Source organism: Myotis nattereri (genome assembly GCF_964212035.1).
Source record: "Myotis nattereri genome assembly, chromosome: 6".
Taxonomy (NCBI): Eukaryota; Metazoa; Chordata; class Mammalia; order Chiroptera; family Vespertilionidae; genus Myotis; species Myotis nattereri.
This window is the reverse complement of record NC_138081.1, coordinates 37,612,849-37,757,027: the sequence shown is the minus strand read 5'-3', so window position 1 is coordinate 37,757,027 and position 144,179 is coordinate 37,612,849. Positions and strand designations below refer to the sequence as shown.

Genomic DNA, 144,179 nt, shown 5'->3' with positions numbered 1-144,179 from the left:
TGGTTTGATTCCCAGACAGGTCACATGCCCTAGTTGCAGACTCAATCCCTCAGGGGGTGAGAGGGTGCAGGAGGCAACTAATCAATGATTCTCATCATTGATGTTTCTATCTCTCTTTCCCTCTCCCTTCCTCTCTGAAATCAATAAAGATATATTTAAAAAAAAAATGAGAATGGTGGAACAGAGAAGACCTGCTCAGGAGACATGAAGTGGTTAATGCTATGTTGTGCTAATTATGCTGAAGTTCACATGAACCTGGGAACCAGTCCAGGTCAATTTACATTAGTGTCCAAGTAACCATGTTTCTGACTCCTACCTACCCTTGCACAAACACTGCTATCCTTCAAGGTGTCCTAATTCATTTTGTGAGTCATCAGTACATCACATATGCCCAGGAACATGATTTTCCATATTCCTTTCTTCTTCCCTTCTTGTCAAACTGCTTCACCAACACCAAGAGGAATCAACTCCACCAGGCACTACTCTGTCAAAGATTCTGTCTTTGCATACTCCCAAGCCTACTTTCTCTGTGTCCCAGGGCAGAGCTGGTTTGTATGAGGAAAAGGGGAGCACTTTTCTTTCATGTATTCATTCAACAAACATTGAAATGCTTACTATGAACCTGGGAAGGTTCTCAGCTCTGAGGTGTATGTATATCCATAAATAAGACAGACAAAATCCCCACTCTCAGTGTTACATCCTCAGCTATGCTCCCTCAGCAAGACCTTGAGACAGCAGTTTTGGAAGTGAGAGTCTTGCTAAGATTTTGGTGAAGATGGCTGTTGCAGCTTTGGGCTTCTGCTAGCATGTCTCCCATAAGAACCTCATGTGCCACAAAAGAAGCAATGATTTTTAGGCACACAATGCCCCAACCCATACTTAGAAAATAAATGACATTTTTGTTTTGTTGATGGAACAAAAAGTATTCAAAGCTTTAACTCTGCCTGCTGCATTTTCAATGTTTCACATGATTCTAGAGCAGCAATTTTCAACCTTTTCACCTCACTGCACATGCAAACTAATTACTAAAATTCTACGGCACACCAAAAATATAAATTTTTTGCTGATCTGACAAAAATAGATATAATGTTGACTTGTTCACACTGGGCGGCTATTGTTGTGTTGGCTCTTGTCATGTTTTACATGACAATCTAGAGGAAAAGAGTCAGTGCCCCTGGCTAAATAGTCTGGTATTGCATGTCTCCCAAGTGCCTGTGGCACAGCAGGTGAACGTCGCTGTTCTAGAGCCTCAGCTTTGTCCTTGAATAGTCACTTGGCCTTTTGTGAGGAGCTTCCCAGAACAAGGTATGAGCTTGTCCCCAAAGGTGGACCTAAGTTGCCACCTCTTGCAAAAACAGAAAACAGTTCTGCTTTCAACATGACATGGATTTTTGGCATTTGATGCATCAAGATTTCAAAGTTTTTAGGACCATGTTTCAGTTAGATTCAAATTCAGGGAATTGTGACTTCCTTCTTCCCTTTCCATCTCTGCAAGGAAGCTGCTCTCAATGGCAGCCTGGGGACAGGAACTGGCCCTTCCATGAGCCAGTGGAAGGTCTATTTTTCCTCTTCCCTCTTCTTTCAGAGGTCATTGTCTTTTCACAGTGCATTGTGATAAAAGGCTTAGACCAATAGGATGTGATACTGTTATGGTAGGGTAGCGTATTCCTGGAAGGGAAAAACAAGGAAATAAAGACTTTACCTAAAATGGCTCAACTCGAAATCAATGCTCACAAATCAATCCAGATTCAGTAGCATTTGTTGATGGAGTGTTTCCATTTATTTTTCTGTACCCTCTTGAGGACTTGAGAGATGCTGTTAAGGGGCCAAGGCACCACTAGGGGGTAGTATTGGGTAGGGAGAAGGAAAATTTCACATTTACTTATTACCATAAAATTAAATATTTTAGTAAACTTAAATTTAAAATATCAGCTGTAGCCAATCAAAAGTTATCACCTCTGAATTCCTATAACACTGATCACATGTGTAGGTGATAACACCTACTGAGGGAAAGACTATTCATAATGAGCACGTAAGTGTAGCATGCATAACTTATCTGTCATTACTATTGAAGCATCATTTTTAATGTCCCTACCAATTTATCATTGCCTCTCACTGAGTGCTTGACAAGTGTTAGGCATTATTATTACTGTTATAATGTTAGCCATTGTTACTTCATAGTAGAGGCTTATTCTGACCACTTGTTTGGTTTAGTTTAGGAGTCAGAAACACTGAAACCCATAGAGTCTAACACCTTTTGGTGGACTTGTTTGGCTCGTAGGGTAACTACACCTTGTCCTTTCAGCCTGACGCACACGAGGGAGGCGCTATTGGCAAGCACTGTGCAGCACAGAAATCTGAGGGGGGACCCAAAATTCCTAGCTTTATTTTAATGATGATGGCCTTAACATCTGAAGAGCAATGTACTATCCTTGCTAACTCTTTTTTGAAGTTACAGGACCCACCTTCTTAAGCTAGCTTTAACATGCCTTTCTTCTCACTTAAAGAATATTTAAAATTTGGAGACAGGAATAATATTTTTTAAAAACTTTAATTTTGAAATTCAAGCCAGGGAAAATTAGAAAAAAAAAGAGTGTAATCAACAGTTGCTTCTGATACCATTTGTATCAGAAAATTGTTATAATCGTACACATATGCTTTATGTGCGTGTTTCTGTTCACGAAGCCATTTTGAATTATAGACATACTGAAATTTCACTCCAAAATACCTCAGCACATTATCCAATGTAGCATAGTAGCATTATCACATTATTTCCCAATATACTGGCCATATATTCAATTGCCTCAACTAACCCCCCAAACATCTGTGGTTTTTTTTTCAAGTCAGGCTCTTACCACAGACCATATACTATATCTATTTGTTATATCCAAGGCTCTTATAAGCTGAAACAGTGCTCCTCCTTCCATTTTCTTTTGTCAATTTTTGAAGACATTAGGTGCGTTATAACATGACCCTAACACCTGTGCACTTGAACTTCATTGTAACTACAGTGCTCGGTGCTGAAAGTGGGGAGCACCGTCTGACGGGTGGTGCTGTGAGTCTTCATGAGATACTTATGGATTTCCTTTGTTTTCAGTTTCAATATTGATGTAAATGTTACATTGTCACAATATAGGATTTGTGACATTTATTTCACAATTCCCTATATTATCTCTTTTCCTTTGCTATCAATGTTTCTAAGATTTTCACAAACTTTTTTCTTTTTAGATTGACCATCCAATCACCTTCCACACATGCTTCTTATTCAGAGTTTGCCCTCTACCAGGCAGGATGTCATAAAATCAAAGCAGCAGGGGATTCCACCCGGGCTCACCTGATAAAATGGTCCAGACCATGGTTATGGCTAATCAAGATTCTGCATTGTGTTTTAAAATGTGTCTGTTAATGTTATTTTGTAGAATACAATTTTTATAAGTAGGAATGCTTTTAGCAATGTTCCTAATTTAAGAAAAAAACAACCCACCTATACCATAGTGATTTGTTATTGATAACTAGATTGGCAAAGTCAAAGATCAGTGGACCAGTTGTCCAAGGTGGGTGGATAAAATAAACCTTCCTTGGAAAACAGAGTTTACCAACTCACCATGAGCGGTTTCCTGCAACACTTCAGCAAATGCAGCTTCTAAAAACAAATATTTATAACATCAAGGTTACAAGTAGAAGTCCTAAAAACTAGTAAGACAAATTTTTGAAGATTACTGGAAAACTCTTTCCCTACCTTAGTCACAGAGTTAAATAGAAACTCAATTTTTTAATGCAAAATACAGAATAAGCAAAGATTTTACTTATATTTTGTGGTTATATATCTCCATTCCATTTTATACAAAGTGAATTGTAAAACTTCTGTTTTATATTCTCAAATGTACTTACTAAAATAACTTCTTAAAATTTCCCTCAACATTTCCTGCTTAAAACAAAAACAAAACAAATGAACACAAAATAAATTTAATATAAATTAAAACTGAATCAAAGATATTTGGAATTTGAATAATTTATTTCCAAATAGTGGACTCTGTATCCTAAATTGAGCACCATTGAATTCCTTTCCTCCTACCAATATGTATAAAATATATAAGGTTCTCTATCTTCCTAAATAGTTAAGCTGTCTCTGGAAACTTTATTTGTGTGTGTGTGTGTGTGTGTGTGTGTGTGTGTGTGTGTGTGAAATTGTTTTGAGGAATACTCATTACTTCAGGCTCTCATTTGAATTTTTTATCCAAAGAAAGTTTGGTCAGTTTGATTGATACTGAGTGGAGAGGCATTTGGGGGGCGTTGGGGGGGGGGAGCAGATGCGGGAGGGAGCAAGGGGGGAGGGAGAGAGAGAGAGAGAGAGAGAGAGAGAGAGAGAGAGAAGATTCCAGCTGCTCATCCTTTCTGCTATGTGAACAAAACAATATAAAATCAATCCTCTACCTTCAGAGGGATAAAAGAACAGGCAGCTCAGAAAGGCATTCCTTCCACACTGGCCTGCCTACTTTTTGTTTCTGGGCTTTTGTCCATTGGATACATCTAATAGCCAGGTAGCCTTGGGCCAAGTTGGTGTAAGACAACCTTCTCCATTGCTAGTTGGATATCTGCATTTCCTTTCTCCTTTGGAGACTCAAATGTGTGAGAGAAAATAAGGTTCATGCATTTATTGGTTTGAAACATTGGTTATGAGAGTCTTTGTCTTAGCTGCATTGATTTTGGCTTTATCAAAATAACTAGGAGTTAACTAAAAGCCCTAATTCCTTTTCACAAAGGCCATGGACACTCTCTCTAAATAGTTAATCTTGGGGAAGGAGGTCTGTGGATTGAGAGTGGGAATTAACCGCAGGGAGAATGATGGGAGATGTGGGACTGGAGATTCAGACAACTATGGAAAGCAAGCTCTGTGGACTCAGAGGTAAACAAAGGGTGGGCCAGTTGAGTAGATGACAGGAGGGCCACCCTTTAAGGGATATATGGTGGTTTAAAATAGATCCACCATCAGTGGGGGAGTGAAAGGGGACATCTGTAATGCTTTCAACGATAAAAGTAAAAATAATATACCCACCAATCCTTTGACACTCCTACTATCAAGAGGTGGAGACTGTGTTCCTCCCCTTGACCCTGGGAGGTCTTGTGGCTGCCCTGATGAACCCATGTAGCTGAAGTGATGCAGCGTGACCTCCCAGGCTAGGTTAGAAAAGGCCGTGTAGCTTCTGACAGTTTCTCGAGGGACACTCGCTCATGGAGCTTGAAAGTCACCTGAGGTCACCAAGTGGGGAGACCGCCTAGAGAGAGAGAGAGAGAAATGTCCAAGGAGCCCCAGCTGTACTAGCCTGCAGATGTGTGAGTGGTTCCAGCCCAGGCACCAGATCTGAGTGAAGCAGCCTCCAAGATGACCTAGTCCCAGCCACTGCCTGGTGGCAACTGCATACATTCCAAGTGAGAACTGCTCTGCTGAGTTCATGCAGCCCAAGATCAGCGAGCAAAAGAAATAACTATTATTATTTAGGGGTAATTTTTAAAAATGTTTAGGGGTAATTTTTAAAAAATATGTTTTTATTGATTTCAGAGAGAGGAAGGGAGAGGTAGAGAGAGATAGAAACATCGATGAGAGAAACATCGATTGGTTGCTTTCTGCACACTCCCTACTGGGGATGGAGCCTGCAACTGGGGCCTGTGCCCTGACTGGGAATTGAACCTTGACCTCCTGGTAGATGGGATGATGCTCAACTAACTGAGCCACACCAGCCGGGAGGGGTACTTTTTTAATGTAGGAATAGATAATTGAAACATGGCACTAAAACATTACAGAATACATTGGAAGGATGATGCAGATAAACTCAAGTTCTCTCATGAAAATTCTGGGAAAATGCAAAAAAAAAAAAAAGAAATTCCAGTTTTGCTGAAGTGGCTGGTGCCCTTGTGCTGCAACTAGTTAAAAAGCACTCCTCTCTAGCATGTGTATCTCTGCTGTGTATTTGTGTGAAAAGCGAGGGAATGAATGTTATTTCTCTTTACCGGGGATGAGTTAGGGGGAAGTTGGAGCTGCAGGGGAGGAAAAATAACTTTCCCTTTACCCTTCTGAGTTCTTGTCTGAAATCTCTGTAATAAAAGGCAGAATAACAGAGAAAACAAATAAGTTTATTAATATATTTACCTTATGTATACATGGAAGATACCCAGGGGAAAATTATTAGCTTCCTGAGGTGGCTTAGAATTTAGGCTTAAAATACCATCCTAACAGGGAAAGGGGAAGGGAGATTTAGGACTCTTAGGGACAGTAAATGATTTTTGAGAAAGATAAGCAGGCCCTTAGAAGAACAAATGGGAGGTATGATAGTTTGTGACAAGTTTTATCTGGGTATGGTATCTAAAAGACTTCTAGTCTTCTCTCCTGTGACAAGAGCCAATCTACCTGGTGATGAAACTCCCAGATGAGATTTATGGTAATTAAAATATTTTTGGAGGATCTGTCTTTAAACAGAAAAGGTGTACAGTATTCAGAGAAAGCCTCTCCCTGCATTTGTTGTTTCTCGTGTGCACGCAGCTCAAACATCAATACATGGAAGCAGCATATCTTGGGATGGTTTGTCCTGAAATCCTACAGCCACATTTTGGGATGACATATTCTGCTGCCCTGAGGACCAGAGGCATAAGGGCAATCTGGGCAAAGCTCTCCTCCTTGGTGAGAAGAGAAGCAGGAGGATGAAGGCTTCCCTTCCAACCTCTGGGTGCACTTGTGTGAGGGGCTGATGCTTGGCATCCACCTTGCAACCAGGAGACGACAGAACCAACTCCTGACTCTGAAGAGGGGAGAGATGGGAAACCAACAGTTATATCTTCATTTTGCTGCTGAATTCACTGACTTGGAACTGCTGGCCACTGGACTTCTTGCTAGGTAATAAACGTGCTTACTGTTTAAATTTCTCTTAGTAAGATTTTCTTTTGTTTAGAGCCCCAAACATAACTGATGCACATGACATCAAGTTGCTTCCAAGGAATGAATGGAAAAAAATTTTTTTTAAAAGCCTTTAGTGTATCTCCCAAGAGGTTACCTTCCTAAAGTCCCAAAGGAAACTCAGCAGAGAATGAGCACTTCACAAAAGCAAGGACTATTTTGCTGTTTTTTCCCCTTCTCAGGACACTGTTAGCAAGTAGAAGTAAATCAGTGAATGAATCTTTTGTCCCTTCTGTTTCTGCAAATTTCTTGTGTAGAAGGAAATGATTTGGAATCCAAAAGTGAAGTCTGAAATGCTATGTCAGATTGTTACTTTTAGGACTTGGTAACCAAAAGTCAGGGGTTGAAATAAGATTCTTCCCTGTCTGTTTTTAACATTCCAGGATAGTCAGTGGTTATGGGCTGAATTATGTCTTCCCCAAGTTCATATGTTGAAGCCCTATCCTCTCCACCCAGTACCTCAGAATGTCACCAAATTTTGGAAATAGGGCCTTACAGAGTTAATTAAATTATAGTGTGGTCCATAGGGTGGGCCCTAATCCAATATACTTGGTGTCCTTATAAGAAGAGGAGATTGGAAGCCAGCCAGTGAGTCTGCTGACCTGAATGTGTTTCTGCAGAAATTCAGAGAAAGCTGGCAATAGTAGAGCCATGTTACAAGCGTTAAAGACATGGAAGTCATTAAGGTCCCTGAAAATGGCTGTAAGAAAAGAAAGAAAAAAAAAGAAGAGGAAATTAGGATACAGAGAACACCACGTAGGTGTACACACAGAGAGACAACCATGTGAACACATAGTGGGAAGGCAGCCATCTGCAAGCCAAGGAGAGAGGTCTCAGAAGAAACCAAACCTTCAACATTCTGATCTTGGACTTCCAGCCATTAGAACTGTGAGAAAATAAATTTCCGTCATTTAAGTCATCCAGTCTGCAGTATTTTGTATGGAAGTCCTGGCAAACATAATACAACAGGTGCATGGCATTTGACTTGTGGTGATGTAGGTTACATTTTTTTCATCACTAATAAATGAAGGGATGAAAAAATTGCAACTCAAGAAACATTTCCAAGTAAGTTAAAGTGCTATGTTATATCCAGTGTCACTTCTTCTGAAGGGCTTAGCATTCTCATTAGGTCATCAGCTTCCTACCACTGACATTGTGTGCTGAATAGATATTTACAAATTATGGTTTGAAGGTGGCATGAAATTATTTGGCTTCCAGTTTGCCCACAGGTCTCAATCTAACCTTGGAAAGAATAAGCAACTTGGAAAGGAGATTGAGAGAAGGATTATTCTTAGAAGGAGACCTTGGAGTTACTTCCTGTGATAATGAGGTCTTTGGAAGGATAAGAGATGGAATAAAATCTGAGTTATTGATTTTAGACCGTGCTCAGCTGTGAGACAAAGATGTCATAAACATTGCTAACACTTTACACCTATTAGTGGATAAGGAAACACTTGATTTTACTTTTGCTGAGAGTGCCCAAAAGGTAAATTCGTTTCTTAAAGTGGTCCAAGTTCTATTGGATTGACTCCTTTTTGAGGTTGTTTGGAAGCTAATTTGTTTCCTTTGTATAATAATTAAGGTGATTAAGTCTTTGGCCTCATTATAAATTCAGTTCTCAGAACAGTTTGTTCCTAAGTAAATTGCAATGCTGTTTTCTATTTAATTTTCTAGAAAAATGAAATCCAATGGAAATGTCCTCACTAGTATTTATTTGTTATTACATTGCAATTAATGGAAATATGTACTTATTACTCCCCCCCCCCCCCCCCAGGGTACTTTGATGCTATGGAAATTACTCAGGATGTTTTCTAATAAAATAAAATAACAGAGCAATAATCTTATCTAGGTTTTCTCAGGTCTGTCTTGCAAAATTAGTCATCAGGATATATCTACCAAAATAGAACACTACATACACAATAAAATGGTAATCCTTGAACTGTGGTTCACAGCAAAAGGTGCACAGAAAGCTGTACAGAAAGTATTTTCTCACCCAGTTTTTAGTGACATTCTTGGCTATAAAAACCTGAATTTATAAAAGAAAGTAATTCTTGTTCATATATTGCTGTGCAAATTTGGGAGAGACTACTGGATAAACACCAGAAAAGGCAACTAATTTTGTTTTGTTACCAAGAATGGAGCCAATTTGTTAAAAAAAAAATGTGCCTGTTATAATAAATTAATGATCAACAATTAGAAAATATACATCTACAAATAGAACTTTTTACTTGGAAAGTTTTGGCACTGTCACATGCAGGAATACAAACATTAACCTTTGCAAATGAGGAAAGAATTCACACAAAAAGCTGCGGTTAGTAGAGGCAGAAAACCCGAGGCACCTTTGACAAGCCACCTGCCCTAGAAGCTTTAAGGAAGGCCTCGGAGACAGAATTTAATGGAATAAAAAATATTTTAAAAAGAAAACACACCTCTACCAAAGACATTTCCCCCATTTTAGAAATACAAGTTGTTCCCCCCCCCAAAGGTATACACATTTTAACCGCTGATAGCTCAATTTTGAAAATGAAATGTATTTTAATATACACTGCTTTTATAATTATTCACAGTGTGTGTAGACATTTTGAGGGGGGACACCCTACATATTATTAAATGCTATTTGCTTTTGCATAGCATTATTGTACCAAATTCACCTCCTTATTTTTAACTAGCTTACCAAGACTATAAGTGAACATCTGCATGAGGGGTCAGGAGAGGGGGCGAAGATTAGATTCAATTACTATATCTTTTGCTGCTATGAAGTTTTATGGCTTCATGACAAAAAGCCAATATTTATCTAGCGCTTACTCTGTGCCAGGAACTGACTTTAGTACTTTGTAAAGTAACCTGCAATGCTCCAGGGTTATATTGGATAAAAAAAGAAATTAAAAGTGGTTCTAAATCAGAAGAAGATTTTGGTAAGTAAGTTCGAGAGTTCATGTTTTAACTAGAAAATGCCTTATCTCTATGGCCCCAGTACTCTGAGGGATAGGGGATCTCATCTTTGATTCAGGGGCTCCTGATTATCCCACAGTACCCATTCTTTTCGTCTCTAGCTGCTGGCACTTGACTGCTTAGAGAGCGGTTCTCAATCTGTGGGTCGCGACCCCTTTGGGGGTCGAATGACCCTTTCACAGGGGTCGCCTAAGACCATCGGAAAAACACATATATAATTACATATTGTTTTTGTGAGTAATCACTATGCTTTAATTATGTTCAATTTGTAACAATGAAATTGGGGGTCACCACAACACGAGGAACTGTATTAAAGGGTCGCAGCATTAGGAAGGTTGAGAACCACTGGCTTGGAGTAAAGACTGCATTTCTCCTTGTTCCTTCCAGCTAGGTATGGCCATGTGACTAAGTTCTGGCCAATGGAATAGAAGTAGGAGTATTATGGAGTAACTTGCAGGCACCTGCTTTATGAGGAGACATATATGCTTTTGTTAGATGATTGGATTGTACTGTTTTTGTTGCCTCTTTGGGAAGAGACTTTTGTACTATGAAGGAACCCGTTATGCTAAATGATATCTGTGTGTCCCACAATGATACAGTATGATAGACAACCAGATTTTTGCGTGTTTAATATTTTTTAAAAAGGTGAAAAAAATAGGAAGAAGAAAGTTGAAGTCAAGCTATTAAATCAATAAATGGAAGTAAACAGATAGGACATGAAGTAGTAAAGAAGTAGATATTAGAAATGGAACAGATCACTAAAGTCTGTGTTGATCTTTGAGTCACTAAAGAATTGATAGATCATTATGCTAAAGCAAAGAATGCACGTTCTTATATGTAGCAGTCCTGTTTTTTTTTTTCTGAATTCACTTTTCTGAATTATCAAGAACATCTACACTTCCTTAGAAAGAACAACTCACATTTTAATAGGTCTCACTGCCATGGCATTTATTTTCTGACATAGTGCCTAAATTTTGTTGTTAATCCTCACCTGAGGATATGCTTTTATTAAAAATTGATTTTAAGAGAGAGAAAGAAACATCAATTGGTTGCCTCATGTACAGGTCCTGACCAGGTATTGAACTCCCAAGCTAGGTATGTGTCCTGACTAGGAATCGAACCTGCAACCTTTTGGTATATGGGACAACACTCCAACCAACTGAGCCACCTGGCCAGGGCTCATATTGTCTAAAATTTCTCCTATCCATTATATTATTCATTTTCAAAACTAGAGTGGATCCATTAAAACCTCTTCTCTCTCTCTGTACTTTTCACTTCCGTAGGTAAGAATTTCCTTCTCTCCTCAGCTGCCAGTATCTTGGCTCAGCTCAAGTGTCTCTCTGGGAGTCCATCCTTCCCAGAACGTGGATTTCGACACTCCACTGTGGCTCCAGCCCACAGTGCGTATCTCCACCAATGCACTTATTCCTCAGTGCCGTGGCTTTGTCTGCCCCTCTCTCCTCTGCTGCACTATAAGCTCCTTGAAGTCTGGGACTATGTCCTTCATCTCCGTATTCCTACATCCTAGCAAAGTGCCTGTCAGAGCAAAGATGCGTAAGTTTTTTTTTAAACATTTCTTTTTAGACGAGATTCAAAAAATCTCAAACACATTTTTCTTTAATACACTTTTAAAGTTAAATTTACTGAGGAGTAACACATATATAATGAAATTAACTTTAAAAATTATACAGTTTGGCCCTAGCTGGTTTGGTTCAGTGGATAGAGCATCAGCCTGTAGACTGGAGGGTCCTGAGTTCGATTCTGGTCAAGGGCACATGCCCGGGTTGCAGGCTTGATCCCAGTAGGGGGCGTGCAAGAGGCAGCTGATCAATGATTCTCTTTCATCATTGATGTTTCTATCTCTCTCTCCCTTCCTCTCTGAAATCAATAAAAATATATTAAAAAAAATATTATATTATAATTATTTGTTATTATATTATAATTATAATAATTTATAATAATTTATATTATTATATTATATATTTTTAAAAATATATTTTATTGATTTTCTACAGAGAGGAAGGGAGAGGGATAGAGAGTCAGAAACATCAATGAGAGAGAAACACTGATCAGCTGCCTCCTGCACATCCCCCACCCGGACGTGCCCGCAACCAAGGCACATGCCCGAACCCGGGACCCTTCAGTCCGCAGGCCGACGCTCCATCTACTGAGACAAACCAGTCAGGGCAAAAAAAATATTTAAAAAAATTGTACAGTCTGATGAATTTTGGCAAATGTGTAAAGTCCTGTAACCACACCGTGATAATGATATAGGACATTTCCATCACCCCCCAAGTTCTACTAGTATTTGCTCTGCAGTCAATCTCCTACTCCATCCCTAGCCCCTGGAGATCACTGCTCTAACTTCTGTCTCTATAGCTTTGCCAGTGCTAGACTGTCATATAAATGGAATCATATGTGGTGTATATTCCTTTGTGTCTACCTTTTTCCATGGAGCATAGTAGTCCGAATTCCATCCATTCTGCACATAGTTTTTACCTACTCATGTCTAAGTAGTATTATGTCTAAGTAGTTTCCTATTCTTATATGCATGGTCTAAAAGTATTTATCCACTTGATGGACATTATAGTTGTTTTCAGTTTTTGACTATTATGGATAATGCTACTATAAACATTCATCTACAGGTCTTTATACGAACATATATCTTCATTTTTCCAGGATAAATATATAGGAGTGGGATTCTGGGTTGTATGGTAAGTATGGGTTTGACTCTATAATAAAATGCTCACCTTTTACAAAGCAATTGTACTTATTTATAGTCTACCAGCAGTGTATGCATTTTTCAGTTTATTAGGGCTTTTAAAATGACTATCAAAGTCTACTTGTATTAGATTTTTGGTTTTGTACTTAGATATTACTAAGCTAAAAAAATAAATGGATAGGTGCTCAGAGGTTTAGCTTTTTTTGGATGTTAGAGTAGAAAAATGTTGAATAAGACCCATTCCTCCCCAAACAATTCACCCACTGTTTTAGTTAGCAGTACTTGAAATGCCGTCTTGGCAGTGTCATTCCATACCCCGCCCCCAATACTCTGTTAGAATTCAAAGGCCTCGGGAAGCTGATCTGATAGGGTCACTCTGTCAAGGCTTATCAGGACCACTTTGCAAAGGTCTAGCTAAGAGCCGGGTGGGGCAGCCATTCTGAGAATGGACAGTCCAAGCCCAGGGATGAGCATAACACAGGAGGAACAGACTGCCATGCCGAGGGAGAGAACAGCAAATGGCCAGCAACCAGGTGGGAAGGGGCCTTGAGCGAGAAGCCCGTTACTCCTCCGCCAGCTGTAGCCATAGATCTGGATCTGAGAGCAGCGAGTGGTGCCACTTTCTAGCCATGTGGCTTTAAGTAAGTTATGTAACCTCCTGTTTACACATCAGCATTTTATTTTTTTGTCTGGGATGCTGAGGAAATAATATTAACTCTACCAGGGTCAAATGATTGTTGTGGGCATTGCATTGAGACATATTTTGAAGTGCAATATACATACTTCATGAAGGTCCTTTTTCATTCGGTCAATTTTTAAATTGTGTTTCTGCCCTTTAATTCTCTTCTGTCAAGTCCTCTTTTGACTTTTACTCTATACCTACTGTATCAGTGGTGTCCCCTTTCGGATTCATTTAATCTCTTTCCCTGCCCCTTTAAAACACCCTACCCACTTTAGGGCAGGTAATCTGTGCCACTTTCATAAATCCCTTTCCACTCCAGTTCATCTTAGACCCAGAGAACAAAATTGTGAGGTTTTAGATGCGACTGGGACATGCCGTTCAGGTTCTGTGATATGTCAAAAAATACTCAAATTGCATTTCGATGAACTCAAAGTGGGGTTCTAGAAAGCCTGAGATGCTAGAAGGAGCCTTCTTCATTTTTGAGGGGATATAGTTATCCTTCTGTGACTTTTCTGTTGTCTCTAAGACAAGCACAAGCATCTTTTTGCAAGAGAAGTTCAGTCATAGTCATTTATAAAACGCCTACATTTTCCTGGAAATGTTCCTATAACCCCTTTCTATTTATAACTGCATTTGTTTTGCCTTCTCTGTGTTCCAGCATAATGTTTGTTTATAAAAAAGATGTCATGTAATCCTTCCAATGCCCCCTATGATAGGAGAGATGAAATGAAATTTTAATGGGGTAAATGGCTCTCCTGGGAAAACACGTGTCTCTGCAATGATGTCATCAGATGATGGTTCCATAGCCCCATTGTTCTCTGGGGACCTGCTGTTTCCATCAGCTGTCTAGCTCACTGGATGGTTTTTCTTTCAAGTAAAGCCATCTCAGAATTATGCTAAGTGTGAGGGCCAGGAGTGAAGAGGAGCTAAGGAATTTCTGAAGACAGCTGTCCGTGCAAACGAGATTCCTTTGTACTTGGCAGCTAGTTCTCCAGACTGAATGGCATGAGTCAAAGTTTCAATTAAAGTCTTGTTAAGTCTAATGTCAGTTACTATTTGACACCTTGAATAGGGCTTGGCTTGCTTTTTAGCTACCAAGTGCCCAGCACAGATGTCCACTGGAATGCTATCTGTCAGCGGTAGAGTCTGCTGGCCATCCTCCATCATCCCTTCTCTCCTTCCTCAGAATCATAGAGCCTTGGCGTTTTAGATGGGCACATGACCAGAATAAACTACACTGTCATGCCACCGTTGCAGCTAGATGTGGCCATGTGATTAAATTCTGGCCAATGAGATATAATCACAATCATCAAAGAGCAGCTTGTGGGAACCTTCCTCAGAAGACGACAAAGATCACCACGTACCCCTCCTCCCCCCCCGAATCTTTTTGTTTGTCCTCTGCTTTTTCCTTCTGGATGACATTTTTAGGTCATGCCTTAAGCTGGAGCAACCAACTTGGACCACGCGGTACCTTGAAATAGAGGCTGCCTCTGTGGAGTAATGAGATGGAGGGAACCTGAGAGTCTGAGGACCCCGTGGAGCAAAGCCACTGTCTCAGCTACAGGTGACCTACCTCTGACTTTCATGACTGTTTTAGTCCCTTGTATGTCTGATCTCTGTTGCTAGCAGCAGAGCATGCCTGATGCAGTCAGTTGCCAGTTGTAAGCACTTTCGTGGACATGGCAATGTTCTCACCGATTCCCAGAGGTGGCCTCTGGGAGAAGGAGTCCATTGTGCTGGGTCTTTCCTTTCAGCTGCACTCAGAACACTGCGCTGGTGCTGCTTTCGTACCTGCAGCAAGTAGCGGGGCTACCTCCCCATCTTCCTCTCTCCAGAGCAGGAATCAATGGTCCCGAGGCATCTCATCTCCTTATTAGCATCTCTGTCAGCTGTGCTGTTAAGTGCTGAGGGGGCCAGGTACATGTAGTTGCATATGTCACCCCCTATTTGTGGCCAGTTTTGTTTTGCTCTAATTTTAAAATAAGGAAGATGCAAATATATTGTGAAAGGTGGCAGCCTTCCACTGCTTTTGTCCAATTTCCTTCTTGAGACAATGAGGCAATGAGTCCTAACACGGTTTGCAAAATTAATGACAGGCCCAGGAATGGGATACCCAGAATAGTGGACAGAAGACCAACCAGGCAGCGGGTATCTGGATTCTAGTCCTGGCACTGCTGATAGAAACATGACATCTACTTAACAGCTCTGATTCTCAGGTTTTATAAATGAAAAATGTGGAAGCAGTTTACATGATTTCTAAGATTTGTTTTAGTCCCATCACTCTGATGATTCCTATCCTCAATAGATGAGACCTACCTTACAGTTTTATTCCTTTCTCTGAAATTATTCAATGAATCTGTTAAATATAAATACAGTAGAAAAAATATCATCAATATTTTCATCAAAATAAATAAAGCATATTTTTCTCATTTTTGGGTGTATGTTTTAGCATCAACATTAGTAAGAAAAGAAATAAATAGCATCTTGAGTGCTTTGGCAAGTAAAACTGTACCATGCTTTTGTCTGATTTAACTTCAAAGCCAATGGCAACAATGAACCAGATTCCCTCCATCTGTAACCCAGAAATGCGAGTCCTGAAGGCTCAGGGCTCTTCCACTTACCAGCTCCAGGACCCTGGATGATCCCTGTACCCCCAGTTTGCTGGTTTCCTCATAATGATTTTCCTTACTACTGCTGGCAAGACTGAACGCAAATGTAAACACCCATTTCGACCATTGACTTGAGGACCAGCCCTGAAGGTGTTAGTCCTTCCTCCAGCTCTAGATGATCCCTCTCAATCTTCCCAGTGGCAGTTGAGTTCCCAGCACCTTTAGCACAGACTTCATGGATAGCAAAGAGGGCTTGGCTTTGATGAGTTTGTGTCAACCCTCATTGGCTATCAGGATTATCCAGGCCCCACCCTGGGATCAGATTTAAATGGCCTAAGGGTGGTGCTCAGACACCAGTACAGATGTTTTCCTGTTGTAAATGTTTCCCTCCATGTCCCGCGTGGTTCAGGGTTCAGGATCTGGAAGAGGAGGTGCACACAAATGAAAGAGAAAAGACAAGAGATAATTTGGGAATATTGGGGGGCCAGGCGGGTAAGTCCAACTCAAGAGGAAGGCCTTCCACCCGTGCTCAGGCGCACTGACCTTTTATAGTCAGAGGTAAACAAGGCAGTGGTTACCATAGTTACACAGTTCATGTGAGTTTCATCTGTTTTGACCATAGTTACACTTCCTGCACTTCCCTCAGCCCATTAGCTTCCCAGGTAAGATCTGGGGAGTGTTATAAGGTCAAGCCTAATTATGCTAAGAGGACTGAGCCTTCTAAACTGGGACTTGTTTGTGACTTTGCCAGCAGTCAGTCCGAGGCTTAACCCTATATCGGTTCCCCACATTTTCTGGTCTCCCTGAGCGATTCTTTTGTGTAGGCAGGGCTTGCATGACTCATTGGCTTAGTCCTGCCAGGGTCACCTCAAGCCACATGGTGGCCTTGCAGGGGCAGAGGTGGGAGGAATATCGCCGAGCCAACCACAGAGCCCACACAATGGCCATAGTGTGGAAGCCGGTTATTCATCAGCTGAGACCACCTTAGCTCCAGTGTGAAAATCTGGAAGAGCATCAGGCCATGCTAAAAAATGCCAAACCAGACATGCAGCTTCATTCTTCTAGGTTGTAATAAAAGCAGCAAAGGCACAAGACTTCATTGGAAAAAGCTTGGTTTTCTAACTACTTCCCTGCTGTAAACACGGCCTCACGTGTTCCTAACAGAGATTAGAATCTTTTATTATGGGGGCAGTTCATGGTTTTGTTCCAAGCTCTCACTACCAAGAAAAAAGAAAAAAAAGTAAAGATAAGAAGCCATTTGATAGATAAAACTATACTTATACTTTTTTTTAAAATAAAAAACTAGACCATGTGTGAGAGTTGAAATGATTTTCCTAATTTAAACAATGAGTGAGGACTTGATGTACTTTCAGCCTGAGGAGTCCAATACTTAGGCAGCAGATAGACAGGGGGAGGACGGAGAAAATTGTTTAAGCATTTCCCAGATGCTTTCTGTATCACATGCAGTGTTATGTCCTCAGCCACCCAAGAACAAGCTTGCAGGAGCGCCAAGGAACAACAACAATGCTGTCATTTTCCCTTTGCATAACTGCTGGTGGCAAATGTGCAAATGTGACTCTTCAGTTGTGTTTTAGTTTGCAACCTCCCGCCTCCCCGCCCCCCAAAAAAGTACCTCTCTCTTAAAAAATCGGTATTTCAATCTGAGATGCTATTTTAATTTTATTAATAAAATAGGAAGTTACCAATACACTTTATTTATTAGGAAAAAACACCCCCCTAGGATTTTGATCATATAATAAGGCAATAAAGCCATTTTGTCACATGCCCTTAAAACTGGCTTGCCTGCCCACTTCCCTCATTTCCCCCATGGTGTCATCATTCTCTCAGTCATGAATGTGCTCAGTCATCTTCAGCTATTTTCCTTACTTTCTAAAGCCCGTCATCATCCTGCTTTCATGCCACCGTTATCGGACCCTCTGTGTCCCCTACCTGGACTCCGGCACAGCATCTCCCCGTGTCCTTGCTTGCAGGCTGTCGTGTCCCAGAGACACAATTGGTTGGGACTGGGAATTGAACCTGCAACCCAAGTACGTGCCCCTGGCAGGGAGTCGAACCCTTGACCCTTCAGTGCATGGGCCAATGCTCTAACCAGTTAACATCAGCCAGGTCAACAAGCATTTATTTTAATGGAATGAAAAGACCATGGACTTAGATGGCAGAGAGCTCTGAGTTCGGGCCCTGATTCCAAACTTATCAACAAGTCACTTGACTTCTCAGAGCCTCAAGTCCTTACCTATAACAAGACAATTATATTTCACGGGTTGTTGTATGTAAAATGCCATGTGCAGTGTCTGGAATCCATTCTGTAAATTATCATATTTAGAGGATTAAATTCCAGAAACTCAGCCACTTCCAGGTTCCATAGCTATTCCAGTTGTGTTCACAAACTTTCTGCTAAAACAACTCTGCTTTATTTATTGCCCAAGACATTTCCTGTCCTCTGCTACACTTCCCAACTTCTCATTTTGAATCTTGGGCTTAGAATGCCCACTCCTAGTCCTTCAGGAGTCTTCCTCCTCTGGAAATTCTTGGGGAACCACTTTCATATACAGCTTTCTCCCTCCCACGAATGCCCAACAGCTCTTACTGGTGGGAGACATTTCTCCACGGATCTCTCACGTTTCTGCACGCCTTGTGAGCAGAGACACTTACTGTTTTTGTCCCAGATGTCCTCTTCTAGGGTATCTGTAGACTAGCAGCCTTGGAGGACAGAGATAATTTCTCCCTCCGGAGCAAAGGGCAATTCTGTTTACTGCCCACGCTAACAAAGAGAATGTTTCTTTTCAGGGCAAAAGTCAAGCAGGCTAACTGTCCTTATAAAAGACTTGGGCTCCCCAAGCTCAGATTCCATTCCTGTAATGCAACTCACTGTGTATGCAAGGGTCACCAGGCCCTCTCTGCATCACGCTGTGGGAATTGGGGAACCGGCACAAATGATGGTACTCTGGCTACTGCTACTGCTGTGAGTAATGTAGTCCCCCGTCTCTGGTTCCTTTTGTGACCTCCCAGCATTCATCAAACTGCACCATGTTAACTTATTAGCTTGCAAGTAGGTTAAAATTTCAGGCCTTTCAGAGTTCCTGATAACTATTATTGTTGTTGTTATTGTTATTTGGTTGTCATCGCTCCTAAATATATTTTTATAACAATCTCCGCTCTCCCCTCCCCCTCAATTGGTTTGTGGAGAGATTGGTTTATAGTGAAATTGGTGTGTGGAGAAATTGATTTTTTCCCCTGTGGAATGTTCTGAATGGTGGCTTGAGTTGACTGCTTCCTGCGTTTCTCTCTACCATGTATTTCCCCCCATGTTATTTTTCACATTGGTCTTTCAGCTTTCAATTACACAGTCTCCACATCTCAAATCATTTGACTTTTGCTTTTGTTTACTTCTGGTCACTGTACACAGTGGGATGGGATTCTTTTGATTTGCCTTAAAAAACAACAACAACAACCTCCCTGCTTTTTTTAGGAAACATCAAGACTAGAGTAATAGCATTTGCTGAATTAATCCTCAAGATAAAAATGATTTCACAATGAGCCTGATCAGATAATGGCCATCCTTCCCCTCTTCCCCACCAGAGTGCGCACTCCACACTGGATTTCGGAGCATTCCAAAGTCTGGGATCTTGTCTGCTTTGAATGCCTGGATGCCAGTGCTCCATAAATGCCGCTGAATTAACTAGTGAGTGAATAAGAATACATTGTCCAGTGGAGCCTTGGTCTGGTTACACTTCATCTGACAGAGGCGCTCCACCTGAGAACAATGAAACCTCTTTTCATAGTTCTTATGGCTATGATTTCATCATGACTGCACTGCAGAGTCCTAGGTAGTAAGTTTGAAGACCAAGATCAAATCTTGAAAAATGAATTCCTATGAGTTTTCACATTTTCCACAAGCCTGAAAGTGTATGTCAGTGTACACATACCAGCTGCTGACACAGAGCAGTGCCTGGCTAGATATTCTGGACCTGTGCTACATCCACAGTCACAACGTAAATACATTCCAAGTCCCCTGCAGTGGTAAGTCTGACTTGAGCAGTATTGAATCTTATAGAAACGAAGGGAGAAATAGCAGAGGGTTGCCTTCTTAACTCGTAACTGAATTTCTTTCCTTTTGTCTTTGACACTTTGCTTCAGGAAGTCAGAGCTCACTGAATGATCAACTCCTAGCAGCACCTGACTTTCATGAAATCTAAATCATTTATCCTAAGAAGCTGTTTTATTTAGATGCAATGTTTTTTAAAGCTTCATAGCTTTTCATGCCATCACAGCATTTGAGGTCACAGAAGATGTGAGCTGGCCACCTTGCCTAGCAGGACAAATAGGACGCAGTTACAGTTTTCTGCCGCAGAGTAGTTCACACTCTGATGGGAGAGGCTGTTTCGGTTCAGGTGAGAAGACCTGGATGGAAGCCTGTGGGTGCCACTGAAATAGTCCTTTTAGAAGAATCAGAATCAGTCAAGAAGGCAGAGGGAGTGCCCTGCACCCCTCTTCCTTCCTTAGGGATGGCTTTGGTGTCGGGATTCCTCAGCGTTGCTAGGGCAGAGAGGCTAGTTGCCTATTGCTTCTGGCTTTTAATGTTAAAACACTTGAAGGAGATTTAAGTGGTGCGTGTGAAGTTGCTTCAGGTGCCCATGTATTACTTAGAGTTTTGAGGGCAAAGCCTCCTCTTGTCTTTGTATCAATTGCTCTGAGCTTGGCACCGCACAGGCACATACAAGGTGATCTTTACATGTGTTTTCCTTGCCTAGCACGCAGGGACCTACAGGAGAGGATTCAGATGCAGTGTTTCTGGCTCTTGCTGGTCACTGCCTCTCTGCCGAGAAATAGGGCTGGTGGCACTACCTCCTCTCTTTACATTCTTATCGCAAAGGGATTGTGAGGGCTTTCTTCATGTGGAACCCTTAGAGCCCTCTCTCCCTACAGCCCACGCGCAGCCCCAGGTGCTGAACCATCAGGGCACATTGAGACCAGGTTATCTCTCTCCCTCCCCACAAGGCCCATCAGCAAGAACATAAAGGGAAGCAGGTCGCTAGGAACGCTGACGAAGCCAACCCCAAGCAAACCCAGGAGGGGGCCACTTTTGCTTTTTTAGAAGGTGAGGGCCCTGCTGTAATCTAAACTAGCACCTCTTCCCTCCTCTATCCCTGACCAGAACCTCATGGCAACCCTGGGGCAGTCATTTCTATAGGCGGTTAATTCATGGGCACAAGAAAAGTTTATGTCACTTTTCCACTGGTTCTTCTATCCTGTTACCTCTGTCAGTCCTGGGAATCAGATAGATCAGTGATACACTTTGCAAAAACTCCCAACTGTTCACTTCCAGGCTGTGACTTTGACCTCCGACTCCAGAGCTCGCGCTGACCGCTAGATCGCGCTGTCGGACAAGAAATCGGAAGCTCTGGAGCCGCCGGGAACCCAGGAGCCGGAGGGAGAAGAGGTGGGAGTGGTAGCGAGGGAGAGTGAGGGGGGTAGATCCCAGGATAGAACCCCAGGAATGAGAGCCAGACTGAATCAACGCAGCCATCTCTGACTCAGTCGATAAATACCATCTTTTACTTTTTTTTTTTTCCAAACTTTAACAGATTACGAGGGGTATTAACAACTGGACGCACTACTGAAGGGCACAGGTTGGAAAGAGAGCCTACACATTTTTGACACATTTGTCCGTTTACCAGACTGGATGTTCAGTTTAAGGGCCCCAAGAGTAGAAACAATGCAGACGTCATGGGGGGAGGCCCCTAAGGCGCCCCTTTGGATGCATCTGAGTGTCCCCTGGGGATGGATGTGATGAGATGAGCTTGTGGCTATGCTTCTGTGCACTCCCCGACCCAGGCGTCCCCTCCCTCCCCCTCCTCTCATCCTACTCTGGAAACTTTGTGTAGGAATCCTTTTTCTGAGGACCAGAGGGCGTTTGCAGCCAGGGGTTTATATTACCTACATTCCTTTGTAGCAACTATTTGCAAATGCATTAAATCTAAGTACGTGAGCAAGAGTGCCTTGAACAAGAGAGGACGGCCGTGCGGGTCCCTAGCACTCTGCTCCGGTTTGGAGAGCGGTGCAAAGTGCGTGCTCCTGGGGACAGAAACCTCTGGCACCCAGTTTGCCTTCTCCAGCCTCATTGACAGGAGGCAGCCAGTGCCCTCGGCTCCGCGGAGGTTGACTCACACCAGCACTCCCGGCTGATAGATGCATTTGCAGCTCTCAAACAGCAGGGAACCCTTTTTAAACCAAGGATATCAACACCCACTGTTACATTGCTCCCTAGTCAACATCACTATCACAAATTTAAAAAAAAGTGCGAAAAGGTAGAAAAGGCGCGCGCGCGCACTCACATACACTTACACACACCCCGACCTGGGCTAAATGCAAATCCCAGCCAGCCTAGGCCGACGGGCAGTTGTCTTTCTCTAGACCCGGGGCGGGGCAGTCGTGTCCCAGGGGCGTCCCGGGTAGTTCCAGGCCGCCGAGCGGGCCAGGACAGCCGCGGGTGCGGTGGAGCCCTACTGGGTGCCAGGAAGGCGCTGCCGGGACTTCTCTACTCAGCTTCGTCCCGGAGGCTGCCGTCCGCTCATAGGCATCCGGGAGAGGGGAGTGAAGTGGCATGTTCGGGTGGGGAGCAGCCGGGGTGCTCTCTGGCCAGGATGGGGACTCATTGGTGTGCGGCGACGGCCGTGCGCCCTGCAGTGCGCGGGGAGGTGCTCCTGGCCAGGACGCGCTCGCGCTGGGGGTGTGCGCCGGACAGCCGAGCTGTGAGAGTTGGAAAGGGAAAAGACTGCGCTGTGCGTGTGTGGGCTCTTTGTGCGAGCTGCCCAGCTGGACTTCGAGTGGGCTGTGTGTACTCGGGGAATGTGCAAAGGTGGCGAGTTCCACTCCCCCCCCCTGCCAGCCTTCTCTCTGGCGTTTCTGCCTGTGGCCGGAGGCAGCCTAAGCGTGGGGCGGAGGGCAGGGGGCCGCCCTGCAAGTTCCTGTCGTTCTAAAATCTAAAGCAAGTTCGGAGAGGATCACGCTCGAAGGAGGGAAGGCCAAGTTAGCAGACGTCACATCAAACAGGGAAGAGAGGTTTACGTTGGCCACCAGACCTCCACTGCACTGCAGCGGGTGAATTACACGGACGCCCCTCCCGCGTTCCCCGTGGCGCCACCTCCTCCATCCCCGGTGGCTCGTCCTTGAAGGGAGAACCCCTGGGCTTCCAGAGGCCAAAGGGCGCAGGGCTGGTGCTGGTGCTGGTGCTGCGCGCACAGACGTGCGTAACGTGAACCTCTCCCGAAGCGCTTTTCAGAGGCCACAATGTCAGAGCCCGCGCTTCCTCCCGTGCGCCTAGTACAAGTTGGCAGCCCTGACTGCCAGGCTCCCCGCTCAGGGCCAAGGGGTGGAGTGGAGCGGAGAGGAGGCGGCGAGCTGGAGATGCTGCTGGCGGGATGTCAGCCCCACCTTGGGCTCCCGTCTCCCCAGCAGCGGGGGGGGGAACTTACTTCCCTTCTGTGCCTTGACCCCACGGGGATTCAAGGACCGAGCTTTTGACCCGATTCCTCCACGCGGGGCCAGGCTTTGCTCTGACCCGAGTGAGCACTTTCCACAGTGGATGGAACTAGCTTCCTGTTAGGGGGGCCCTGGGGTTTCATAGCGTTGGTCGCCCTCTCTCTCTAGGCTCATACCAAGCCTCTCAGTTCCGCCCTTAAGCATCAGGGGAGAGAGAGAGACAAGACTGGGAAAGCCATCCCGCCGCGGGCGGCTGTCCGGGTTTCCAATCGCCGCTCCGAGACTGAAAAAGACAGAAGGCGAGCCGCGTGCACAGACAGTTAGTTAATGGAAACCCTGTAAATCGGTTTTAAGTGCACCCAGGACGGAGTGGGAGGAAGGTGTAGATGGGGATGATGAGGGACGGGGCTAGGATGGGGTGGGGTCGGTCACACATCCTCGCAGTTTTGAAAACGAGAGTCGCTGCTCTCCCTCCCATTGTTCTTAATTTAGAAAAATAAATTCATTAAAGGAAATCGCACGCACAGGGGAAACCCGAGCTCCCCAGCCCGCCCCAAGCGGAGGCGTGCGCGGCTTCCCTTGGCAGGGAACCCGGCTGCGGCTGTCCCCCTCCCCGCTTCCTCCCCCTCCCTCCCCGCGCCCCCCTCCCCCGCTCCCCGGCGGGGCACTGCTGCCACCGCGATCGCCACCTCACGCCGAAGGAATGCTCGAAGTATGCACACGCTCCCCAAAGTAGACCTCCTCACCGCCGGAGGAGCATACATCACCCCGTGGCAGCCGTCCACCTTCCCAGGCGTTTCGTAACCGAGTAAACCGAGAGCGGGGAACAGCCCTCTATTAAGTAGCCCGCGGCGCGGAGCCTCTTCCCACTCGGCGAAGGCGAGCCGCCCCAGACGCGTCCGCGCGCCGGCAGCTGCGCTCCCCTCCCCGGCCGCCTCCGCCGGTTCGGTCGCTCCAGCCGCTCTTCCCGGGATCCTCCTCCTCTTCCTTCCAGGTGGCCCTGACGCTACCCAGCTCTCGGCAGCCGCCAGGGGCTCCCGCAGCGCTTCGCCACTTGTCCGGGCGTGGCGGGGTCGCAGCGAGCGCACTCTTCCAGGACCTCGGAAAGCCGCCGCCGCTGCCTGCACCTGGATCACAGCCGCCTCAGGTCGGTTCGGCTTCTCGCCCTTCTCTCCGGCCCCATCCCTCCCAGCGATAACGAGGGAAACTCGCTTCTAGCCTGTTGCTTGCTCCGCCCTAAGCCATTCAGGATCCCGGGCGAGGACCGTTTGGACTTGTACGAGTGGAGATGTGCCTGAGATTTGCCAGGTGTATCTGGGTTTTGTGATTCATTTGTATCTTTGCGAGAGAAAGAGTTGTAGCTTTTCTTAGGAGCGGAGGCAGGCGGCGGTGTGTGCGCCCAGTACCCTGTTCCATGTTTCTCTTTGTAGAGCGCTTTCATCTATAGATGCTGTCGATTTCAATGCAGGGCGCGCCCGGTTTTGTGGCCACCGGCCCCTCACTGTCTCGCGCCTGCGGCGTTGCCGGGGGTGCCGTGGTGCAGCCGGGCGCAGGGGAGGTATTTTGGTGACGCACGGTGTGGAATTCTTTGGAGGGCCGGCTGAGTGCTCTGCAGCTCGTCGGTCGTGGCTGCGCGGGTGTGGGTGGCATCTTGAGACAGATTCCTGGTCGAGGGTTCTGGCGCGTTCCTCTGCCTTTCCAAGCGTCCGCGATGGCAGGTTGGTCTGGTTCTAGGGAACTCAGCCTTGGCCCGGAGAAAGCTCCCTCTCCCGACTTCTTTCCCGAGTGCATTGGTGGAGGCCCTGCCCGGGGTCAGTGGAACCTCTTAGGTAGTTTCCATCCCAAATCCTAGAGACCGTAGGGACCAGGGAGTGTGGGCGCCGGGTTCATTTACGGACCGGAGACCGGGAGCCAGGGAACAGAAAAGGTACTTCAAACCCAGCATCCTCAGGACCCTCCGGTGACCATTTGGGGCTTTCCAGGAACCCCTGCCCCCCACCTCAGCCTGGACCTTCTAACGCGTGCTGGTACGCTGGGAGTGGGAGGGGGCAAGGAAGGAAATGAGCGCTAAGCTCGCCCTTGGCCAACTATTGTCCAGGTAGCGGTGGGCAGAGGAGGTAGATGACAAGCAGGGGTTCTAGAAGGACCCCCACGGGGTGGGGGTGGGGATGTTTTATTTCCATTTTAAACTTGAAGTTAAGGAACTGGCCCCTTCCACCAGGGTTGGGAGGGGGCAAATAGGCAGAAGGAGACATATCCCTTAAGATTCCCCCCCCCTCCGCTACCCCCCGCCCCCCAACTGACTCATTTTCATTCATGAGGGTGAAGTGAGGGAATCCTCGCTGCCACGTAGGGACGGCAGCTTTCAGACATTTATGTCTGAGAATGCTCAATGAAGTGTTGCTAAGCATTCAGATAAAAGTTTTGGCTGAAAGGAGAGAAAACTAAAAGAAAGAGAGAGAGAGAGAGAGAGAGAGAGAGAGAGAGAGAGAGAGAGAGAGAGAGAGAGAGAGAGGAGAGAGAGAGAGAGAAGGAAAGAAAGAAAGAAAAGAAAAAAGAAAAAGAAAAAGACATATGGACGAATGCCTGGCTGGCTGGCTGAACTGACTGTATGTTCAGATACCCGGCCGCAATGTGATTCATTCTTGCCACTGAATCAGGCACCCGATAGGTGGCGCTCTAGACCCAGACAAAAGTGCCTCCACTGCTTTTTTGTTTTTTTTTTTTTGGTGGAGACTAGCGGTTTTAAAAAATATCTGCACACAGCTTTTCGGTGGGTACATTGTCAGCCTTTAACTTTTCGCGAGCACGACTGCCAACTGAGTTGGAAATTATTATAGCAAAGTAAAGGCCAGATGACGGGAACAATGGGCCAGTTTCACTTCTTGCTTTTCACTGATGTAGAAGAGGGTTAGAAATGTCAAACTGTTGTTAATTAGGGAGAAAGAAATTGCTAGAGCCTTTGGATCTCCAGAGCAGTGCCAAAATCTTAATTTTGGCTTCATAGAAAAGTGCTCCGGGCAAATTTGGCATGCCTGCTTAGCAGACATTTAAAATGCAATTTATGCTCAGGCCGAGGAAAGCTGCCCTAATACATTGTGCCAATTATTTGGAAAGACCTGGTTGGAGCTTGTCAGGTTCTTTTCTCAGAGAGGGTTCGACCTTTGGCTCATTTTTGGATTCCTGAGCATGAGGCCTCGTTTGTTGCCTTACAATAATTTATGTATCCAGAGTCAACTCTCTTTTTATGTTTTACCTCTGGCAGCTTCCCAGTTGAGTTCATTGCTAGCAGCTTTTGTCTCTGGATTGGACCTTAGAATGTTTTAGAAGATTCCCTCCTACCCTCAGGGGTTAAGCACCTACTGTGTGCTGGGGACTATAAAAGATGAATAAGGCTCTTTGTCTTTAAGGAGTTAATCATCTAGTTACAAAGTCAGGAAAAAGCAGAATAGGACATACTCTTCCCTGGAGAACACATACCTGTAATCTTCTGGAATAAATGAACAGCTAAATGAAAAGAGTAATTATTACTGAGAATTTTTATACAAAAATATCTTCGGGAAACAGGAGTGTTTTGTCTCTTCTGTTGCGTGTCCCTTTTCTATTATGTATTTTAGAGTTGTTTCCCCGTAATTTGGGGGCAGGATTTATTGGATGTGAAGACAACACAGCTAGTAGGGGATCCGGTTTCAGCTGGACCTTTCCTACTTCTGTATAATCCATTTCAGACCTAAAGAGCTGCATATTTGTAGGCAGAACAAAATGAAGAAAAAAGAGAGTAAAAGAGGTTTATTATACTTTTCCAAATTACCCTGAGACCACTAAAGTACAGTTACCTAAAGAGTTCAGCAGCTAGGAAAAAGTGGCCGGCCAAATGAAATCCCCAGCTGGAAGAGACATTTGGTTGAGTCAGGGATAAAATGACCTCTGAATTAGCCATCACCCAGGCAGGCTGAAGTCACGTGGGGTCTGGTCGGGCCTTCACCCTGGATGCTAAGCAGGACCAGCCTCGAGGGAAACAGGACCCTCTTTAAACTTGAACTCCCTCTGAGGGCCATGATGAAACTGCTCTAGATGAACTCGGCTTCCACCGGTTCACAATAAGCCCATTCATGAGATGCTGGGCTCGGCCCTGGTGGTTATCAAGGCAGATCTGGTTGGGTCCTGGCCCAGGGCCCGGCTCCAGTTCTAACCTGGTTCTAGGCCTGCCCAGACCCGGTTCTGATGCAGTGACTGCTTCCTCCCTCAGATCCCTTCATGTGGCTGTGAGCTCCGAGGCCCAGGCCAAGCATGAAGACCAGGCTTCCCCCAGCGCTCGCCATCCTGGGTGCCGCCCTGCTCCTGTCTTCCACTGAGGCAGAAGGTAAAAGACTCTCCCTTCACCCGCCCCCAGTGACAATGCAGAATTAGAGAAAAGAAAAAAAGAACAACAAGTGAATCCTCCTTCTATAGCTTGTTCTGTTTCCCCGCACCTTCTCTTTTTCTCCTGGGGTTTCTCTCCTCCAGAGAAACTCCCTCTTCTACTGAGGTTTGTCCATTTCCCGGCTCTCAAGTGCAGCTCTTTCGTATTCTGCCTAACCCATTCCGTACAGTGCTGTGTGGTCTCCTTGCGCTTGTCTCTGCGGTGTGCTGTCCACACTGCCTCCTACGCCGCGGCCTTCCAAGAGGACCAGCTGTCCGTCGGGAGGGGGCGACGGCTGCTCCCAGGTACCAACAGGATACCTCCAGGCGCTGCCCAGGAGCCCTGGTTCCAGGACGGCTTGCTTGAGGAGCTGGTAACCACCAGGCTTGGGCTGTGACCTTGGTGACGACACAAAATAAAAGACTCCAACCGCGCCGGCTCTGTGCGTCTGTGTGTTTTGTGGGCATCTCGGTCGGAGTGTCGGATGGTGCAGACAAACGAGGTAGCAGCCAGACCCCCAGGGGATGGGTGGCAAGGAGAGATCCTGGGCCCGGATTGTGTTCCTGGGGCGCAGGGTTGTTGCTGTTTGGTTCGCCCAGCAGAAAAGTTGGATCTGGGCCAAAGTCCCCAATCCAGGAAGCCAGCGGACACCAGACCAGGTGGGCACACCACCCTCTCGCTCTTGCTTCCAGCATCAGACCGGCCCATGGAGTTGGTCAGGGGCTGGGAGATGGGTCGCCTTGACCCCAAGGTCTGCAAAATGGCTGAGTGACCTTCTGATAGATTTCTCGACCTCACTTCTTTTTCTTGTGTGCACTTGGTGTCTTCATTTCTCAGAATTTGCTAAACAAGCCATTTCTATGTATTAACTCAGTGGGGGCTTCTGTCTGCCCTAAATTATCACGGGAGATCTGAGAAACTAGTGTTTTTGTTTGTTTGTTTTTGTCCTGCAAGGTAAATGGAGTAATAGCATAAAAGACAACTTAATATTTTTCTTCTTCTTTTTCAATAAAGAAATGCCCCTGATGGAGTTAAGGGAAACAGACATACTCTGCATGGGCCAGCTGTGGAAGTTCAGGGTGAATTCTGCTACTTTAGAGCTTGTAAAGCTATTTCGTGGCAACCCTGAGATTTTCAAAAACTTTCTATTGTGTTTGATTTTCTATTTCAAGACTGCAGGTACAAAAAAATGAAGATTAGGAAAAGCAGAGAGTCTCTAGAATGTATGGTACGTTTAGAAAAGTGACAGAAACTTGCTGGCTCGTCTTCGCTGATGAATGGTTTGTGAATGGAGAGGCTTTTCAGAGTGGCCTCTGTGAAGTCCTGTTCAGATGAGATTGCCTTTAATGTTCCTCTCTGTGTCATTGTTAGGAAGGAAGTTTATTTTAGGAACTCTAGAAACCCTACTAAAGATATTTTTAGATAATTCACTGAAGTGGCCTAGTTATTGCTCATTAAGAAAATAGTTATTTGAAAATCAGAAAGATTTGAGAATTCTTAGTAAAATAATTAGGTTGGAAATGATGTAAGTGGAAAAAGTCACTTCTGAATTGGATAATGGCTGGTTAGCAAAGCACAGTTGAAAAGAACATTTATTATCTTTTACTGATTATTTTCACATTTCGCACATTTTTGTCTTTTTAATTTATGTTTATTTCCACATGGCACAGCTTTTTCTTTTTCTATCTTAAGCTGTGTTTTTTCTTGTCTCTCACCCCCTGACATCAGCATTTAATAATTATATTTTAATAGGATTCTTTTTTTTCTTTATTCTCTAGTTTGGAATTGTTAAATAGAAATATATTGAGAGCCACAAATGCAAGCCACATATGTAACTTACAGTTTTCTGGTTGTAATATTAAAAAAGGAGAAAGAAACAGGAGTTACTAATTTTTATAATATATTTAACATAACTTTATGTATCCTAATGATATCGCATTATCATTTCAACATATAATCAATATAGAAACCACTTGTAAAATATTTTACCTTTTGTGTACTTAGTCTTTGCTGTTGAGTGTGTATTCTAAGCTTACAGTGCGTTTCATTTTGGACTGGCCGCGTTTCAAGTGCTTGAGAGCCACGTGTGGCAGGTGGCTCCTGTTCTGGACGGCACAGCTTCTGTGCTAACGACCAACTAATGGTCCCAGGAGCCTGTGAAAGGCTAACAAAATTCGTGGCCAAAACCTTTCTGGGGACAATGGGCTAGGGACAGAATTTCTTTGAAATATTTCTGTTGGGGCCATTTCAAAATTTTAAGTTGCACCCCTGTTTCCTGCTATGTCATTTTAATTTTAGTTTAAAGTAGCCATAGTTACTTTTCTTTCCCTTTTGCAAGTCATATTTTTGTATTTCTACAATTTACCAACCAATTTCTACTTAATTTTGTATATGTTGAAAGCCCAGTACTTTTTTATAATTATTTAAAAGATTTGGCATTCGCCTTTTGCGTTTCTCCTCTTTTATAAGTGGTCTCACTTTTATCTTGTTTTCCTTCTACCTACTTATACAAGGAACTTTATTTTTCATAATACAGTAGTTTTTCCTATAAAAATAAAGGTGTAAGTGTTTTGTTTTTGTTTTTTTGCTTTTAGTATTTGTAATTTTTAGACACAGCATAGACTTTATTAACCTTGTCACTTGGCCAGTACTTTGCATGACCTAGAATTAGCCTATATAATAGAAGACTAATATGCAAATTGTCCCCTCTACTGGGAGTTTGACCAAGAGTTCCACCAGGGGGTGGGGCCGACCTGCCAACTGCCTGAGGCCCCCTGCCCCTGGCTAGCCCTGAACAAATTCGTGCATTGGGCCTCTATAATATACAGTGAAAAATTTGATATTACCAATTCATTAGTGAGTTGAGGCCATAAGCTTTAATTATCTTGTGTTTAGATGAAGAGGCTAATTAATATATATATTTATATAACTCTGTGTCAAACTTGTATCAGAAATTTCAAACTAGAGAACTCATAGATCATCTATTCCAGTGATGGCAAACCCATGACATGCGTGTCAGAGGTGACACGCGAACTCATTTTTTTGGTTGATTTTTCTTTGTTAAATGGCATTTAAATATATAAAATAAATATCAAACATATAAATCTTTGTTTTACTATGGTTGCAAATATCAAAAAATTTCTATATGTGACACAGCACCAGAGTTAAGTTAGGGTTTTTCAAAATGCTGACACACCGAACTCAAAAGGTTCACCATCACTGGTCTATTCTAATTCTCTCCTCTACCACATGAAAAAATGAGGACACAGAGGTTGAATAATTTAGTCAATTAACATAGTTACTTAGGAAGACAAGACCCAGGTCTTCTAGTCCCGATTTAGCGCTAGTTTGCCCATACTGCGCTTCCTTCTTGTTCAAAAATTGGTCAACCTAGCTAGTTTAACGAGGGAACACATTACATAATGTGTACAAATGATTCATTACTTGTCTGAAATATTAATTTTTCAAATGGTTATTTTAGAAACACAAATGAAATTAACTATATCATGACAAAAATTATTAAATTTATACTAACTTTGGATGGAAAATTTAAATGAATGTCTATTGAATATAGCAAAATCATTCTTTGCACATTTCTAAAGTTCTCTACCATTAGAGAACTTTAGTAGCATCATTTTCAGTGTTATTATCACAAAGATTAGATTAAAATTCTTACTAGTTTATCAAGATTATTATTTGTAGTGTTTTCTCAGTTTTTCTTTATATTCAACACATTTGATATACTTAGGCTATTCTCCATTCACCTGTTCATCTTCCCATTCGTCCATCCATCCACCTCTGCACAGTTGGTAAATTCTTGGATGTTTCTGCCTTTTAGGTGCCATAATTAAAAACATTATTTTTAAAGAATTATATATCAAGATAGACATTTTAGTTTTAAAATTACTTGAACAAGTGTGTAAAGAATTTGGAGATATCTGAATATCTTTATTATTGAATAGGCATCAAATAATGGTTTTTATAAAATAGAGAAATATATGTATATATTAATAGTTCACTATGTTTAAGTATTGTTTTTTAAAGTTAATATTTTACTCAAATATTTCTTATTCTTTACATTTAACTCAGTATGGAAGAAAATTATATGTGCTGAGTCAGATCATGGGATCAAAGTTTTGCTGCTCATTAGCTTTGTTAACCCCTCAATTTCACTGACTGATCTATGAAACTGGGATAATAAGGCCTGCCATGCTGGGCTGTTACGAGAAGGAAAAGAGACAATTATAAAGTATTTCAGGGAACACAAGATGCTGCTTGTGACAATACAAGGGCAGTTGTGGATTATTGTTATGTAAAAGAAAATATTTTTAAAATGAATGAAAATACATTTTGCATTGAATTAAGTTATCTTTTTTTTTTTTTTTTTAAAAAGAAAACAAACCAAAAATGTATACATAGAGTGGCAATCCTGGAAGGTTTTCTATGTGATAAAAGTGGCAAGAGGAAAAATGGGGTGGGCTGTCTTTGTACACATGCTGGTTGGCCATTCTTTCTTACTTTTGATTCCTAAGTACCACATCTGGGTTTCTTTGCACACCTTAAATTCCTCTGAAATGTTAAAGACTTTTCCCAACAGTCAATTTTTCAGTTTTTCTGGAATCCTGGTCATTTGGAAATCAACAAGGTGGGCCGCTGCTGCCCTTCAGCAGTTTTAACCTAATGTCTGCCGCTTCAGGTCAATTTCCCTACAAGGTTGGTGGTACTGTTTTTCCATGTACTGATTTTTTTTTTTAAAGCATGCTCAGGCCAGTTGTGTCTGCCTTTGCATTAAATTTGTCCTGAGCCATTGCTACTGGAACAATATTTTATAATGATATTCTTAATAGCTATTGTCCTATTAACATTTGTTGCATGCTTGTTATACTAAGTGATGATGGCAGCTGAACCTCGCAATACGGTAACAGACAGCAGAATGTTGGATAATTAAACTATGCATGTAGATTAATAGTCTAATCTCACTGCCTGTGTATGGATAGTAAGAAAATAACATTCGTTCCATTACTAGTGTATCCAATAAAAACAAAAAGCCATCTCCTACAGTTGTAAGCAGCAGTTTATGAAAGCAAACGTTTGCTTACTTTATCTTATTTCCATTAAAACGTATTAATATTACATAAATTGCTAACCCCAGTTAAATTCTATGACTCATGTCTCAAAGCTACTGAGGTATTTCAATTGACCTCTGTGAAAACCTACAAAGAGATTTTAATCTCTCAAAAATTCTGACTCACAGGAATACGTTCAGACTTAAATACCTTAAGAAGAGTATGGCTGAAAGTCTTACTTTGTGAATCTGCTTCAAGAGCAATAGTTTGTAATGCATTGACCATGCACTGACAGTGAGTCAGTACAATGCTGCATGATGAGGCACGAACATTGCAGAGAGAATATCATTATAAAATATTTCTGAGACGTCTTTGTGTAATGACTATTGTACATGGAGGCTTTTGTTCATTGTGGGAAACTAAAAACCAGTCAACATTTCATTGACACATGCATGATGCTGTACAGTTTTGTATGCAAACTCTTTCTGTACTTTTCGATTATTCCTTCCATTGACTTCTCCAAGTTTTTATGCGCAGTCATGTCTCCAGATTGCTGACCCTTCTTCACTGTTTTCTTTAAGTTCTGTAAATAAATGTCTGTAAATATACATTGGTGTTGTCTTTTCATAATTAACCATTGTTTTGTAGAAGACCATACTGGCATTTTAATTTAAAATGCCATTTCTAGTATGGAGTACGCCTGCTGCAAAGGAAAAGAACAGTGTTGGTTTACACCTTGGAAACATACAGCAAATTGGTGTAAACGGGCAGAATATTCTTTTTATAAACATCTATTTATCACTCTTTATATATTTATACATTATTAACATCTCATTACTATCTGAATATTTGTTTGTATGAATATACATTGGATGTATATTTCCTTGTGAAACATAACAGTGCTAAATTTCCCATGATTCCATCTTTTCATTAAAATACAGTTTCATCTCTGCCACAGATTGAGATGTGTCAAACAAAAATCAAGACTTGGATGCAGAGAATGAACCAAAAATATCATTGATTCTTTTCCACATTATGGAAAAAAAGTATTGCGTCAATGTTCTAAATGAACTTCTATGGTTGTGAGCAGGTTGTGATATGGCATGCTTATTCAAATTGCACTCAGCATGTATTGAAATTCTTTTAATTGTTATGTGAATTGTTTGCATATGTGGTTATTATATGTGATCTCATTGTACTTGTATGTACTTGTATCCAAATATGTTTCTAGTATGCTTGATTTTGCTGGCCATTCTTGGATGACCTAGCAACTCAAGAATCAAAAGTGTTTTGTGCTGTCTTCTGTAATATGTATACTCTCTGATGTTTTGTCATATCTTGTCAGCTTTTAATTTTATTCTTATCCAACAAGATATCTTTTATATTTGTTGGAAACAAATTTATGCAAAGACAATTTAGTAAGCTTTGCTCAACACAATTCTTATTAATTAAATTGACCATTTTTTGAAATTGGAAAATGTAACTGATAGGCACTCTCTCTTTTGCAGTTGACCCACCTTCAGACTTGAATTTTAAAATAATAGATGAAAATACTGTTCATATGTCATGGGCAAGACCAGTTGATCCAATTGTGGGTTATAGAATAACAGTGGATCCTACAACAGGTAAGTTTTATTATCAGGAACATTAAAGATAATATAATCCAGGCTTTTCCTCTCTTTTCATTTTATTATGAAGAATCTGAGATTTAGAAAACCTGATAGATTTAGCCAATGTCACCAAATATTTGGTGGGCTCAGTCTAGTACTCACTGTTATATTTTTATAGTGTTGAGCTTCATTAACATGGTTTGCTGTGCTAAGCTGTTGTTATTAAAAATGGACTTTGTTTTTTAACCTGATCAGAATATTGCTGGTCATCTTTGATTTTATAAAATAGAGTTTTCACTTCTTAACATTCTTCTTGAATTAGTTAATATTCAACATGTAACATATCAAGTGATAAAGTGAGTTGCTATACCTTACCCCATGTCCTACACACTTCAGTACTTAAGGGAATTTTGTTATTCTGGGGTAATGGTGAGCTACTATGACAAAAGATAAGAATTTACTTTGAGTGGATTCTATAGATCCCAGGCTAAGTGTCTAAAAAAAAAAAAAAAAAGGCTTTGTTTCTCAAGAGTTATATTTAGTGTTCATGATATTGCCCAAGTGTGGGGAACCAATCTCTGCTGATTAACTTTTAGTTCTAACATTAAATGGGAAAAATCACCATCTCCACTAACACCATCCAAGTGGTAGGATCAAGTCTTGATAGACTGACAGTAGAGATGGATGATGTCAACATAACTTATCAGAGCTGTGTTTATTTATGGCTTTAAAAAATACTAAGAATTTTAAATGCTGATTTATCAGGGAATTGGGAAACTGTTTTTTGATATGATCTGAGAACTTAAAAAAGGGGTCAAGAATTTACTTTTCCTTTGAATCTTTTCTCCCCATATATATAAAAGGCATCCATTCTGTTTCCAGATGTTGTAAATCACTGACTCCTAAATTCCCCACGCTGGTACTGGGACCACTCGACACAGCAGAGCCCTGCTGTCTTCCTGTTCCGTGCGGGCCCTGGTTGGTTCTGCAATGCTCTACATGTAAACCAAGAGCACTTCTCAGAGTTCTATTACATCTGTTACCTTTTTTGATTATTTATGTTTTGATGAAATTTTAACATAATTTAAAAATCTTTATGGGCACTTAGCCCTTTGGAACTACTGAATTTCCTGATTGATTTGAAATTTAACATAATCTAGAACAGTGGTTCTCAACTTTCCTAATGCCGCGACCCTTTAATACAGTTCCTCATGTTGTGGTGACCCCCAATTTCATTGTTACAAATTGAACATAATTAAAGCATAGTGATTAATCACAAAAACAATATGTAATTATATATGTGTTTTCCGATGGTCTTAGGCGACCCCTGTGAAAGGGTCATTCGACCCTCAAAGGGGTCGCGACCCACAGGTTGAGAACCGCTGATCTAGAAAGAAGTATAAAAGTGGTTAATATGTAAATAAACACTATGCATACTGTGCCTTGAAGTGTTTGCTACCTAGTGAATTCAGAGGCGCGGTTACCCAGCAAGCTATGCACCCTTTTGACTATGGAGGATGCATTGCTTCCACACTAATTGTTTCCCAGTAAAGGTTAATTTGAGCCTGTGGGGTTTGTTTTCCAGGGGCCGATTTTCACCCCCCCCTTTTTTTTTTGCTTTTTCTGCTCTCCTCCAATGCATACTTTAATATTAAATTATTTCCTATTTTATATCTCATTTATAAAAAACTTCGTTATCTATCATCAGTCTTCCAAAATAATAAGAGATTTTTGGTTTGCTGTTCTGGACTATCTTTAATCTAGATGACTCCTTAAGTCCTCAAACAAATATTGGATATGCTTGTAACAAGTATATTTACTGAGTTTCTAGAATTCAAAGTTTTGGTTTTGAAGAAGAGTAAAACATAATGTTTGGATGTTCTGAAACATAATCTATTCAAAATAATCTATATTGAATTTTTCAGATTTTGAGTATATCTGGGAATTACATTATATTGTGTTATATGTAAAAATGTTTTGTTGCATTCATATATTCCTTTCTATATTTCCAGATGGGCCAACTAAAGAATTTACCCTTGCAGCTGATACCACTGAAACTTTATTATCAGATCTAATACCTGAAATAGAGTATGTGGTGACAATCACTTCATATGATGAAGTAGAAGAAAGTGTACCAGTTATAGGTCAACTAACAAGTAAGCATACATATAAAGTACTTTTATTCTTTTAATATTTTGGCAGAAGGTTTCTCCCACTTTTACATTTATTCTGTAACCATGAAGAGTTAATTAATATCAGTATTAACTATTCTTCCTAGAATAGTCATTTTTATGATCCTAGTTATTCGTAGATACGAATAACTCATTCTTGATTTATAAGCTTGGTTTCTGGAATCATTAGGAATGTTATGAATAAAAACTATTAAAAACATTAAAGTTTGCCAAGCAACAAAGTTAGTGTCTTTTTGAAATATATCTAATACTCACTAAAAATGATTTAGTTGCACAGAAATACTTATTTGGCTGTATTCTATGATCAGCTAGGCATGGACCATTCATTTGAAAGACAATGGTGAAAGGCAATGCATGTATTTTACTTTTAGGAAGTATTTGTATGGGTTCATTTCCTTTTCTAATAATCAGGTTTTTGACTCAGTTCAAACAGGTGGTCCTATGAAGCCAGGGGAGAAGAAACCTGGAAAAACAGAGATACAAAGTAAGTATTTCCCTTAATATTTTTGCTTGGATTTGTAGAAGTCATAAATGTAATATGAAGGAGATGTTTCAATTATATACATAGTCTGATCTTTCTATATTATTTTCTATAAGATTTATTTAGAAGTACAGACAATATAATAGAAATATATGACTAAGTAGTTAAAATATTTATGTTTTGACTTTCTAGCCAAATTTTTACTTTATTTATTAAATACTAGAGGCCTGGTGCATGACATTTGTGCATGGTGTGTGTGTGTGTGTGTGTGTGTGTGCGCGCGCGCGCGCGCGTGTGTGTGTGTGTGTGTGTGTGGTCCCTCAGCCTGGCCTGCACCCTCTTGCCATCCTGGACCCCTTGGGGGATGTCTGCCTTCCAGCTTGGGCCCGATCCCGCATTCTGGGGCTCTCACAGTCCAGGACCCCTCACTCCTTACTACCCGCCTACAGCAGAGGCAGGAGAGGCTCCCGCCACCTACGCTGCGCTTGCTAGCTAGTGGTGAGTCGGCTGAGCGGTGCTCCCCCTGTGGGAGCACACTGACCACCAAAGGGCAGCTTCTGTGTTGAGAATCTGTCCCCTGGTGGTCAGTGTGCATCATAGTGACCCATTGCTCTGCTGTTCAGTTGATTTGCATATTAGCCTTTTATTATATAAGATTCTTTTTACTGGGGGTGTTTTCAATTTGTGTGTGTCCAAATTTTCCTGCACGATTTTGGCAGTAGGTGAGAAACAAACCTCATCACTGGACTTAACTCATTATCTCAAAGATAAACAAATAGAAATAGGTGGCAGCTTAGGGATATATGAGAAATATAAGGCTGGAACAGAAGGGAGATGACCCCATAGTGTTTAAAGCAATTCTATTGCCATGAAAATGTATTTCCAGGTCTGTGTGTATGTTATGCTCATGTCCAGGGTACTTACATGACTTTAGTTGATGGCAGTTGTAGCCTTTACAGAATCTCTGTAAGACATAACTGGTAAGTTGGAGCGTTTGTAATGAAATGAAAGCAATTTTATTTAGTCTGGGTTTTGCAGGTTCTAGCCTCCGTTTGTTTCATACTACTTTGTCTGACTTAGTGGATGGACCCTTAAGGAGTTTCTTGGATTTCTAATTTTGCTACCTTGTAAAAGTTGGACGTATGACCCAGGAGACAATAAAAAAGATTACGAACACAACGTCTCCTTTATCTGGAATTTTTTGTTCTAGATCATTGTTTATTATTCTTTGTGATGTCTAATAAACTGAAATGAAGTATGTAGTTACAATGCTAGTATTTCCCCTGAACCACCATATTTATTTTAGATGAAAGCATTCTGCCAAATATTGACTTTTCAATAGGCTTAAATTGGCTTATTATATAGTGTGCAAAAATTATTTGGGCATGCAACCTGTATTTTCCTCCTCTTCCAAGGCAAACCTTTTTTTAAAATCATCCATCAACCTTAGCTGGTTTGGCTCAGTGGATAGAGTGTCAGCCTGCAGACTGAAGGGTCCCAGGTTTGATTCCAGTCAAGGGCACATGCCTGGGTTGTGGGCTCGATCCCCAGTAGGGGGCATGCAGGAGGCAGCCTATCAGTGATTCTCTCTCATCATTGATGTTTCTATCTCTCTCTCCCTCTTCCTTCCTCTCTGAAATCAATAATATACACACACACACACACACACACACACACACACACACACACACATAGTGACTGCAAGTACAAAAACATCTTCAGAAAATTCACCCAGTGTTGCTTTGTGAATACAGATTTTCATGAAAACCAACCTGTTCCCTTGACCAGAGAGTTGTAAAAGCATTTCGGTAATTTAAAGATACCATGTGCATTTTTGCTTTTGAATAAAAATTCTTCCCCGTCTTTGTTTAGTAAAAGTAGATTTTAGTTATCAAATTCAAATACATTGATAATTAGGACAACAAGATATTATGGCTATCTTGCATCATATTTATGCTTGTTTTTACTCCTGTTAGAGTTTATGAACCCTCCAGACAAACCCACTGCAAACTTTAGACAATTATATTGTAAAATGCAGGAGAATGTAAAAAGATTTGCTCATTTTTTAACTCAACTGCATTTGCTTGAATGGTACAGCAATTGTTTTGTATTTATTTATTGCTAAACACCAAGGAGTAAAAACACTGCTTACATTTCTTTTTTTTATATCTCCCAGATGTTTTGTATAATTTTTACTTGGAGAAAAGAGAAGTAAGGACATAGACTATAAAAATAGATAGGTTTATAGCATAAATACTAGAGTCACATGCTCGTGGAGAGTAGGTAATCTGTCTGTTTATCTGTTCTTGCATTTCTTATTTAGCAATTTAAAGAAATATAGTTGCATAAATGCATCTTTATGAAGGCTCTGAAAATGCTTCTATGTGTACTAATAACATTTTATATTCTCTTGTGCATGTCAGTTGTGAGTGAAGTCCAATGTGAATATGTCCTAATGAACAAAATGACTTGAGGAGCCAATATTTTTGCAAAGTTAGTTTGTATTTCTTTTGTGATGGATAGATTTAATAACGCATCACTTAAAAATATCTCCAATGTATTTCAGAATGCTCTGTCAGTGCCTGGACTGATTTAGTGTTCCTTGTGGATGGCTCATGGAGTGTGGGGAGAAATAATTTCAAGTACATTTTAGACTTTATTGCTGCTCTCGTGTCTGCTTTTGACATTGGGGAAGAGAAGACAAGGGTTGGAGTCATTCAGTACAGCACTGATACCAGGACTGAATTTAACTTAAACCAGCACTACCAAAGGGATGAGCTTCTTGCTGCAATTAAAAAAATCCCATACAAAGGTGGCAACACAATGACAGGTATGTTTATGAATGTTGTTATTGCTGAAAATAAATGCAAGACCTGTTTGGGAAAGAAATGAAGCATTGCACAATTATCATGTGTTAAATAGTTTTTAAATCAATCACATAGTTTTTGACTTGGGCAAAACTGTATAGAGCAGGATGAGTAAATATAGCACTGCCTTTCATTTCAGGGGATGCCATTGATTATCTAATTAAAAATACTTTCACGGAATCTGCTGGAGCAAGAGTTGGCTTTCCTAAAGTGGCAATCATTATTACGGACGGCAAATCCCAGGACGAAGTGGAAGTTCCAGCCAGAGAGCTCCGCAGCATCGGGGTGGAGGTTTTCTCTTTGGGTAGGCCAAGTTTGGTTATTTTCATGTTGGACCTTTTCAGTACCCAATGCTTGGGAAGATGAAGGCCTGACTCCTCAGGGAAGGATGCTGTAAAAATGTTATTGCATTTTTTAATGTAGTATCAAGCCACATAATTTTTGAGTAAAAATTTGGCTTGTCTATTTCTCTCTCACCCAGCTCCCTTACCATATGCATCAGGTGAGGTGGTATTCATGCTCATGGCCAGCGCTCTACTTTTCAAAGAATGCCGAGCCAATGACCCTCATAAAGATCCTCCTTGTATGATCATTAAGTGTTTTTTATGTTTCCTGTATTATGTAATCCTTGAAGAATTTAGAGGGTTCCATCCAGCTCATTCAGGAGTCTGGAAGAAAAAAGTATTATCTTTGCAGATGGCAGGGACAAATGATGGCATGACTGGGATGAGGGCCCTCTCTGCTTTGCTAAGCATTCATTTTTTCATCTTTGGCCACTGGATGTGAAATTATAAAATGTCTTTGTCATTTGAACAGTTGCACATTTGTTACGAAGCAAAGCAATCCTGGTTTATGACTGAATAAAGATTTAAAAATGCCTTCACTTGTGCAAGACTGAGAAGACACAGATCTTCCCCCATTCAGCACATTTCCCTTCTCACCATAGCCCTTTCATGTCGTTTTTAAGGCATTAAAGCTGCAGATGCAAAAGAACTCAAACAAATTGCCTCCACACCTTCCCTAAACCACGTTTTCAACGTGGCCAACTTTGATGCAATTGTGGATATTCAGAATGAGATCATCTCCCAGGTGTGCTCAGGTGTTGATGAACAACTTGGTGAATTGATTAGTGGAGAAGAAGGTGAGTGGACTGCTGAGTGTTCTATGTGTTAGCCTTTTTCATTATTTGATAGCATTTATAGCTCTACAGTATCAAGGAGGAGGCACATTTACTCAGCCATATCCTCCAGTGATTCTTTAACTGTGTACTCCACTTGTATTTTAGTTACTCAACTTTTGATATCATTTGCACTGCTTTTTTACCCTCAGCGGAACATTAAGTGATAAAATATTTCTATCATTGTAAAGTTCTTAAAAATATTGTTAGCCCGGTTGGTGTGGCTACTAGTAAGAGGTTGAGCGTTGACCTCTGAACCAGGAGGTCATTGTTCGATTCCCAGTCAGGGCACACGCCCAGGTTGCAGGCTCAATCCCCAGTGTGGGGTGTGCAGAAGGAAGGTGATCAATGATTCTCATCAGTGATGTTTCTATCTCTCCCTCTCCCTTCTTCTCTGAAATCAATAAAAATATAGTATAGATATTTTTGGACGTTTGGTTTGCTCTTTTTCTTTAAGACCATTTTTTTTCATGTTGAGTGTATATAATTATGCTATTCAGGTACTTGCTTTAATTATCTCATACTCTGATTTAAACATTGACAGTCTGGGGAGACATTAATTTTAGCATTCTGCAACTTAAACTAATAGCAACACTGTTTCTATTAAATGGTGAAGGAAATGGGTTTTCCATCATCATACTCTGCATCATGTTTTCAAAGCTTTAAGAATATTTTAAAATCAGTTAATTTGATCCTTCCATATCTGGAAAATTCCCATTTTTATAAGCTATTGCTTCTGGATATATGGGAGAAAGAGAAGACATTTCATAACCATCCTTTTGGGCGTTAAAAAGTCACAAGTTCCATGATTGTTCTCCTCTTTGCCTGAGAATTGACAAGTGATTAAAGATAAGTTCTAAATAGCTACATCTTCAATTACATAAACTCTTTAATCTCCAAACCCCAAGTATTTTGGCAGCGTTCATTGTCTCTAATTCTGTTTCAAAACTCCTTCTCATTACTTCATAGGTTCCGAATCCTTTTCTTTGCTTTAACTGCCTAATGTTTGACATTTTTGGTTGATATTAGTACAAAATCCATCCTCCATCCCACTTTTCTCTAGTTAACCTGTCTTTACTCAATCTGTTAGGCATTCTAATTCCTCTTCATCTTCACTGGCATGCATGTACTAGGGGAAGGCCGAACTTTTGCTCTGTCACTGTTTGAACCTCCCCTGTATGGGTGCAGGCCATGTCGCAGGTGTTGTTCATGGCCTTCTCGCTCTTGATGGAATTTGCCTGAGATGTCTGTTCCCCATACTATCTCTGAATCACTCAAAAGATTTGGCCAGGCTTCCAGCTGGCGCATCCATTGCTTCCCTCCCACCATTTCTTATTTCTTTAGGCATCATTTAAATACTACATCTGATTGCCTTTTTGAGGAGATGATGAGTAAAATTTGTGTCTGTTTTACCATCTACTTCTTGCAGGCTGATGTAAAAATTAAAACTGTATCTTCTGGGAAACTGATTCCATTGACAAATGTAAAAACTTGGAGATTTTCTCTGAAATATCTTCAAGTACTTAATGTTTTCTGTTAAGTACACGACTACGTTCTCCATTGAGTAAGGATAGAAATTCTTTAGATTTCAATATTTGTTTGTCGGGATGCATGTTGTAAACCATTGTTTCACCTCTCATTGGTGGCATTATGAACATCATTGAACTATTTTTCTTACCTTGAAATAAGTGGGAATAAAACTGTTTAAAATAAAAAAACCCTGTCAATTTGGACTTGCTGAGTTTATCTTTCTTGCATACTATAAAGTATTTTTTTAAAGATTATATTTTTATTCTTATAGTATAATTAAAAGGGAAAACCTTTCTGAAGACTTGAATTTAAGTCATTGATTCAACAAATATTTATCAAGTACCTACTCTGATACCTGAGAATAAAGGCAATGAGTAAAATACCAAAACCAAAATGGAAATCTTGGTCCCAGAGAAGAATTAAGCATCAGATGTTCTATCATTAATTTCTTCCAAGGACTTTGTTTTTTTGCTGTGCTTCAGCTCCCTGATAAAAATCTGGCACCGAGTCTCTTTTGCTTGCTGGGTACAGGCGGATGTGGAACAAGGTTGGGCAACTCTTCCTGATACATTCATGATTAATTTGAAGAAGGGGAATTAAAGGCCCAAACCTAAAGACCTTAATTAATAGGGTTGCATACCGCTATTTTTAATCACTGTTCTGCTTGTTACTTTTTAGTTATTGAACCTCCCTCAAATTTGGTTGCCACGGAAGTTTCATCAAAATACATGAAGCTAAGTTGGACTCCATCCCTAAGCCCAGTGACTGGCTATAAAGTCCTCCTTATACCAATGACCACTGGCAGCCGACAGCATGCCCTGAGTGTGGGGCCTCAGACGACCACACTCAGTGTGCGCGACCTCTCAGCAGACACGGCATACCAGATCAGTGTTTCAGCCATGAAGGGTCTGACATCTAGTGAACCTGTTTCAATAATGGAGAAGACTCAGCCAATGAAAGTCCAAGTGGGTGAGTCAACGGTGGATCACTGAGTTTGGAATATGTGAAGGTCCATTTGATAGTATGTCTTACTGATTCAGATTTAGTTTTAAACAAAATATTTGCAAAAGTTTTCTTTGAAAAAGGCATGCTTACTAAGAAAACAAGATAGCTGTATTTTAGTGATTAATTCATACTTCTTGAACCTTATTTCTTTCTTTTTACAGAATGCTCACGTGGTGTGGATATAAAAGCCGATATTGTGTTTTTGGTTGATGGCTCCTATAGCATCGGGATTGCCAACTTTGTTAAAGTTAGAGCCTTTTTGGAAGTTCTCATAAAAAGTTTTGAGATTTCACCAAATAGGGTACAGATAAGTCTTGTCCAGTACAGCCGGGATCCTCATACTGAGTTTACTTTGGAAAAATTCACCAAAGTTGAAGATATAATTGAAGCAATAAACACCTTCCCCTACAGAGGAGGATCTACAAACACTGGGAAAGCAATGACTTATGTCAGAGAGAAAATATTTGTGCCTAGCAAGGGTTCAAGAAGCAACGTACCAAAGGTCATGATTCTTATCACTGATGGCAAATCTTCAGATGCTTTCAGAGATCCTGCTATAAAGCTAAGAAATTCAGACGTTGAAATCTTTGCAGTTGGTGTGAAAGATGCCGTCCGCTCAGAATTGGAAGCTATTGCCTCTCCTCCTGCTGAGACCCATGTGTTCACAGTGGAAGATTTTGATGCTTTTCAGAGGATATCTTTTGAACTCACACAGTCCATCTGCCTTAGAATTGAGCAAGAGTTGGCAGCTATAAAGAAAAAAGGTTGGTAGTCTTTATAGAATAAAAGTTATCTCTTTGTGCACAAAGAATTTTTGGTTTTAAAATTGTGGATAATATGCTTCTTCAATTCTTTTTATAGACAGGAAAAAGTAACTTTCCTATGTTATTGAAAACTGTCAAAGTTAGTTTATTTAACTCTGAGATATGACTTTCTCCTAGACATTTTTGCTTTATAGAGTCATGAGATGTTTCTGATCCTAGTGTCTACTGTGTGGTGGATGCTGAGCTACGTCCTTTGAATCAAGGGCAACTAGAACATAGTCCTGGATCTTTAATTTATTTTTGTGCACCATTCCTTACATCCAGACTTCCCTATCCTTCTTTTTTTTCATTTGTTCACATTCCCTTTTTTTCAGCATTGTTGCTCATCTCATCTCTTTCATTAAGCCTTTCTTAATTGTTCTAGTGCTATAACATTACTTTCAGTCATTTGACATTCATACGTACTGCTTCGTTTTGTTGATAACCTCACACTCTCTTGCCTCTCCAATGTCTTTGTATGTCCCCTGAGGACAGGCTGTGTGCCTTAAACACTGTCTCTTTCTATGTTTTAGTTTAATAAATATTCTTTTGTTAGGAAAAATTTATTTATTATTACTTTGAAATAAACTGTTTACCACCAAAGGTTAATATATGATTGCCAGGGATGAATGGGAACATTTTGAAGGTTTGCTGAGGTCTGTTACTATTTAAAATCCCACTTGTGGGTAGGACCATCGCATTACTGCTTTGTCTTAAGAAGCTCAAGATTCAAATTCCATTTTAATTAGTCATTTAAATATTATAACTTAGTATTATGGATGGTCAAGACACATGATCAGGACCTCCTTGTAGGGCTGTGAGAGGTCTTCTCTCAATGGTCATGTGTAGAATATTTATTAAGCCTCAGTGGCATTTTTCTCCCAAGTGACTATGAGCCATTTCGGAAGCATGCAGCCATTAAGTCTATGTTTGCTTTACAGATTTAAAAATTTTAAACTATGTCCTCCTCTTTTCTTCGTTTTTTTAGCTTATGTGCCTCCAAGGGATCTTAGCTTTTCTGAGGTGACTTCTTACAGTTTTAAAACTAACTGGTCCCCTGCTGGAGAAAATGTTTTCTCCTACCACATCACCTATAAAGAAGCTACTGGGGATGATGAGGTCACGGTGGTGGAGCCAGCGACCAGCACCAGCGTCGTTCTCAACAACCTGAAGCCAGAGACCCTGTACTTGGTCAATGTGACTGCAGAGTATGAGGATGGCTTCAGCATTCCCTTGGCTGGAGAGGAGACCACCGAAGAAGGTGTGATGGGGTTTCTGCCACTGTTTTCCAAAATCTAGGAATTTATTGTAGAACAAAGTTAGCATTTGAAATAACCATCTCCTTTATAGTTCAGAACTGTGAATGCCTTTGTAAGATTTAGCATCTTTAAAATACAACTATACATAAACCCTTGTAAAGAGAGGGAAAAACTTTTAAGTAAAACTCCTGGATTTCTTTTGGTGCATTTGAGGGTAAGAGACATAGAGAACTGTTAATAATTATGCAATTAACTCTTGAAGTACTGTTTATCCAGCATTTTCTGTCCCACGTTTCAATAGTCTCATGTTCAAATACTTTTGAAACTGCCTTACTTTATAAATCTAATGATAAATATATATTACCAAATGTTTTCTATTTTATTTATTTTTTTACTCTGTTCATCAGATTTTTTATTCACTTGATTCTTAGATTCACTTGATAGATATGTATTTGTTGTTCATAATTTGTATGTTTACCTTTTTCTTCTTCTTCCTCTTCTTAAAGAATACCTTTCAGCATTTCATATAATAGGTTTGGTGGTGATGAAGTCCTTTAGCTTTTTCTTATCTGTGAAGCTCTTTATCTGACCTTCAATTCTGAATGATAGCTTTGCTGGGTAGAGTAATCTTGGTTGTAGGTTCTTGCTATTTATCACTTTGAATATTTCTTGCCACGCCCTTCTGGCCTGCATATTTTCTGTTGAGAAATCAGCTGACAATCGTATGGGTGCTCCTTTGTAGGTAACTGACTTTCTTTCTCTTGCTGCTTTTAATATTTTCTCTTTGTCTTTTGCCCTTGGCATTTTAATTATGATGTGTCTTGGTGTGGTCCTCTTTGGATTCCTTTTGTTTGGGGTTCTCTGCACTTCCTGGACTTGTAAGTCTATTTCTTTCACCAGGTAGGGGAAGTTTTCTGTCATCATTTCTTCAAATAGGTTTTCAATATCTTGCTCTCTCTCTTCTTCTGGCACCCCTATAATTCGGATGTTAGTACGCTTGAAGTTGTCCCAGAGGCTCCTTACACTATCTTCATATTTTTGGATTCTTTTTTCTTTCTGCTTTTCCAGTTGGGTATTTTTTGCTTCTTCATATTTCAAATCGTTGACTTGATTCTTGGGGTCCTCTTGTCTGCTGTTGGATCTCTGTATATTATTCTTTATTTCAGTCAGTGTATGCTTAATTTCTAGTTGGTCCTTTTTCATATCCTCAAGGGTCTCACTAAATTTATCAGTGGTTTCTAGAAAATTCTTGTAAAACCTTATAACCGTGGTTTTCAACTCTATATCCAGTCGTTTGCTTTCCTCCATTTCTGTCATTTGTGATCTGTTTCTTTGTCTCCACATTTTGGCTGCTTCCCTGTGTTGATAGAGTGGCTTTCTGTGCTAGGTGTCCTATAGGGCCCAGTGGCTCAGCCTCCCCAATTACCTGAGGTGGAGACTCTTGGTGCACCCCTTTGTGGGCTGTGTGCACAGTCTTGTTGTAGTTAAGCCTTGATTGTTGTTGGTATCACTGGAAGGAATTGACCTCCAGGCCAATTGTCAGTGAGAATCAGCTGTGTCTACAGTGGGAGAACTTCTGTGCTGAAGACACCCTTCTGGGGCAAGACTTGCTTCAGTGGGGCTTTGGTGCTCACTGAGTCTGCTCCCTGAGTGTGTCCCTTATGGATCTGAGGAGTTGTAATCTGGATGGTCCCACTCTGACCACTAGGTACACGGGCTCTTGGATCTCTAAGGAGGTGCTAATTTAGCCTCTGCCTGAGGCTACCCAGCAGGAGCTACGGAGAGATCTGCAGATTCCTCTTCCTTGTTTGGGGTTTGGAGGTGCTCAGATGAGGCCCAGCTGTGAAGCAATGCAAGCTGCTGTGGGACCTTGAGCCTTCTTTTGGATGTTCTGGTTCTCTCTGACCCAGCTGCAGTTTGTTAGGTAATTTTAGATCTCAAAGGGCTAGCCCATTCATATGCAAAAGCCTCTGCTCACAGCTTGGGTGGGGCGGGGTCTCAGGGAATCAACAGGGCGGAGCAAACAGCTATGGCTGGTCCTCAGTCCTGCCTTAAGAGGCCCCCGGGTCTCAGTGTCCCTCAGTAATCGCTGCAAGCACTCTGAGAAAGCTGCCCTCGAATTCTGCCCGCTGCCAGACAGTCCAGTTTCTCCCCGTATGAGTCTGGGTCTGCAGAGACTCGCCCAGAGGAACTGGAGCCAGGGCCATCGGAAGCTTGAGACTCCCTCCCGATTGAAAAAGACACTGGCGTCCTCCGTTGCCAGCCCTTTCCACACGCACGCCTCCATACCTCTGCACTTTACTTCCACACCTCCTGAGTCTCAGCGTGCTTTTCTCTTTCCTTCTATTTGTAGAATTTCCACTCAGCCAGCCTTCCTGTGGTTCTGGGTGATGTCTGTTTTGTCTTTAGTTGTAATTTTGAAGTGGTTGTGCGAGGCAGCAATTTTAGGTGTTTACCTATGCCGCCATCTTGGTTTCTCTTCAATGTTTTCTATTTTAATTGTGGTAAAATTTATATAACATAAGATTGACCATTTCAATCATTTTTAAGTGTATGTTCAGTGGCATTTATATTGTTGTGCTACCATCACCACATCCATCTCCAGAAATTTTTTATATTGCAACACTGAAACTCTATACCCATTAAACAATAAATCCCCATATCCCACTTTCCCTGCCTTTGGCAACCACTATTCTACTCTCTGTTTTTATGGATTTAAATACTTTGGATACCTCATATGAATAGAATAATCATACAATATTAGTCCTTTTGTGACTGGCTTATATTACTTAGCATAATGTCCTCAAGGTTCATCCATGTTGTAGCATGTGTCAGAATATCTTTTCTTCTTTTGGCTGAATGATACTTCATTGGATGTATAAATCACATTTTGTTTCTCATTCACCCATGATAGATACTTGGGTTGTTTCCATGTTTTAGCTATGTAAATAATGCTGCTAAGAACATGAATGTACAAATTTTACCAAATGCTTTAAGCATTGTTTGTTTAGATATATTCTCTTTGCTAGGTAGAGTTGAATACTTTCTGATAACACTGCACACTACATTTGACATTTAAAAGGTAGAGACTTAGAATCACACATCTATGAAGCTTCAGAGCCTGTATTCAAACCCATTAGTTTATCTGCCTAATTTGGGGGGAATAAGTTAGTCTTTTTCCTTGTCATATCAGGGGTGCAAGTCTGCCAACAGCCATTTCTTTCTTTTCTTAAGGGATGTAATTTCTTTCTCTTTTATGTGTTGGATTTTTATATAAACTTCTAATTGTATGAGAGGTGTATGAAGGCATGTTACTCTGTGGTTATACCCCAGTGGATTGGGAAGAGAAAAACTGTTAGTTCATTTCCTGAATGTTATGTCTGTGTGGACAATTTTCCCATTAAACAAATAGGTCATTTAAGCATGTTTACTAAACACAGAGTCAAATGACGTTCTCATTTGGGTTCAATCAAAAATTCATTTAAGACTGTGAGTCTATTCATGTTACCCACATTGCAACGTAACCTTGAGATTTAGATCTGACTAGCATTCACTAAGTATCTGTAATGTGTTTGGTCCAGCACATGTATAGTCTAATTATTCTCCAAGTCAAATGACTGTGCAGATAAAAAGTTAGTTGTGGGACTGACTGGATAAGACAATTCATTCAAGTGGGTAAATGTGGTAGACCTGGGTGTTAGGTATTATTTTCCTACTTTGCTAAGAAAATCTGGTAAGGGTGAAAGCCTTGGTTACTTATATTTGAAGAAACAAATTTTTATTTTTGAATTTTATGTCAATATGAATTTATCATTTAATAGAGTATTTATGATTCTAAAGGTTTACTATTATATATATATACCTCTTTATTTGATTAAAAAGTTAATAGTACTTGGTCTGTTTCTTGACATTGTATTTGTTTGCTGTTTCAGAATCTAGTTAATGTCTGGCTAAATGAATGAAGTAACCAGGATGTTTGGCAAAAAACTGCTCATGGCTTTGTTTAGAGCACTGCTATAATTTAGTGATCAAAAGCTAGTTTTATATTTTTCATATAAATAGGCAACTTTATTTTTTAAATTTCAGTAAAAGGAGCACCTCGAAACCTACAAGTGACAGATGAGACTACAGATAGCTTTAAAATTACCTGGACTCAAGCTCCAGGGAGAGTGTTAAGGTACCGAATTATATATAGACCAACTGCTGGTGGAGAAAGCAAAGAAGTTACCACTCCAGCCAATCAAAGGAGAAGAACCTTGGAGAACCTGACTCCAGACACAAAATATGAAGTCTCTGTAATTCCTGAATATGTCTCAGGACCTGGCTCTCCATTGACTGGAAATGCAGCCACGGAAGAAGGTAAAGGAAATATGCTGACCACGTGGTAACAACTCAACTCTTAGTCTGCAGGAAAGACTTTGGACAACTGTCCAGCTACTACAAGCCCTGAGACAGTTGGTCTCAATTATCTGAGTGTTTTGGACTATAGTCCTTTTAGACTTGAGTTACTCACATTTTTTACTTTCTCATGATAGCATTTATTTGGTTCAATAGAACTTGAATGCTGTGATATGGTCTAAATATTATTTTTAAAATATTATTAAATATTTTAATAGAAATCTAAGGATTACTAGCAATTAAAAAAATCAAACTGCTATGCACTGTTGAAACAGACTATATATTACTTCTTCAGAAAGATTTTAGAATATTGACCTATTTTTACTTAAATGGTGTGATTTGGCTCCCAGGATAGATTGTGGCCAATGATTAATATTTAATGTTATTCATTGAGAAAAAAATAAGGCATTCATAATTTTCATTTTATTCCTTATTTTTAAAGTTTTAAAAACATAACAATAATAACAACACCATATTAGCAATGATGAAAAGTTATTGAGCACCTGTGTGTGTCAGGTTCTGTTTAAAGGGCTTTTTACGTATTATTTCATTGAACCCTGCATAGAGCCAATGAAGTTGCTATTTTTATTATTCTAGTTTTATAAGAAAATCAAGGCTAACGACTCATGTTGCTCATAAGCTGTATGTCTGAGTTTGTGCACTTTGTTGTCCCAGTGCAGACATTCACAAGGAATATCCGTTCTAGCTCGGCCTGGATCACTGTTTTCCTCCCAGAGTAATGTAGCTAATTAGCCTTTTCTGCACCAGCCTTGGCCTGTCCACCTGCTTTCTTCCTCCTCTCTTCCCTTTGGAAAGTCACTGTTTCCCTTTGTCTCTTTTCTCCGGGGGATCTAGGGCTCTCTGTGCTGGGTATCCAAACAAGACCCAGTGACTTCATCTGGCTGTTTTCTGGAGTGAAAGTGGCTGGCTGTTGTGTGCCCAGTGGAATGTCACAGAGTTGGGTGTCTTGAGACCCTTCAGAGGCCATACGGCCACTCTAGCAGGAAAGTCATGACATGTCAAGCACAGCTGCACAGGGATGGACAGCCCCTGAGTTTTACTCCAGGCTAGGTCTCTCTTAGGCTTGTTTCCTCTCTTACATATTTTTTAAGGGACAGCAATATTTTACACTTATCATTTTTATCACATTAGTGTATTTTCTGGCCATTACATTTAGACCAGCGGTTCTCAACCTGTGGGTCGCGACCCCTTTGGCAGTCGAACGACCCTTTCACAGGGGTCGCCTAAGACCATCCTGCGTATCAGATATTTACATTACGATTCATAACAGTAGCAACATTATAGTTATGAAGTAGCAACGAAAATAATTTTATGGTTGGGGGTCATAACATGAAGAACTGTATTTAAAGGGCCAGAAGGTTGAGAACCATTGATTTAGACATTCATAGCACCATGCCAATAAACCCTTTCTATTGCAAATTTCTTAGAGGAGTTAAAATCCACATTGTGATACTAATCAACATACTGTATGGTGTTTTCTCCACTTTTAGAGAAAACCTTGTAGTTTTTTACATGGCAGATTCTAACGTGAAAGGTTTTAACCCATCCTGTAAGCACAGAAGAGGAATTGCATAACTTTTGCTTTGTTTCCTCTAATATACTATGCGGCCCAGTTAGAAGTGCTTGAACTCTATTGGGTAGTCAACAGTCAGGATATAAATTTAATTTCATATGCACATACGCATATACAGCAGCAAAGCGTTTTTCAAGTCATTTTATTACATAATGAGTTTTTATGTTTTTTTCTTTTTTTAATGAAGTTAGAGGGAACCCAAGAGACCTAAGAGTTTCTGACCCTACCACGTCGTCTATGAAATTATCTTGGAGTGCGGCACCAGGAAAAGTGAAGCAGTACCTGGCCACATACACCCCAGTGGCAGGAGGTGAAACGCAAGAGGTCACTGTGAGGGGCGACACAACCAGCGCTGTTCTGAGGGGCTTAAACGCAGGGACAAAATACACCTTATCCGTGACGGCCTTGTATGCCTCTGGGGCCGGCGATGCCCTTTTTGGAGAAGGAACAACGCTTGAAGGTAATTGCTGTCATAGTTTATAGAGACCCCCCGCCCCCCCCCCCCAGCTTGTTTGCCATTGCATTTAGGAAGCTGAGAACGTTTTCAGTGAATGAAATTTAGAAATGTTCAATCCTTTCTCTTAAAAGACATTTGTATTGAAAAATAAGCGATCATAAAACTTCCTCCTATTCAGAGATGCAGAATATAAGCAACTGAAAAATTTAACTTGATTAGAAAGAAGTGTATTGGGGAGCTGGGTGCATACTAAGGCCCTAAAGATGTGTTGCAATGCCATGGGTTGGTTAAATGGAGAATAGGTGTGTGACACTCTGAGTGGGAAGGCAGCTTGGGAAACACCGTGGATGAAGAGGGTTTGGATAGAGCCCATGGTCACACAGCTGCTTCTATCTCCCAGGAGCAGATAGGAGCCCTTTTCTGACACCCAGTCTCTTCATTCACCAGGTAGGAAAGCATTCATAATAGCTTGAGAAATCTGAAAATCCAAGTTTCTCTTAGTTTATTTTTCAACTGACCTCTAAATTTCAGTTGTATATTAGAAGTTCAAAGTTAATGCAGTACTTAGAAAGAACAACACTGGAGCTGTTTCTCTAGAGTAAATTGTCAGAAAGTTTCATATCTTTTAGGATCTTTGAAATATAATGGAAGCTACTACAAAGGCAAGTCATGTAAGACAGAGAAAATATACATTTAACTTAACCACATGAGAATGGAATATAATGTTAAAAAGAAATGTCAGTGGATGGTTACAGTGATGAGTCAGTACCATAGTTGGGGGCTTAAATGGAAAACCAGGCATAGCTTTCATTCTTGTTATTATGTTCTTTTAGATAACTTATTTAAAATGGTCATAGAAAGAAAACAAATCTGAAGTATCTTTTGTGATGTGAAATCACTGTGATAGTTGGTTGCAAAATATCCATTAAATTTGATGGATCCAGAAGTTTGGAGGGTTATAGATGTTTTAATTGGCAGGGACAGGCTTACAGTAGGTAGTTAAGCTTTAAGACTTAGTCAAGAATTAAAAACAAATAAAAACAAAAATATTCAAATTAAAATTGTCTCTGGAATAGTGATCAAGAATTCAATTCCAATAGTCTATAATATTTTTAGAAGAGAATTAAAAAAGATAAAATACCTGTGTGTAAAATACTGATTACCAGAAGAGTCCTGGTTTGGCTGCTTAACCATGTAACCTTTAAATAATTCCTTAATCCTGCTGAGCCTCAGTTTACCCATCTGTAAAGAAGGAATGATCGTTGTTACCCCTTTCTACCAGACCTGTGGAGATCAAATGGGAGAATGTAAGTGAAACTCTTTGGGAACTGTAAAATACTATATGTCTATAAGTGTATCAATAAGAAATTATTAGTAATTAGAACTGATTACTAATACTTTCATAAGTATTTCAGAGACATTAATTGACTACACTAAAGTTTTGAAAACAATAAGAGCTAGAAATAGAAATTGCCTTCATTACAGTGACATAATCCAAACAATAAAAGCATGTGATCTTTATAGCTGGAGCGACGTCCAGAATTCCTGAGAAGTATGTCCTTTCCTTTTGACCTTTTGAAGTTCTCTTTCTCATGTGCTTTCCAGAGGTTTTCAACACAGATTGTTCATAGGATTTTTTTTAAGGATAAACTTTCAAGCTTTTATTTTTTTACAAAGCAGTTGTAGATTATTTGCATTTGGGAAAATTTCTCCCATAAACGGAATATCTTGGAAATAGTTTAATAGTTTTTTACTTTTGCTTGTAACTTTTAATCTTCTGATATTCTTCTGCATGTTCTTACTTCAAAAATATATTCATATTTAGCATAAATCTTCTCGATTCTAAAAAATTATGGTATTTTTGCGAAGAATAATATATAAGTAAACTTTTGAAAAAACAAAATACAAATTTTAATTTAACTAGCAAACACATTCTGTTGGGCTGTGATTTTTCTAGGTTAGGTGTATGGTTAAATTGCTTATAATTTTATAGCTTTGAACAAGTCGTGTAGAAAATCTACCAACTTGTATGCGTGTATGAGTGTATGCTCCAGGACATAGTTGATCAAAAATTATCGCCAAGGGAGATACATGGGTAGTAAAATAAATTTAAAAAATTATCCCTTTTCATTTCCTAAGAAGGAGGCGAGCTAGATGATTTGTAAGTTTTCTTTAAAAATTTAGTTAATTCATATCTAAATTGCCAAAATAATTTTTTTTCAATTTATACCAAACTTTACCATGGTGAAGGATTTTATTAAATGCTGCCAGCCTGATTTTATTAACATATTTATCCCATTGCATTATGTGTGGTAAACTTGACAAATATGTGAAAGCATAGTTGTGACTAAATTAAAATAATAGAAGATTTTTGCCCCTGGTTATTCCATTTCATTTTATTGTATTAACTCAGCCAAATCCACATACCATATACAGGAATAGGATATGATGGTAAATGCAGGGGATGGAAAGCCAGAAACAAAGCCAGGCAAGTGCTCTTGAGGGCTGCTGTTTTTCTAATCTGTTTTTCTCTTGGGAGAGGAGGTGGTAAGAGCCTACCAGGCAGGAATGTTCCTTTCATCCAGAGGCATGGATCAGCAGGCAAGAGCATTCTGTAGGTTGAAAATTTTATAGATTGCCTGAAGTGCATTCTGTTTAATTCAGGAAGAATTAAAACAATATTTGGTGTGGTCTACAACCATCCCTAACTTGAAAATGTGCCCTAGTGCCTTCTTGAAATGCAGCCAATGATCAGAAAATTCCCCTGTCCCTGGAAGAGAGATTTATTAGCACTGGCATGGGGGAAGTTCATGGCTGGCTCTAGTGCTGCATGAAATAGAATCACAAAGGCAGAGTTTATTACTATTTCAGATCCCAACTTCAGAGGAATCTGAGCACAAACCAGTAGGTTTGATTTACATTATTACCCTCCCCCTCTGGTTGTTGTTAAAGTAGATTTAATGTGCTTACTACAATACTGTTGTAGATGTAAATGCACTTGAAGTTTGGTCGAACTTTTGCTTGTCACTGTTAGTGGTTAGAGAGAGGAAAACCGGTTCTTATAAACCTCGAAATGAATAATTTAGAGTTTTACCACAAATGAATGAAAATTTCAGTTTGGGAATAATACGGTTCTTTTTATTTTTGAGTGCTGTTTTCTGGCAATGGAAAAGATGACTTTTCAGAATTTCCTTTGTTTCAGTTGCTATAGCAACCCGCCAGGGTCCTAGACATGAATGGTTCCTGTACATCACACAAGCTAACGCAGCTGACATTTTGGTACAATGAGGTTTTTAACACATCAAGGAATTCCTCTGCATGGTGTTGAGTAACATGGGCCCTCTCAAAGATGGACTGAACAAGGCCTCTATGTTTCCCTAAATTTTACTGCTGTCTCATAACTTGAAAAAATCATACATTCTGGGTATAACTACTCTGACGTTTCCAGGGAGCTAGCACAATCACCAAACAGTAATTCACATTTCCTTTTCTGCAAATTAATGGCTCATCAGAGAAGAATCTAAATCAAACTGGAGAGGTAACATTGTGGAAGAAATGCCACAGGCTTTGAGGCTGAAGAATGATTTAATCATTAAGAGGTTTTTAAGAACTATGTATTGCTTACAGTAATTCAGTTCACTTATCAATAGTGAACTTTGTCCTTTTCAAAGGTGGCTCTAATTCACTGGTTGTAAATCAAGTGTGTTTCCACATGAACATTATCCAGAAGCAGGTCTTCCGTATTCTGCTGTGGAAAGTTGGATGACTTTTGAGTTGAGCTCTAATGGAAAAGACAAATTGATTTAGAAGAGGGTTTACATTACATTTTCAATTTAACTTCTATTTTTGAAAGTGGTATGTGAAACTCAATGAAAGCTGGCTGGAACAATCTATAAGATGAAATATAGTTTCATTTCATTGTGATTAATTTTTCAGTTATCATCATTGGCTAATTTGTATTATAATTATATTTGAATTGGATGCTGATTTGCTTTTCAGAAAGCAAATGGAAAAGGGCTGAGGATATGTAGGAAAGTTACTTAAATGAGGCATTAGTTCTTTGGCCTTGTATATGGAAAAAAGTAGAAATCAACCCCTGTAGATGTTCAGATCATGAGAAATGCACCTGTCTAAATTACTTCCCACAGAAGCAGCACAGAGATGTATGCAAGCAGGCATGAGAAAAGCGCCTTCTGAACTTATGTTAATACACTTTATAATCAAGGTGGAAATGCTGAGTATCAACATTTCAAAAATGATGAATTTTGTAGTATATTTAAATTCATGATAGAAAAGCATTGTTATTCCTTATTCCTGTACTGGCACTATGCTGGGGAGAAGAGGGTAGAGGAGAAAACTATTGAGAAAAAATCTAAGGAATAAAGGTGAAGGCATACCCTCAGTGTAGAAGATGATTGCCAGAAATTCTATTACTAGAGGTAAAAGTAACATACAAAGCACAGGCATGTGGTACAGAACTATGAGCTTAAATATTATTGAAAAGAGTATCACTTCTGTAAAAATCCTGAACAGACAAAAACACATTTGTAGGTCTTGGGCAGAGGGAAAGGAGGAACTCAAAGAGGAAGGGAGCCTTTGCTAGAGCAGAATTGGAACCAGGTTTGGGGAAAAGTAGTGACAAAATGGTAAACAGTCTAGCAGAGCTGGTTTCTGTTGACTGCCACCATTGCTCTGCCTTCCCCTTTGAGGGACAGTAGTCTTCCCTGGAGAGAGGCTGCAGACTGGTTTCATGATGTTTGTCCTTTCTTATTCCTCTCCCTTCCCAGGTACTCTAAAAAGAAACTGTCTCCAAAACCCACTCTAATGAAACCAAGACAAATAATCTCTTTCTGCAGTCATGATGTCTGACGTTTCTTAGACTGGGGACAAAACCTACAATTCAATATATTAAACCAAACCAAATGCTTTGCTGGGTAATACTCGGATTGAACCTCATTTACAGGAAAATGTGATTAACTCTTGAATGAGAAGCATACAGAGTGGGGCAAAAGTGGGTTTACAGGTGTTTGTGTGGAAAATAATCCAATAAATAATAATCCAAGAATAAACTTGTTTCACATACTCAACTGTAAATCTACTTTTGCCCCACCCTGTGTATTGAGAGCCATCTCCTTTTGGGACAGAATAAGGGGAAGAGAGAGGGCGAGTATCCCATGTGTGTTTGGGATGGAGAGGATGTGATGAGAAGCTTCAATCAACTTAATTTTCGGAGGGTCAGCGTTTAGCCTGTTCCACTACCTAAAGGTGATTTGTTGTGCATGGTCATGGACCCGCATCATATATGAACCATCAAGCAGTCTGGCACAGCATCACTATGTCCAACAGTTATGAGCCATTTTTGCTTTCACCAGGCGTCTTTATTTGGAAGGAGCCTCATTTCAGAGTTGAAAGCAAGTATGAGGGTTCCTTCCCACACTGATCAATCACACCTTCCAAATAAAGGTCTCTCTAGACCTCAAAAGAGGGGTAGCAGAAAGAAGGGAAAAGAAAGAAAGGAGAAAAGAATAAAGAGTTGTAGAGGAGCTAGAATCACAGAGGAGATTTAGGAAACATCAGTGCTTAGGCATCTCTCCAGATATTCCAATTAGTTGATTTGGGCCTGGCCTAGTCTTTGGCTCTCTAAGCGATTCTATGTATCTGATTAGGTCCAGTCCAGTAATTTTGGTCCTGAGGACCCCAGGGTCCCAGGAGGTGACCCAGCCTGCTGGTGGTCTGGTCAGCTGATTTCATATCTAGTTTTAAGACCAGCATTGCCACTCGGCAGCCTGCCAATGAAATCATAGGGTACAAAGTGATTGCTTCATTTTTTTTTGAAATCTAATATTTGGCCAAGCCAAGATTCCATTTTTAAAAACTTCAAGGGTTATAGGCCAGACGAAGTTTACTGTCATGAGTATATCATATTCTCAAAATTCTTGGGTGACATGCAGCAGCTGGAATACCCAACCCTTCTACTTCTTTTTTTAGAAAAAGTTTATCAGTGTGTTTGACAATAGTATAAACTTAATATTTAGCAGTATTCTGATCAAGCTGTCTGAAGTATAAGAAGCTCATTGAAATGGCTTATCTTTTCAATCTTGGCTATTGGATTGAGTTGTCTTTCTTCTTCCCATATTTCTTCATCATTAACATGGAATGCTGCAATGCCGGTGCCTGCAAATAATGCCTTTATGTGACACATGCAGAAACTATAATTTTTTGAGGTTTTTTTTTCTGTAATTGAGAACTTAGCATTCACTTGAATTAGTGTTGATAGCCATTAATTAGAACTCAGGAATATCTTTTAGTTAATATTTTATTTATATCTTAAAATGTGTTTTTACAGATTATTTTCAAGACATTGATAAACCTTGCAAATGTTTTTATTGCCATTTTACAGGTCTTGAGAGTATTAAAATAGTTGACTAAAATCCATGGGAATACATGTCTAGTGATCTAAGTACCTTTTGTTTGTAGCCTACAAATGTCTTTGTGAATGTATTTTTGCTTCAGACACAATTCTCTTCTTATTTTCTCACAGTGACATCATTAGCTTGTGTTTGTGAAATTGATGTCTGTTGTCATGGAAAGAAACAATGTCACAAATTCAATGCTGAAGAAAGTAGGGAGAAAAATGGCCTTGGGAAAACTAGAAGCTAAAATTATTGTTTGTAAATTACTCCAAATTAATTTGGAAGATAATTCCCACATTCTAGCTAACTTTATTTGTCTTCTATATTTTTTTGGAATGTCATTAATGCAGTTTTTAGCTCATTTAAATTCAAAGTCAGATTTAAGTACAATTATTTTATAACAGCTGTTCCTAACTGCAACTTAGGAAATTTAGGAGGACAGATGCATATGATAAATGGCTATATATCAAACAAACATGCGCTGCACATGGAAAACCATGGGGGGATATCAATGATTAAAAACCAAAAACCAAAAAACAACACCTACACCAACCAAACCAAACCAAAGAAAAAGTTTGCTTACATTTCTGTTAGTAGAGAAAAATATAAAGATGTATGGCCATTTAAGTAGCAAATACAAGTAAAGAAGACAGTTAGATGAAATTAATCTCAAGTATTGAGGGAAAAAAGTCAACATGTTCTTGAAAATAAGTGTATTCTTGGTTACAGTGAAATATGTAACTAATTTCCCTCCAGAGTTGAAATGTCTCGTCAGCAGTTAAAGTTATTTATAATGGAGTTAGAATTTTCCATTTGCACTTGGGGTCTGGTAGATGCCCAGCTTCTGTTTTATTTATTTTCCCCTCTAAAGTCTACCATATATGATAGGTGTTTGTTCACCCAGATTTCTTTTTCATTTTTTTCTTATCTATACTTTTGGTGCTGAAATTTAATTGTGTAAGCATGAATATTTTTGTTATATTCATTTTTATCCTTTGATTCAAGTGAAATAATAGTCTTCAAAATTCTTGTAACAGTATTATATGTCATTTGCTTGAATATACAATTCCTGGTAAAATGTATGCTGTAGGAGCAGATAGTTTTATGTTTATGTCATTCTGTGGCATAAACCCTAGTAAAGGTAGCCAATATAAAGTGACCAGTATGTTTACCTTACATGTAAATTATGGAAAGTGAGGGTTTTCTTGGAAGACATCTGTGCCTCCTATTAAGTTGAGGTTTCCATATTTTTCCATTTGGGTTGTATTTTTTTAAATGAAAGAACCAAAATTTCATAACAGACATTTTCGATCAGCTAGAACAAGTGGTGTGTTTTATTTTGATGATTAATCATGCTTAGGTTCCCAGAAGAATTGGTGGTTTTTAGTTTCTTTAGGGGTAAGCTGAATTGAAAGTTTGCACTTCTGCACGAACGAATAGAGTTTCCACCAAAAAAATGATTGTCGGAATTAAGATTTGTGAGTGATATGACATTGTTGAAACGATTGCAAATCATACATTGAAACTGAGCCTATTTAAATTAGAGAGGAAAAGATGATGGTAAAGAAATAAAGATCTTTGTGAGCCATGTGCTGTGTCATAAGATGGACTGATATGTGGTAACACTTTGGGATTCAGATGCATTCTTTTCTTTGGAAAACTTCCTGTTAGGCATATACCCCTTCATATTTGGATGCCACCCTTGTTCTAAAGGACCTTACCATCTGACTGGACAGATCGGGGCCGGGGCGCTAGGCAGGAATCAGATACAGTTCTAATATTCTATCCATCAGTCTGTTCCACTCACAGAACAGGGCAGGCAGCTCAGAAAGGAGAAATGAGCAACTTTAGACGAATTGAGTTTGATTCCAGCAAGTCAGGATGTCTACCAGGATGAAGTAATATTGACATATCTCGTAGACATTAAATAATGATTCCCTTTTAATTTCTATTCTAGAACGTGGTTCAGCTCGGGATTTAATTACTAAAGATATCACGGACACATCAATTGGGGCTTATTGGACCTCTGCTCCGGGAATGGTTCGAGGTTACAGGGTCTCGTGGAAATCGCTTTATGATGATGTTGAGGCTGGAGAGAAAAATCTTCCTGAAGATGCAATTCATACGGTGATAGAAAACCTGCAGCCGGAGACCAAATACAAACTTTCAGTATTTGCCGTTTACAGCAGTGGAGAAGGAGAACCTTTGAATGGAGAAGCCACAACTGAATGTAGGTAACATCACAAATGTGTTAGCTACCCTCTCAAGCGATAGGAAGTTGAACTGCTTGCTTTTTACTTTTCTTTATATCATTGAGGACTGAAAAATTAGAACCTTGAAAGAATGTGGTTTGGCCCTAGCTGGTTTGGCTCAGTGGATAGCATGTCGGCCTGTGAACCAAAGGGTCCTGAGTTCGATTGCAGTCAAGGGCATGCATGTACCTTGGTTGCCGGCTCCTCCCCGGCCAGGGCTCTGGTCAGGGCACATGCAGGAAGAAGCCAATCGATGTGTTTCTCTCACATCGATGTTTCTCTCTATCTTTCCCTCTCTCTTCCACCTCTAAAAATAATGGAAAAATATCCTTGGGTGAGGATTAAAACACACACGCACAAAAACCCCCCAATGTGGTTTAAATTCAGGTTCATTTAGTATCTAAAATTTATAACCCCCCACCCTAGCCTGTTTGGCTCTGTGGATAGAGCGTCAGCTTGCGGACTGAAGAGTCCCAGGTTCGATTCCAGTCAAGGGCACAGACCCAGGTTGAAGGCTTGATCCCCAGTTGGGGCCATGCAGGAGGCAGCCAATCAATGATTCTCTCTCATCATTGATGTTTCTATCTCTCCCTCCCTCTTCCTTCCTCTCTGAAATCAATAAAAATATATTAAAAAAATAAAATTTATATTCCCCCCCCCCCCACACCTATGTGGAATGATCAACTAGATAAGAAACTCAACTAGTAAAAAGATCAGGAGCTATGGAAACAAAGAGAATTTGGGCATGTTTATAGTTATATGACCTTGGGCAAGTTACTTAATCTTTGAGCCTCAATTTTCTAATCTGTAGAATGCAGTCTTTTAAGAATTGTCCTGAGGGTTCAATGAAACAACAATGTTCAAAGCACCAAGCACAGTGTTTAGCCACTTAGAGGTGACTGGTAAAGAATAGTGCCTACTGAGACTATGATTAATCTCAGATTCTTTAACTCTGGTTGGTGAGGTTAAATCAAAAGTCCACTCAGTTTTCTGGTGGCTCCCATTTGCCTTAATCCCATTAATATTCTTTCTTGTGAATAATTCTGAATGACATACCATCATTCCATCATTTATTATCAGCTGGCTGGTAAAATATGTGTCCATATTTTTTAATTCTCTTTCCTAAAAAGTTATTTGTTAATCATGGGCATGTCTCAGAATTTATAGGGGAAAACTTTATTTCTTTTGTTTTAGGAAAATTTTAAGGAAAGAGGAAAGAATGGGGAATTCTTACATTTCTTTTTATTAGAAAGAAGTGGAGGGATTGGGTGATTTTTTAGGCAAAGAGCAATTTCAGTTAAGTCCTATATCTTGATCTTAAGTTATTCTTAAATTAAAATCTTTTGGTCTGAGAGAATTCGTCTTTTCTTTTTAATCACTGGAAAACGCAGTTGGCTATGTCTAAGCTTAAATTTGTGTCAAAATTAACAATAAAAAAAAACAACCCATCAAGCTCCTTTTAGGAAATTTAAGTAGTTGGAAAGGCATATTTCTCAGATATAAAAATATGATTGGTTTATGTAGTAATGAATGAAATCTTGTTTTTGAATATGTTGGCTGGTGTTGTTTAAGAATCTGGCAGAAATTCATCTCTATTTCTGACAGAAATTCATTTGTTGTAAAGAGAAGCTATGTTGTAAACTTAGGCCAAATATGACACATAAAGCTAAATTTATTTGTGGGAGTAAAAATACAATTCATGTGGCTGAGAAATTATTCAAGTATTTGTATTTAGAGGGAGAAAAGTGTGTTTTTTAAATTTTTTAAAAATACCTCTTCTCCCCAAAGACTGAGTTTTCAATTATTTGTTTATGATCGAAAATCTCCACAAGGAACATGTGTGAGCCAAAGGCAAATATGGTAAGAGAAATCCTAAATAATCTTTCATTTCTAAGAAGCTGGGCATCTAAGAAATTTGAAGTTTTTCTTAGCTGATTTTAGATTTAAAGGTGCGGGAAGATAAAGTCCTCTTTTGAACCAGCAGTAGACTAAACAGGAATGAGACATACACTTTATAGAGTATATGCACACTGCTTAAACATCTAAGCAAATATGAGAGAACCCGGGCACTGTTGTTTGTTCTACTACCATTTTTGTTGTTTTACTTTGCCCACTTTGTGGAAAGCAAAGAAGTTTAGAAAGTACTTTGAGCAATCAGAGTTAGATGTGGTATTTAGGTGGTGGGTGAATCCTAAAATGTGGCTAACTGGGTAGCGTCACTGGGTCATGCTCATAGAGTTCCTTATAAACTTCCAAGGGGACATTTTGGAAATATCTTCAGGATTGATTTCAACTCAGAGACATGGTATGCAGGCTGTTGATAGAATGAAAACTGCATTGTGGCTAAAAAGCCAGCGGATGAGAAACTTTCTACTGGCCCTCCAGTGCTGGTTTAGCAGAAAGCAGTAGGTGTTGGAAAGCTTCTGAGAGTTACTGATACAGGAATAGAACTAACAACGTGAGTATTACAGCATTATATAACACTAGCGGCCTGGTGCACAAAATTCGTGCATGGGGGCAGGGGGTCCCTCAGCCTGGCCTGCACCCTCTCCAATCCAGGACCCACAGGGATCGGGCCTAAACCGGCAGTTGGACATCCCTCTCGCAACCCAGGACTGCTGGCTCTTAACCGCTCACCTACCTGCGTGCCTGATGCCCCTAATTGCTCCCTTGCCTGCCTGATTACCCCTAACTGCCCTCCCCTGCCACTCTGGTTGCCCCTGACTGCCCTCCCCTGCTGGCCTGGTCACTTCTAACTGCCTTCCCTTGCCAGCCTGATCACCCCTAACCGTCTCTGCCTCGGCCCCCGCCTCTGCCTCGGCCCCCGCCACTGTGGCTTTTTCCGGAAGGACATCCAGATGGATGTCCTTTCTAATTAGCATATTACCCTTTTATTAGTATAGATGTGGCACACCTATCAATGAAGTAAAAATTGATTTTTATTTATGGGAAGCCAACAAAGCTTTTTAAAATTTCTCCCTAAAATCCAAGTTTTCTATTACAAGTAGGATGAGGAATGTTGTACGTTATTTAACTTCAATTCCGTTTGTGTCTCCTCTTCCTCTTACAAGGATTCTTATCAGTTTAGGGCCCTACTGTCATGACCCCATTTAACCCTAATTACCTCCTGTGGGAAACTGATATAGGGTTAAGCCTCGGACTGACCTGCTGGCAAAGTCACAAACAAGTCCTAGCTTAGAGGGCACAGTCCTCTTAGCATAATTAGGCTTGACCTTATAACACTCCCTAGATCTTATCTGGGAAGCTAATGGGCTGAGGAAGTGCAGGAAGTATAACCATGGTGTAAACAGGTGAAACTCACAAGAACAGTGTAACTTTGGAAACCACTACCTTGTTTACCTCTCACTATAAAAAGCTTGGTGAGGCCTGAGCACAGTGGAAGTCCTTCCTCTTGAGTTGGACTTGCCAGCCTGGTCTCCCAATATTCCCAAATTATCTCGTGTCTTTTCTTTTTCATTTGTTGTGCGGCTCCTCTTCCAGACCCGAACCCTGAACCACGCAGGACGTGGAGGGAAACACTTACGACAACCTCCCCAAAGGTTCCATTGCCAAATACTACCACATTGGAGGTTATGCCTTTAACATAAAATTTTGGGGAGACACAATTATTCAGCCCATATGTGTCATAATTTCTTCTTCTTTGCATGCCTTGTAAGTTTTATTTCATGCTAGACATTGTGAATTTGTTGGATGCCAGATACTTTTATATTCTTATAAACATCTTTAATTTTTATTCTGGGATGTAGCTAAGTTACTTGGAAGTGGTTTGATCTTTTAGAAACTTATTTTATTCTCTGTTAGAGATAGATAAGAGAAACCTTTATTTTATGGCTAATTTTGCCCCATTTTTTTTTTTTTAAAAAAGAAAAATTCTTTGCATTATTTCTTTAAGCTTTAGTTTCTTCCTATAGAAAATGCTTATGGCTTTTAAATTGCTAAAAGATTATTGAACTGAATGAAATGATCCTGCTTATAAACTCTGATTATGTATAAGAAAAAGGATATGTTGGCTATTTATGGGCATTGATAGAATTATTAATAATTGTGAAATATTAATAAAGATAATTTAATGATAAATTATTATATAGTAATCAGGCACTTTTTACATACAGTGTGCTTCCTAGAACACTCAGTCTTATCTTTAGAGCTCTTGAGATGTTTTTATGTATTGTTTCCTTTTCTTTTGTGTTCATAGTCTGACATGCTCACGGCAATCACTAAGAACAGTGTGAACTGTAGTCAGTCTGGCTAGTCATTTGTGGACTGTACCTTTTTCTTAAAAGACCCAAATGAGACTTCTGACTCCACATTCATGATTTTTACTATTCCCCACAGCATGTTTGCTACAGTAAGTTTTTACAGATGGAAATATAATAAAAAGCTTAAGAGCCCATCTCTGGAAATGCATCTTTAGAATTCAAATAGGAAATTTCTGCCATATGAACCTCCATTTTTTATTTATTAGCCAGTTGAAGAAAAAAAAATCTTACTGTGATCTCACGGAGATTAGGCTCACAGGGTATTGTGAATTTATGAGAGACCATGATGCTCAGCAAGAGAACAGTGTACATATTGAAGAAACCATAGATAGTTTATTTTCACATAAATGGGAGGTGGAGATATATATTTTCTTTCAACGTGGTACACATTGTAATCTTTTTTTATTTTTTTAAATTTTTATCTCACAGTATCCCAAGACTCGAGAACCTTGAAAGTGGATGAAGAAACAGAAAACACCATGAGAGTTACCTGGAAACCAGCACCAGGGAAAGTTGTCAACTACCGGGTTGTATACCGCCCCCGTGGGGGAGGAAGACAGATGGTTGCCAAAGTGTCACCCACAGTCACCTCGACAGTGCTAAAGCGGCTTAAACCCCAGACCACGTATAACATCACAGTCCTCCCGATTTACAAGACAGGAGAAGGAAAGCTTAGGCAAGGACTGGGAACAACAGGTACAAAGCAATCACTTTTTTTGGAAAGTGTGTCATATGTTAAGGAAGACTTTAGGCATCTACTTTATTTGTGTCTAAATTAATTCTGTAATGTATTAAATTAGAAAATTTAATAGGATGCCTGATGGCCTATTATTTTTACCAATGGAGTTCCCAGTAAAGTGATTTTACATGTTAATGCTCCCATGCTAATGTAATATTCTGAATTGTCAGAGTTATCTACTTGTCAGAGTTACTTCCACTTGAAGAGCATTCTGTGAATCAGCACTTTACTGAGTGTTATATCTCGTGATGTCAGCCTTAATGTTCCTGTAAATATACATTTTGAAGTGTTATGTTTGTGACGATTCTCATGTATGTCACTTAGACATTTCCAATTCGATTTATTATTGTAGGGACTAATTAAAAACCCCAAAGCCTAGTCTTATGAATAATATTTTAAAATCTTGTCTTTACAGCTTCTCGATTTAAGTCACCCAGAAACCTCAAAACATCCGACTCAACCATGTCCAGCTTCCGAGTGACTTGGGAGCATGCCCCCGGGGAAGTGAAGGGTTACAAAGTCACGTTCCACCCGACAGGGGAGGAGAGGACCCTGGGAGAGTTAGTGGTTGGACCTTACGACAACACAGTTGTTTTGGAGGAACTTAGGTAGGAATGAACTGTATTTGGTTTGTGTTAAAAGATTGAATAACGTATGTAAATTAGCAGGCCTTGCACAGCAGAGTTTGCCAGCAACTGAAGTTGCTTTCTTATTCTTGGTGCTGGTGAAGATGAGGTCGGATTCAGAGGCTAGCAACAGAATTTAGGCCTGAGCAGGTTTTTTGGTTTTTTTTTGGTTATGTTTTAATGATTTTTGTATTAAGTGATCAGGGATGGCATTTTTTCAATAACCTCCTGTTTTAAAAAAAATTAGCATTCCTATTACACAATTTTACTAAAAGCAGCCCTTCCCTAGGAAGCCCTGTGGCAGTGTGGGGGTTCCTGCGCCTTCTGGAAAGGCCCAGGTGACTCACACGGAGCTTCTGAGGGTGAATCCTCTGCTGGGGTGGGCCATGGAGAGAGAAGGCAGGACTTGCCCGTGGTGCCAGCTGGCAAGATCGGGGAAGGGTGAGCTGATGAAAAGTCTCGCTCCAGGCTGTGCAGTGGAAAACAAGGAAGTTTGAGTTTGAACAGCACCCTACATTCATTAAAGCAGGAAGAATGAACCACTGTGCCGTGCCTTTTTTAAAGTTTGTTTGTTTCAGCCCTTCAAGACATTGAAGTCTACATAAAAGCTTGCTATTTACTTGATAAAGAGTAGGGAGGATGAAATTTACTGAGCCCACTATGTGCCAGGCATTGCGCTGGGTGCTTTATGTTACCTTGCAAGGTACAACATTTAAGTTATTTTCTTAAAGCTCATTGCTTAGAAGCAGTAGGCTGTAGATCCTTCCTTGACAGGCTCAGTGGCATGTGGAGATTCTACACCTGGGAGAAAGGCAGGACGGAAGCTGGTGCTGTGCAGCCCTACTGGTCTCTAAGCTAGCTTCCCTTGATACCTCACACTGTAAGCTTGAACCAGAATGTGATGGAAATTATTTTTCTTCTCTTGAAAAGCTATGCATGATAACTTACTTTGAGTAGTGAAAGTTTATAAATAAAGATTGATATCTCTAACAAAGCAAAAAATGCTACCACTTGGGACAATTATACATACAGACTATATGTTTTCACATTTCAGGGCAGGTACCACCTACAAGGTAAATGTTTTTGGAATGTTCGATGGAGGAGAAAGTTCACCACTTGTTGGACAAGAAATGACAACCCTCTCTGACACAACTGTAATTCCATATTTATCCTCTGGTAAGAAATTGAGTGACATTTCCCTAAGAAACCTCAATATCGTCAAACTATTTCAAATAGTCATCATTAGGTTAATCATACAATGAAAAGTGGCTATAAAAATGTTACACTAAAATTTATCTAAATGATTTTCAGACTTAAAAATTTCCTAAAGAATCCAGTTAAGCATACTTTTTTACATGATAGTGTTAAGGCTTTTCTTGTCAGCATTGCATTCATTACCTAGGACTATTTTATTTAAAGATGAGTTTTACGATAGTTAGATAATGTACATTTTTCTCTCTTTTTAACGACTAAAAGGCAATTTGATTTTGTTAAAGTAATGGCAGAAATGATTCATTTGGGCTGAGCCAGCAAAGTTGGGTTACATAAATAGGTGGGAACCACCACTTGGGAAGCAAAATGGTAACATAAACCCTTTAGACATTTTTGCGCTTGCCACGATTACAGCTTTCGGGTACATGAGCTAGTTTCGAACATTCTTAGAGGTGCAAGTGGTGGGTAGAATTGACTTCTAAATATTTTCCATCATTTGCTAAGTAAAGAGTAGATCTGGGCCGTCCAGGAGCAGGCTTGCAAAGGCTTAGGTGCCTGGAATGGCATTTGGGAATCCACAATCCTGACTTAGTGTATAATACACGATGGCAGCTTTGCAGTATGATGAGCATTGTGCAATTTCCCCCCATGACTTCTTTTTGTAATGGAAAGATCAGAGGCTAGCATCACAAGAGGTGGGAAAGTTCATAGCTGGTAATGTAAGCTCCTGGAAAAGAGAGCATTTGAAAATATGGATGTGGACAACATAAAATGTCAGATCAAGCTGTTTTGCTGGAATGTTCTATTGTTTCTCCTATGATGATATTAACTGACTTGTATTTTTATTTTGTAGCTTGTGCACTGAGGATGTTGGGATTATTCTCTCTTTCCAAAGCACCCTAGCTTTGTATCAATGTTTGTGCCTATTATCTCTACAGCTCTCAATTTGTATATTTGTTTGCCTACTTTTTCTAAATTGTCTCTCTTCTCTCTTGATTTTTTAAATGTGCAGACTTTACTATCTGTATCTACTTGGTTGTCATATATAGCAGAGAATTGAGCAGTTAATAACTATATAATGTAATAGCTACCAGGTTTTAAAATAATGATCTTTACTTTAAAAAGTTCTAATTTTTAGTAATGTTCCTATTCCTTCATAATATATGCAGTAGTTATGTGGGAGCTTAATTAGTTTAATAGATTTCTTGGCTCATTAAAACCTTTTCTAGCTAACACATTTTATCAGTTCATCTCATACTTGTCTGCTAATGGACACTGAATATTATAGAAAAATGCAAATCTGATCTTCAGATCACATTACATTTGTATTAAAATTATTAACACCTTAGAGTTAGATGACTATACATTCACATTTATTTCAGCTCTTGAGTTTGGGAGCTCATTCAAATTTATAATGATAATTTAATTTGTCTCCAGGGCCTACAACTGTGGCCAGGAAATATAGTCACAGATGAAGGAAAATTTGCCACTGAAATAAGCATAGGAGGAATTGATGACTCTCATGACTGTTTTTGAGGTTAATAAATCACATGGACGTATTTTCAGAGTCTCAAATTCCAAAGCTACAAAACTGAAACAGTTAGGCAGCATTGAGCATCTCGGGGGGAGGTGGGGGGCGGCAGAGGCGTGGCTGGGAAGTAGCCCGCTGAGAATGTGCTCCTTACTCTGTCCTGTCTCACCGTTGCCGTGTCAGGGATGGAGTGTCTCACCAGAGCCGAAGCAGACCTTATGCTGCTGGTGGACGGATCGTGGAGCATCGGCCGGGCAAATTTTAGAACTGTGAGGAGTTTCATTTCTCGCATTGTGGAGGTCTTTGAGATTGGCCCCAAAAGAGTACAGATTGGTAGGTCTGACGACATTGAAGCCATTTAGACATTTTCATTATGCTCTTTGATATATGCTAACGCCAATGGTGTTATTCCAGGCCTCGCTCAGTACAGTGGGGACCCCAGAACAGAATGGCAGTTAAACACTCACAAAGACAAGAAGAGTTTGTTGCAAGCGGTGGCAAACTTACCGTACAAAGGAGGCAATACGCTCACAGGTGGGTGAGGCTGGCTCTGTTGAGGTGTAGCTTTTGTTTTTGGTCAACGCTGTGGCTAAATAATGACGTGATTGATTTTCTTTTAAAAATCCCACTAGGCATGGCTTTGAATTTCATTCGCCAACAGAGCTTCAGGACCCAAGCTGGAATGAGGCCGAGAGCTAGAAAGATTGGTATTCTTATCACCGATGGCAAGTCCCAAGATGATGTTGAGGCCCCTGCCAAGAAGCTCAGGGATGAAGGCGTAGAGCTGTTTGCTGTTGGTAAGCGCCGGGGAGGCTAGCAATGCTCTCGGCGTCACAGAAGCTGAGGGTATTTTTGCAGTTAAAAATACTTTCTGAAGTGTGAAAAAACAAACACATTTTCCCTATCACGTAATTTACCAAAATGACGTGCCAGTGAGTTGATTCGTTTCTCCTTGTAATGAGACAACGTTACATGTCTTCTTGGAAGAACGTAATGGCTCAAGAGGATAAATGTACTCTTAATAGGATTTCAGAAAAGTCCTGTTTGGTTTTCCATGGCACCATGTTTATTTTTGATATCCATTACTTTACTTTTCAGAAAATATATTTGAAGAGACACTTTTTGGTGAAAAATTAATGCTGGAAGCATTGAGAAGTAGTTAATTCATAGTGGCCTTCAGTTTATATTATTTTTTATTTGTTTCTATTTTATAACTCTAGGTAGGTAATCCTTTCATTGTTGAGGAAAATGATACATATGTTCTAGTTAACCTTGACTGTGTAAGGGTAGCCTGTAAAATTTTTATTTCACTCCATGAATTTTTTCTTTTAATTAGTATCTATCCGTTTCATTTTGAGGTATCAAAAATGCGGATGAGCTTGAGTTGAGGATGATCGGAACGGATCCCGATGAGATCCACGTATACAATGTGGCAGATTTTGAGTCGCTCTCCAGGATCGTGGACGACCTCACCAACAACTTGTGTAACAGTGTCAAGGGCCCAGGTAAGGGTAGCCCGGGGTTTCCATCCTCAGCACTGTAATATTTTGGGCCAGATAATTCCTATTTTGGATGGGGGGGAGGGGACTTTTTTGTGCATTGTGAGATGTTTAGTAGCATTCCTGTGCCCTGCTCACTGGAAGCCAGTAGCATCCCCTGATTTGTGAAAACTAAAAATATCGCTAAATGTCTGCTGAGGAGAACATTACCCCTGAGAATCACTGGTTTAGTCCCTGATTTGAGTCAGATGTCATCAAACTAGAAATGACTTCTAGCTTATTTGAGGATACTTTTAGGTATATGTGCCTGCGCACACACACGAAAGTGATTGGGGAAGAGAGATGCTTTCTTTTCTAAAGCATCTTTGCTCTATAATTATTAAGTTTCTATTAAATGGTTATTCCCAGACTTTTGTTTTCTAAAATTTGGTAACAATTTTTTTTCCACTAAGAATGAAAGAGGGATCTTATATATGATTTGCTTTGCCTCAACTATAGATGATCAGATATGATACTTTGTCACTTGTAACCCTTAAATATACAGAGACATTGCAATTTTAGAGTTTACACTTTTAGAAATGATAGACTCTTTCTTTACCTGTGAAGAAACTGAGACTTAGAGAAGTTAAATTACTCAGTGTCAAATGGTTAGAGATGTTTATAAAGGTCTTAAAGAAAAGATAAGGAATTAAGATTTAGAAATAAAATTATGGAACTGAATTTGTACTGACAAAGGATAGAGTAAAATGATTATTCTTTATAGCTCACAGGACAAAACACAGTGAGCATCAAAATGGAAGGTTTTTGGAAAATTAATGACATTATACGATAAAAGTTTCTTTTAAGTACTTGTAATGCAATGCAGGTTATGGTAAAGATGGACTTTTATTAATTTGTTCTGGTTTTGGAAAAGTTGGAATGAATTTTACAAACAATGTGGTAAAATTTTTCACATGCCTTGGGAACTAAGGATACATTTATTTGACTGTTCCTTCTTGAGTTTCTCGCTCCAAACTTTTGCAGATTTTCTTTTTGGATTTTGTACAACAGACTGACCTTTTCCCTGGAGAAATGGACCAGCCAGGAAGCCAGAATTTGTAGGCTTCTGGCTCTGGATTAGCTGAGAGAGTTGTAGTTTTATTTAGTTGGAGAGAACTTTGAATAGGGATGAAAACATCTTTTATCTATTTTCCTTTATTTTATTTTTTTGTCAACTATGTAATAGTTGCATTCATTCTAGTTTCCCAGACAGTAAAATTGCTTGATAATTTTGTAGGCTTGATTATGACCCAAGTACAATAAAGGTTAGGATACTAAGAATGGAAACGCTTTCTCCAGCTTTGGCTTACAAAGAAAGTAGAAAGAATTTATATGAGAATGATTTGCCATGCTCATGGAGTCACTGAATTAATTCTCTTTAAATTTTTATTTGTATATCTTTCTAGTGGTCCTATGGAGCTTAATATTTCTATATTCATTGATGTTTATTTCAGATCTTGTTCTGTGTTAGTCATTTCACCTATATCTATCTATTCACAGAGAGCACAATTACAGACAGTATGATTTTTACCAAATTAAACAAAAATTGGTCATTATTTCTCTCTCTTTCGAGTATGGAAGTGGTTAATTATTCTTACCACTGAACTAGGTCCTGTAGGGGAACTAAACATGAATAAGAAATCAATTCTGTTCTCACAGAGCGCAACCTATAGTTAAAGAATAAGACATGAATATAAATAATCAAAATGATAATGAGGGCAGTGAACTTGGGTGGTGCCAATAGTGATAATGACAATGCAATTGTCAGGCCCCATATCCTTTTTTATTGATTATAAATTCAGATTTGTATTGATTATAAATTATTAAGTTTACTAGATTATAAATTGACTACAAGGCTAGAGAGAAGAGAAAGTATCCAAAGGATGAGTCAGAGGTTTTGAGAGTAGGTGAGTGGGAAACTGGTGATGCCATAAGGAAGAATGGGATCAAGTTTCAATGAGAGAAATTGAGCGCAAGAACCCTCTGGTCAACCATTCAGAGATGTCTTATGGGTGATGGGCCTCTATAATGACTTACTGTAGCCACTTAGTATGTGAAAGGATGAGTGTACAAGCTTAGTTTGGAAACTAATAATGTTTCAATCTAATTTCAAATATTATCACTTTGATGTAATAATATTGAAAAAGATATATGTACTTTATTTCCACTTGTAGGTGACTTGGAAGCGCCTTCTAACCTAGTTATTTCAGAGCGGACTCATCGTTCTTTTAAAGTTAGCTGGACACCTCCTTCTGACAGTGTGGATAGATATAAGGTGGAATACTACCCAGTTTCTGGAGGGAAACGTCAAGAAGTGAGTAGTCAACACCTATAGTCCACTTCTTCCTGATGTTCAGAATGGGTCCTCTTCATTAGGGCTCTGAGAAAAATGTTGGATGAGGAGCAAGAAGGATGTAGAGCAATGCAGAACTGAGTCAACAATGGTGCTTTCTACTTTTTGCTAGCAAACACTTCCATTCAAGTTTAATTAAAGGGAAAGAGCTTTGCTTAAATTCTTAAGGTCTCTAAGAATTGAATGATACCAATATGATTTTTAGTTAAAATTTAATTAGAGGATGCTTGATTGGTTCATGAATTTATACTAGAATTATAGAGTTGGAAGGGAACATTAAAGATGATCTACTTTCACCCACTCATTTTACAAATAAGGAAACAACAGGTGGGAGAATAAATTATATGAATTGTCCAAGATTGTAATCTGGTAATTTGCAAGAACAAAAGACAATGGTCTTACTGAAATATAATTTCCAAGCTCATTGCAATTAACTACTTTATAGTAGAAAAGAAGGAAGTGATTATAATATGTTGTTATTGTTTAAAATTTCCTCTCTAGTTTTATGTGAGCCGACTGGAAAGTAGCACAGTACTGAAAGATCTGAAGCCTGAGACTGAGTATGTTGTGAACGTGTATTCGGTAGTAGAAGACGAATATAGTGAGCCTCTGAAGGGCACAGAAAAAACCTGTAAGTCAGATTAAAAATAAAAATTTGTTGTTCTGTTTTTTAAGATAAAGAAATGACAGCCCATGTGGAATTTTCTCAGTCTTCTGAATCATTCCTTTATTCAATATCCATTCAACAAATATTTATTGAGTGCATTCTTGCTGTAGGTGTTCAATAAATACTCAGTGGTTTTCTGCTCTTATTGGATGCTCCTGCCATCATGGGGCCCACTGGTGGAATGGGTAGTCATAGCTGTGATAACTTAGAGTGCAATGTACCTTTCATAGAGTTATTCACTTCTTAAGGAAAGCTACCATGTGGGGAGTGGGACTAAGATTAGGAAGAGGAGCTGTACAGAGATGATCTGTTTTCCTTCTGTTGGCCAGATCTGCCTGCTGGCAATGAGCTCTTCCCATTGTTTTTCTGTCCTTTGCCCTCTGGCCTTTCTTTACTAGAGAAGTTCTAATGGGTTTACCTTTGAGTAGAACTTTGAGGAGAGATGTTTCTCACTCCTATTTCTGGTAGGGTGTATGAAGCCATATGAAAATATTCTTTCCTTCTTCCATTTTCTTGTCTGGGCTCCAGAGGAAAGGGAGGCCACTTGTAAGAGAAGGGAGTGGGTATCACTGTCCAAGGCAGAAACTGACTCTACCTATTATTGTCCCATTCCTTACGTCTTTCTTTCTTTTATTTCCCTTCATATTAGACCATAAGAATAGGAAATAATGTATTTCATAGTAGGCAGGATTAATTTGATAATTCTTTAAAACTTTAAACTCAATCTTTTTTTAAGCTATATGGGTATTAAGTGCAGAGGAAACTGTAAGCCTTTTACTCTGCCTCATGGGCTTGACTTCAACAACCCATAACTCCCCAAAGTTCCAGTTATTAATGTATGGCACTCTCAGTTAAACTTTCTTTTTAAAAAAATACATTTTATTGATTTTTTACAGAGAGGAAGGGAGAGGGATAGAGAGTTAGAAACATCAATGAGAGAGAAACATCGATTCAGCTGCCTCCTGCATACTCCCCACTGGGGATGTGCCTGCAACCAAGGAACATGCCCTTGACTGGAATCGAACCTGGGACCCTTCAGTCTGCAGGCTGATGCTCTATCCACTGAGCCAAACCGGTTAGGGCTAAAGTTTTTTTTAAGAAAGATGAAATAAAATACTATGTTGGTCACTTATGTATGAACTTCTGTGATTGAAGAAAGAAAATAGTCAAATTGGAGATGTTCCAGAAAAAGAGATTGAAATCTTAGGAAGTTGGTATCTATTTTGGCTTCCATGTGGACTCAATAGAATGCTATTTGAAATTTAAACTTTCTTCCTCCTACAAAATAGTTGCAACACACAGTCCTGAGTATGAGGTCGCAATGAACAATGTGATTAGCGTTTTTGGATGGAGCGGAAAGGATGATATTAACTCTCATTGATTTCTCATAGCAACCCATTCTTTATTTACCATATACAAATGCCAATAACTAAGTAGGAAACAATTAAAAAATGAGTAAAATGACAGGAATTAGACTGATGTCTGTTTTACATTCCAACAGTGCCTGTCCCTGTAATCAGCCTGAATATTCATGATGTTGGCCCTACCACCATGCACGTGCAGTGGCAGCCAGTGGGAGGGGCTACTGGCTACACTTTGACATACGAACCCCTCAACGCCACAGAACCAACAAAACCCAAAGAGGTGGGAGATACTGTTTCTTTTTCATTGGGCCTTCCTGAGACTTCCCAGCTTTAGAGTCCTTATTAACTGCAGTTACTTATGAACTAACTCATTTATACCTTTGCACACAAAACAGAAAAATAGAAAATAGATTTGTGGGCTGTGATACATTTTTAGAAAACATTGGCCTAAAAAAGAACATGCAGTTCAGAAAAATTAAAAATCAAAGTTGTGTTGTAATCGATGGGCTTTAATTGGTTGTTCCCATTAAGTGGAAATGTTTGATTTGAATGTCTGATTTCCCCTGGGCATGTCCCTATGCAGAAGCGCGTTGGGCCAGCAGTGAATGATGTGCAGCTCACTGACCTCTTTCCCAACACCGAGTACATGGTCACGGTCCAGGCCGCCCTGCATGACCTCACTAGTGAACCGGTCACTGCTCGGGAAGTCACCTGTAAGACATTGCTAATTTTTCATCTTTCCTTTTGCTGTAACAATCATGTTCATTAGGCTTTTTCTTTTACCCAATGATGCTAACCACCATTTGATTATTTGTGTATAAGTTATAGGATTATTACTCATGGCAATCAAGTTTGAGAATGAAGATCAATTCTAGACTTATGGCAGCATCTTAAGTTTATTCTAGGATTTACTTGTTTTTATTTCACCTTTGACATGCCCAATTTTGAGATGTACCTAATAATCAGTGTTGTCTTAAAATTATTCTTAGCCAAATGTTTATCATGGCATAAAACATAAAACAATGCTACATCTTACAATTGATGTTGTAGATCCATGAAATACAGTTTGTGAGAATGGAAGGTAGGGTGAGTGTGATTTGGAGGAAGATATTCCATTTAAGATCAAGATGTTCCAAATTTTTATTGAAGTAGAAACTATGGCACATATGAATAAGTTTCAATTATATGAATTAATCAATCACCTCAATCAAAAAATATATCGCTCATCTGTTATACTTCAATCACTGTGCTAGGGGATGCATCAATAATAATTACAAAGCAGGATAGAGCACATCGATTCTTTCATGGCTTGCACTTGTCTTGATTATCCCTTTTCGTGTTTCCTGTTTGTTTTATTACCATTGTTTTTTTTGAAAAGTGACAATGATTGCACTTAGGACCTTTGCTTGACCTAGCTGGGAGTTTTGTTTCATGCCTGTTGAGGTGGGCATGCTGGGATAAATGACTTGGCTTAAATTTGTTGAGCCTCAGATGACGTTTCTAGGGAAATAAAGTAGGTTGGAAGGAATCTTCAAAGGGGGAAAAGAGCCTGAGACAAAAGCATGACGGGGCAGAAAAGAGAAAGAGCCCCTGCTTGGTGGGGCCATATAAATTCATGGACAAAAAAAATCACCTTTTATGTGTTAGATCCTGTTTGGAGCTGGTGTTTTCATTGAAATGTGTCTAGTGGCAGATGGAAAGAGTTGGGAGCCACCCAGGGATGAAGACATGTGTTCTGGGAAAGCTGGGGAGGAAGACCATAGTGGGCTGAAAGACAGATGTGGCCATGGATTGGCATCTGGGCTGGACTTTGGTTCTGTGTGGGGGAGGGGCGCACAGAGAAATAAAGACTGAAAGGATGGAGGTGCTGAAATGGAAGTGGAGGGAGAGAGATTTAGGAAGAGAGATGTATAGAGTTTCAATAAGAGACAAAGGAAATTAGCAGCTAGAAAGAGTGAGATGTATATGACATAACAACAGAAAACCTCATTATTAGTGATCCTCCTCCCATTCTTTTTAAGGTAAAGCTTTGTTTGACTTGGTAAAAATTTATCATTTGCATTTTCTCTTAACCATTTAGATTTCTGTGGATTTTCTTATAAGCTTATTGAATGCTTGCTTTTGACCCATCTTCATTTTTCACTCTCATAACAAGTTGTTTTTCTATTACATTCTTATGGGAGCTTGACCCTTTTGATTTTATTTTTTACCTTAATCATTTTAAATACTGCTAAAGAAACATGAGCCATAAACTTGTGGTGAATTATGATACATTATGCAAATAAGATCTTATTTAAATAGAGTAGAAGACATTAACATATACATGAGAAGTAGAGTTGTCATAAACATTTCAATTTATTCTATTTTTTAAAAAATCCTTCTTAAGAATAATTCAGCTCTACCTGGTAGAATCATAGTACTTTTATCGTCCTAACCATTTTTTTTAGTTATTTTGCTGAACACCTTTAAGTTTTCTCCAAGTAACTTCTTGAAAGCTTATGTAGATTCTTTAGAGTTTCCTGTTTGAGAATCACATCTGGACCTAATTTCTCATGCACCTCCAGTGCCTTTACCTAAACCTCGAGATCTGAAACTCAGAGACGTGACCCACAGCACCATAAATGTCTCCTGGGAACCTGCACCTGGAAAAGTCCGAAAATACATTGTGCGCTACAGAACACCAGAGGAGGATGTCAAACAGGTAGGATGGCGATTAGAATGGGATTGGAATCATTTGTTTTCCTAGCAGGTTTAACAAAAGATCCTAAACAATATAGTTGATAGCATGTTTTGAATATTGTCATTTTATTAATATAGTGTTGAAAAATTGTTATATTAATAAATCACTTTTTGAATATAGATAATATATTGAACTGTCTTTCATTTATCACTATATATATATATATATATATATATATCATAATAATCTCAAAAACATCACACCTTAGAGAGTTATATAATTTAGGTGGTATTTTATTTTCATCCAATTGCCTCATACGGTTCTCTGCATTCTATGAATTACTAAAAAATGTCAATAATGTTTCTAAAAATAAAAGCTAGCAAGGGAATATTGGGGAGTTTGTCCAATAATAGGAAGATAGGACAATTGAAAAGGACAGAGAGAAAGGATGAATATGTTGTTAGAGGAGTATCCTTTTGACAGTGAATGTTTTTGAGTAAATATGGGGTGGAGAGCTGTTTCCATGACAACCTGACTCAAAGAGGGAGCAAATTGAGGGGCTTCTCCAGTGAATGGGTTTAAAACATGTGTGTACTTAGGGTGGGGCATTAATGTTGAAATCTTTGGCATATAGAAATAGCTTCTCTGGGAACCCAGTTACTGATTGTGCTGTCATTTGGGTTTCATAAAAGCTAATTTATCCATGTGCACACATGCATTTCATATGGGTTTCAATTTCAAAAGAGGTACAATGACCAGTGGGTCTCACAGGGTTCTTGTGCATAGCAAATGAGATAATGCACAGGACAACGTTTCCAAAAGAAATCAGGCAGTGATACGAAGTGAAACCCTTGAAAAATGATTCAGTTGTTTGAATCCGTAGGCAGTCATCATTTACCATGTCAGATATGGCTCTAGTACATACTTCTTTTTCCCACTTCAGAAACACAGCAACTGTCTCCAGTTTCTGGACTCACCCAAATTGAAAACATTGCTTTTTTTGGTACCACAATTCGTATGCTCTTGTACTGAGAGTTTCAGTCAATAACAGAGAGATGTCCAAACTCAACCCTTTGTAAAAATAGCTCCACTGCTCTATTATAGGTAGAGGTGGACAGATCACAGACCAACATCCCTCTCAAAGACCTCACCTCACAAACCTTGTACACAGTCAGCGTTTCTGCCGTGTATGATGAGGGGGAGTCTCCCCCAGTGGCTGCTCAAGAAAAAACCCGTGAGTGGTGATCACGCTTTATTGGGCCATTTCATTTCTTAATGCTCTTTTTTGCCAGTATTTCATAATGTGTGCATTCATGGATTGTTTTTCATTTGTTTTCTTCTCCTCTTCTACCTTTATGTCCATTTTTTAAATAATTTCTATCCTAGTTATTCTTCAGCCACTGTTGCTAATTCATCTTCTAGATACTTAACTGGTGTGTGTGGAGTTGGGGATGGGATAGGGGAGATAGTACATTCTTGATATAAGTTGGACATTTTGTCTGGGACAGTTTCACTAGTTATCAAATATTTTTTGACATCTTACTGTATGTAAAGGGCCATGAGGGGTAACAAAATATAAGCATATTTGCCCTCAATAATTCATGATTTTGTTGTGGAGATAAAATTAATTAACAGGACATAGGATCATGTAAGGAAGGAGAGTTATATGGCACTTGGATGGTGTGCATTTGGATTTCAGAGGAAGGGGAGACTTCCACGGTGGGAAGGTCGGGAGATACGGAACACCCTGCCTCATCCCCCCTTCCCTGCTCCATTCTGTTGCTTCTTCGAGGGACCCTAGTTTCTCTCCTTCTCGTGGAACTTCCATAGCAGTTAATCGAATGATCATTGCCTGTCGGTCTGTTTTATTGATTCCACTTTCCCCTTGCTCCCTCCTAATGAAGGTAGAGACATATTTATTTTGATCAACTTTGTATCTTCAGTGACTGGCATGTGCTCAGCCCATAATTTCCTAATTAAACAGCAGTTAAGAAATCGAGGTCTAGCCGAGGCGGCTTGGCTCAGTGGTTGAACGTCAACCTATGAGCCAGGAGGTCACAGTTTGATTCCTGGTCAGGGCATGTGCCCAGGTTGTGGGCTCCATCCCAGTGTGGGGCGTGCAGGGGGCAGCCGCTCAATGATTCTTTCCTATCATTGATGTTTCTCTCTCTCCCTCTCCCTTCCTCTCTAAATTCAATAAAAATGTGTTTAAGGAAAAAAAAAGGAAATTGAAGTCTAGAGCCAGCAGTGTTCCTATGAAATATAATGGGAGGCACATATGTAATTCCAAATTTTCTAGTAGCCGCATTAAAAAGGTCAAAATAAATAAATAACATTACTTTTAATAATGTTAAATTATTTCAGTATGTATCAGTATAATGATTATGAATGAGCTATTTCACATTTTTATCATGTATTAATTTTATACATACAGCACTTCTCAATTTGGATTAGCCTCATTTCAAGCTACTCAGTAGCTACTTGTGGCTCTCAGAATGGACAGCAGAGGTCTAGAGAATTTAAATGACTTGCCTTGTCCAGTAACCTAGTGGTGGGATCAGTGCTATGGTCGGCAACTTTTACTTCCTGTACAGCAACTCCATCACCAAAAAGAGTCTCAGAAGTTTCTCCTTCAGTGCCCAGCTGTCTGTACATGATCAGAGCACCTTGTGCAATGTCACAGCCTGCAGTATCCACCTCTGCTATTTTCTTTTTTTTTTAATTTTAATTTTATTATTATTATTATTTTTTTAAATATATTTTTATTGATTTTTTACAGAGAGGAAGGGAGAGGGATAGAGAGTTAGAAACATCGATGAGAGAGAAACATCGATCAGCTGCCTCCTGCACACCCCCCACTGGGGATGTGCCCGCAACCAAGGTACATGCCCCCGACCGGAATCGAACCTGGGACCTTTCAGTCTGCAGGCCGACGCTCTATCCACTGAGCCAAACCAGTTAGGGCATCCTCTGCTATTTTCGTATCACGTGACATCTCTTAGTAATTTTGTTTTTTTTCTTGAAATCAGTTCTTATCTGGTAAAGGTAGTGGCTGGGGACAAAAATTGATGCATATGTGTAGACTGACAGCTTTGCATAAACATAACATGTGTAGTAAAGAGAGAAGGAAATCAGGAAAAAAGGTTAGTGAAAGCAGGGAATTTAGTATATTAAACGAATACTGTCCATATATGTTTTTAATCCTTAATAGTTTCTAATAACTGGGATACCCCCAAAGTGCATCCTTAACAGATGTTTTGATGGCAAATGTGCTTGTGAAAGTGGCACCACTCTCTTTATGTCAATGGGCCTTTTCATTGTAATTATTAGAAACAGAGATTTTGTGGCTCTGGGTTTTGTGTAGTTGGCTTTGGTTACCAGGAGATAGAGAAATAACTGACAGTGAAAGTTCAGGGCTGGTGGCAGACATTCCAAACTGCTTGTGCTGCACACTCACCAGTGTGCCTGATGCATGGAGGGCTGTTTTCCTGGGATGGCAGCAGTCATCACCACTGCAGGGGTTTCCTCTCTTTGGATAGGGGCAGTTACCGTCTGCTTCACCTTGTGTTTGAGGTTAGTGACTATAGGAAAAGCTTATGCACGGATTACTTCGATCATAGCATTTCATGGACCATGAAGGTTCATGCACTCTCTCATATGATACGCCGGACTTTCTGCGTAAGTGTCCTGCAGTGTGAGAGAGCCCATGCTTTTCATTAGAGTCTCAAAAAGTTTGAGATGCAAAATGACTAGGAACCACTGATTAGGAGAGTATGACTAAATATTACCTTTTAAAAAAATCCCCATTTTAATAGAATATAAATAATCACCTGTAAAAATAAATGATGAGTCACCCGTTATACAGTGCTTCCAGTTTTCAGAGTTCTCTTTGTATTTTTCTTTCAAATGAACTGGATTGGGGAGATACTCGCTTCTAAACAATGTTTTCAGTCAGTTTTTCCATGTCCATTAAAATAAAACAAGGCAGGTTCATTTCATTAAATTAAATTTTGTAGATCATATTAAAAAATTAGTCCTGCCTTTTCTCATGACAGACAAGGTGCCAGCCCCAACAAACCTACAGATTACGGACGTAACCACAGAGAGCTTCAGAGGAACTTGGGATCATGCGGCTTCAGATGTCTCTCTCTACAGAGTAACCTGGGCACCTTTTGGAAGCTCAGATAAGATGGAGGTAGTGCTAACTCTTTTTTTAAAAGTGCCCCATTTAATGATAGGAAATCTTGTTTTAAATAGGTATTACCTATGTTGCTGGAAAAGCATCCTTTCCTACTAGTGATATTTGAACTCATGGCATGAAATCAAAGCAGGAACATCTGGCTAAATAATGTCAACAAACTGCCACTGAGTGTATGATATATATGGTGACTTAATTTGTATGGGTTTGTTTTTTCTTCCTCTTCCCCTAAGACCATCTTAAATGGAGATGAGAATACTTTGGTTTTTGAAAACCTGAACCCAAACACTCTCTACGAAGTTTCTGTGACTGCCATCTATCCTGATGAGTCAGAAAGTGATGGGTTGACTGGTAGTGAGCGCACAAGTAGGTGTTCAGCTTTCAGACATTGTTATTTTAAAATAAGTTTTTAGAAAGAGCTATAGCTATATTACTAATATTTTTCAAAATTTCTTTTTTTAGTGCGTGTGAAACCCGCACCAACTCAAGGTAAGAATTTAGTTTGCTGAATTGTATGAATGACCAAATGATGAAGGAAGGAAGGAAGGAAGGGAGGAAGGAAAGAAGGAAAGAAGGAAGGAAAAGCACCATTAAATCTATTGCAAACAGGCTTTTTGCTTTTAAATTGCAAGGCATTGATCGGGACCTATTTTAAACAGGACTTTCTAGAAAACCTTTGCTAAGGAGTTAGTTAGGATTCAATGACCAATTAGCTTTATACCTAGTGATTTTACAGCTCTATTGATTTCCTAGGGAACAATGCATAATTTAGGGGGATGCATTGTTCTGTGTGTTTACTATGTTTCTCAACAACTTTTTTCAGCTCCAAAAAGTGGTCCCCGAAACCTTCAGGTGTACAATGCGACCTCTAACAGCTTGACCGTTAAGTGGGATCCTGCTAGTGGCCGCGTGCAGAAATACAGAATCACTTACCGCCCTCCCATAGGTGAAGGCAGTGAACAAACGGTAATTTGTTTTATAAAAAACTCTTAGTTGGACAAATTCTACTCTTTCCTCTTCAAACTCCTTTCACCCACAATATTTAGTTAGTCACACTTATTATTCTGAGAGATGTAAGATTTGCTGTATTAGATGGAAATATTCGCTCCATGATGGAGACGCAGCGGGCATTCTTATGGGAGACGAGAACTGCTTTTCACAGTAGCCTCACAGCATCATACATGTGCCTCAATGCATCCACATTTCCCTTAAGAACTACTCAGGTTGTGTTATTCATGAAGATATCTAGATTTTTGATTCTATTTGATTTTTCAATCCATATCGCTCTGTCTTAACCCAGTGCTAAAAGTTCCCTAAACTTCCATTTTTGTTTCTGCATGCCATAATATGACTCTTAGATCTGGTGTTTCCAGATCTAATTCATACTATTTGTCATCTTTATATTTATATAAATGGACTTTCCTAAGAAAAATGGTAGGACTAGAAACTTGGCCTCTCTTCCTAGTCTTCCCTTATCTAACAGAGTCCTTGTCCATTCCCCTTGCTGATTTCAGTCGTCTCTCTCTGAACTTTCTACAGCTTTGTTTTTATGAGCCGTGTGACTAGAACTACACGTTATCCTAGCTCACAAAGCACCGTGGTTGTTATACAGATGGGTGATGCTTTTAGTGAGGTCCAGTATTTTGTTGACTTTGGGGGGGGGGCGCTATAATGTTTCCTCACGTAGCTTTAGAGAGAGACAGATGAGTCATTAACCCTTAATCATCTGACTTGCTGAGCTCTAGCAAGTGGGCCATACCTCCTACCAGTTTAGAGGGGTCTGCAGAGGTAGATGCTGGCAGGGGTGAAAGGTCTCTGGTAGTCTATAGTAGTAAGTGTGTTTAGCTGAACCAGAAATCCTTACCTCCCCTTTGTGACTTTTGAGTTGGTCTTTTGAGGTTTCCATAGAACTTGACTTAGGGGGTTTGATACATTTGGATTAAAGTATGTCTATTTGAGTAAACTAAATACCAACTGTATTCATATAGCTTTTATAAAAAGTAAGATATATTTGATGGATTGATATTTTAATATCAGAAACATAGCTTACTTTGTCTGTGCCAGGCCAGATTTAGGTAAAACTGCATAGCAGGATGAACTTGACCTTAACATTTCTCTTAGCTGATGATCCCTTAAAGTTTGTTATTATTAGGGATCTTCTCATTTCAATGATAGTTCATGAACTAAGGAAAGTAACAAATCACTGATGCTAGAATTATCTTGCAGAGTTGGATGGAAGAAGTAGGCAGGCTCCCTTCTGCTTAGTCATAGGCTAGTTCTATTAAGTGGATGCATCCAGATTTGCTAAGTATCAAAGGCTTGCTATGACATTAACACTTTCTTCTCATCACTTCAAATATTAAATTTATTAAAATTAGCCACTGTAGTTCAATTTGCTTCTGTTAGGACGATGACAGTGATTCACTGAGGTTTCCTCTGTGAACTTGGAAGGAACTTGGAAGGACGAGTGCAACATAGGAAACATCTGGACAGTGCTAGCGCATCCAGCCACCCACATGTGCACTCACGGCGGGCAGCCTGCCATCTTCGTGTGATTTTCATTAGTGTGGCACAGACATCTGAATTCGGTAAACTGCTAGCAAATCATACAAATTTTCTTTCAACAAGATAGCTAGATGGCCTTAAGCAATGATTAAAACACGAGCTCTGATTGAAGGAAGTCAGAAAAGCATCATATTGCATGGAGATGACTGGGACCTGCTGCCTGAGTGTGTCCTGGCAAAGGGGCCTGCCACGTAGTTCACACAGCCAACGCTCTGAGAGTGGCCCTGTTTCGGGGGAAACACCAAAAGCTTCACATCTTTTGCTGAATCATTTTAATGTGTTTCTAAAGCAAATAAAAAACATCTGTAAAAAAGGTAAAGATAACACTGAATGGTGCTGAGCCTCTAATAGTGTGCAAGTCCTTGTGATCTCCAAGTTCCTTTGTAGTTCACTGATGATTAATGCCTTTGTGGGGAGAGACCTGTGAAATGTGTTTTGGATGCAGTTTTCAGTGCTGGCGATGAGCAAGTTGAAATATCTTTTTGAGTTGCCTGTGTGAGGCTTAGGGTCCTTTATGTGGTTTGAGGTGTGTAGTGTATATTTAGAGTGAAACCATAAAATATATCCTAAACCATAAGATATCACCTAAACCTTCACTGTTGTATGTGTTTCCAGATCTTGGCAAGGGTCTCGAACAGCTCCCTTGTAGAAAGAGCTTTTTCTAACAGATTAGTGAGATGGAGAGAACAAGGTTAACACGTATTCCTGTTTTACTCAAGACCACAATAGGGGGAAGACAGAACAGTGTGCTCCTGCAGAAGCTGAAGCCTGACACTCCTTACGAGATCACTGTGACCTCCCTGTATTCTGATGGTGAAGGCGGTCACATGACAGGAACAGGCAAGACCAGTAAGTGAACTCAGACTCCTGTAGCTTCTTTAATAATCGCAATTGGAACGAAATCACATCTTTATCCGGAAACACTGAGGTGACACAGAGTTTTGCTAATCTCTGAAATGCATTAGAAATAATATTGATTTAATATCCTTGCTTGGAGTTAACTCTCTGTTTGCAGAGAAAGTCACTTACTATTTTCTAGGATTAAAAAAAAATATCTTGTGGTGAGATGAGACATGTGTACCAGGTTATTGCAGACATTCTTTCATTTATTCATTGCTTCAACAGATATTGGTGGGGTGCCTACTATGGGGTGCCTGCTATGTTCTAGGGCTCCTGGGAGATACCACTGAACCTGTGTTTCCTGTGTGCGTGGCTGTTAGGGTCATACAGTGACGTGATTTCTGTGCATTCCAGAACCTCTGAACACTGTGCGGAACCTGAGAGTGTATGACCCCTCTACCAGTTCCTTGAATGTTCGCTGGGACCACGCGGATGGAAATCCTCGTCAGTACAAGCTCTTCTATGCACCAACAGGGGGTGGCCCAGAGGAGCTGGTAATTACTTTCTATAGTGAAAAATGTGCGGGTTTAAACTGTAACTGAATGAGTGGAGCTAAAGGAGTTAACAGACTTGTTTTAGCATCCATGAAGTTTACATTCATTTAATAGAACTTGACAGCGTAGGATGGGGCCTTAGTGCCTGAGTGATAAGGAGATTGTGGGGAGTTGGGGCTGGGGGAAGCAATCATTCCAGAAGGGGGAGCTGAGGGTGAGTGTAGGGGTCTACAGAAGCTTTCTTTTTTTAATTTAATTTAATTTTTTAAATACATTTTTATTGATTTCAGAGAGGAAGGGAGAGGGAGAGAGAGATAGGAACATCAATGATGAGAGAGAATCATTGATTGGCTGCCTCCTGCCTACCCTGCAATGGGGATCGAGCCTGCAACCCAGGCATGTGCCTTTGGCAAGAATCGAACCTAGGACCTTTCAGTCCACAGACCGACGCTCTATCCACTGAGCCAAACTGGCCAGGGCTACAGAAGCTTTCATAACCTCATGTAATAGTTTATAGGAGGGCATTATATTCCAATATTACAGAGCTTGCTTCTTGACTTGGTCATGAGTTAGGATTTTGAGTATTCTATTATTTGAAGCTATTATTTTTTTTTACAAGTTTTTTTAAATCAAGTGCTTTATGTTTTATTACAATCTTTAGGTACCAATCCCTGGGAATACCAATTATGCCATTCTTAGGAATCTGCAGCCAGATACCCCGTACACTATCACAGTAGTTCCCTCTTACACTGAAGGTGATGGAGGGCGCACCTCAGACACTGCAAGGACATGTAAGTAAAAAGGCAGAAAAATCTAGCCTTTTCATGATAAATTTTGCTTTTCTTTATAAAGGCCATATAGACCCATTAGAAAAAATTTGGAAAATTCAGAATAATAAAATAAGGACATAAAATTACCCATAATTCACCTCCCAAACATCAACTGTTACTATTTTAGTATATGAAATAGAAAATTTACAATGGCATCTGTCATCTGAGATAATAATTTCAAGATTTATAAATGTATATACAATAATTAGCATGCCACTTTGTTCATTCTTTTCCACTGACAAAAAAAAAAATCATTGAACTTTGCTCTGTGCTTTATAAATCTGTGTAAAGCCATGTTTTGTAATTGGCTGTATAGTGTGAATTATTGAAATCTGTTCATGACATTGCTTGATTGCACATTTCTCTGGTTTGCTGAAGAAGTGCCTTTTGGCATTAAAAATATGTGTGCTTTCCTTTGCCATTAACTTGAAAATCAGTGTATAGTGATTTACTGTTTGTTTGTTTGTTTTTTGTAGTATTGCTTACAGGTTTTTGAAAGTACTTATAAATATTTCTTTGAGGAATATACTTTAAAAATATACTTTCTGATACCTGAAATGAAGCAAGTATGGATGGCTTCTTTTGATAAAAGATTAGCATTCTAGAAAGATGATGCTATTGACTTGATTACAGTTTGGGGTTAATATGTGGATCTAGTTTATGTTTTTTAAGTCCCTATTGGGGCAGATAAATGATCTTCTTTCTCCCTCCTTTTGCCTTTAGTTTTAATCATAGAAGACATTCATAGAATTGGAAACACTATGAAACTCCTCCTCTCTGCCTCTCCATTGCCTGTGTTGGAAAACTGAAGCTTCTTTTCCAGTTTTGCGTTCCTTATCCCTTTATGGCCAGCCCAGTATTACTACAATTATTAGCTTGTTTGTATTGGCAACAACTTTGCTTCCATATAGATAAAGGCCATAATTGGCTCACATTGGCAGATTTGGATTTGGAGAGAGTTTAAATCTGCTTTTGTATAGATAATTAGGAGTTTATGGATAGTATTTTGCCCTTTTACAGAGTGTAAGTTCTGGAGAAGTGATAACAAAAACTCCACATGTATAAACAGACTTAAGAAATAAGCCTTGGCTTTTCCTTCCTCAGTGGTGAGAGGATTGCCGAGAAATGTCCAAGTGTACAATCCCACGCCCAACAACCTGGACGTGCGCTGGGACCCTGCCCCTGGGCCTGTGCAGCAGTATCGCATTGTGTACACTCCTGTGGATGGCACCAGACCCTCGGAATCTGTAAGTAACTTTGTCTTCTTAGAGCGCAGCCAGTGAATTTTGTAGATTCCACTGCGCCTCCTGCCATGGCTGCTGGCCCAGGACAATAGGCTAGTTGTTGGAGTGGCACTGAGTCTCAGGGAAACTTCATTTCCTGATGAATGTAGGCTCATGTCTGTGTCATGTTGAGTAGCCTATGAGAGTGCAAACCACAAACATGCCAGGGTATAATGGTTAAATGATTGCTTTTGATGAATAAAGGCAGGTGTGTTCATTATAAAGTTAGTTAGCAAAAGTAAATTTTGGGGAAAATGCAAATTAGTAATATGAGTTAAAAACCCCAGTAATAAATTGCAAATTATTGCTAAACCTTGTCAATACGGGCTTTTGTTGTAAAGTACAAATGTTTTATGAAACTTAGAGTATCTCTTTACTGGCTCATACAAATTGCTCAGTCTCTCCTCAATTCATAGCACTGTGTAGTTTTGCAAGTAGATTGATAATTTAGAAATCAGAAATTACTAATTTGAACAAGGAAAATATCAGAACACGTAAGAAAAAGTAAATTTATAAACTAATTTTACTATAAGTCTTTATAAAAAGAAACAATAATGAAAAACAATGATGAACAATACATGTGTTTTGTAAGATAATTGACCTGCATGTTTCTGTGTATGATAGGATATATTCACACAATGTTGTCCTTATCCATTGTATAGAATTGCTCTCTAGTTTAATACAAAATTTCTCCCCCACCAGCGTAGAAATCTCTTATGAATGTCTAACAACAGGAGGAATGTTCTTTGGGTTACACTCAGCCCTGGATATTATTTATATTTGATAATCTTTACAATAAACGTAAATGCAAGATGTTTGAAGTTACTGAAATCAAGTGCGAACTAACTTTGGAGAGGAAAGTTTTTAAAAATATATATTTTATTGATTTTTTACAGAGAGGAGGGGAGAGGGATAGAGAGTTAGAAACATCAATGAGAGAGAAACATCGATCAGCTGCCTCCTGCACACTCCCCACTGGGGATTTGCCTGCAACCAAGGAACATGCCCTTGACCAGAATTGAATCTGGGACCCTTCAGTCTGCAGGCTGATGCTCTATCCACTGAGCCAAACCGGTTAGGGTGGAGAGGAAAGTTTTGAGGATAAATTGCATCTAATGGTGTGGGTTGGGCAGATCTCATGAAGAAGCACTGTAGTTGGCTTCTGACGTGTCTGGGCTCAGCCTTTTATGATCAAAGTTATTATGCTGACTAATACAATACTTGATAAGCATATGGGTTGTCATCAGGCAGAATTTGGCACTTCCTCCCCTCCAGATTGTGGTGCCAGGAAATACCCGTACGGTGCACCTGGATCGGCTGATTCCGGACACACCCTATTCCGTGAATGTGGTGGCTCTCTACTCGGATGGAGAGGGGAACCCCAGCCCTGCTCAGGGCCGAACTCGTGAGGCAGAAATCCTTTCTTCACCCCATTCCCTTGTCACTCAGTTGGTAGGGCTTCTCTGACTGAGTGAGGTGTGTGGTACTTAGCAAACATGAGGACTTGGCCTCTATATTTCACTTAACAGGAAGTGGTTATAGCGGTTAAAATCATCCCTTTCCTTCCCAGTCTGTGCATTTAGGCTCAAGCCTAGTTTTATGTCACTGGATGTTCAGCATGCAACTGTAGCTCTGAAATGCAGCGCTTTCTAGGTTTATGTTTTCATGTTAAAACCATAGAAGATGTGTGTTTTAGCATAGGGAGTGAACACCCTAGTGAATGGTGAAACACCTGAGAATCACTTCCTTAATCTGGCCAGGGGAAAATTCTTTCCTCCCCCTCCTCTCCTCCCCATGTCTGTCATGCTCACAGGCAGGCACATAACTCTATTGTGTTTTATTTGTTTAGTACCTCGGAGTGGACCAAGAAATCTGAGAGTCTTTGGGGAGACAACCAATAGCCTCTCTGTGGCCTGGGATCATGCTGACGGGCCAGTTCAGCAATACAGGATCATTTATTCTCCCACCGTCGGCGATCCAATTGATGAATACGTGAGTCTGACTCTCATTAACTTGAGCATTTTGTAATCTGACCAGGTTGGAGTGTGAGCTTCAGCTTTCTTCTTTAGGATGGTGCTAGGGTTAGAGTTGAGTCCTTGACTTCTGTGTGTCAGTTACATTCTCTGTGACTTTCTCTGACATGAGATTGGGATCGCCTGAATGTGCCCAGCATGGCCTTCCATACTACAGAGAATCTATGTCTTTGGGCTCAATTTTTATTCTAAATATAGATGGAAAATAACTGTCTTATCTCAGGAAATGCATATTTCTAACCACCTACCTATACCATAGGAATTAATTCTGGTGAAACATGGTACCAATTATTCTGAGCTAACTAAATTAATGGTCAAATGCTGTGACTATTCCAGTCTCACCTTTTCTTTAAATCTAATTTCTTTACAAGGTCTTTCTTAAATATTCAGGCAAATTGATCTGCCTTTTCTCTAAATTTAACATTTTCCGTACACTTTTGTTTTGGAATATACATACTCTAATATCAGCTTCAAACTTTTTGAGTGTCATGTTTTATCTCTCCAGAACCAGAGTCAAGTTTCTGGTAGCATAGCCCTTATTATGCATGTCCATTTGTTATGGATGGAAAAGTCAGCACTTGCTTTAAAATTCAGTGATAGCTTAGTGGAAAATTACACAAAGTGCTGATTATAAAGCAGTTTTGTCTGTGGTTTGCAACCATTTTGCTACATACATTCTATTTGATCATTCTCCTTCCATTATTCCTATGTTATAAAGTATTTCATCTACTTGAACTTGATATATTAAGCTTTAATTTAAGTCCCACCCCATTTTTATTAATCTGGAACACATGTAATTGCCATTTAGTGTTTCTGATCAAAATGAGATGAGCCGGATTGCCACACTTGGTTTGCCAAAGCAGAGGCGCCCATGCCTTAGTGTTTGTTCCGTCTTCCCAGGTACAACTAAGCAATTTCCCTTCAGTTTCTGAAAACTGTAAAAATGTAATTTCTTTCCCCAATTTACCATTTGCAAGCAAGGAACTCTACTCTGGGAATCACTGGCATAAGTGATTCACACTATTTATGGAAGCAAAGCTTAGGGGGAGAGGGGGGGGGGAGAGAGAGAGAGAGAGAGAGAGAGAGAGAGAGAGAGAGAGAGAGATGGAGGAAGTTAAATGTATTTTCAATTTCTTCTTTTTCATCTTTTTCACATCATTAGTATCAGCCATACTGATACTCTTGAGAGCAGAAACCCTCACCAATGTATTTCCAGTGGCCGGTACCATGCCTGGCTCACAGTGGGTACTTGGTACACATTTGTTGAAGGAGTACACAGAAATGCAACATGTACCAATGAGAGATGAAGGAGAAAAACAAACCTCTGAGCACTGCAGTACTCAGTAATGTGTACGGAGGTGTTGTACACATTATTGCTTTTTATCCTCACAATTTCCTTCAGCGGTGCTAAGTCATAAAGCTGGTGAATGGCTGATCTGGGATTTGAACCCAGATGTGTTTACTCTAAAGCCATTCTCCCATGCCACACACAGGCAGTGTGGACGATCTGCCTTGCCATGAGCTATTGGGTAACAAAAAGAAAATATGAAGAAAACAGTACTGTTTATGGGAATCTATAAAACAATGTTGTCTTTTGATCTGAGAGTCCTCTAGCTGATAATAAACTTATAATTTAACTTCCTCTATAGACCACCGTCCCAGGCAGAAGGAACAATGTAATACTGCAGCCCCTGCAATCTGATACTCCATATAAAATTACTGTTATTCCTATTTATGAAGATGGAGATGGTAGCCATCTAACAGGAAATGGAAGAACTGGTAAGTGTCTTAGACCTTTTACAATCTTTAAATGTTGCCTTTACCAGTGCCTCTCAAATACTACATTGGTATTGCATTAACTTTATATTAGGCATTGTATTTTGTCAAATTGATATGAGAACAGAACTTGTATTTTAACTGTTTAAAGGTCCACTTAAAGAAGAAAAAGGAGAAAAAATCTCCATATTTTGCTTTGCTTGAGATAGTTTTACTTCTCCTTTGGAAAACCATTTCTCTGAGTATTGTTTTAGTTTGTGTGGTGTCAGCTAAGCCTGTAGCTGCTAAGTCAATTTAGTATTAGCAAAAAATCACTCCACCATGATAGAATCTTAAGTCATAAATAATCGAGATGTTTAGCATTTACCTCTCTCTTTACAAATGTAGCTTTTCTACAAAAATATTTTTTTCTATTGTAACAAGTACTTTACAAAGAATTACCAGTGCTGAGGCCCGCTCCCCCTTTCTCGCCTACACTGGTGGCAGTTGCTTGGGGCTTAGAGCAAAGGTTCTCCAGTTTGGTTGCTCATTGGAATCACCTGAGGAGCTTTAACAACTGCTTTGCCTGGGGGCCAGCCCCAGAGTTGCTGATGTAACTGGTATGAGGTGTGCATATGCTGCTGATACTCCGATGTGCACCCAAGGCTGAGTGAGAGCCACGGCTTCAGCATAAAGACATGCTGGGCTATAGATCTGTTACTGGTAAGTATTGGCATTCCTTTTTTTTTTTTTCACTTTGTTCAACATGATTTCAGGATCCTTACTATGCTCAGTTGCCCAAACCCCTTTTGTGCTTAAATGACTTTGGCAACGCTATAGAATTTGAAAGACCTACCATTGCAAGCTCTTTTTTTTTTTTTAATATATTTTATTGATTTTTTACAGAGAGGAAGGGAGAGAGATAGAGAGTTAGAAACATCGATGAGAGAGAAACATCAATCAGCTGCCCCCTGCACATCTCCCACCGGGGATATGCCCGCAACCCAGGTACATGCCCTTGACCGGAATCGAACCCGGGACCCTTGAGTCTGCAGGCCAACGCTCTATCCACTGAGCCAAACCGGTTTCGGCTGCAAGCTCTTAAGAGAAAAGCAAGACTAGAGTGGTTTCAGCTCAGTCTCCCAAGACCAGGAATTTACATATTTATTGACACCTATTGTCTATAGGACTGAGTCAAAGGAGACTTAGTTTAGTAATTTGAATTTAAAATCAAGATGATTTAATTTAACAACTTCCCATTTTTAAAACTTCCCCTTAGGTTTTAGAATATATTTTGATATTTTTCAGGGGAAATGGCACATTTCAGAATTTTGTGCTTATCAAAATATATTAAAAAAATCTTTCCTAGATATTGAATTTTCCAGGAAGGCTCAAAGCCATTTCTAGTTGTTCTTCTGAAAAAGTTTTTCAAGATGAATTCCTTATTTGTGTAATTCTATGAATAATAACTCAGCATCTACTTCACATGCTGCCTAGCTGCATTGATTTTTAGCACGTGGAGCTGGAGGCAGTGCCTGTGATAGTTTGAGGGTTTACTCTTCAGTGGTCGGCAAACTGCGGCTCGCGAGCCACATGTGGCTCTTTGGCCCTTGAGTGTGTGGCTCTTCCACAAAATACTGACTTCTGCACATGGGCCACAAAGTTTCAATTGCACTATATGTGCAAGCCTGCATGTGGTATTTTGTGGAAGACCCACAATCAAGGGGCCAAAGAGCCGCATGTGGCTCGCGAGCCGCAGTTTGCCGACCACAGCTCTAGGTTATGTTCATGGAGAGTAGAGCGGTGCTGGGAAAGAACCCATCTTAGTCATGAGCTAGCTTTATGGTCTTGGGAAAATCATGTCTTTTTTTTAAAAAAATATATTTCTTTATTGATTTCAGAGAGGAAGGGAGAAGGAGAGAGAGATAAAAACATCAATGATGGGAGGGAATCATTGATCGGCTGCCTCCTATACACCCCCAACTAGGGATCGAGCCCACAACCCAGGCATGTGCCCTTGGCCAGAATTGAACCTGGCACCCTTCAGTCCACAGGCTGACGCTCTATCCACTGAGCCAAGCCGGGTAGGGCTGGGCAAATCATATCTTATTATGTGATTAGGTGGTTGGGCTAGATAGTGTCTAAATTGCTTGTTGGCTCTAATAATCTGTACTCTCTAACGACCTAAAAGTGGTATGAGATTTCCTATTTTCTGTCATTCTGCATCATATAACAGCTCTGGAAATCACCAGTTCCCGAGTCCATTTGAGTTGCAGTTTGAATTTGAAAAACCCCTAAGCTTTCTGTTGAACATTTTAATATCTTTTGTTTTCTAAATAAGGAATTTATGGGATATCATTAAATTTCATGTATGGGATTATACTATTAATACTTATAATCTATGCTCATCAAGTTCTTTGCTCTCCCTGTATGTCAGTAAAAGGTCAGTAACGTGTGCCAATATTTGTTTGCAGTGGGACTACTTCCACCTCAGAACATACACATCTCTGATGAATGGTATACAAGATTCAGGGTATCTTGGGATCCTTCGCCCTCTCCGGTTCTTGGATATAAAATTGTGTATAAGCCAGTGGGTAAGGAAGCACCTTTATCATCATATAAATGCACTGGAGAGTTATTTGGGTATGAGGGTATTCTTTGTTCCATTCCCTATGGTTAGATTCTACTGACAATTCAGTTATCATATCAGTCTTTGATCAGAGGTGTTTCTGGAAATAGCATTTTAAGCCAATGATTTCTAGTATCATTGTTACTATGGGTGTAGATGAGATTTTCATCACTAAAAATTTTATCTGGTCCATCAAATTGCACATATTGAAAATGTTTGTGTTCAGACATCCCATGTGCTATTATGATTATGAAATAATGCATATTTAATCAATACAAACTTCTGTATTTTCCCCACGATGCCAAGGTTTCATTGCTTTTGGGGCATATGTATTTTAGTTTAATTTATGACAGGCTTGCTTTCAATTTCCCATTGATCCTGGATAAAACCTTTATTAAATTATTTGCTGTATTTCTGTTTTATCTACATGCTTAGAACAGTGGAAGAAAATACTCTTTGTACTAAATTTGCTAGGGAATCTTCCATGTACTAGGAATGGCATGAGCTAGAAAATTTTCCTAGAAAAACATAGAGAAGGAAAGAGAAAGGGAAGGTGAGCTTGTGTAAGTAATGGAGAGAGAACTTAAAGGAGGAAGAGATGTTCGTAACTGTGGACCTTCCGCCACTAAGCTTATGGAATGAGGTCCAAGATGGATGTTCTTAAATCATCTCTACAGTACATTAAAGAGGTTAATTTAGCACCTACTATGGGCAAAGCACAATGCTGGCAAAGGAGGCTCCGAGAAGAGGTTTGTGATTCTGAGGTAGCTGTTTGTGTGATTGATTAACTCATTAAAGGAACAGTGATTACATACCTGCTGCATTCCAGGTACTGTGCTATGCTTTGACAATCAGAGGGTAAGAATCCAGTCTCTGCTTACGGTTTTGTATTCACCATATAATGTGGCTTGTGCTACAGTGAACAAGAGCATAAGGGGCTTTGGAATTAATGCTGTTGATACTATCATTTGAGTATAAGTTAAGGCATTTTGATTTTAAGAAAAATTTGAGATTAGTGATAACATATATCTATGTATTTTCGTGATTGTTATTAAAGGTTCCAATGAGCCCATGGAAGTCTTTGTTGGAGAAGTGACCTCATACACGTTACACAATCTCAATCCCAGCACCATTTATGATGTAAATGTTTATGCTCAGTATGATTCTGGACTCAGTGTCCCCCTGACGGATCAAGGCACTACATGTGAGTCATGTGTCTTTGCATGCTTGTGAGAAAAAGTATAGTACAAATTACCAGGTCAGCCTGTTTTAATATTATTTCTTCTTAATATATGCATGTTTCCTCAGCGATAAGTAGGTGATCCTTTTGTGCCCAGCTAAACAAATCTATAAGTAATATAATTCAATATACAAATATCAGTGTATGATGAGATATGTTTATTTCACAAAAATATATTTTTAATTTTGAAAGATTAAAAATTATGATTTCATTTCATCATGAATGATCTGTAGAATTAGAGTTGGGGTGCAAGGAATTTTTTTGTACTTTTTCTTGACATTTGATGTTAAAACATCTATTACCTAAATTCATTGATTTAATTGAAAGTTTTCCCAGAAATGCCATGATTATAGATTCAGCCCAGATAGAATTTGTTATCACCAAGTGCTTTAATAATCACTTAAAGACTTGGCAGATTGCCTTTTGGAAAAATTTCTTATTTTCCATGAGATATCTTTGACATTTATAGTGTTGAGAGGGCCTATGGGATATTTCTTTTCCCTTGAAAATCAGTGATGGAAAGGGAGACCTGTTTTGGCTGCACCATGTTTTCATGTACATTTCTTATACGGAAACAGCAAGATTTCAGACATTCTTTTTTAGCCAAGTGGAAGTTCTAAAATTTTGTTATGATTAAAAGTATGCTTTCCTGCCTTTGTTGAAAAAGTAAATCTATCATCTTTCTTCCTTTATTTTGCAGTGTATTTAAATGTGACAGATCTGAACCCTTACCAGGTCGGGTGGGACACATTCTGTGTTAGATGGTCACCTCACCGGGCAGCCACCTCCTACAGGCTAAAGCTAAACCCTGCAGATGGTACGTGTGCAGAACAAGAAAAGAACTGGAGCTCATAGCAACATTTTAAAATTCAGTAAAGAAGATGCCAGTTTGTTTACAAAATTATGTATAATATGCCTTTAAATGCAATTGAGGATGACACTGGCGTTTTCCTTTGTTGTCATGACTAGGAACGAGAGGACAGGAAATTACAGTGCGCGGATCAGAAACCAGTCACTGCTTCACTGGCCTTACACCAGATACTGACTACGGCGTCACTGTTTTCGTGCAGACACCAAACCTCGAGGGTCCCGGTGTCTCTGTCAGAGAACACACCAGTAAGTGTCTGAGTGACCTGGAATGCCTGTCAGGCTTCAGAATGGAATGCTCTGGGGGCGGGAGACTTACGACCCCCGAACAGGCACGTCTCTGTATGGGCAGCAGTGATGATGTAATGATGGCAGGTTCTTGAAGGTGGAGTCTGTGTCTGGTTCAGGACCTTTACCTGGAGAAAATCCATGTTGCCCGTCACAGAGTTGGTATTATTTTTAAGGAAAGGGCTAGAGGAGGGCCAGTGGACAGTGGGAAGTTGATGGGCGTCTATATTATTGACTTCTACTCATTTGACCCTATCTGAAGGCCTTACATTCACCCTTTGAATCTTGGCTTTGCGTTTTGTAGCTATAGTCAATGTTGAATGACTATCAATGACACCAAATTCAGATACAATAGAATTCCCAGTGTGTCCGTGCCAATGAGACTTGATTTTGTCACCAAGGATTTAAATCGCTCTTAAAATTTACCTTCTGTGTTATGAAATGTGCACATATTGTGTTTCTCTAATTATTATTTTTTAAATTCTAGCCGTAAAACCAACAGAAGCCCCTACCGAGCCACCCACACCTCCTCCCCCTCCCACAATTCCACCTGCTCGAGATGGTAAGTCCAGTTGATTTGGAAATGTAATAAGTAAGAAGGGATTTGTTGCCTTCTTACGAATGCAGCCTGCATATCATTTACAATTGATAGAGAACATTTTTGATTTATGATTCTTGTTGAAGAGTTTTTAGGTTAAAAGAAAAGATTGCCAGCGATTTGTTCTTCCCCTCCAGGAGCATTTTGGTGTGAATGGAATCAGTCCTAAACTACCTCAGCTCTTCATTTGGAACTTGTTTTCCTTCATTTTGCAGATTACTGTCTCATGATACCTTACATAGTTCATGGTCACCTGGTGGGCCTTTGTTTCCATGGGCTGCTGGTATCAATAGGATCCATGAATCTTTTTGGCTTTATCTGCAAGCTAACTCCTGGGCCTTTGGGTTTGGAAGTCCTGGGTTCTGATCTGAGAAGTGCCCTGGATTACACAAAGCTAAAACATTTCTATTCACTAAAGTCTGAGGCGTAATGGTCACTTGAGAACACTAAAGCTGGTCTCTCAAGTAATTTGGGGCAGTTCTCTGTGCTTTATCAAATTAAGTTTAAACTAATTAACTACTGGTTTATTCCCCCTCCTCCCACATTCTGTTTTCTGAGTTAAACTGAAAGCATGTCAGATTTTAAAAGTATTTTTCTTTTATCTTAGAAGGCTCTGTCACAACTTCTTTAAACCTATTAAATAAGATAAAAGTTAAAAGTGTATTATTGTAGGGTAAAACAATAATGGGTTTCTTGAAATTTAGGTTGTTGAAAGAAATTCAGTAAATAATCTAGGCTTGTTGCATTCTTTTAATACTTTATTTTTTAGAGCAGTTTTATGTTCATAGCAAAATTGAGCAGAAAGTACATAATGTTCCCATTTATACCCTGTACCCTCACACGCACAGCCTCCCCCAGCATCACCCTCCTGCACCAAAGTGGCACATTTGTTACCGTCCATGAGCCTATATTGACACACCATTATCACCCAAAATCTATAGGTTATATTTGGGTCCACTCTTGGTGTTGTACATTCAACATGTTAAATTTTTTTAGAATAAAATGTTGTTAAATTTTTATTTTCAGAATTTTTTTTTTAGTCTTCAAGTCTGAAGATTCAATGAAAGATATTTATTTTATTCCATCCCTTCCTCCCCTCCATATAATCATAGTGGCCCAATTTAAAATTAAAAGACACCTTATTTGCACCAAATCTTTGATAAGTATATACAAAATTTCTAATCTTGTTAAATTCTGGACATTGTTGCTTTTCATTTCCTTTCCTCCTCATTTATTGCTTGAGGCTACTTGAAGAGTTCCATGAGGAAAGAGCATATATTTGCATAATGGATCTAAATAGGTGGAGTAATTCCAGAGCAGAAATTGAGGGCCAGTTAGATAGTGCCTCTCACACTCTATTGTGAGTAGGAGCCATCTGGGCATCTTGTTGCTGATTCTGACTGAGGAACTCTGGGGTAGGGCCCAGGATTCTGCATTTCGAAGAAGCTTCCCAGGCCATGCTATTGCCACCGAACCATACTTTAAGTAGCAAGGTGATAGGCTGCATTTCTCAGTTGTGTAATTTCACTTGAATGAAAGAACTCGTGAGATTTGGAGCTTCCTTTTTCTAATTTTATTTCCCCAGTATGCAAAGGGGCCAAGGCAGATATTGTATTCTTGACTGATGCCTCCTGGAGTATCGGGGATGACAATTTTAACAAAGTTGTAAAGTTCATCTTCAATACTGTGGGAGCCTTTGATGAAATCAATCCTGGTGGAATTCAGGTGGGTGTCTTTTCATGATGGCTATTCACTTGTAATGTCTTGCTATGTCCTTTAACCTTCTCTTTTTAAGTAGAAAGACTTTTCACTACAAATTATGTTTTGACTTTTGTTATTTGATATTTTCATTACACATGCATTTTGGGGAAGGAGTTGGGTATAAATGGTAAATAAACAGAAAAATAAATATTCCTTTAGGTATTCTCTTTGGCTAGATGATATTCCTATTGAATAATTTAGGGGGTTCTAACTTCCTGCTTAAAACTCTTACAATGATACACTTCCATGAAAGGTCAGCCGATGTTCTGGAAATTAAATGCATTGTGATTATCACCCTCTGTTAAGCCAGCGGAGTCAGTGAGGAATAGTGACTGGAGTGGGTGTGTGGAGCCCTGCTCCCCCCTCTGTCATGGTGTCGCAGATACCACCTTGATCAGAAGAACGGCCATTATTGACTCAGAGGGTATTTCATTTTTGTTTTCCTAAAATAGCTACAAATTATATTGCTGTGAAATTACTTCAAAAGTATTTGTTTTACTAGAGTTGGAACTTAGAAAAGCTTATCTTTCCATAAGAGACTTTGAAGAGTAATTCATCATATCGCCATACTTACCTATGAATTGGAGAATCTCCTTCACTGCTCTCAATAAACCAAAGAACTGAACACTTAAGTCCAGTGGCTCTAAACTATGTTTTGGTGAGCCCTTCTTCCCAGGCCCCTCTGAGAATCTGAATAAAGCTGTTATTAGTTATTTCTTGGATTCTGTAAACTTGAAGACCCACTTCAAATTCCCCCCTTTCTGGAGTGGCTTTCTTGATGGCTTTAGGCATTCCATGCTCCTGAAGGATATTGTCTGGGTTACTATATAGCAAGTATCATTTTATATGGTCATTATTGTGTGCGACTCTCTTCTATCTAACTCATTGACTCCTTAAGGCAAGGGACTATATTGTGTCATTCTTCTTCCGAATCTTTTTCTTTCTCTCCCCATTCCTGCTGATCAATTTTTTTCTTTATTTTGGCAGCTTGTACTTTTTCATGTGGCATCTCAGAGACATTATGAAAATAAGAGATTTTGACATAAACCACAAATAATTTCATAAGCAAATCATGTCTTCTTTTATGGAAGAGTACTTTATGGGCTATACTAAATTTCAAATCCTCAAATAACCTTGTGGATATTATTCCAACCCAAGAAGAGTAAAAAGTCAGGCCAGTTACACTCTCAATTTAATGTGTCAACAGCTAAGCCAGTTTTCCATCCTTTTGGAAATTTAAGGTATCTAATAAAAAATAAAAAAATAGCTATCATATTTTATTAACTTCTCTGTGCCAACTATTTTGCATACATGATTACTACACGTGTTTTTACAACAATCCTAGAAAGCAAGTATAATTATCTCAATTTTTCTGAGAAGGAAACTAAAACCCAGAGATGTCGGGAACTTGCCCAGGGTCACATGGCCATTAATTGGCAGAGCTAGGATTTCAGTCCAGCGATTCCTGACTACACAGTCTGTACTCTTTCCACTAAATCACACTGTCACTAAGTTTGTGATGAGTGCTGATTATGATCACACATGTGATATTTTCGTATTACCCGAAGGAGTGGATGTGGTCAGTGAGAAGGAGCACTTGGCTGCAGAACCAATTGCTTAGCCCACAACTGAGTTCAAGAGAGTGTGTTCTCATTGCTCCTTGATTTTACCCATCCCTTCTTCTACCCTGGAGAAAGGTGCCATATGAATATAGTATATTTATATGTTCATATCAATTATTGTCTATTCATTAAAGATTAGAAATTAATTTACTGAGCCAACAGCAGTCAGTGTTATAATACTAGCTATAAAGAGCTTTATAATACTCTGTCAGGTCTGAAACACTTCCTTTTCCCATTCGGCAGTTAGAGGATTCACTGGAAAATTGAAACATAAAAAGAGATGACTGACCCTCCCCACAAACCACATTTTCTTTCAGGTCTCATTTGTGCAGTACAGTGATGAAGTCAAGTCTGAGTTCAAGCTGAACACGTACAATGACAAGGCCCAGGCCCTCGGGGCCCTCCAGAATATTAGGTACAGAGGAGGAAACACCAGAACAGGTACAGTTGATCAGTGTTTGGAGTGGAAGAACCGAGTGTACCATCTCCCTCTAGCATTCCAATTCTTAACAGTTGGGCATGGCTAATGGCACTTGGATCGTTGGCACTGAGGTGACACTGAAATGTTTCATGCCGCCCTCTATAGGCAAGGCCCTCACGTTTATCAAGGAGAAGGTCTTGACCTGGGAGAGTGGCATGAGGAAGAATGTCCCCAAAGTGCTGGTTGTGGTCACAGACGGTCGGTCACAGGACGAGGTGAAGAAAGCCGCTTCGGTCATCCAGCAGTCAGGTAAGCCCCGGCCTGACTTAGTGCATGCACTCATATGTTAACGGTTTTGAACATTCAGAAATGAGTGCAAGAACCCCCACATTTCTGATTTACTTTGTTGTTCCTGTTGAATCTGTATGTCATACTCTTATAATATTAGTTTATGTTTAATTGTGGGATGGTTTGGTGATTGCCCAGAAATAGCATGGTGTATAGTCTTTGGGTAAGAAGTGATTCAGGGTCTGTCAATGAGCGAACTAGATTTCTCATGGGGGCTGGAAGGCTGTGGAATGCAAACATGGGATGATCCCAGAGCAGGCTTCCTGCCATAGCAGAAGTGAGTCTTGATGCTGGCTCCTGTGCAAGGAGAACATAGGGAAGCCTTCACTTTAGCACAGCCTGGCAGGTGCAGGCTCAAAGCAGGTTTCTCAAAGGTACACTGCACAGGAGGAACAGCCAGGTCCCAGGGACACGTCTCTGGGGCACATCTTGGCAAACAAACATCCTTAGTGCCTCCTGGCAACACTGCCCTTTGGATGAGTTATTTAGGATTATTAGAGATGAAACAAGGTAATTCCAGAACTTGCATTAATGCCCTCTCTGAAGCCCCCTCAGGTCCAAGGTAGAGATATGTTGTGCATTATCTATCGCAGTGATTGAAAAGTACTTGGTTACATGGAACTGCACTGATCTTTTTATAAATTACTGCTACTGCTTTACGTGCTTTGATCAGATTTCAGCATATTTCGCGCTCCTAGCTGACTTAAGTTTGGGGTTATGAATACTTACTCCTTATATTACCTTACTTATACCTAATTATGTAACTCATTCCTTACATTGTTATTTTTTAACAGTCAAATCAAGCTTTTGGAGTAAAAACTTTACTTGTATTAACCTAAATAAATAAATTTATTGCTAGTGGGAATTGTATATTTCATTTTACTTTTTAAACATTTCTTTTTTTATTGATTTCAGAGAGGAAGGGAGAAGGAGAGAGAGATAGAAACATCAAATAATGAGAGAGAAACATTGACTGGCTGCCTCCTGCACGCCCCACTTTGGGGATCGAGGAATCAAACCGTGACCTCCTGGTTCATAGGTTGATGCTCAACCACTGGGCCATGCTGGCCCGGCCATATATTTCATTTTGAAAGTGACCAGAATGCTGCCTTTGAGCTTGAGTTTGTTGAGAATCAAATTTTTAAGTGAGCTCATTCCTGGTTTCTGAGTCACATAAGCTTAAAATGTTAATGGTGCCCAAGAGAGCTGCAGAATTCTTGGGTCTATCAGCACTGTAGATCTGTGGAAGGAAATGAGCACCATGTTAATCTTTCTGCTCTGAAAATGCTTGCCTTTTGTTAGGATTTTATTCTAGGAAATCCAATTAATTGAATTTTATAATCCAGAAAATAGGAAGACCTGGAGAAAGGACATATTTATTTATTTATTTTTAAAATATATTTTATTGATTTTTTACAGAGAGGAAGGGAGAGGGATAGAGAGTTAGAAACATCAATGAGTGAGAAGCATCGATCAGCTGCCTACTGCACGCCCCCTACTGGGGATGTGCCCGCAACCAAGGCACATGCCCTTGACCGGAATTGAACCCGGGACCCTTGAGTCCGCAGGCCGACGCTCTATCCACTAAGCCAAACCGGTTAGGGCGAAAGGACATAGTTATTTAGGAGAGTTTGTGTCAGTTAAAAGGACGTGCTGCACACACTGAGGAAATACAGCATTGATTCTGATAAGATTTTACTTTGAGTTGTTTAAACAATAAAAGACGGGGAAAGGGCTATGTAATTCACTCTGTAAACATGCTTTTCAGGGTTCAGTGTCTTTGTCGTCGGTGTGGCTGATGTGGAGTACAACGAGCTTGCCAATATTGCCAGCAAACCAAGCGAGCGGCACGTGTTCATTGTGGATGACTTTGAATCTTTTGAGAAGATAGAGGACAACCTCATCACATTTGTCTGTGAAACTGCCACCTCAAGTAAGTCATGGTCCACATGGGACCATAATCTCACTTGTTTTGAAAAATAACTACTTGGTAGGCCATTCCCTATCCTATATGGGATCAAGCCTGTGCATAAATAGATCCTGGGAAATCCCTTGAGAACCCGATGAGTCATTGTTCCTATTGAGATTGTGCTAAATGTGTGCTTGTCAGAGGTCCATTTTAAGCTTTGAAGATGTAATATATTCCTTATATGGAAATAAAGTGTTTTAATACATCCTTTCCCCACCATCCCAATGCCTGTGACATTTGAGTAAATTAATCTTCAGCTTCGGGAATGCGTTTATAGAAGCATTACTGTGAGATGAAGGTTTGCCCCTATTAGTAATCAATTGGTGTTTGTTCTGTCAACATCCAGGCTTCAAGGGAGCAATGAGAAAACTGACTTGTACATGTGTGCTCCATAGGAATTTATTTGGTTCCCATTTGTCGTTTTGGTTATAGATTTTTCTCCTTATGCCAAGATCTCATGTTCAACTTCTAAAATACAGTGAAGGTCAAAACGTCCATTATTTTTGTCAATTTATCCTCTTCCCCATCCATTAACACTGATTCTTGGGGCATTGGATTATGGAGGCAGTTGTGCAGCTAGTTTAGACTTTTGATCCTAGGCAGGGCTATGATTTGTAAGTGTTACAGTTTCCCCTATTAAACATTATATTAAATCCTCAGAGGTCTGGGAGAGATGGCAATAGTAAACAATGGTCAGTACTTTACTGTGAAACTGACCTTGAAACTTAGAAAGGAGCTGTCCTGGTGCAAGGTGGGCAGGGAACTACAGTTGTCGCATGTCCACTCCCAGTGGTCCTGAAAGCCACTCTCTGGGATTCCTGGCTCTGGGGGGCCCAGTGTGAAAACTGCTGTAGACATGTAATTGTTACATGATGTTTGGTAGGCAAGCTTGACAGAGAATAGAAGAGAGTTGGATGGCAACATACTCCTCTTGCCTTTGCAAAAATCTGAAATTCCCCGGGTGGGAGAAAAAAAAGTTCTTTAAGCTATTTATAAACATCTGAAATTCCCCCTTTAATTGTATTTTACTATTCTTAAGAACATTGTAGAATTCTAATTGGGTTGGAGAATGTTCAGAAGACATTGCTAATACTGGTCAATAGTATAATTTCTCCTACACATGGGAAGTCTACAAGAAATCCGTTATAAAAAAATTAGATCAATGTGAGTCTTTATAAATGCATGAACAATTTCATTATTTGATATATGTACATCGCTGATTTGTGTCCAGATACAATGTTTGCATATTGCGTTGGTGAATCATACTTAAAGAGCACTGTCTATTGCAGATTGCCCTCTCATTTATTTGGATGGCTACACCTCACCAGGTAAGCATTTATAAGCGTGGGCTAATTTGTTTCAGGGTTCAAGCCAAAACATAATTTAAATGACCTCACTTCAATATTTCATTTTCTGATGTAAAGGTTTTAAGATGCTTGAAGCATACAACCTCACAGAGAAGAATTTTGCTTCCGTCCAAGGCGTCTCTTTGGAGTCAGGGTCTTTCCCCAGCTACTCCTCCTACAGGCTTCAGAAGAACGCCTTCGTAAATCAGCCCACAGCGTAAGTGTGACAGCAGGCGGGTCTTTTTCTGACAATGATGATTTTTGAGGCTCTTGGAATCCTGGAACTTTCGATTGGTCAGAAGACTCCTTATGAACGACCTAGCTTAATTTCCGTCAATGCAGTTGGGTTAAGTGTCTTCCTCCAGGTCACACAGGAGATGAGGACTCCAGCCTTGGTCTCCTCAAACCTAAGCATCTCACCCTGGTTCTGTAGGATTATGGATTCCTGGCCCTTCTGAATTCAAGGCGAGGATCATAGCTATGCTTTTGCTAAGGGAGGCTGTTTAAACAGGAAGGCAACTTCTTATTTGGAACGCTGCTCCCTGTGGTGCAGAGGGACTGCTGCAATAGGCGCAGGAGGAGAGCAGCATTCTTTTTTTTTTTTTTTTCTTTTCAGGGTTTCAGAACCTCCAGCAGATGAAAGCCCTCGCAGCTCTGCTTGTCCCCTTTCCGAGGGGCTGCGGTTGATTTTCATTGGCCGCTGCTCCCACGATCTGCCGGGGAGCTCTAGATCAGTGGTTCTCAACCTTGGCTGCACATTAGAATCACCTGGGAATCTTTTTTAAAATCCTGATTTCTGGGCCTCATCCTCCAGAAATTCTGTTTCTTTGTTGCTAATGTTGTGGCCCCACCCCATAACAAAGAAACAGAATTTCCGGAGGATGAGGCCCAGAAATCAGGATTTTAAAAGGATTCCCCAGTGATTCTAATGTGCAGCCAAGGTTGAGAACCACTGCTCTAGATGTTGTTATTTTATACTCCATGAAAGTTTGCACCTGGGAACGATAACCAAAGTATGTATTTTTTATTCATTAGAATGGAAACATTTTAATCTTGAGAAATATGTGTTTGGCAACTTAGAGAGCGAAAAGAACACGCAGAAATAAAGCTTTCAGTAACTGAGGACAGGGTCAGAAAATGCTGTCTGAAATGTGAAACGCTCTGGGAAAGCTGACGGAAAATTCAGACTAAAACCGAAACTGATTTCCTTTAAGGAAGCAGAGATCGTATTGTAGTGCGTCCACACTGAAGTTCCTAACTCTTTGATGGTCAACCAGGCTGGTTCCCAATTTTAGGTTTTTCAGTAAACCTTCAGACCCAGCGTTTAACTCTCAGTCACCCCAAGATTTGATACCTACCTTTAAAAGATTTTTTAAAAATTAATTTCACAGAGGAAGGGGAGAGAAAGATAGAAACATCAATGATGAAAGAGAATCACACAGGGGATCAAGCCCGGAACCCGGGCATGTGCCCTGACTGGAAATTAAACCGTGACCTTCTGGTTCATAGGTCGACGCTCAGCCACTGAGCCACCTCGGCTGGGCAATACCTACCTTTTTACTCATGATAGCCTATTGTCCTCTCATGAGTCAGAGCTTATGGCTCAGTTAATGAAGGACTCATTAACTGAGAAAGAAGAAAAAAAATGGGCAAGGTTAGACATAAATTAATATGGAGAAGATATTATTTTTAACATGGGCTATTATGGAGATAGTAGGCTTTTGAACAGAAGTTATTATAATTGCTTGCCCAGAATACATGTTTAAAAGGCAGAGCAGCATCATATTCCAGAAGTACCAGCATCATATTCCAGAAGTACCAGTGGTGTGGTTGGTGCAAGGGCTTGAAACCTCAAGAGACATTCTGGGCCCTCTGTCAAGATTCACAGAAGAATGGGTTCTCCCCTGTCTGAGAGTTGATGATCAAGGCCTTTTTCCTGCCTTCAGAAATAAAATGTCATTAAATAGTCTCAGACAGAAAACCATCAATTTAGCTTCAATGGTTCCCCTGAATAGCGATGGAGTCAACTCTGGGAGGACACATAGAACCACATGTTTTTGTCTAACAGCCTTAGAGCAAAGCAACATTTCCCTTTAATTGAATTCCATCCCTTTATCAGCACTAAATGTTGGCTTGGCACATGTACATGACCTTAACATTTATTACTCGTTTTCTTTTTAGGAACATGTAAGCTTCTGGAGATTATGTGATTTATTTATTTCAAGGGAGGAATTTGGGAGTGTAAAAACTACTGGAGAAAGCGAGGGAGAAGTTAAAACCTTAAGCTATTTTATAATCTTATACCCCTGACACTGGGAATTAAGTATATTTAGTGAGATTCATTTTCTTTAAGTTACATCCATAGGTATAATGTTTATCACTCTAAAATTAGTATGTAATTTTGCAATTGTTTATGTGTCTAGAAAAAATTAGTTGTTAGGATAAAAGACCATTTGGCAATTTCCCAGACTTCTGTGACTTTATCAGATTATAAATAATCTATTACTACTTACATAATGGACCTTTAGTGCTTGTTCTTTTGATGTCTTTCCTAAAATTTTCTCCTTCTAATATGTTGCCAGATTATTATAAATGACTTCTAAAACTACCCATAATAAGATTCTGGTCCAAAGATTTAAAATATTCTCTATTTCTGATGAGAAATTTTTATTAGTGAATTCATTCATTCGTTTTATCCACAGAGATCTACACCCAAATGGACTCCCTCCTTCATACACGATTATATTACTGTTCAGACTTCTCCCAGAATCTCCCAGTGACCCTTTTGCAATTTGGCAAATCACAGACAGAGACTACAAACCACAAGTTGGAGTGATTGCAGATCGTAAGGATTTTTATCTTATTTTAAGGCACATGTGTACATATTGTTGATTAGGTTTTCTCTTGACTTCTTTTTATAAGGACCTTCTGAATATGCAGAGTGGGGCAAAAGTAGTTTATAGTTGTGAATATGAGAAACACAGAGTTTATTTTTGTATTATTCATTAATTATTATATTATTTTCCATAATAACAACAACTATAAACTTACTTTTGCCCCACCCTGTATATATTTACTTGACATATGCTTTTGTTTAAAGTTTAAAAAATGTAGCTTATTAGTAAATATTTTAATTATGTTTTATCCCAACTAAAACTATTGAATTTTTTAGACATCTTACCAAAAAAAGCCATCATGAATACTTTCAATATAAAGTATACCAGGCATGTGATTTAGTAACAATTACGTGTTAATTACAGCTTCTAGCAAGACATTATCATTCTTTAACAAGGATACAAGAGGTGAGGTGCAGACTATTACATTCGACACAGAAGAAGTGAAGTCATTATTTTATGGAAGTTTTCATAAGGTAAATATTATCTGGTTACTTATAGAAAAAAGAATATGGCTTGATATTTTAAGTTAATTTATTTTATTATTTGTTAAAATGTTATGCTAAATTGGTAAAATATAACTATATCTTTTAGAAATAAAATCTTATGCTACTATCTTTTAAAAATTTGAATCATGTAGCATGACTACCTTTTCTAGCTACCATTTTATTGTGAACCATTACATTATTTTATTTCCAAAGCTTAATTTTTTATTATATTTTAATTGATAGGATTATTATTTTATAAAGCTGCTTCTGCTTGCTTGTTTATGGTAAAGTTACAGACATGTCAGTATAAAGGTTATCACTATCTGCCAAAATAATAAAGATAAATGTTTATATGATTAACATTTACATTAACACACTATGGGTTTTCTAAAATATCTTGTTGGAAGTTCTAAGATGCGTTTTTATGAAATTGTCTATTTTTGTTTATCTTAATTAATTCCTGTGCATGTCAACATCAAAGGATAATAGAGACTTTCTGTAAGATTTTTAAAAGATGATTAATTGACGAAAGTACTGAAGTTTGACATATTAGAAAAGAAAAGGATAAGCTAGGTTAGGAACGGACTTTTTAATAGTATTTCTTCATCCATTGGGTTAGCAGGAGGAATACCTCTGGTTGCACAAGTGGTCTAAAATTTCTCCAGCATGACACTCAGAAAGTTAATCTCCTATATAGAAGACAAGTATTTCCAGTTCAATCTGATTCTCAAGTGAAAACTGAAAAACTTTTCTGTATTTGAGTAGATGTAGCTGTTATTCCTTGCTGATTCTATTCCTGAGAATTTGGGTTCTTTCCAGAATGCTTTTCTTATTCGTGAATTATATTCTCAGTCAGGATGGCAAGAGACTCTTCTCAGGAAGCTCAAAGAGGCTTCCCAATGTGCACACTAGCAAAATACAATGAAAGAAAACAAAGCTCTTTGAGAATAATGGAATATCCACTTAACAGTTTATTGACTTTCATGGTGAAGTGCATGCAATAAAATAAATGCCTCATTGGGAAAGCAAACTCTAGTTTGGCAGATATTATTAGCTTCAACTTCTCTTTATCCAATATTAGATGATGAATCTGGCAAAGTTCTTATGAACTTTTTTTGGCTCATTGCTACACCTATTAAATTTATATTTGAGTAACCTGTTAACAAGGACTATTTCATTTTTCCTTCCATACTTTCTAAAGATATTAGAAATTTAATTTCTACTAGCCAACTGATAGCCATTTATTTTTAAGTTTTGAACTTTCATTGAATGCTTCATTTTACTTGAGCAAAAAAAGAAATATTTTGCAGAGGTCTATAGTGACAGTCAATTATTGCAAATCCAAGATCGTTATTTTTGGCATTGCTTCATTTGCCTTTATAGAAAGGTATTTGTAGTCTTAGGTTTTTCTTCTTACAAGTCTGCCCTCCTCAAATTCTCTACTTTCTTTTTTCCATACTATGTTTCTTTTTATTAGTTTTTTCTCTCCACTTTTTCACTATACTCTTCCTTCTTCCATTCCCTTACCCCATTCTTTTCACCTACTCTCCTACATCATTCATCTATCAATTCAAGTAACAAGTTCAATCACTATTGGCTATTACATTCTTTACTGATTCAAGGATTCAAACATTCTTCTTTGATTTTCCATCTAATCCAGGGACTGAAGTCCTTCAGTCCGTGGGATGAGTAGCACTCCCATAGCAGGGAATGAGTGGAAATGACATGCAGGGGGCTCTTGGGAAAGAGAGGGTAGGCTAAAAGAGCTTCAGCAGGGACTAGCAGACAGCTATTGATTTCTTGAAAATTCTCTTGAAAAGTTTTTTGTGTTTCCATTCTGTTGTGACAGATGACATATATCCAAGTGAGAAATTTCCGTTAAGAGGTAAAAGAGGAATAGATGAAAAATGAAGTTTTAGAGAATGGCAGAGTATGGGCTGGGAGATGAATCAGAATGAGTGCTTCTATTTCTTTCTGCTGGTCTGTGAAATTTTCACAGTTTAGAGATGGTTTCTTAGTACTTAAGACGAGGGTCTGCAGATGAAGAGCCCTCTCTAAAATGTGATTATGCATGTGTTTAAAATGCAGTAGAACATGTGGAAGAGATTGTAGTAAAACATGTTTTTAGCATGTGCTTAGTATGGTTGACATTGAATGACCAGTATATTTGGGATAATTTTGTTACAAACTAAGAGTCTTGATTTTGACATAATTCTGGATACTATAATTTTTTTCAAGTACTTTGTAATATTTACCTCTGTGATTGTTCACACAAGAGCTAACAAATAAGGTTTAGTCCTTTTTATAATTTTTATTGAATTTATTGGGGTGACATTGCTTAATAAAATTACACAGGTTTCAGGTACACAATTCTATAGTACATCATCTGTATATTGCATGTGTTTACCACCCCAAACCAAGTCTACTTCCACCACCATTTATCTCCCCTTTACCTCTTCCACCTCCTCCCACCCCTCCTTCCCTCTGGCAATCACTATACTATTGTCTGTGTCCAAAAGGGTGAAAGGATTAAGCAAAAAAAAAAAAAAAAACAACAACAACAAGTTTTACTTCCTATCCTATATAATAAAAGGCTAATATGCAAATTGTCCCCTCGACCGGGAGTTCAACCAAGAGTTCGACCAGGAGTTTGACCAGGGGTGGGGCCGGCAGGAAAACTGCCTGCAGTCCCTCCCCCTGGCTGGCACCACCTCTGATCATCCCCACCCCCACCATCAGGGGCGGGGCTGGCCCACCAACCGCCTGCCTCCCCTTCCCCCGGCCGCCCGGCCCGATCTGCCTGATCGGGGTGGGCTGGCCTGACCCCCACCCATGCACGAATCGTGCACTGGGCCTCTAGTTAGATAATAAATGTCTTGGGAATGCTTGTATAATGTGTTCTTGAATTCAATGTTAGATGACTGTGCTGTGGGCATTTAAAATTTCTTTATTTTTAGTAAGCTATGTATTACTTTTATATAAATGCCATATGTAATTCATATTTGCCACTTACAGATGCACTAAATTAGTGTTTTGGTGGTGATTCTCAGTGGGAAAAATAGTTACTGTTTTAAAAAAATCTCTAGGGATTGTCCTTATGTTTATTGACTCAAAGCATTAAAGGAACTTCTGTTTCTTTTAACTTGGAGCTGAACTTTTCAAAATAATCAAGTGCTTACTTAAGTATTTGTGCTGTGATAAGTGAAAACTATCAACAAGACTATACACTTTAAAGATTACCTGAAACCATTTTTTACATTCTTGAGATACACGTTTTATTAATTATCTGTCCTCATAGATTTCTTAAGATTCCTAGTGTACTCAATATCAGACAAAAGAGTAAAGTTGAATCTTGATCTATTGGTTTCTAGAGCTGAATCTCTATAGAAGATGTATGCTGGTTCTTACTATGTTAGGTATTTATATAGTATGAAAGTTATTGTTGACTGAAATTTGGAAAAAATTATTCCTGGTCAGGTAGCTCAGTTGGTTAGAGCATCGTCTGATACACCAAAGTTGTGGGTTTGATCCCTGGTCAGGACGCATAAAAGAATCAACCAATGAATGAATACAGTGGAACAACAAATCGATGTTTCTATCTCTGTCTCTGTCTCTCTCTTAAATCAATAAATAATATAAAAGAAAACAAATTAAAAATCCAACTTAGAAAGTCAGTGAAAGACATTCGAGGCTCTGTTTTACTGAATATAATAATAAATTATTGGTTTATTAGCTTGTATTTGAATAGTTCTTTATAGTTTACAGAATCATCTCATCTATATTATCTCTGGTCATCTTAGTAACAAACAGTACATGGTGGGAAAATAAGAAATTATGCATGTATATGTGGCTGAAGGAAACTGACCTAGAGAGGGTACATGGGTCATTTGATTTGATGTTAATAAATGACAAGACATTGCAACCTGGTCTTGGATTTTAGTCTAAAATGCTTCTTTGGGGGATGAGAATAGCTTAAAGAATACAGTTTTAAACCTGTGATATGAAATATGAAGAAGTCAGCCAATTTTTTGGTGGTGAAAAATTTATAATGGAAACAAATGATCTTTATAGGTTCATATCGTAGTGACCTCAAAAAGTATTAAGATTTACATCGACTGCTATGAAATTATAGAAAAAGACATCAAGGAAGCTGGAAATATCACAACTGATGGTTATGAAATTCTTGGGAAACTACTTAAAGGGGAGAGGAAATCAGCCACAGTAAGTAACGCATTTTTATTTTTCTTGGTATCTTGAGTCAAGATTAAAAGGGTATTTTTTAAATAACAAGTGAATTGTTTTTTTCTCAGTGAGTTTTAAATTGTTAAATTTCTTATTCGGATTGAAACTTGGGAAAAGTAATATTCAGGAAATATGCTACTGACAGAATATAATAGTGTGTTTTATTGCTAAAACAAAATAAGATGTCAAGGCAACAGAGAACATCATGCAGTCATCTTGAAACTGGATCAAATTGGAGAGTACAACACAAATCGCTGCCAGGATGATCAGTGAAATCTAAAATAATTCACTTTTTTGTTCTTCAAAGAGAGTAATTGCTAATACAAATTTGTGCAGTCGGGACGTTAAGCATTTGTGGACATTGGCTGTGACCATCACTAGAGCCCGCGCTTTCTCGCAGAGGAGCCGTCGTCTGTCGCCGAGGGAAACTCAGTGTAGAACAGCAGCCAACTGACCGCATTACTAACAAGTTCACTGGCGCATGTTTGAGGCAGGAGCGTGCCAATCCTATTTACAGTTCTATCTAGTGAGACAATTTTAAATGGAGGTTTTCACTGTACCAAGCCGTAGGAACATTGAAGTTCATATGAAATGTCAATTGATAACCGCAGAGTTCTAAAAGCAAGTCTGCTACCTTTGGCTTCTATTAATTTTTAAACTATATTTACTTAATTTAGCTTTCTTCCATAGACAGAATTTTCTTCTCCTAGATTCAAACGTTGAAATTTCTATTCTATAATGAAAACCAATAAGTGCAAGTTTGATATAATTGTGATTAAAATTCAGACTTTCTATTGACTACTGTATTTTATGTTTAAATAGAATAACTATCAGAGATATAAAATAAGTTATAGCTAAAAAAATATTTTCCCTCTTATTAAAAGAGTTTTATTTTTAAAAAGTAGAAAGATAGGAAGTATATATTACAGCTGGCCCTTAGTAACTATAGATTATATGTCTTGTGGATTCAACAGAGGATTGAAAATAATACTAAAAAAAAAAAAAAATTCCCAAAAGTCAAATCCTAAGCAATATAGTGTAAATAATTACTTACATAGAATTTATGTTGTATTAGGTATTATAAGTAACCAAGAGATAATTTAAAATATATGGGAGGATGTGCTTAGGTTACACAAATACTAGGTCATTTTACATAGCCTTGAACATCTTTGGGTTTTGGTATCTGTGGGGGCCCTGGCACTTATCCCTCTGTGAATAATAAGGGAGGACTGTACTATATTGAAATAGTTAAGGGTAATCATAAAAATTATTGGTCAGCCCCTAGGTAAGAATTTATGGAAAAAAAAAAAGAGCGTCAATGGTAGAATAAATGCAGAATGGCTTTTGAAATTTTACTTTTCTACAAGGATAGGCTATTGAAAGTTGATGTAACTGTGTGTTGTTTTCAAATTCTTAATGGAACAAATTCACAATTAAACAAAGAAATTAGTTCTCTTTAAAAAACAAAGCTCAATCAAACATGTCTTTTTAGCCAAGGAAGTGAATCAGAAGTGGGAATTTCACATAAGCATTTGCTTTACTGTCTCTTTATCTTAGGCACAGGCTTTTATGGTCTTTCCTTATGAAGTGAGGACCCCATTTGCTCCCAAGGCCTTGCACCCTTGAGACAGAGAAGTTGGCAAAGGTTAAATTGTGGAAACGTTAGTATAAAATGTTTCTCATGCATCTTTAGCTGATGTTGCTGTTGGTTGTTTGCAGTTCCAAATCCAGAATTTCGATATCGTCTGCAGTCCGGTGTGGACCAGTAGAGACAGATGCTGTGATATTCCCTCAAGGGTGAGTAACGTGGAATGGAAGCCTGTGGCCGTTTCATTAGCCCCCTGGGAGGGAGGGATCCGGATGCGGATGGGCTGGGAGAGGAAGCAGCACTCAGCAACTTCTTCTTCAGACGCACACATCTCTGTGCATGCTAATCAGCTACCAGGGCTTGGGCCAGGGACCCCAGCCTAGGAAGCCAGGAACGGAGAATGGATCAGACACATCCGTCAATTCTCCCCAGCAGCCAGGTGTTATGCTTAGTTAGAAAAGTCCTGCTGCGTCAGCATGTTTGACACACCTCCAACAGATCCCTTCTGTTGTTTATAAAATCTCGGCATTTTATAGAATAAGCCATCACCTCTCTGGATAACTAATGTTTAGGACTAACTGGATTTGTTTTTGAGATGATGACTTACTCCCATAGTATCTGTGTGAGTGGTAAGTGGTTACAAAGTTAAATGCTGATGACGGATTTGAAGCATTGGGCAAGCGATAAACTGCATAGATCCCCAGGATGAGGGTGCGTTATTTATTCAGCATTTATTTATGGAGCACCTGTGATAAGCCAGGCACTATTCTATGTGCTAGGGCCACAGCAGTGAAAGGTAAATATTCTAGTGAAAGGCAGGGGAAGAGAAAGAATGGACAAGTAGCTATAGACTATGGTATAGAGCGAAAGTCCTAGGGTGAAAAACAAACCAGGGTAAAGGGATAGATGGCCAAGTGCGTACCATCAGCCCTCAGGGATATGGTGAGATGTAAGCAGAGACCTGAATCAGGTGAGGGGCCAGTAATATGGAGACTAGAGCCAGAGCCAGAGGGAGCTGTAAAACCAAAGGCCCCAAGGCCACAGTGTGCCACAAGATCTGAGCAATATTAGTCAGATCAGTGGCGCTGGAGCAGAGTGAATGGGGAAAGTGGGATGAACACGGTGGTGCTTTGAGGAGCATGTAAAGCTTCGTAGGCTATGGGAAGGACTTCCGGTTTTCTAAATGAAATGGGCATTTCTCTACCACCAGATTAGAGGAAACTGGTTAGACAACCAGTGGTTGCAGTGGCAGGTCTGTAGACATTTCTTTGTTATGTGAGGTTTCCTAGAGTAACTATAAAATAAAGACATAAAGGAGCAAAGCAAGATTCAACCCAAGACTATTTGCAATGATAACTAAAATTATTTCTGCACACTGGGAAACAGATTTCCTTGTGTAAATACGATAAATGGAAATGGGGGATGGGGAGTCATTTTTACCCTCAATTCAAAGGTAAATATTCTTCTCAACATTTCAGAGAGATGAAGCAAAATGCCCCGCTCTTCCGAATGCCTGCACATGCACGCAGGACAGCGTTGGACCTCCAGGACCACCAGGCCCTGCTGTAAGGAAACGGAAAAAGCCCTAGTTTTTCCTATAAAGCTTTGGAGTATTCATTCTTTTTTATTTTTTAAATTTAAATCTTTATTGTTGGAAGTATTACATATGCCCCTTTTCCCCCCTCATTGACTCCTTCTAGCCTCCCTCTCCCCCCCCCCCCCATCTTAGGCCTTCACCACCCCATTGTCTGTGTCCATGAGCTATGCATATATGCATACAAGTTCTTTGGTTGATCCACACCCCGCTCCCACACTCTCCTCTGAGATTCTGCTGTCTGTTCCATGTATTCTTTTGCATAAAATGCTTCTAGCCATCCACATTTTCTGGAACAGAGCACGCCATATTGCAGACCACTTTTGTGTTATATTTTAGTGGAGTAATACAAGAAGAAAATTCAAACACATTTGAACATGCAGGAATGAATGAAACCGGCTTCATATTTAAGAACTTTTCTCTTAAAGATGTGAATCTGGGTTTCCATCTGTAATCACATGCTTCTAAAAATTCCTTACATCTCCTAAAAGCTTCTTCTGTAGATGTTATGGAACCACAGTTGAGTGGCTAACCCAAGAACAATTTGTTTAGAGCAAGGATATATGGGAATAACATATGAAGATGTTATATATGTGATGATATAAACTCTGGGTGAAAGTATTGGGGTTTAGAGTAACTGGAATGATAAGATAAAGTCTACATCTATTTATGGGGGAGGGGAGACCAAGAAAGTGTAGACAAAACATTGAAGATTGCAGTGATATGTCTCATTAATCAACGTGGAACCCTTTGCTCTTATCAATCCAACATCTGAGCTGGGCTGGTTTTGAGAAGTGGTAGTCATTCTTCTAATGGCCTCTTTTAAGAATATGATTAATTAACATAGAAACAGCTCAGAGATTCTTATAATACCCAATTTTACTATACAGAGGTTATAACAAAAAATGTAAATTGATTTTAGATTAATTATAAGCCAGCTTCTCATGTACAGAATCAGAATGTCACTGGAATTACCATAATTTCTATTAATAGTGATTTACCTGATGTATATTTGTAATCATAAAATTATATCCCAACGTGACTTAAATGTTTTTGAGAAGTAGAGATGTTTTTCTCTCATTGTAAGATAACATTATTAGATATCACTACCACATTTATTTCTTCTTTGGTCAGTAGTCTCTGAATTCCTGTTACTGAACTACATATTCCGAGATTCTGAGTGATCCAAGATACTCTTCTTTTTGTATATTATTTCCCCTGAAGAATGCATGCATCTAATTCCAAAGCTGAACTTTCTCTTTGCTGTATTTAAATAATGCTTGTTTTTTTCCAGTAAACCTCACATTTTCAAATAAACTTCAAGATTTGCTAACAATTAAGAAAGTTCACAATGTAAAAATGAGACACGTAGGATGTACAAGGTTTTGAAATTCCCTTTCCCCACTTATTTGTGGGATATAAAGTCTTTACTTCAGTATTTTGTAAGTAGCTACAGAAGTATTGATTGGACAAGACGCTGCTTCTTGAAACAGTTTTTACGTATCAACTTTTTCCTACTTTCCTTGCATTTGCCCTGAAATGTGTTCTTACTGTGTATTTTAGGGAGGACCTGGTGCTAAAGGTCCCAGAGGTGAAAGAGGTATCAATGGGGCAGTGGTAAGTATATTTCAGAGTGCATTCAAATGTTCATCTGTATGTTGAAGGCTGGTTGTTCAAACTTCTGCTAAGGGGGTGTGTGACCTTGAGCAAGTCAGTTCATGTTTAGTGTGCCTTAGGCAATATATCATCTCTGCCTTGTCTTTGGATGTCAAAATGATGGACCAGAGAAATAAATGTCTAGGGTGTGTCACTGCTGTAGGAATTGCACATGGGAATCTGCAGAACCTATGGGCTCTGCTGCAACATGTGGAAACGGGGTGACCCAGCCATCAATCAGAAGACCCCACAGGGGGCAGAATCCCATGAGAGAGCTGGGGAGGGTTGGGGACAGGTCTGCTGCTCCTCCTTACACCTGTCTCAGAGAAAGAGCTGGGCAGCCACATGTGCGTTTGCTGGGGGTCACCTGCCCCTCTGACCAGTTTCACACTGGTCTTCCATAAACCACCTCAAGCTTTTTAAGGGGCATATTTTATGAAGATAATGTGTAGCTTTTGTCGTAATCTCACAAATGATAAACTAAGTCAGTCAGGAAAGGGTGAGGCTGGGATGCTAACCCAGGTCTGTCTGACTCCAAGTTTGTGCCCTTCACACCTAGACTCATTGCAAAGAAGCTTCAGGACAGAGCGTCTACTCAGTGGCTCTCTGCTCCTTGCTTGATTCATATACATGTCAGTTCCAGAAATAAGCCCAAGTCTAAGAGAATTCAGGACTAGCTTAAAATAAACCAAATCCAATCACATTTGAATTTTGATCTCATGAGTTTATGAATATAAATATCTGAATACATCATAGTCAATATGTTTTACTTCAAAAAATGTACTTCTAATAGGAGTTTTGGAAATTTAAGTATCCTTGTGAATTTATTTCATTTTCCAGTTGTTCTTATATGAAGAGTTATATGGTGGTGTTTTGAGGTTAGGGAGGCACTGGATGAGTATTACATGACCCTGTGGTTGTTTCTTCCTTGTGTGTTTTAGGGGCCCCCTGGTCCTCGTGGGGATTCAGGTCCTCCAGGCCCCCAGGGTCCTCCAGGTCCCCAGGGACCCAACGGACTCTCTATTCCGGGAGAACAAGTAAGTACAAAGGCTTTCTGTGTTAAGTGAGGATGGCAGATTAACACTGAATTTAACTGGAACATTTTTTTACTATATTTTGCCAAATCGAATGTTTTCTCAGAGAACTCAACAGTTAGTCATTGAGATAACTTCCTATGAGGACTATGATTTCAGACATGTAAATAGTATATGTAATAATGTATAACTGTGTAGACAAAAATTACTCTACTTCTTTGACCTATAAAATTTTTAAAATAAATAATACATATATCCTTCAACATCCTGAAGACTTTGAAATTGCTTTAAATCTGTGGCTGCCCTAAAGTCCTTTTCTTAAACCTACGACCTCAAGGCAAGCTTGCATTGTTTATCTAGGTCATTACTTCTTTAAACATTTTAAAATGCTAATCGGAACTAAAAAGGATGTTTGACCTTTAGAGGCTCATATTTTGTTTTAAATGCTGATCTGAATTATAAAGGATGTTTTACCTTTTAAGACTCATATTGTATTTAACTTTTTCTGTATATTAAGATAAAGTAAATATACTTTACGAATAAGAATACAATAACTACATAGTTCTTAAATTTAAGTCTAAACTCACTTTTAGGAAGATAGATTACTTTTTTTGGCATTTAAAGAAAATCAAATCTATATTAGATATAGCTAGAAATGAGACATGTGAAGGAACAGGGCTTTCTTTCTCAAGAGGGTTGAATGCATCTACTGTGAGCTTCTTATGTCCAAAAGAAAGTTGTAGAGGCTTTACCTTTTTTTTTCTTTTACTACTACTATTAAATTATCGGTTTTAATTAATTCAGCTTTCCTTTGTAAGAAGTGTCTTCAAACAAGTAGTAATAAGTACCAACTTATGTTATCTTCTTAGGACATTTCATTGAATATCTATTAATATTAGCACCAAATTAAATATATTAAGATAAAATAACTTTCTCCCTTCAAATTTTATTTCAATGAAATTCCCTTATGTTAAAGGATGTTCTTTTAAAGTAGGCATATTATCCCATAATCATATAAAATTATCCCATAGCATTATAAATGAAAATTATAGTATGGCATTTGTAGTTTAAAGAGTGAGCATCAATACCAAAAGTGATGTATTCATCTCCCTTCAAAAATATTCTTACATTGGATTTATGAAGTGATGGAGATCTCAGAGATGACTCATGTCTTCCTTTTCCACTTAATCTCTGTGAAACGCCTGGGAACTGTTCCCGCTGCTTTCTCTAGGGTCGCCAAGGGATGAAGGGCGACGCTGGCGAGCCAGGACTTCCGGGCCGAGCAGTGAGTTGTTCTTGAAGTTACCTTTCCTTTCACTTGTCAAGTGTTACTTGACAAGCTGCCTTTGTACTGCCTCCGACGGTGAACCGAGGTTAAGCTGCAAAGCAGAAGCCTGGCTGTGTCCTTCACATTATTTCCATTTCATGTTCTGGTCTTAATCTTTAAGTCTATGCTTGTCAGGTCAGGTACCTGCTTGATGACTAAGTACCTACAACATGGCTGACACTGTGCTTGCTTCTGGCTTTCTGTTTCTGTTCAGAAGCCCCCTGAACTTCCTTTCTTATAAAAAAAAATTGGGGGGGGAATAACAAGTATCTTTTTCCACACAGGAAGTACATTACTGTCTTTCTTTTCATATAGGGAACCCCAGGACTACCTGGCCCACCAGGACCCATGGGACCACCAGGAGATCGAGTAAGTTTTCTTGGGCAAGCTACGATTATGCTGAAAATGATATCTCCTTGCTGCTTATTAATTAAGAACCCTCCACAATTCATTTGCTTTGCTGGAAAGCAGAATTCACATATTTTGTGGAAGACTGAAAAACAATTATCAGTGGCTCAACCAACATCAGATCAATCTCAAGGTCTATGAAACAAAATGGCAGGACTTGAGGAGAGTCTTTGAAATTTTAATTTTGGAAATTTTTTTAACTTATCAGGTTTAGAAAAAGAAATCCATAAAAGGAATTTCAGCTGATTAGCAAGAGATTTAAGAATTCTACCAAATTGTTTTGTTTTCTTGCTTTTTTAACTTTTTAAATATATTTTTTTATTGTTCATAGTATTACAGATTGTTTTAAATCTTAAAATTAAAATCTTTGTTATGAGGCAGCTCTTATGTAAGAGAATAATCTTTATTTTCTGGGCACTTTTTTTCGAAGTCAGCACCTCCTCTCTACATCTTTAGAACTCAAGTATCACCTAGGCCTTGATGATGGGATAGGCAAATGGTATTTAGTAGGAATTTTGCTCATTAGTGATAGATTTCAGATTTGCTCTTGACTTACTATGAAAATAGTGCAGGAAACCCAATATTTTCTAGTATAAGTACAGTAAACAGGGCTTCTATGCTCTATTTAATATTATAGAAATATTTGGTTTCATAAAAATTCATGAATATTTTAATGAGATTTTAGAATTGCTCAGAACAAAGAACTAAGGGCTTTTTAGCATACTATGGTTCAGACAACAGTCTGAGAGTAGTCTGTATTCTGCCTAATCAAAAGTTAAAGCATATGACTAGCAGCAGAATCTGAGAGGGCCCTTGGTGCTGTAAGAGCTGTCATTGAAAGCATTGACTTGCTTACCTTAATACCTCCAAGACACCGCTGGATGGAAGGAGGTCATTCAGATGAAGCGAGGATTTTCCCAGATAACACCAAATGGTGAATGATACGGCAATGAATTTTATTTGCTCCTATGCCTATTTTAGAGTTTGGGAGAGGAGAGAGGTCAAAGAGAAAATGGTATTCTCTGTGAGTCTGGTACCTGGAGATATCTATCTATCTATCTATCTATCTATCTATCTATCTATCTATCTATCGATAGATATCTATATCTATATCTATATCTATATCTATATCTATATCTATCTAATCTATATCTATATCTATCTATCTATCTATCTATCTATCTATATAAAACAATATACACACACACACACATCAGTGTGTGTGTGTGTGTGTATGCATTTTTTCCTGACTCTTGAAACTGGAATTAGTTTTTTAAAAATTCTTATTTAACAATAAAAGACAATAGTGAGATTGCAAGAGTCAGTCTACTCAATTAGAAAACAAAACCAAAAACATACAAGAAGTGATGATGGGCTGAATTGCTTGCAGCTGCTACTACTGAAAACTATTGGGCCCATTGCCACCACCCAGTGTGGGCTTCATGCAGACATGGTGGGTCGCCAGAGCAAACCCCATCGACATGCTCTCTCTGACCTGGAAATCAGCAGCCATCACCACTGTCACTGCTGCCCTGAAAAATGAGGGAGTGGGAAGGATTCTGCTTTTCACTCTCAGATTCTAATCTGAGAATCCAACTTTGTGGTGAGGCCACCCAGGTCTCCTAGGGCAAGGAGATTTTTCAGAAAATCATTCCACTCTTTTCCTCACAGCCTTGTACACCTATCTACCACTTAGTTTTCTACTACTAATACTGAAAGTACAGTACTGATAGAACATGATTTTGGAAAGTTAGGTAGACTTTGGGTGCAAGCATGTTAGCATGTTAGCAAAAAAAAAAAAAAAAAAAAAAAAAAAAAAGAGAGAGAGAGAGAGAAAGAAAGAACAAAACTCAAACCCTGTGGTAGAAGAAGAGAACGCTCAGGAGAGCAAGCCAAAGGATCATGGTGGAGAAGGAAGATTGTCACCAAGGTGGAGTTGCTAGGAACAGAATGCATGGGTTGTCTTCAACACAGACAATTTTCAAAACAAGACATAGCTTTGGGGAGTGTTAAAAAGTAACAAAAGTACCATATGTACTGGATACGTGCGTATCTATGAAGACAGCCATAAGTCTCTTCAGCCCCCCTTCCATGAGGGCAAGCAGCAGTAACTGCCAGAGCTTTGACAATAAAGAAAAAGTTATAGCACAAAGATCTGCAGCTGCCTCAGTGGAGAGTCCTTCTGAGGACAAGTTAAACATATGTTTCTCCTGATAGTTGGTCAGTCCTAGGTGTTCATTGAGTGGACAAAGAATTGTAATATATGTAGAATAGACTGCTATTCAGTCTTGAAAAATAAGAAAGTCCTGTCTTTTGGGACAACATGGATGAACCTGGAGGATTATGCTGAGTGAAATAAGCCAAACACAAAAAGACAAATACTGCATAATCTTATTTAGGTATGGAATCTAAAGAAGAGTTGAACGCAGGGTAGCAGAGAGGAGAATCATAGTTGCCAGAGGCAGACAGAGGGGACAATGGGGAGATTTTGGTCAAGGGTACAAAATTTCAGTTATGCAGGATGCATAAGTTCTGGAGATCTACAGTCTAGTTTAGTATATATAGTGACTATAGCCGATAATTCTATATTGTATATTGAAATTTGTTAATAGAGTAGATCTTAAATGTTCTCAGCACACTCAAAAATTAACTATGTGAGGTGATGGATATAATCATGATTAAGGTGATTTTCTTGATTGTATCACCTTATACACCATAAATTTATAGATACTTTTGTCAATTATACCTCAACAAAGCTGGAAAAAATAAAATGTTCTTAGGCTGACTAAAGAAGGGTTATTTAGAAATATGATAGTTAAGGAAGAAAGAAAGAAAGAAAGAAAGAAAGAAAGAAAGAAAGAGAAAAAAAGGGCATGCCCTCTATAGCATTTGGAGAAATTCAGATGGAAGAAAACCCATTCAAACTGCTCAAGCAATACTACTACCAGCACATTTTTGCTTAAGTGGCTCTCAGAAGCAGTGTTGACGTTACAGCAGATGAAGTTGGAATCTGTTTTTTCCTTAAGCAGGATTAGATCTTCCAGAAAATAGTTTGAAATTTTTATCTCTATAATTTTCTGAAAAAGATTTTCAGAAATTTTTATAGTAGAATATATGTAGCACCATTTTAAAGAAATAATTTAAACTTCCTATTATAAAATCAACGGAAACATGGATACTGAATCCAAATGTTCCTGATTTTTGCTAGAATCGAGGAATATGGATGAAATTATCACTCTTACTCTCTGCAGAAAATGAGACAAACATCTCCTTCAACAGAGGAATGCGACAACCATAAAAAATGATCTGACTCAGAAATCCTCGGCTGGATTTCAGAGACCTGCTATTGGGATGGATGCTAGCTGGGTCGCAGTGACTCATTCCAGACAGAGGTCATTTGGCACTGGATGGAGATGGGGCGAGACAGCCAAAGAGTGAGCCTGTGTGGAGATGCGCTGGGCTCCTGAGACAGATCTCTCCTTCCCAGTCAAGCAGACACCAATGCCGGTCTGGCCTTCTCTGTGAGATGAGGAGAGATGGACCACTAAAAAAATTTTACATGATTGAGGTTTTTCTTTGTTTCTGATGGAGCGGGTTCTTCATCGCCTCCTTTTTTGGGCGAAGGAGAGTTCATCAGGAATGGAAACTTCACAAGTCCTGCCCTGGCCATTGCTCTGGGAATGAGCAAGGGAGTTTACTAATCAGTTGCTTGGGCTCTCTTTCCTCTTTTATGAGACCGCGTGCTTTTCTCAGCAACACATCTTTCATCCCATTTTTATCCTTCCTGGGCCAGTGTGTGGACATGGACTGTGCAGTAGAAAGGGTTAGTTTTTCCTTTAGACTTTATACTCTTACAAAAGCAAAAGCTAGTATCTTTAAGAAAGAAATGTTTTCTTTGCAGAAGATGAATTTGACTCAAAATGATTGTATTTATAACTTCATAAATGAATGAGTATAGAAATTAAGTATTCAGTGAAAGGCATTAAATTAAATTTGAAAGTGTTTTTCTTTTTTGTAGTATATTTGCCTTTATATTGCAAGATGACCTGCAAACAGCAAATTGGGTTAAATTCGTCACCCTTCATGCTTAGCAACCTGTTTAGCATTTTTCCTTTTCACGTGGTCATTCTCTCACTACCCTCTAATTAATTTTATTTTTTCAATAGGGCTTTACTGGAAAAGATGGTGCAATGGGACCCAGGGGTCCACCTGGGCCACCGGTAAGAACAGGATTCGTTATGTCGCTGTCTTTCCACTTTGCTAGAGAAGAGCCTGGTAACCTGGCTCCCGTGCTGGGGGGTACACAATTGGGGTTGCCATTTAGTTTTTATTTTCCTAAATCAAAACTGAGCGGTTCTCAACCTGTGGGTCACGACCCCTTTGGGGGTGGAACGACCCTTTCACAGGGTCGCCTAAGACCATCGGAAAACACATATATAATTACATATTGTTTTTGTGATTATTCACTATGCTTTAATTATGTTCAATTTGTAGCAATGAAATTGGGGGTCACCACAACATGAGGAACTGTATTAAAGGGTCGTGGCATTAGGAAGGTTGAGAACCACTGGGTTAGAGGAAACAGATGTGTTAAAATACAGTTTTGTTTTTTAATCAAGTTATATTTGAAAAATAGGAAAATATCCCTAAATAACTTGGTCACTAGCTATTAGTGCCTTAGTCTCCACATCCCCACATTGAGTTGTGGCATTTTATGACCTGACTGGTTACTTCCTGTTATACAATTTTAAGGATCTGTGGTCTATGATATTTTAGTTTTCAGGACATTTATTACTGCATAGTTATCAGTCATTCTGAGGAATTAAGTTTTATTCAAGTAGGTCTTCTAATTAAGATCTTTGGGGACAATACTAAAGCCAATGATTTGCAAGTGGCATCTGTATGCCTGCCTCCAGTGAGATCATAGTTAAATTGTTTAAGATGATGGAGGTTTTCATGTATAATGGTAGGGTATACAGATTCCATAGCATATGTTAAAATAATCTAATTTATTTATAATACATATATTTTCAGGTAAGGGGGAGTTTAACTGTATAGTAAACTTTAATCTAAAGTATTTACTACAGAGCTTAAAATTTGCATAATTGAGGAAGTAAAGGATTAATTATTTTACCAAATCTGATTATTTCATTTTAAGGAAATTTTAGGCTTTAGAACATAATGTATTGCTTAATAGGTATTATATACAAGGGTGGGTAAAAGTAGGTTTACAGTCATTCATACGGAAAAATACAATAATTAATAAGTAATGATACAAGAATAAATTGTTTCATATACTCAGAACTGTAAACCTACTTTTGCCCTACCCTGTGTATTCTTTTTTGTTGTTGTGTTAATCCTCACCCAGGGATATTTTTCCACTGATATTTAGAGAGTGGAAGGAAGAGACAGAGAGAAATATCGGTGTGAGAGAGACACATCTATTGGTTGCTTCCCGCACACGCCCCTACCAGGGCTGAGGATCAAGCCTGCAACCAAATACATGCCCTTGACTGGAATCGAACCTGGGACCCTTCCATCTGAGGGCTGACACTGTATCCACTGAGCTAGGGCTCACCCTGTATATTCTACAAAAGATGACTAATGTGTCTTGAAGCTGGGTTAAAAGAAACAGGGAGAAATTCTTATGGTTTTGATGGGGTGAAGGGTGCTGATGTGACAGAAGGAAGTGGAAATGTGGAGAATGCACCAAAGAAAAAGTGAATTTCTAGGCTGAGAGTGCAATTTCCAGCAGACAAGGGGAGACTCTGCCACAATGATGCCAAACTTAGCAAAAAACTGGCTACCTTCTTCATTTCTTCCCCAGCCAAAGTTTGCGCTGCTGTCTTTTGATGGCTTGTCTGGATATGTAATAGAAATACACTAAAAAACAGGAATTGCTTTCTGCAGCGTCACTTTGTACCAATTTACTGAGATCACAGTCTGTGAATTGTAAAACTGAGATATATATATATATATATATATATATATATATATATATATATATATATATTTCAAATGGCCTAAATATTTATTTTAGAACTATACAGTCAATAAAAATTAAATGGGAATTTTCAAGATTTGTTTCTCTTTGTGTCAACTTAAAGTTTGGTTTTCCTCTTCCTGAAAATGTGATTATAGTCTGCTTCATTGAAAAGCTTTTAAAGCTGCCACTTTACTAGTTTACTTTAGACGGGATTTTAATTTCATCATATCATCCTCTTTCCCGACCTGCGTGCTGTAGGGAACCCCAGGCTCCCCAGGAGTCTCAGGACCGAGTGGGAAACCAGGCAAGCCCGGAGACCACGGCAGGCCAGTAAGTGGACCGCTTGCACGTCTGCAGTTATTTCACTGTTGCCTTCAATAATGAGGACACTGAAGGCTCCGGCATATGTATGTTCTCTTTGCTGTAATGTGTTTGAAGTGTTTGTCGAAACCATGCCAAACCAGTGGAATTAACTTGGTACTAGTTCTAAAGTTTTTCTCTCTGAGTTAGAATATTCTGGGATGAAAACTGTGGTTATAGGGTTTCTTTAAAAGGAGAAAGGGATGATGAGCCAAGACACATATTTCTGCACTGTATTAACACTTTAAGCGGGGTCAGCAGAATGATTCTCTTTATTTAGGAGTGCTATGCTGCTTAACATAGAAAAATACATGATGGTGGTGCATGGTGCTTCCATAGGGAGTGTGCGGACGTTACCCTGGGCAGAATCATCCAGCCAGACCACTTGCTCTGTTCTCTTTCCTCGAGGATGCTAAGAACATTAGTCCCAGAATTGAAAGCATTGATCGAATCTGCTATTTTACTTTTTTATACTGCCCAATTTATGTCCGCTTTAACTTTCCTTTAGTCAGGTGTTTTGGTTAAAATAGTCATTGAGATGGTATTGTGCATACCATCTACTATATTTGGTATTAGTATCTCCAGAACTGAATTTGGCGTCCTTAACATATCCAGAAGTATTTGTAGTGGCTATTGGGCTTCACGTACTTTACAAGTTCTTCCTTATTTTGCATATGAATTGTGGATATATCTTGTCCAAATAGAATTCTGAAATATAAAAAAGTTACCCTAAAGATAATTGAGTCCAACTATTACTGCTCTCCAGACTGGACTTCTGTTTTCTTAAGTATTGTCCAACTGACAAAAACCTGAGTTTAAAAAACTTTTTTAATGCCATTCAAATTTAGGGTAGAATCTTTATGAAACATTGGTTGCTTTTTATGTTTACATACAATTAAACAAGCAACGTAAAGATTAAAGGACTCCTGAAGTACTTTATAATCTGTGTGTACCCGAACATATGATCTTATTACTCTCTTTTCCTCAATGAATCATGGCAGAAACATCATAAGAGCAGTTTAAAGTACATGGAACTCTTCTGCCCATTCAGGGTTCCATTTTGTTTTGTTGTGACCGAAGAGTCTCACACAAGACTCTTCCTGATGCAACTGATGGCTGCCGCTGGAAACCTGAAGGAAACTGGCCCTTCCTTGACTTGAAATGTGACCTTAGATCCTGGCAATGACAATGACTTCCACACACCCTCTATACCAGAACAATCTCAGAGTGGCAGTGAATTAAAAAAGCCCAACACCACCAGGAACGATATCAAAATAGCAGAAAATGTAAAAAAAAAAAAAAAATCCCTGAAATTTACTTAAGGCTCCAAAGTCAATAATAATATGTTTCCATTAACAGTGTCTGGTACTTTTGGCAAAGGGAGAGCCTAACTCTAGTTTACCTTATGATTGTAACTTGTAACATTTATTTGGACCTTATTGACCTTTTTCTTTTAATTTTTCTTGTCCTTTAAGGTGGCAAGTTGCCTCTTCTTTTCTTATCTATTCTATCTTACCTTTCATTTCTATTCACCAAAGTAGGTAGCAGAGGTGTTAGGAGAGACCTTGATTCAATTAGTTAGCTATTGTCAGCTATTTTCAACCTTTTTCATTTCGTGGCGCATATCAACTAATTAGTAAAATTCTGACACACCAAAATATATAATTATTTTTTGCCGATCTGACAAAAAAACAACAACATAGGTATAATTTTGATTTATTCATACTGTATGGCTATTGTTATGATGGCTGTTGTCATTTTTTTTATTTGACAATCTAAGGGAAAAGAGATCAGTGTCCCTGACTACTCAGGTATTGCATAGTTTAAAAATTCTTGCAGCACACCAGTTATGTCATTAGCTGTTATAACCAGCTGATATCTTCCTGCTAACTTACAACACCTGATGTGGTACAGTGGATGTTTTCAAAAACTGCTTATGGACTATTTTTATTTATTTACTCAACACCTACTTGTTTAGTGCCTAAATGAGCTAGTCAATGGTTTAGGGTCTGGGGATATAAGAGTAAACAAGACAAATTCCTTGCCCTCGTGGAGATTCTAGTGGGGGATATAGACCAAAAACATGTACATAAATATTTCTGGTGATGATGAGTGATGTGAAGAAAACAGAGACAGACTGAGGGCTAGAGAGTAATTGTGATGGCAGGGAGGTGGCTATTTTAGACATAGTAGTCAGAGCCTGTTGGAGGCGGTGAAATGAATTGAGGAAGCAAGCTATTTGGAGAGCAGTGGGAAGGGGATTCTAGGCTCTAGGAACAGCATGAATAAAAGCCCCGAATGAAGAAGGAATCTGGTATATGAAAGGAATAGTGGAGAGCCCTGGGTACCCAAAATCAAGGGCGTGAAGGAGAGAGAAATGAAAGATCATGTCAGAGAGCTGAGCAGAGGTGATTATGTGGATCATCTGGCCAATGAGAAGGAATTCTTTTATTCTAAGTGTCACAAGAGGTCCTTGGAGCCAAAAGAGTGACATTATCTTATTTTCCTTTTAAAAATGTCAGTCTGGCTTCTGTGTGGAGTATAGGCTCTAGGAGGGCAATCCAGGAAGCAGGAAGACCAGTTAGGAGGATATTGGAGTCATTCAGGCAAAAGTATTGGAGACTGTAAGATGTGGTTTGGTTTGGGATATATTATCTGACGATCAGATTTTTCAATAGTTCAGATGTTCCTTCTATGACAGCAGTTGGCAGCCTGGAAGTTCATTACTAAAACACAAAAACTTCTTGCACTATAAGGAAAACTTTCCCAGGATCCTCTCATGGCCCATGAGAGGCCTGACAGAGCAGGGACAAATATTCTGTAGTTGTGTTTGGATGTGGGACCACCATTTGGATTGAATTATCTAATAAGGAAGACATGTGGTTCCTTTTATACTCAATGCACACAAAAAAACCACTGGAAGTAGTTATATGTTTAGTTAGGGAATTGACAAAAGCTCAACAGTTCTTACTGGAACTGAATCAAGATGAAAGTCATGGAGAATCCGCAATAACCAGCTGAGTTACCCAGCTATGGTGATATAAAAGAAAATACAATGGTACAAGAGCAATTTTCACATGCATTTCAGTTCCAGGCCTGTATTGTGAATGGCATCATAAAATGTATGCATAGTTCATAACTTTTAAATTGTTATCCTCAAATTCACATCTCAGCACTCTTTCGGAGGTCATATGCTTCCCAGGGAAGGAGGTGAGAGAGGGAATTAGATTGCTTTTATAGACGAGACAATGTGAATAACATTGATGTGACTGTGGTGTCATTTTGCTAATTCATTAGAAAGCAGATCTTCATCATCATGTTTGTTCATGAATCATTTTAGATCATGTTTGTCACTTTCTAATACATGAAATTCCTGCATTTTAGGGTGCCTCTGGATTGAAAGGAGAGAAAGGCGATAGAGTATGTATTTCTTAAAATGTGACATACATTTATTTTGTGTGTAAAACATTGAAGTCTGAAACTATAGAAATAATATGCTAATGATTCTCATTGATTTAATTAACAAGGGAGACATTGCTTCTCAGAACATGATGCGGGCAGTTGCAAGACAAGTCTGTGAACAATTGATAAATGGTAAATTTCTTTCTTTTTGATGTATGAAAAGTTTTTATTTAATTGCAGGAAAATGCAAAGTTTAAGTCATAAATTTTCTAAGATGTATGCTTCTATTTCATTTTTGATGATCTCTCTCTCTCTCTCTTTTTTTTTATACATTGTCAATTTTGTAGCCGGTTAGTGATATTTTAATGATTGTCCTGAAGATAAAATAATAACTTAAGGTAAAATAAAGGCAGTTATCCTTACATTTGGTTTGATACAAAATCACATTTTAAAGGGGCTTTTTCAGTTTCCATATTGTAGGATTTTCAGTGATCTTCGTCCATCTGGGCATATCTGGAAGCAGCAGCGATTGGATCTTTCAAGTTAAAACCTTTCAGTTGTTGTATGACTTTAAGGAAGGAGGCCCACCCACCCAGGCCAGTTTAATCACAGAAAGTCCATCTCGGCGGGGACATTTTAGTATTGCCTCCTACTTTTTACAGACTCTTTCTTCATATTCCATGAGGCCCATTAAGTTTATTCATAAAGTTCAGTGCCTGAACACCACGTGTGGCCTTAAACTCGGGTTCCCTCTTTCGGAAGTTTTAATCGCTGTATCTTGAAGTGCTGCCCTGGGAACACCTGCAGTAGAGGCACCTATGTTGCTTTTAGAAGCCAGGGTTGCTGGGCCAGACTCTAAACCTGGTGAATCATTGTCTTTGAAGATGAGGCCCAGAAATCTGCATTTTTCAACATATCCAACAGGCAACTTCAGTTTACACTAAATCCTAATGATCATTGCCTTGTGTACACACAATCATGGCATCATTTCTTACTTTAAAAAAGTTTTTCTTTTGAGTGACATTGTCGGGCAAATCTCAGGGGTTTCTATCAGAGCCATAGTAAACTTCCACAACTCATTTTTCTTTATAGTAAGCCTGGTGGCCTACTTGGTTGGTATTTTGTGGAGACAATTATTTATCAGAGATCAGTTTGTCCTTGGTGACTGGAGAGTTTTATTTTTAGGGTTCAGGTTGGAATGCCCCTTGGACAGGGGAGGGATAGAGATGTCTTTCACTAGATACTAAGAGAAAACAATTTCACCCTCTCATCTCTCCCTTATTAGGGTTCTTACTAACAAGTGTTATTTCTATTCATAGGTCAGATGAACAGATTCAATCAAATGCTAAATCAGATTCCAAATGATTACCACTCCAATCGGAACCAGCCCGGCCCACCAGGTCCTCCAGGTCCCCCGGGCAGCGCAGGAGCCAGGGGAGAACCCGGACCTGGGGGGCGACCAGGCTTCCCAGGCACGCCGGGCATGCAGGGTCCCCCGGGGGAACGAGGTAGGTGTATCTGGCTGCAGCATGAGCATAAAGGAAGGAACTACACGTGTAGGAGCCTGGGGATGTTAAAAAGTGCATAGAAGACTGAACTTGGCAACAGTTTGAACAGTCCCAGAAGAGCTATGGTCCCTGAACCTGTCTTGTTTAGGTGGCTACAAGCCACAGAGCCCCATAGCTTAGGATCTTAGTAAAGATCATGTGAATTTCTGGTTGTTGTTAATGGGAAAAACCTGTATCTTGGCAAACTAAATCAGGCACTAGAAGCTTGTTAATTGTTGTGACTGGCAAGAGTTGGGCAGCAACTGAATGTACAGTTTTAGATCCAATTTTTTTGTTGTTGTTCTTTTATTCAGAGCCTGGCACTGCTCTTACATGTTTTTTTCACTTTAATTTCATGATAGATAAGTGTCATAGGAGGAAAAGAAGAAAAATAGTCTTATCTGATTCCAGATGTTTCAGGATTTTGGGTACTGATTTTGTCAAAGTTGCAGTTAACATTCCATAGAAAACCTAGATATTTCTGTAATTCTGATGGCTCGGATGTTGCACAAATAGGGCTGCTAAAGATAAGATATTTTTCAACGAGCTGTAACTCTTTATTTGATTTCTGTTTGTAACAACTGTTTCTAAAAATATATATTAGATGTGTTTGTTTTCTTCAAATAATTTTTCCCCTGATGTGTAGCCACATTTGTTTCCTGGCCATGAGTCTGGAATTACACAAATGTCTAGAAAGAATCTGGCTTAAAGAGTGAACTTCTGTGAAAAACTGGGTTGTGCTTTCACTGAGGGAAGTCAATGACTTGAATCAGGTAATACCAGTTAAAAGGAAGACTGCATGTTTCCTGATCATTTTCCTCCTGTGCTTTATCTTTTTGTCCTTCCTTAGGTTTGCCAGGAGAGAAAGGCGAAAGGGGTATTGGGTCTCCAGGGGCTCGAGGTCCGCCTGGCCCCCCAGGTAGGTCTGCTGGTACATAAAATAATACAGTGTAACTACTGGGAGAGCATACAGCTCCCTTACCCGCAAGAGATTCACAACCTCATCATGTTAGCTTCAGGCATGGCTATCATCATGGTATTTTCATACTTTAGCAAGAAGTTGAACTCGTATAACCTCCTCATTTTTATGTTCTCTTTGCTCAAAAAATGTTTGCCTGTGTTCTCTTAAGCATTCACTGCCACTTTAATATGTGAAGGATTGAGTTTCAGTGACACAGAGGGTTGCTGTTTTCTTTTTGATGCAATTCTTAATTTGTTTTGTTTGGCCTCATAGCTTTTAAGAATGGTATCACTTCCTGTTTTTTTCTAGTATTCTTCAAGATGTTGCTAGTAGACTAAAAAAAAAGTATTCTCACTAAAAAGTTGGAGAGAGACATCACCAGATTTCACTTACAGGTTCTTTATTGACGCTTTGGAAAGAAATAGTTATCTAGTTGTTTTATGCATTTCTTTTACTGGGTTGAAAATGAATTTTTTTATTCATGATAGTGTCCATGAGACCCTTGCAACCCAAGGTCAACCCTAATGGTAATATATTTAGGTTTATGTTAGCTGTAAGTACCACTCGATGTAGACATGACATTGCCTCACATAGTTCAGAAGTATGGAGCGGGTACTTCCGTGTTTTCCCGGCAGTCTAATGTGGCTAATAGAGCCATTTCCTTCAGGTGGTCTTATCTCTGTGAGAGTAGGAGCAAGCAGAGAATTCATCGATATCTTTAGTTGGGCTTCATTCTTGCTCAGTCCGTTTTCTTGGAATGAAATCATTGAAGTAGTTAGATTTCTGTCTTTAACTCTTATGAATCACTGGTAAGAAATTTCCAGACTTAGGTTCATATTGGTGATTTCGTAAGGAAATATTTTCTTACCATACAGTAGGGAGCCGCCTAGTCTTGAGGCAGTGGAGGGGCCAAAGTATTGCTGACGGCCTCAGGAGATGTATTTAACAAGAGGAGAAATATTTGTTTCAACCCACACTAGGTCCACAAGGAGAATCCAGAACGGGTCCACCAGGGTCCACAGGTTCCAGAGGTCCTCCAGGCCCCCCTGGTCGTCCTGGAAACTTGGGTATCCGAGGACCCCCAGGTCCTCCTGGATACTGTGACTCATCCCAGTGTGCCAGCATCCCATACAACGGGCAAGGCTATCCAGGTATGTGGTTGTCATTGTAGGAACCCAAATTCACCTGAATAAAGGACCTTTATAGAAATGAAGTGCCGTAGGATTGAAGGAAGATTGATTTGAGTATTTCTTGAAGATAGCAAGCAACTCTTCCAGTTGTGTGTTTTGATTATGCAGTAATATTGTTCTCTCTCAAAGCATACACCATTACTTCACTGTTAGGAGTTAAATAACTATTTTCTCTCCCTTCCAATATTTCTGCAATTACCAAGTCACATAATAAAACTCTCCTTATTTCCCCTAGAAGTTCAAAGAATGCTACCAATTGACTTTTTTCTTCCTAACCTAAAGATTGGGAGCAGTGATTTGTTGAATAAAATTGTAGAATGCTAAGAATACACACACATACACACACACACACATATATATTTGTTTTGGGAATCTAATGTGTAGGCAAACTAGCATTTGATAACATGATGCAGACAACTGACAATAGTTCACTCACATTGTAGAAATAATATTTATAAGATCTGGAAAGTAATTTTTAAAAAGAGTAATGAAATTCCAGTGTTTCAATTCTCATATGTCTGATTTTGGGACTGTGGGGACAGGGGACAGACATATGCTGATCTGGAAGTAAGAAAGTCATGCTGTGGTCAGTGGTGACCTTTTCATCAGTGCACCCTCAAGCATCTTGCAAGTTTTAAAAATGATACTGCTGTTTGATATGATTGGCTACTAGCAAATAGTGCATGAGTAGTTGAATATCTAAATATCTATATATCTATATATTTATGTGAGAACTTACATCTGGCCAAAGTTATAATTAATCTTAATGTACATTTCTCATACAACCCATTCACAAAATTATAATATAATGTGTTATAAAATAAATTTAAATTACCTCTGCCTTATGGTATGTACAAATAACTGGAAATATATGGATATATATGTATATATACTTTAACCATTACATACTTAGATGAATGTGTATATATGTTTTTTGCATAGTAATTCAACTTTTAAAACTATCATCTTTGACCTGTTTCAGGTTCCGGCTAACATTTTCTAAGTCGCCAGTGCTGCTTACAGTTTGAATACATGAAAATCCTGTTTCTGAGATGTTTGCGCACATGCTTATTAGGAAATGAGTCTGTATGGAAATCTCACCACAGATATGGTTAATGAACCGGGTCAACATCATAAAGGAGGGTGGAGACTCTATACTAACTTGAATGCAACAAAAGCAGTGGTGTTAGTCTATACGCCTGATGCATTTCAGTAATAATGTAGAAAAATATTATTAAAAAAAAAAAAGTTGAAACATACAGCCATGAGGAGCCTCGACTGTGAAAGAGGCGCATAATAAAACTACTAACCAGCGGAGATCGTGCCATTTCGAGAAAAACAATTAACCTGGTTACAGAGAAATGTCTGATGTAAATAATAAACTAATTGTGGCTTGTACATGATTTGTATGTGATCCTGTCCACTAAAATCACTTAACAATTCTACAGTGAGCTTCTGCACCCAAGCCTGCTGCCTGCTCTGTGCCGGAATAACACCGAATGGAATCTCCTCCTCTGTCTTGCTTGTTGGCGATGTGTCTGATTCAGGGCATGCGACTCATTAGTACTGTTCTTTGTACATGTACTCTCATTTGGGTTTTGTCCTTGCCATTTTCAAACCAAAGTTCTCTAGTCACTTCTTTTCTTCCTGTTGCGCTGTAGCCACTGGTGTTCCTCGCCCACCAGCTGTAACTCAGTCTGTGGGGGAGACAGCCACAGAAATTGTCATGTACTGTATATTACCTGGTGATAGCTGATTTTCACCTTCAGAGTTCAGTTTCTAGGAGCCAACAATACGTCCCCTCACCTCCTCACCTTTCCAAACTGTTCTCTGAACTGAGGAGTTGAAGTCATGAACAGGTACTTGGGGATTTGCGAAAATCCTACCCAGGTTCTGCGTTTACAGTTCTTTGGCCCAGTCTGACCCTTCCCAGGTATTTGTGCAATGATTGTATCTACTGCTGGATCTTTGAAGGTTTTTTGTTTTTTTTTAAATCCGTCACTTTATTTGAGCATCACCAAATTCTCTATGCAAATGTTAGTAATCAGAACATTGTAATTTATATATTTATAGTTAGGAGATTAAGACTGGAGTGCCATCGCCTCGGGTGATGGTTTAGCTTTTGCTGTGTCTGTACCTCCCAAATCATAACTGTAATGTTGAATCGGACAGAGCCATACGTGCCCGAGGGCGGGGCCTACCTGCCTGAGCGCGAGCCCTTCATCGTGCCGGTGGAGCCGGAGCGGACTGAGGAGTACGAGGACTACGGCGCCGACGAGCCTGCCCATGACCATCCTCCCCATGCGCGCTGGCGGCGCGCCCTGCCCCGCGGCCTGGGGCCGTGAACCTGAGACGGCGCCCAGGGAGGCCAGGCTGGGGGAGGTGTTGAGATTATCATTGACAGGTCAAATAGAGCAGTGCACACCGTATCTGCGATGTTTCTAACGGCGATGCTTCGTCCAAGAGTCCCCCTTTTTACTGTAGAGAACCTTGTTTCTGCAGGAAGCCTAGCCAGCCGCGCGCGCAGTCTGTAGGCGTCTTTGCTTTCGCCCTGAAATGCTTGCAAAATACTCTGTTCACAAAAGCTGCAAGGAGAGAACGTGCCTGGTGCCTTTCGTTAGCACAGCGGGCAGCCTCAGTGAAACTCTTAGGTTAAACAGTGAGTCCTGGGACCCAGAACTACTGTATATTTCGAGAGGGCAGTTTATCTTTTCCAATACTTACTTGCAATTCAATTACACCACGATTCAAGGAATGCCCCTCCTAAACCAAAAAGGAGGGAAAGGTCAACTGCATCGCAAGTATTTATCTTCCTCTTCTAGCTTCTGTTACACATGATGGCATAGAATGCTCTTATACATCTGCTTTAACAACCGCAAACCTTAAGCCATGTAGCTGAAATGATTGTATCAACTGGATACAACTTCATATTGCCTTAAACCTCCTTGTTGTAGACACACTAACATTTATGCCAAATTGCAGATTATTCTGCAGAGATGGAATTGCATGTTTGTGTTGTATATTTAGTATGAACTTTTTTTTTTCTTTCAGAACATGTTTCTTAGTTATCAAAAGCAGTTGGAAATGTTTGCAAGACTATGAACATAGAATTGCTGCTTTTATATTTTAACTGCAGATTGTGAATTTCACTGCCTTATATTATTTATTTCTGAAACAAAAGAGGCATTTTTCAATAAAACTACTGAAAATTTGACATGGTCTGTTTTTTTCTTTGAATGGCCTTTTGGACTGTTCAGGCAGTTGTTACAACAAACAAGTTTATATCCTTGGATACGGTTACAGATCTTGCTAATATATTAAATTATGCTAAATAACTTTAGATTTTTAATGATATGATGAAGTCATAGAAAGAGAGTGGTGAGAACCTCAAAAAGCCAAGCTGATTCCAAAGGCTCTATTAGGAATGTAGAGGATGTGTGGGTTGGTGGAAAAACAACGAGGTATCCTAGGAGACCCCAAACAGTCAAATAACTTTTAACAAGCCACATGATTTAGTATGCATTTAATCACTTTCCTATACCATACTTTACCCAGTAGCATGTTTAATTGCAAAATGGAAAATTCCTTAATGGAAATTTTTACATTGAATACCTTCCTTTTACACTTTTACAAATGCAAATAACATCATTCTAAATATCAAAGAAAATAATGTAAGAACCAACACCAATTGGAGAGAGGTAGTGATAGAAAATTTTCCACAGAGCAAAACATCTGAGTTAAATACTTTCTGGCAACCAAGATCAAAAGGAATAGATAATAAATGAATGTACTGTGTTCACCAGGTATCCAGCAGATTGCTAAATTCATAGTATTCATCTGTAATCCCCAATATCTATATTTTTAAGGTTAGAAGAGACCATTGAGATCATTCCAGTTCAATTCTTTGCTTCATGCAGGAAGAAGCAGACTCAGCTAAGTACTGTAGTATCAGAACAAGACTAAACTAGGTCTTGTGGTTCTTAACCCTGTTTTATCATCAGATACTCTCCTCACCCCCTCTCCTTCTCTTTTCCTGGGAACACTTACTCCCTTGGTAGGAGCTTTCAAACTTCAAAGTTCTACGAATTTATTTTCATTAGTTTCTGACTCATTTGGGTTTCTGATGCTCCTTGATGAAGAGCCTCTGTATCCGGAGCATGAAGATGGGTTCAGTTCCTGGTCACTGACTCAGCTGGGTTCCAAGGCCACAGGGATTTGAGGTACAAAGGAATTCCATCTTCTTTCAGTGGCAAATGTGGGTTTGATTCCTGATGTTGGCGGTCCCCCATTTTCTATCTTCTAATCTGTGCTCTCAGAGAGGGGATGAGGGGCCAAGCCATTTCTAACCAGGGACGAGCACACAATTACTAACCAGCTGAGATACATGTTGTAATTTTTATTTTCATAGCCTAGTTCAGTGATGGCGAACCTTTTGAGCTCGGCGTGTCAGCATTTTGAAAAACCCTAACTTAACTCTGGTGCCGTGTCACATATAGAAATTTTTTGATATTTGCAACCATAGTAAAACAAAGATTTATATTTTTGATATTTATTTTATATATTTAAATGCCATTTAACAAAGAAAAATCAACCAAAAAAATGAGTTCACGTGTCACCTCTGACACACGTGTCATAGGTTCACCATCACTGGCCTATTTCTTCCGTAATTAAGTTTGCTGAATCTATATGAAAATAATTTTTGTTACCCCTGAGTGAGCGCATACTGAAAGTGTAGTGAGAAAAGGCCAGGTGGTCTGGGTTTAAAAATCAGTGCTAATACCCCACAAAATCAAACCTGTAGGTGCTGGTTTATTTATTCAAACTTTCTTTGAAGGACTACAGAACAACTTTTAGCTCTTTAAATTTAAAAGCATTATAAGAAATTTGTTATTTATAATTTATATTTGAAACTAAGGCTCTGATTTTTAAGAGACTAGCTTGAAATAACTGTGGGAAGAGGTGACAGCTTCTAAAGGGGACTATAGTAAGAAAGGTTTCAAAATTTCAATACACTTAAATAGATCCTGAATATTTTTTATAGAATATTTTGTACAATGGGATTAACCATTTAGCACATTTAACTCATATATTTTTTTCAGATTTATAAGGGTCTATTTTTGAGTCTGTAAAGAATTACTCTGTCTATGCCGTTGCTCAAAATTACATTACAAATAAGGTCAGTGTAGTTTTCCCTGAGTATTTATTATTTATTATGTCCATGGTCCTGCATTTGGAATATAAGATTATTCTTCATTTGGTTTTAGTTCTAATTGCTCCATAACAAAAGGGTTTTGATATACCCTCACGTGGTCTGAGTGCCTTATAAAGAGTGACCAATTATACAAAGAAGAGCTGTGGTAAATCTTTTATTTTCAAAGGCAATCTTTTAAATACAAATTATATTGATTTCTCAGTCTCCTTTTACTTGTGTTTAGAAAATGGATTTAGATCTGAATGTCTAAATGAACATTATTAACGTTTCATTCTTAGATCCAGGCTGCTGAAGGCTACTGGATAAAATCACACGGACATGCTTTCAGGGAATGCCTTTTATGCTGGCCACACAGACCTGTCTCCAACACTGATCTCTCTCTCTCTTTTTTTAAAATTCTCACCCAAAGATATTTTTCCATTGGTTTTTAGAGAGAGGGAAAGACAGAAAGAAATATCAATGTGAGAGAAACACATCAATTGGTTGCCTCCTGCATGCACCCTGACCAGGGCCCAGACCGGGGGGGGGGGGGGGGGGGGTGGGGGGGAACCTGCAACCTTGGTATGAGACCTTGACTGGAATCGAATCCGGGACCCTTGGGTTCGCAGGCTGACACTCTATCCACTGAGCCAAACTGGCTAGGCCCTAGCCGCTAGGGCCAACACTGATCTCTTGTCCTATCAGTATATCCAACTGTGTATACCCCCTTGAAGTTCCACAAACACTTCAAAATTTACGCATCTGGTATTTATTAGGATTAGATTCAGCTGTGACTGACAGAAAGTCACAAAATAACAGTGATTTAAACAAATAGAATTTTTTTTTTACTTCTTATGTTTAAGATGTCAAAGACCCAGGCTTTTTCTATTTTGCTGCTGTGCTTTTTGCAGTTTCTTGGGCCAAGTTAAACTTATGGTCCAAGATAGTTAGTAGAGCTCTATCTATTATGTCCATATTCCCCCTGCAGGAAGGAAGGAAAAGTGAAGAAAATGCCACCCCTTCTTTTAAGGACACTTCTTACACAACTTGAAACAACAAATTTATATTACAGACCATTAGCCAGAATTGAGTCATTTAGCTACATCTAGCTGTAAGTGTGGAATGTTATCTTTATTTTGGGTGGCCATGTGCCAAACTAAAATCAGCCATTCTGTTACAATATAAGAGGGGAAATGAATACTGGGGGTCAACTCAAGTCTTTAGTCTTTGACACAATGTTCAAATCTAAATATATTTCCCCATAAATTTTATTTTCTTTCATTGAACCCACCAACCACCAAGTTCCCCAGGCCTGAAATTTGAGAGTCATTGTAAAATTTTCATTCTTTCACTTTTTATAGCCGATTGAGCTTCTACATATATCATAATCACCCTGTTTTTACTACTCAATTCCAGACTCTTGAGATTCTTGTCATGACTGTCATAACATTCTCTTAAATGGTCTCCTTTCTTGTAAACGTGGCTCCTCTCAAATAAATCTTCCATACAGATCAGAATGATTTATCTAAAATGCAAGCCTGACCATGTCATGTCCCCTGCTTAACATTCTTCACATGGTGTATGGACTTCTCTGCAAGTCTTGATTCCATCTGTCAGTTCCCTATTCCTCCTTTATCACCAACACTTTCATTGGACCATCTGGAATTCCTATTCCATTTTTGACAAACTTCTCCAAATCCTTAGCCTCTGCAGTGAACAATCCCAGCTCCTCTTGGCATGACCCTGAAGAACCTGTAGAGATGGCTTATGCCTCCCAGAGTTGGTGAATGGAGACATGTCCTCCTCATTCCTCAGCACTGTTTCCAGACCAACAATCCTTCCTTCTATAAAAACCTTTTATTGTTGGAGGCTTATATCTGACTCCCATCACTACCATCTATTCCCCTCATGGTCACTCCACCTCATTCAGAAGAGGCTTTAGTGCTTTTATCCACCCCAGTATCTGCCATCTTCTAGGTATCGTATCCATTGGCTAACAAACCTAACATTATCTCAGTTATTTGAACTTATTGTCAAAGGCATTTTCTTTTACTTGGCCTAAGCTACTCAGTATCTCCAAGGACTTACCTTGGACTTGTGTCTGTCAGTGCTTTAAAATCACTAACTTAGACCCTCCACTCTCCTTGGGTTTCCAGCTCACCTGCTCAAGTGCCTCCACTGAAACTGTTTTCAGCTTCATTATGACACTCAATGCAGTGAGCCTTCCATGTTCTCACCACCCATCAGCTCCTCTTTGTCTTCACTTCCTTCCTTATCCAACTTGGATTCCATGTCTTGGTAACATACCCAGTTTATTGAATACTGAACTCCAAGAAGTACAAAATAGTTTCTTTTTCTTTAGTCATTTCCTTCAGTTATGTTCTATTATATATTCTTTTTCTATCCCTTAGCATACCTCAGATAGATCCCATTGCTTTTACTATATTTTTATTGATTTCAGAGAGGAAGGGAGAGGGAGAAAGAGATAGAAACATCAATGATAAAAGAGAATCATCGATCGGCAGCCGCCTGCATACTCCCTTCTGGGGATTGGGCCCACAACCTGGACATGTACCCTGAGAGGGAATCCAAGCTCAACCTCCTGATTCATAGGCTGATGCTCAACTACTGAGCCACACCAGCTGGCCCCACTGCTATTAGATCATTCTGAGCGTGAATACTCCAGTCCATTCCAGTGCAACTTAATCCACTTGAAAAAATGAAATCTCAAATTCACTTTTGTAGTCATTTTTCTTTCTACCTTGAAGTCAGAACTTAGACTTATGGACGCAGACAGGAGAGATGCTAGGCCGGCTCTTTCACCCCAGCTTCTTAAGAATCAGGTGGGAGGAGAGGACTAGGGGAAAAGGAGGTAAGGGCTTTTTCCATTTACATGTGCCACTGGGATCCTCTCTCGAATGTCCATGCTCACTGTGTGCCAGGTGCCCACATGCTGCTCCTCTTGTTGGGTATCTGTGCCTGCTTTGCAGAAGGGCATGCAGGGGCTCTGTCTACTGTCCAGTTATCTCCAAAATGACCTCTTCGAACTTCTGCTGAGCTTCGTTCCCATGGACTACTTCACAACTGTTTGCTACTGAGGTCTTCTCTCCTAACTTGAAGCCCTCCTAGGAGGGATTCCAGTAAGCTGGCTCACGTCTGCCTACTTTCTAAGTGCTCATTTGACCACAGGAGACCCAAGCATCCTTGTCAAGCCGAATGAAAGAAGAAAGTCTGCCCCCACAAACGCCCCCTTTCTAGCTGCCTCCCATTCATTTTTCCCCATTCAAGCACATAGGCCTGCAAGTTAGGTCAGCAAGTCTACTGCGTAGTAAATGCTCATCCACGGAATAACATGCTTTTCTTGAAGAGACCCCTCAATTTCTATGAGTTGTTTTCTTTTTTCTTTTTTTTTTTAAAGATTCTCCCATGTGTCTCACTGCGTGAAGGTCTGAAGCATTCTTTCTATAATGAAAATAAAAGCCAAAATGTTCTGCTTTATATCAATGATAATTTGCTTGAGTGGATTCTTCTGGATTCTTTATTTTGCAAATATAAGCTGCTTGGGGGTGATGACGAGATAGTTTGGATGAGCCAGTTCTTCCAATTCTTAGAAGTACCAAGGGAATGTGCTTTATGATTCTCTTTTCATGAGGGTGATGCTTCATAATTTTCTTTTCTTTATGGCCATTTGTTCACTTCTGAGTCAAAGGCAAAATCCTATTTAATATCCCATTAATCAAAAGAGCCAAACTGTCTTACTCCCACATCCTTTAGTCACACTTATGTAGTAAAATCCCACCTCCAGTCTCCATGTCTGTGCCCAGGATTCTAAGCACAGTTGGAAAAAATCACCCATTGTGGGGAGGGGGGTGGAGGGGTGGGTTGTTATGTTTATAAAGTCATATGACCAACTTCAACTTGCCTGTGAGCACTGCTCAGTAATTTGACCAGCTATATTTCCAACTCTTTCCAAAATTCGCAAACTTCAGTCCTATACCTCATCCTGATTATGAGATTTCTGCTACTTCTCATCGAAGCAGGTATTTCATACAGGAATAAGTAGCCAAACTGGAACCTCACTTCTCTACCATCAGGGCTACAAAGCTGCCTGCCTATGGACCCATCCTTTCCTCCTGTTTCCTTTCTACTCCTTGAACTTTGAGTCCCTTTTGATTCTTTCCACAAATCCTGGATTATACACCTAATAAGTATTAGGTGCTGTTAGAAATGGTGCTGGGTTCTATAGTGAAGACAGGAAAGTCGCTTCCCTCATGGAGCTCTCGTTTTCAGAGTGATAAACAGACAACAAATAAACAGGCAAAGCATACACAGGCAGAGGGTGATAAGTGCGATGAAGGGAAAGAGAGCAGGGCTGAAGGATAGATAATGCTGAGCACATGTGGCTTGTGCCTGAGTTTAGGTAGCGTGGTGAGGAAATGCTCATTTGGCAGAGACCCGAGTGAAGGGTGGCTGCAAACACAAGGCTCAAATCTGGCTGATAATTGTGTAATCTGATGCTTTGCAATTATGTAGATGACCAGCTGTCTCCCTAGAGCTGTAGTTCTTGACTTTCATACACATTGGAATCACCTTGGAACTTAAAAAAAAAAAAATCCTCAAATCTGAGTCCCACTCATAAGTTCTGATTAATTGGACTAGGGTGAAATCTGCTGATAAGACTTTTTAAAAGCTTTCTAAGTAATTATAAAGTACAGATAAGGAGCCAAACTGCTATCTAGAGATTCCAATTCAGCATGTTAAAAAAGGAGGCCCAAGAATATGTCTACTTTAAATATATTCTTCAGCTGAGTCATATGATCAGCCAGGATGGGAAACTTTTACACCTCTCTGACTTTGGATACAATTTTCATGCCAAAACGATATTTCTAGCCCAGTCCATTCTTCTGACCTTAGGCATGTCTGTTCAACTGCCTTGGTACATCTCTAGTTCGACATTTTATAGGCATTTCAAATTCAATGTGAACAAAGTGATATTCCTCACCCTCCTTTCCATAGGAGCTTTTTACTACAAGACGTTTCTTGTTTTTGTGAATGGTACAACCACCCTCTCAATTGCTTAACCCAGGAAACTGGGAGTTTCCCTCACTGTTGGGGTCCAGCCCCAGCAGGTCCAGGGGTCCCCAAAGGTGTGGATGGAGTCAGCGAAGAAGGAAGGACATGGAAGCTGCGTTCAGTTGATCAGCATAGCGAGGTTCTCCCGCCAGGTTCTGTAGCCAGGATCTCCAGCCAG

General features: G+C 39.4%; 1 protein-coding gene across 1 annotated transcript; it reads left to right on the top strand.

Annotated features, from left to right (window-relative positions):
- The first annotated feature begins 24,434 nt into the window (after positions 1–24,434).
- Positions 24,435–136,217, top strand: COL12A1 (collagen type XII alpha 1 chain). The gene is made up of 66 exons (XM_081094710.1): positions 24,435–24,564; positions 27,667–27,780; positions 34,394–34,510; positions 36,508–36,651; positions 37,112–37,171; positions 39,735–39,998; positions 40,175–40,339; positions 41,003–41,176; positions 43,421–43,711; positions 43,909–44,511; positions 45,539–45,811; positions 49,896–50,168; positions 51,989–52,261; positions 60,629–60,901; positions 65,633–65,899; positions 66,358–66,550; positions 67,623–67,744; positions 69,495–69,644; positions 69,726–69,845; positions 69,944–70,108; positions 70,670–70,816; positions 73,024–73,163; positions 73,704–73,833; positions 75,371–75,513; positions 75,817–75,946; positions 77,798–77,934; positions 79,018–79,147; positions 81,969–82,108; positions 82,345–82,477; positions 82,574–82,600; positions 82,935–83,077; positions 85,396–85,525; positions 85,931–86,070; positions 86,732–86,861; positions 88,005–88,147; positions 89,459–89,588; positions 90,033–90,175; positions 91,866–91,995; positions 94,446–94,565; positions 95,658–95,804; positions 96,541–96,657; positions 96,810–96,956; positions 97,483–97,557; positions 99,179–99,318; positions 101,294–101,417; positions 101,563–101,706; positions 103,514–103,678; positions 105,004–105,042; positions 105,139–105,277; positions 107,763–107,905; positions 108,321–108,430; positions 112,514–112,663; positions 114,404–114,481; positions 115,751–115,837; positions 117,430–117,483; positions 118,464–118,559; positions 119,788–119,841; positions 120,199–120,252; positions 124,458–124,511; positions 126,536–126,607; positions 130,022–130,057; positions 130,165–130,231; positions 131,359–131,547; positions 132,437–132,505; positions 133,528–133,698; positions 135,910–136,217. Exons 2-66 carry the CDS (start codon positions 27,708–27,710, stop codon positions 136,080–136,082), a joined length of 9,360 nt encoding a protein of 3,119 aa, XP_080950836.1. The 5' UTR covers positions 24,435–24,564; positions 27,667–27,707; the 3' UTR covers positions 136,083–136,217.
- Positions 136,218–144,179: the final 7,962 nt, after the last annotated feature.

Coding starts and splice junctions, on each gene's coding strand:
- COL12A1 (XM_081094710.1), top strand. CDS start 27,708: ATGAAGACCAGGCTTCCCCCAGCGCTCGCCATCCTGGGTGCCGCCCTG. Junction 65,900..66,357: donor GCAAGGACTGGGAACAACAG/GTACAAAGCAAT, acceptor TTGTCTTTACAG/CTTCTCGATTTAAGTCACCC. Junction 120,253..124,457: donor TGGGACCACCAGGAGATCGA/GTAAGTTTTCTT, acceptor TTTTTTCAATAG/GGCTTTACTGGAAAAGATGG.